Source organism: Xyrauchen texanus, chromosome 31 (genome assembly GCF_025860055.1).
Source record: "Xyrauchen texanus isolate HMW12.3.18 chromosome 31, RBS_HiC_50CHRs, whole genome shotgun sequence".
Classification (NCBI taxonomy): Eukaryota; Metazoa; Chordata; class Actinopteri; order Cypriniformes; family Catostomidae; genus Xyrauchen; species Xyrauchen texanus.
Window position 1 is genome coordinate 16,913,821 of NC_068306.1, and position 144,179 is coordinate 17,057,999.

The window sequence follows — 144,179 nt, forward strand, 5'->3', positions numbered from 1 at the left end:
TTGGTCATGTCACCTGTTCCCCCCTTAGGGGTGCTGGGAACCTAAGGTCTGTATATGACACCTTTTTATGGGGGCGTTGGGGAGGGTTACGTGCGGCCGATACAGTTGCTTCTAGCACGCAGCAGACTGCTTGCACCTGTGTCAGTAGTTCACGTAACATGGTCTAGAGCATGGCACTTTTAAATGGGACTCCTTGGGTCACTACATTCAACACAGTGTCAAGTAAGTAACAGAAGGGGAACATCATGGTTACTGTTGTAACCTCCGTTCCCTGATGGAGGGAACGAGACATTGTGTCCCCCTTGCCACGACACTAGACCTACCACTGAAAATGGCTATACCTTATTCTCGGCTCCTCAGTGCAAAAACCTGGCTGATAGATGCACGCCCGTTTCCCTTTATACCCGTATATCCGGGGGCGGGACATACTAATTCTGTCTGCCAATTTCTCATTGGCCTTTTCTCAAGTTCAGAGGTATGCAAGGTTCTCAAGAAAGACCCCTTGTGTCACTACATTCGCCCCAGGTCTCGTTCCCTCCATCAGGGAACGGAGGTTACAACAGTAACCATGACGTTTTCACACACAGTATTGAATGTTTGGTAACACTTATAAAATACTTTTATAAGTTTCCATTTGTTAACATTAGATAACAACATTAGTTAACATGAACAAACAATAACCAACACTTTTACAGCATTTATTAATCTTAATTAAGGTTAATTTCAACATTGTTCAAATAATGATTTATTTATTTATTAACAATTGTTAATGCACTATGAACTAACATGAACTAACAATGAACAATTGTGCTTTATTAACTAATATTAATAAAGATAAATAAATGCTTTAGAAAATATATTGATCAGTGTTAGTTCATGATTTCTAATGCTTTAACTAATGTTAACGAATGGAACCTTATTGTGAAGTATTACCGATTGTTTTTAGTTTAGAGGTGCTGTAAATCATTGTTATAATGGGTATTTTATCCATATGCTGTCTGTGTAATGATAATCCTAAATGCACTGTACTGTAAATTGAGTAAAAAGGAACACATTTCTGGTTTGGTGTCAATGAAGCCTTACCAATGGGGGCTGTGGGTGTACATAAGACCAAAAAAGGAAACACTGGTGTAGAAGAATATAAATTTAGCATTTATTAATTAAAAAAGTGAAGGTCCAGAATGTTGGCGCTTTAATCACGTGGCTCTCGTGTCTGGTTTTCCCTCCTTTCTACGCTGCCATTTATCACCTCTATGGCCCTCTCCTGAGACTTTCTGTGATGAACAGACAATATAACCTCACTCCTCAGAGTAACTCTTTGAAGAGAGTTGGCATTTCTGTAGATACAGAACAGAAAATCAATTCCCCATAGACCCCGGCCCTATTCCATGCTGCTCTGCTGAAACGTATGCTTTGGTCTGGCTGGACAGCTGTGCCAATTGTTTCATGATGAGGTCTGAGGCATTTACTTGGCCTCTCTACTGAAGTAAGAGATGAAGGCATTTCTGTTTTTGTTTTTCAATCAATTGCAGTCACACACACATGCACAACCATTTTACTGATTTTGTTTGCATTCCTTACAGTCCTGTTGCATCCTCTTGTGTAAAATTCAGTGTTGATTATCAGTCAATCATTCAATCAATCAACCTGTCTGTCTGTTACTACTGTATTGAAACTGCAAAGGCTAATTATAAAACAGAGTATTAGATACACAATAGAGTGTATTAGTATATTTCAAGCACCAAATTGATAAGCTCCCTATATATTTTACTGATTTATTTGCATTCCTTACAGTCCTGTTGCATCCTCCTCTTGTGTATTATTCAGTGTTGATTATCCATCTGTCCGTCCATCTGTCATTTGTTGCTACTGTATTCAAACTATACAAAGGCAAATCATAAATCAGAGTATAAGATACACAATACAGTGTATTAGTTTATTTCAAGCACCGAATTTGTACACAATTTGGCTGTGGGTGTGTTTAACTCCAAGCTAAACAGTACTTAACAGAGTTAGTGTTTCACACTGTTTTAACACATTCCATGATCTGTGCTCAGCCATTGTGAACATATAGACACCCACATGCACACATTAACGAAGGACTGAAAGAGAGAGTCCTGTAATTGTTTTGGCCACTGAGTCCCATAATTTATTTGCAGAATATGGGTGTTATCAGGCAAAACAGCTTGATCTTTGTAAGTTACATCACTTTAGATTTAATGTGCAACATGATGAGTCAAGCTGTGTCTCCGCACGAGGTAATCTGCGACCAGGAAAACCCGATAATTCACCATCTCTGCACATAATTAGATTGGCATATTTCACTAATGGCTTTTTCCACCATAATTACTGATTATAGTTTATTCAAATACCCTAAGTGACAAATCAAATGACCATACTGCAGCTGTTAAGGGGAGTGATGAGTTTTGGGCACATTATTCGTACTAGCAGACAAATGTATGTGACTATTTAAAATTCTAATGTTGTCATAATGCGTGACGGAATGAATGATTTGATGTCGCACCCACTCATTGCCGCTGAGCTACCGACATAAATTACTATCTAATTGTCTCTGCACTGTCAATGCCACAGGTACAAATTTAAACAGCTTTCAGTTATTTTCAAACTTCAACGGGGAGTTATTTGACAATTTATACTAATTTAAGATGTTTCAGTTTGTTTCCTTCCACACTTAAACAAAGATAAATCTTAACACTAGGAGACACCTTACCCCTAATTGACTTCAAACTTGCAACCCACCTAGCAAGTTGCAACCCACACCTGATATGATTTCATGATGCATAAATCTGAATAAAATATCAAGTTCTTACTCTAGCCCCACAAGTCTAAAGGCTGAAGTGAGTTACAATCACTTCTTTCCCATCACACGCCCTCTCCGTATAATTGCCCCAATATTTTTCTCTCTGTAATCGAATTCATCAGGCCTTCTTTGTGTGTGGCATGCTGCTTTGAGAGGCAGGGGTGTGAAGCTGCTTATTTATATTTATGAATTTGCACAGTTTGCCCTAGTGTGAAATAATGGGTCATTCCAACACAACATGGAGTGCGGAGGCTGAATTTCAAATGGATTTCAAGTTTCGCACCACTGAGCTCTATGAATGCTGAGCACATGGAGGAAAGAGAGGAGGAGGGAGGTCAGAGGAGAGATAGAGTGAGAGAGAATGAGAAAAGAGGAGATATATTGTATGGGCATGTGAGTTTAAAAGACTGAGTGGGAGACCACACACAACCGCCATTGTTCCGGTCACTGGCTTCATTATTAAGAGCTGTGGTACAAATGTAAAGCCCCTCTGTGGCATACACTCTATGAAGTGTAGAGCAGGATCAACGGTTATCATTTACATACCTCTATAGAGAATATTTGTGCTGCAAAGGTCAGATTAGACCAGCATCAACTTTCAGGCCAGTCTATGCTGAGCATTGATGGTTTGGTTCTGGTCTAGCTGGTGGAATAGCCATATTATTTATACATCCCTCTTTCAAAAACAACCCTACTGAAAAGACCACCTTAAACCAGCATAAAGTTCTATGCTGGTCCAGGCTGGTTTATACAGTGCATCCGGAAAGTATTCACAGCGCTTACATTTTTCCACATTTTGTTATGTTACAGCCTTATTCCAAAATGGATTATATTCATTATTTTCCTCAATTCTACAAACAATACCCCATAATGACAACATGAAAGAAGTTTGTTTGAAATCTTTGCAAATTTAATAAAAATAAAAACGGGAAAAAAAATCACATGTACATAAGTATTCACAGCCTTTGCTCAATACTTTGTTTGAAGCACCTTTGGCACCAATTACAGCCTCAAGTCTTTTTGTGTATGATGCTACAAGCTTGACAGGCCTATTTTTGGGCAGTTTCTCCCATTCTTCTTTGCAGGACTTCTCAAGCGCCATCAGGTTGGATGGGGAGCGTTGGTGCACAGCCATTTTCACATCTCTCCAGAGATGTTAAATCTGGTTCAAGTCTGGGCTCTGGCTGGGCACTCAAGGACATTCACAGAGTTGTCCCGTAGCCACTCCTTTGTTATCTTGGCTGTGTGCTTAGGGTCGTTGTCCGGTTGGAAGATGAACCTTCGCCCAGTCTGAAGTCCAGAGTGCTCTGGAGCAGGTTTTCATCAAGGATGTCTCTGTACATTGCTGAATTCATCTTTCCCTCGTTCCTGACTAGTCTCCCAGTTCCTGCCACTGAAAAACATCCCAACAGCATGCTTCACTGTATGGATGGTATTGGCCAGGTGATGAGCGGTGCCTTGTTTCCTCCAGACATAACGCTTGACATTCATCAGACCAGAGCATTTTGTTTCTCATGGTCTGAGAGTCCTTCAGGTGGCAAACTCCAGGAGGGCCGTCATGTGCCTTTTACTGAGGAGTGGCTTCCGTCTGGCCACTCTACCATACAGGCCTGATTGGTGGAGTGCTGCAGAGATGGTCATTCTTCTGGAAGGTTCTCCTCTCTCCACAGAGAAATGCTGGAGCTCTGACAGAGTGACCATCGGGTTCTTGGTCACCTCCCTTACTAAGGCCCTTCTCCCCCGGTTGCTCAGTTTGTCCGGGCGGCACGATCTTTAATGGAAAAGCTAGATGAACAAGGCAAGCTAGTTTAACAGCCTGGTGGGGACACCATCACACCAGAATCCAGTTTTTGGAACCAGCATTCAAAAAACAACATGTGCTGGTGACCAGCCATCTTCGTCTTATTCAACAAATAATTTTTGTGTCATTGCAGTACTGAAGGCATTCAGTCAAAAATACAATTTCATTCAAGACAGCAGCCACAGTTTATGCTAAAACTCAGAATATCCTGAATAACTCCAGCGTGTGACTGAAGTGGGCCAGTACATGTAAACTTTTAGTGAGAGTTGGAAAGTGTTCATATCCCAGCCTTTGGCAGTGATGCATGTATAGGATAGCACTTCTGTAGCATGCCTTACTGAGGTTCCTGTGGGCTGTGATAGACTGTGACAGTGGGTTTTCTCTGATTAAAAACACTGAAGCTTGAGCACACACAGCTGGGCTCTTCAGGCGGCACACCTGGGTACCCTGGATGCACATAAAAACAATGTGCCCAGAGAAAAATAAGCATCAAAGAGAAATATCAGTGAGATGTTTATTAGAGATTATTTCCCAAAGATGCTTATGTTGAGAGTGGATGGCAGTACAAATTGTAACTGTACATAGTTTTCTCTGCCAAAAAATAAAAGAATAAGCAACCACAAATACGCATGAAGGTAGACATTTACATTAATGCATTTGGCAGACACTTTTATCCAAAGCGACTTTCAGTGCACTTATTACAGGGACAATCCCCCCAGAGCAACCTGGAGTTAAGTGCCTTACTCAAGGGCCCAACAGTGGCATCTTGGTGGTGCTGGGGCTTGAACCCCCAACCTTCTGGTCAGTAACCCTGAGCCTCAACCACTGAGCCACCACTGCCCCAGTAGACTGATCCTAAACTGGTGTTCAGATAGTTTAGGTGGTTAACCAGCTGGCTTGCTGGTCTTTGCTGGTTTAAACTGGTATAACTGTTCTCTGAGCCTGGCCAAGCTGGTCTTCAGATAGTTTAGAGGGTCGATCAGCTGGTTTGCTGGTGTTTCTAGTTGAAGCTGGCCTAGCTGCTCTCCTATCTGCTTTAGGTCGTCAGCTGGTTTTTCTGGTGTAAGCTGGCTGCCCAAGCTGACCTTCAGCTGGTTTAGCTGGCCAGCTAGTCTACCAGCCTATCCAGCTAACAAGTGCCTAAAACCCCTCTTAAACCAGCAAACTAGACCATCCTGGCCAGCAGGGTTGTGAATGTATTTGAGGTACAAACACTCTTGAACATTGTACTAGATTTAAAAAGCTTACCTAAAATAGATTTCAGTCAGAGTAGATTGCAAATTAAATTTGACACTAATGAAAATTAGACGGCGTAAGATGAAAGTACAGTGCATTAAATATGTTTTAGTGTCTTAAGGTCATAATTCATGTCTAATTTTTACTCATGTTTTCTGAAGGCTTTAGTCTACTGGAAATGTGTCTTTTTCCAAGTTTTGTCAGCTGCAGACAAATCTACGCCCTAGTTGTCACACCCTCGGTCTCTGTTTTGTCATGCCATGCGCTCCTCTGACCCTGCCCGCTTGTTTCCCCTTGTCATGCCTCCTCATTTAGTCCTTGTCATGGTGATTGTCTGCACCTGTCCCTCGTGTGTCTCCCTCTATATATTGTGCCTTTCCACTTGTTTCTGTCGAGTCATTTTGTGAAATTGGTTTTTGTTTGTAAGGATTGTTAAGTCTGTCAGTTCCTGTTTATGTCCTGTTCCTGGTTTCAGTTGGTCCTTGTTGTTATAGTTTGTTCTTGTATACTTTAGTCTGTTTTCTCTCCCCATGAGAGTTTTATGATCATCTTGGTTTCCTTTGTTTTAATATAGTTTTTGTGTTTCACTGAAACGATTGGGTCCTCCTTCCTGCTTTACTCACTCATTTCATGACACTAGTACACCCCTGTACACAACAGGAACTGTCATTCTGTCCCGCATAGCCTCACATTGTAGTGCGTCTCTTCCCTGATTAAGGTCCATGCTGTTTTCATTGCAAAATAGATTTCTGTCTGGCCTGAAATTATAACAGGAACCATGTGTCAAGAAGACTTCTCTCTAAAATTTGTTTTCTGCTTAACTTTGTGATGTATAGCTCATTTTAACATGTTTCCATAATGGGTCATCTGTCTCTCTAACAAGCTGACAGATTCTGAAGTGTACACACAAATTATTTAATCCCATTTTCCTCTATATATGTCTCACTGGGGTCTGGAGCTGACTCAGTGATTCATTGAGCTGCAGCAACTCATGAAAACTGCATATAGTCAACGTATCAATTCTGAAGAGGGCCACAAGTCTCAGTTGCACAACTTACGACATGGCTGTGTGAACAGTTTTATTGCCTGCATCTGTCCACCAGCAGCACTCATTTTTCAAGAACTTTATTTTATATTATTTGCAGAGATTCATTGGGTTGACTCTCAGGAGAAATCCAACTATATCAATATCTTACGATATCTGAAACACATACAATGTCTTAAGAACTTAATCTTCTGTCTTGGGTGATCTGATCACAGATTGCTGTTTCACCTGATAGTAACATGTATTTCAAAAACATCTGAATTTATGACTAAATTTGTTCATGTTGAAAGGGCGGAAAAAATTGCTGCACCATTTCTTCCAAATATACTTTTATTTTTATCTCACTCCAAACTTTGCTTTGAGCAAACGTTTTGGTTATTTTTATTGAGTGCTTGTTTGAAATGACCTTCGGATGTGTGTGCTTCACATGATTTGTGTCATTGCATGTTGATATCATATTATACTGATTCTGAAGATTTTCTGTGAAATTTTGTTCATGACTATGCATGGGCTTTTCCACTTTCTTTTTATCAGATGGTTGCTTTCTTTTAAATGAATATACTGGGTCCAATACTCAATTGACAGCATTTGTGACAAGGTTTATTGACAAAACAAATTTCTATATTATTTGTACTCTTCCCTTCTTAAAAAAAGAAGCAGAAATTGAGGTTACAGTGAAGCACTTACAAGGGAAGTGAATAGAAACTTTTTTATAAAAGCATTTCATTAGTTCTTCTGTGAAACTGAAACGTGTATTATTTGACCTGTAATGTTGTTAATATTGTTGTGTCTTTGGTGGTTTTAGAGTTTACAGTGTCAATAAAGTCATCATGAAAGTACGTCAAAAATACGTCATCATGTCAATAAAGTTGTAAAATTGGATTTAACTTTACACAGAAAAGGTTAACAATTTTATCTCACTGAAATCATTTTAACATGCATAAGTCTTGAGGCAGTGCTTTTGATACTGAGCATTTTCACATAAATTAATTGGCCCCATTCCTTTCCATTGTAAGTGCTTTACTATAACCCCTTTACTATAAACCAGATTTTTGCTTTTTTCATATAAAGCAGGAACAAGTCAAAATAAATTAAGTTAACTGAGTTTACCTTGTATTGAACCTGGAATATTTCTATAAATCTGTATATGCAAAACTTCCTTATGCAAAATTTAAAGCTGAAATGTTAACTTTTTCCATGTTACAATACTTACTCAAATTCCAGCTTAATATGCAGAGACAACTATAGGTAAATAATGTGTTGGTTGATTTTCTCAAAAAATGTGTACACAATATATCTATGGTGCTATAAAATAGCTGTTGGTTTGAGCATCTCGTCCGCCCTACACAGCAATATTGAAACAACAGATGGCATGAGTTAGGGGCGGGACTATCTGTTTGTTTGATAAACAGAAGACAGAGGGAGTATTCAAGAAAACATTTAGAAAACAATGTATAATTTTGCAATTCTGTTTGGTGCTGCTAGTGGCGCAGAATTGACAGATTTCAGCTTTACAACCCCTAATTTAGCACAACGGGTGATTGATTGGAAAGTAGGCGTTCATTCGCTGTTGTCCGTGACGCATCGGGACTCAGCATTTACACTACAAATGTTATGTGGTTACATGCGTTCCTGACTAAAATATTTTTGACCCCGTTTTGGACCCGTATTTAGCACTGACCATTTATGAGCAAATCACTGAGACAAATGTTATGCAGGTGTTTAAGGGGTCTCTGTTTCTCCTATTATAACATGTTGCTTGTGTTGCACAGGGTACAAGATTCACGTCATTCTGTGAATCACTCCTTTTGTTATCATTCATATATCCCCAGTGATGTGCACATATTCCTTTACTGGAGTGGCTCTCCATGCTGTAATGCCCACTGTAATTGCACAAGGAGCCAGTGTGCACTGTGGCATGGTGAGCTCAGGTGTTGGTCTGGTGGATGCTCTGTTGCTCTACTATCATCTGCTGGTCCACTCCCTCTCACAGCTGTGACAGCATGGTGGAGGAGATTGGATAAGCTCCATACGAGGCCTTGGGGGGTACGAGTGAGCGAATGACTGCTTGACTGCTGAGAGCAACACAATGATAGTAAATATGGCAGACTTGCATGTGAAATGGCTGGAGATTAAAAAACAGCCTGCAAAGAGGTAATTTTCAGCAGTTAATTAGGTGTGGTGATTTGCTTGCAGAAGTGCTGCAGTGAAACAGGATTGGGGCACAGGTAATAGAGCCTCACTTCCCTGCTGGAAAATCATGTTTAAAGGGATAGTTCACCCCAAAATAAAAATAAAAATCTGTCAATCATTTGCTCATCCTGATGTTGCTCCATATCTGTAAAACTGACTTTCTTCCATTTGCTTTTGTATGGACCTACAGAGCTGAGATTTTCTTCAAAAAACCTTTGTTTGTGTTCAGCACACCTTGGATGTCATATTTTTGGGTAAACTAACCCAAAGGAATAGTTCATTCCAAAAAAAAATCTACTCTTCCCCATGTCGTTCCAAACCTCTTATTACTTTTTATGTTCTGCAAAACACAAAGGGCCCCATTTTATCAGGTCTATGCCTCTTAAGTGCAGCGCTAAGTCAAGTCATTTTTACTTTTAAAGCACACGTCGTTTCAAAGCAGCTTTACCGAATGTCATGCTTTAACATAAAATGAAGCTGTAAAATTTGTAATGTCTTAAGAGTCATCATTGTGCAGTTTGATAAAACTGTGAATGTAAACTGTGTCTTAAAATAAATAATTAAATAAAGTAAATAATAACTGTATTTAGAACCCCAGTGAACAAGCCTAAGGCAACTGTGGCAAGGAACACAAAACTCAATAAGATGTTGATTAATGGAGAAAAATAACCTTGGTTGAAACCAGGCTCACTGTGGGGGCCAGTTCCCCTCTGGGTAAACAGCATGAATATAATGCCAATATTAGTTCTCTTACGAGAGGTTCTCTCGTATTGCGTAAGCTAGCTTATGCTACGGGAAAGATTCATCTTTTCTGAGATATTGAAGCCAAAAAATTATCCTTAATTTTTGTATCCATTGTCAACGCAGTGCGGCAGCTGCAGACCTTGAGCGAGCTAGCTAGCGAGCTCATAGGTTGCTCTGCGGCAACTGCTGCAGCCTATAGACGAGCTTGGGCTAACTCGCATCCAATGAGAGGCGTCCGCGCTCACTGCATCAAAGCCCGCCAAAATGGGCGTGACTAGAGTGCATATAAGCGTAGTTCGTAGGCTGGAACCCTGGTTTTCATTGACTGAAGCTGAAAAGTCGCCGTGGCGCGAAGCACGGCCGGCTACGCAATACTCGTTCCCTCATCTAGAGAGAACCGAGGTTACGTTAGGTAACCGATACGTTCTCTTACGAGAGGTTCTCTCAGTATGCGTAAGCTAGCTTACGCCACGGGAACCCATTGTCAACGCCGTGCGCGCCAAGCATCCACTGTATGAGCCCCAGGGAATTAAGGGGGACCCGGGGAGCCCTTATGAGTGGGGAAATAATATTTGGCCGGCAAGAATGCGGGTCATTGATTGTGTAATACATAAGCACATAGTAGGACGGGAACGACAGAGCGGCGGTGCCGGTCTGTGTGGAATGTGTCCCATCAGTGCAGCTCACCAGGGGAGCTGTAGCGTATTAAACCGCTAGTAGTTTTGCCTGCAGAGCGGGCACTTCCATATTGTAAAATCTGACAAAGGTGGAGGGGGAAGTCCATCCCGCTGCCACACATATGTCGTGAATGGAAATTCCGCTGGACCATGCCCACGAGGATGCCATGCCTCTAGTGGAGTGAGCCCTAATGCCCAATGGCCCCCCTCCTGAGTGGCATTGTTGACCGCTTCTCAGAAGTCCAGAAAGCCACCCAAGCCATGAACCTCTTCCTGCCGCGTCGCGCTAGCTCCTCTGCAGGCCGCTCAAGTGATCAGCCTCCTGCACGAGCCTCTTCACAGCGCCCAGTTCAACAATCTCAGACTTCTCAGCGTCGACAGGGCGGCCGCCCTCGATCGCGCTCAGACAGCCGCCACAGACCGCCGCCCCCCCGCGGGCCTCGATCTAAGGTAACGCTGAAACCCGAGCAGCCGAAGTCTTCCTAACTGTGTTGAACAAACGACGGCTCAGTCCCGCCGCGGCCGGACCACTGTCAAAGCTTTACCCCTGTCAGTCCCCTTCTCTCAGGCTACTACAGTGGTGAATTTAGCAGCCAACAAGCCGGTGACACTGCCCGCTTGCTCAGCACTCAAACGCCGTTTTCACGGCGACCCAAATAAATCTTGTAAAGAGCAAACATGTCTTATGTGTAGAAAAAGTGCCCACAACCCAGTGTTCGCCCCTACACACAAGCATAACACATCCCGTGCCCCTATCAGAGCACGCTCTCATAAAGCGGTTACGAACCGCTCGAGCGTCAGAGTCAATGAAGGCGCCCACAAATGCGTGCGCGCGCCCATTCTCTGCCCGCTCTGTCACACGACCAGCCCTATGTGTAGAAAATGTGCCCACAATCCAGTGTTCACTTCTGCACACAAGCACTGCATGTCTCGTGTCCCCACCAGAGCACGCTCACATAAAGCGGTTACGAACCGCTCGAGCGCTAGAGTCAATGAATGCGCCCACAAATGCGTGCGCGCGCCCATTCTCTGCCCGCTCTGTTACACGGCCAGCAACCATTCCTCTGTGTGTAAGTCCCGTGCCCATGACTATGCTTGCGCATCACGTAACAGATGTGACTCTTTCCCCATTCATTCCAATCGGAAGTCACTCACAAAACAGCCTGTTCATGCTGTCTGCGAGCAATCATGCATGAACACACTAAACGCGCTCACACATTTTGTTCAGCGCTCTGTGTGCGGCAATCAGAGCGAATTGGCCATTCACCCTCTAGCGTTATGCTTCAAAGCGTGGGAAGCTATTCCAGGGATATCCAAGTGGGTGTTAAGCACAATACAACAGGGCTATTTGCTACAGTTCGATCGCCGCCCCTCGCTTCAGAGCGCGGCTCGAAACCACTGTGAACACGGAAGCAGCGTGCATGCTTCGTTCAGAAATAGCAAGCCTTCTGTGCAAAAGGGCCATAGAAAAGTGCCACCCTCTCTGAGCGAGTCGGGCTTTACAGCCGTTATTTTCTTGTTCCCAAGAAAGACGGCGGCCTCAGACCCATATTAGATCTCAGGGTTTTGAACAAGGTGCTTGCAAAAAGACCGTTCAAAATGCTTACAATCAGGAAACTCCTCGCGCATGATGCGCCAGGGGACTGGTTTATTTCTCTCGATCTGAAAGATGCATACTTTCAGATTCAGATAAATCCCCGTCACAGGCCATTCTTGAGATTCGCCGACGGCCAGGTTTATCAATACACCGTCCTTCCGCTCGGCCTGTCCTTAGCACCCGTACTTTCACGAAGTGCATGGATGCGGCGCCGCACTCCCTGCGGAGTCAGGGTTTGCGAATTCTGAACTATTTGGACGACTGGCTGATTATGGCTCAGTCACATATGGAGCTTCTGTCTCACAGAGCAGTTCTCCTCAGCCATCTGAACAGTTTGGGTCTTGCAGTCAATTGGACCAAGAGCTCACTACAGCCCAGTCAGACCATTTCCTTCCTGGGAATAGAACTAGACTCCGTGGCAATGACGGCTCGCTTATCTACACAGCGCAAGACGCCGTGTTCAGCTGACTAGCCGCATCTTTTCAGATGAACAGCCTCACGCCTCTGAAGAAATTCCAGAGAGTGCTAGGTTACATGGCCTCAGCCGCAGCAGTACTTCAGCTGGGTTTACTGCACATCGCTCGCTTCAGCATTGGCTAAACACCGCTGCCTCGCCGGGCTTGGGCCACAGGCCGCCAGCCCATCAAGGTGACTCAGACCTGCATATCAGCTCTGCAGCCCTGGACAGTGGCCGAATGGTATCAGCGGGAGTGACAATGGGAGCTGTATCTCGCCGAAAGTCATCTCGACAGACGCGCCCAACACGGGTTGGGGCGCGGTCTCGCGAGGGCTCTCCGGTTTTCGCCTATGGTCAGTTCAGGAAAAGCTCCTTCACATAAATTGTCTGGAAATGATAGCGGTCGAGCACGCCGCGGCGCTTTCTCCCGGTCATTCAGGGTCACCACGCCCTGGTCCGCTCGACAACAGATCTGTGGTATCCTACCTAAACCGCCAGGGCGGTGTCAGATCCAGGAACCTCTTCCATCTGACAAAACGCATACTGAGTTGGTCCCAGTGCCACCTGCGCCGCTGAGGGCGACGCGACGCGCCAGGCCACCTGAACGACGGCCCGACAGACTGTCCAGAGACAATATTCCCCAGGGAATGGTCCCTGCACGCCAAACAGTCCAGACGCTATGGCACCTATTCGGCAGAGCAGAGATAGACCTCTTTGCGTCCAAAGAGAACTCTCACTGCCCAATATTTTTCTCGAAGCGAGGACGCGCTGGCCCAGGACTGGCCCAGACGCCCGCTTACGCCTTCCCTCCCGCCTCGCTATTGCCACAGGTAATGCAGAGGATCAGGGAAACGGCCACCGGTGCTCCTCATAGCCCCGCGTTGGGAGAATCAGACATGGTTCCCGGAGCTTACGCAGCTGTCACTGACAGCGCGTGGCCCATCCCAGTGAGAGCAGATCTCCTCTCTCAAGCTCAGCGGCACAATCTGGCATCCCCACCCAGAGCGCTGGGCTGCATGCGTGAGTGATCAACGACTACCCGTCGCTCTGCCAGAAGGAGTAATAAACACCATCATACACGCTAGAGCCCCTTCCACGAGAAGACTCTATGCGTCAAAATGGTCTGTGTTCTCAAAATGGTGCACCGACAGAGACCTGGACCCACGGACATGTGGGGTGTCGCCGCTGCTCAGTATTTCTACAAGAGCTGCTGGATAAGGGCAGATCCCCATCCACGCTCAAAGTGTATGTGGCGGCCGCTGCGGCGCTCGCTGAACCCCTGCACGGCCAGTCATGGGGTAAAACGAGCTGGTCATCCGCTTCCTCAGGGAGCTAGAAGGATGAACCCCGCGCTCCCATCGAGTTCCTATCTGGGATCTTTCTATAGTTCTCGAAACTATGAAAGCCCCCTTTCGAACCACTTCAATCCGTGGATTTGAAATACCTTTCACTCAAAACCGCTTTTCTGACTGCCCTGTCATCAGTCAAACGTGTGGAGACCTTCACGCGCTGTCTGTCAGCGCCATGTGTCTTGAGTTTGGACCAAGTGACTCCAAGGTCATTTTAAAGCCTAGACACGGCTATGTTCCCAAGGTGATCGGTACTCCTTTCAGAGCACAGGTCATTTCCTATCGGCGCTGCCAGCACCGGATAGCGAACGCGACGCCAATCTCCTTTGCCCGGTCAGAGCACTGAGATTGTATACTGCGTGCTCGCTGCTTTCAGACGCCCGAGCAGCTTTCGCTTCGCTCAGAGGGCGCACCAAAGGTCTCGCCTCGAAACAGACACTATCTAGATGGATAGTGGACGCTATTGCTGCTGCATACGCCGTCAAAGACCTGCCATGCCCATTGGGCATTAGGGCTCACTCCACTAGAGGCATGGCATCCTCGCGGGCATGGTCCAGCGGAATTTCCATTCACGACATATGTGTGGCAGCGGATGGACTTCCCTCCACCTTTGTCAGATTTTACAATATGGAAGTGCCCGCTCTGCAGGCAAAACTACTAGCGGTTTATACGCTACAGCTCCCCTGGTGAGCTGCACTGATGGGACACATTCCACACAGACCGGCACCGCCGCTCTGTCGCTCCCGCCCTACTATGTGCTTATGTATTACACAATCAATGACCCGCATTCTTGCCGGCCAAATATTATTTCCCCACTCATAAGGGCTCCCCGGTCCCCCTTAATTCCCTGGGGCTCATACAGTGGATGCTTGAGCGCACGGCGCTGACAATGGGTTCCCGTGAGCAGTTAGCTTACGCATACAGAGAACCCTCGTAAGAGAACGATCGGTTACCTAACGTAACCTCGGTTCTCTCTAGATGAGGGAACGAGTATTGCGTAGCCGGCCGTGCTTCGCGCCACCGGCTTGACTTTTCGCTTCAGTCAATGAAAACCAGGGTTCCAGCCTACTGAACTACGCTTATATGCACTCTAGTCACGCCCATTTTGGCGGGCTTTGATGCAGTGAGCGCGGACGCCTCCTCATTGGATGCGAGTTCGCCCAAGCTCGTCTATAGGCTGCAGCAGTTGCCGCAGAGCAACCTATGAGCTCGCTAGCTAGCTCGCTCAAGGTCTGCAGCTGCCGCACTGCGTTGACAATGGATACAAAAATTAAGGATAATTTTTTGGCTTCAATATCTCAGAAAAGATGAATCTTTCCCGTAGCTTAAGCTAGCTTACGCAATACTCATTCCCTCATCTAGAGAGAACCGAGGTTACGTTAGGTAACCGATACGTTTTTTTATGTGTATCGCAAGTCATGGTTTAAAATGAGTAAACTAAGTATTAAGGGCCAGTGTTTAAATAAAAAAATGTGTTCGAACTGTAAGATTAATGACTTACGTCTTTAAAGTCCATTCTGTATTAACTGCAGAAGTTACATTGTCCTTTGTTAATTGGCTGATGAAGGCTTTTGTTGGCAATTCATATATAGTCTATTGTAAAGCAGTCAATGGAAAGGAGGAGGCGAGAACCGGCTTGACGATGTAAATAATATTTTAATGAAAAACTTAAACCAAAAGACAAACACACACATGACGGATATGTCCGTAAACTATCTCTCTCTCCCGCACAATCCTCTGCAGTCGGCCTTTATCCCTCTCGAAGGCTTCATTAGCCTGATAAGGGACCGGGTGTGTATGATCATGACCCGGCCCCGCCCTCCGCCCTGCCACATCATTAGACCAAGGTGATGAAGACATAGATCAGTGAGGTGTATCACAGTTCAACTGACAGGTCATTTCAGTGAGTTCCAACCTGAGTCCAAGGTTTAGGCAATGGCACATGAAGTATCCCATGTCTTACAGTTAGAGTTGGCATCAGTTCATCCTCTGTGAAGTCCATCGTAGAGGACTGAAGTGATGTCTGGCTGGCACTGGCTGCAGTTTGTTTTCATCACTTGGACATCAGGGCAGGACTGGAGCTGGATCTGGCAGACTCTTTTAACCTCTGGATTTGTATCCTGAGGTTGAGACAGGGAAACAAATAGAATAATATTAGCCTAGATGTAATTAAGCTTAAAATAGAGTTATAGAATTTGAGAAGTGTTTCCGGTTCCAAACTGCATACGCAGGAACTGAGTTTAGACTTTGCCCCAAAAAATATGTGCTTTTTCAGAAAAATTGCCCTTAATTTACATACAATACACCCACAGTTTGCGAACATGCGCCCACAGATTGAGCAAACACTCCCACTCATGACCACTTGCTCTTTGTGCTGGCATAAAAATTTCACTTTGAATTAGCTCTCTCATGAAAATTGGATAAGAAGTAGTGTATGGTCTTTGTGCATAGAGCTGCAACAAGTGTGGTCACCAGAGCCAAAAAGAAGAAACTTTGAAGAATGTAATGGTTGCTCTTTTTCATGCAATTACAGTGAATAGGGACAATGGAGTTTTCAAGCTTCAAAAGGGTGCAAAGGCACCATATAAGTGGTCCAAAAGACTTGTGTTCTATATTTCTACTGAATAAGTCTACTGAAGTCATATGGTTGCATTGGATTTTAAGTCTGGCAGATTTTTCATTTTTGGGTGAACTATTTATTTAAGGGGACCCAGCATGTTTATTGTATGATTTTTTATTAATACAAACAAAATAGCCATTTCAAATACCATTGTTCATCTGTCTAGAGTTCATAAATGATTTTTCTCTGATGCTTACTCTTTGACTACATTTCCAGTTAAACTCCTTTTGAAGTAGCTTCGCCCTTCATTGAGACCTCAAAAGTAAATATTTTGGTCCCCTATGTAAGTCACAGAAAAGGCCCTTGCCCCTGATTGTGAATGAAAAGCAGTTTTGTTCAAGCCCACTCACTTTCTCAATTTTCTTTTAATCATTTTGTATTCTAGCGATGTCTTGGCTCCTTTGACCAAGTATTGTTGAGTGTTTTCAGACACTAATTGAAAACCAAGATGTGACTTGTCAGGTTTTATAATTCCAAGCAATGCAATTTCCATTGTGCTGAAAAATAGGCACAGTGATAAATATCAGAAAATGGCCCAAAATTCTAAAAGCTCAATATTTTCTTGTTTCTAATGTGACGTTTTTTCCCTTTACAGTGGGTCGATGGTTTCACTAACGGAGAGAGGGAGTTCAACATTCGCCTATCGCAATGCCACTCAATCCCCACATTATTTTTTAGAGTATATTTTGTTTGCATGGGATCTGTTTGAGAGTCCCATTATATTGCACAAAAAGATGGAGCCATATTGCCTTAAGCCCAACCATTCAGTTTTAGTTTCAGGAACAATAGTGACAGCACCATTCACAGAGAAATTATGAGCACAATAGTTCAGATGACTAACCATTGTCATAATGCCTGTCATCCCTGCCGGTGTTGTAGTGGAAGGAAGATTGCACAGATTGTGGTGACTGTCACTGAGAATAAGTTGGAGCATTAACACACCAAATATAGAGTTCTCTAATCCATTTTATTCAGTCTTCCAATGTTAATAAACAAAAAACAATATACAATGCCCCAAAAAGTATTTCGACACTTAAGCCATAAAAATGTATGAATTGCCTTGCATTATAAAACAAAATGTCAAACCAATTCATAATATAGAAATTACACAAACACATATTTCGCAGAGGATTGTTGTGTTTCAAATTATAAAACAATAGTTCCCGTTCTGTCGCTTTCTCCACGTTGTGTCAGAGAAGCGACACTAGGGGTCTCTCTTGAGCGCCGATATTCACCTCTGGACTATGAAAAAAGGCCAATGAGAGTTGGCAACCAGTATTTGCATGTCCCGCCCCCGGACATACGGGTATTTAAGTGGCGCAAATACGGGAGTTCATTCAGAAAATTTCTTCGGAGCCGATGGTCATGTCTGCAACTGCTGTGTGTACACACCGAGTTCCTGCTATCCCTCTGCTGCATGCTGTTGGATTCTACGGCGCACAACAGCGGCTTTCTGCTGTTTGCACGGCTGTGAATTCCTGCCCCTGGGCGCATCGACAGTGCAGATTCAAAAACTCTCACGAGTTTTTTCCCTAAAAGAGTGATTTTATTTAAAAGAGTAATTTCCTCTAAAAGAGCAAAACACAGCGGCGTTGGACGTCCTTTTAAGGACGCATCTTTATAAAGATGCCCTTCCGCCCCTGTGTTGTTTCTGGATGGGGTAGAGTGCTCTCCGCTTCCGACGGCCACAGGCGCTGTCTCTTGTGTCTGGGTAGCGATCACACCGAGGCTGCGTTTGTAGATGGTTCATGTTCTCACTGCGAGAACATGACCATGACAACGTTGCGGTCGCGGCTTGCTTACAACCGTGAGCAAGCCACTCCAGCCGCCCCCCGTGTCGTTCCTTCTTCCCACGGGATTGAGGATGATGCGGCTGGCGATGGAGGCGATTTGGGGATGGCAGCGGGTGCAGCTCCGCCGGGTACGCCCCCTTGGACCACCCGCACCCGACACGCTCGTTGATTCCCGTCCGTGCTCGAGGCAGTGGTGACTCTCCTCACAGCCAGTCTGCCAACCCTCTTGCGATGGAAGCAGATGAGCTCGCCGCGGCATCGGAGGGCGTGTTATCTGATGCTGAGGACTCCCCTGGGCTGCCGCTTTCGGGCCTGCACGCCCAGGCTGAGGCTGACGCACAGATGACTGACATGCTATCCCGGGCAGCCAACAGCGTGGGCTTGGATTGGAACCCTCCATCCTCCCCACAACCATCACAGCTGGACGACTGGTTCCTGGGGTCTGGGCGCCGCTCACAGCCTCGCCCCCCCCGGTCCCGTTTTTCCCAGAAGTGCATGACGAGCTGACGTCTTCATGGAGAGCACCCCTCTCCACTCGTCACATCGCCACAGGCTCGTCCGCCCTCGCCACCCTCGACGGCGGAGCACACCATGGGTATGAGGCGATTCCCCAGGTGGATAGGGCGGTTGCGATCCATCTATTCCCCGGTACCCCTACCACCTGGTGAGGTCGCCCCGTACTCCCTTCCCGGACCTGTAGATCAACCTCCTCGCTGACAGCAAAGGCCTACAGCGCCACCGGACGCGCCGCTTCCGCCCTGCATGCCATGGCTCTCCTGCAGGTCCACCAAGCCAAGGCACTAGCAACATGCACGGGGGTGGCCCTGATCTCGACACGCTGCAGGAACTGCGCTCAGTGACCGACCTCGCCCTGAGAGCGACGAAGGTCACAGCGCAAGCACTCGGGCAGGCGATGGCCACGCTAGTGGTCCAGGAACGTCAACTGTGGCTGAACATGTTCGAGATGCGTGAAGCCGACAAGACTCGCTTCCTCAACGCCCCTGTCTCCCAGTTCGGCCTCTTCAGCGACACCGTCGAGGACTTTGCCCAGCAGTTCTCCACGGTGAAGAAGCAGACAGAGGCCATGTCTCATATCATGCCTCGCCGCAAGCCTGCCGCCACAGCCCATGCCCCGTCTGCTCGCCGAGGGCGTCCTCCCGCGGCCAGAAGGCAAGCCCCTGCTCCGCCTCAACCCGGGCCCAGCTCTCAGCCCCAGCGTCGAGCAAACCGCGGGAAGCGCACGCCCCCTGTCTCACGGACCCCTCGAGGACCCGGAAGGCTCCCAGGCTCCTGAGACAACGCACCCAGAGCCCAAGACGTTAGCTCCGGAGGTGGTAAGACCGCCTGCCCCCGGTGGAGGGCCGGAGGAGAATCCTTTGTTTTTTCATTTGCCGCACCCCCTAACACGGGCTGCGGTACCCAAATTCTCAATGAAAGAGCTATTTCCTTTGTCTCTGGGGCACATGGCCCGCAAATGCCGTTCTCACGGCACTCTGCTTTCAGGCCTCAACAGTCCCGGCTCCATGGACACGGTGTCCCCGCCTTCAGCGCCACGACTGTTCCCCGGCCGGCCGGTTCAGACGAGTCCAGAGGTATAAGACAATTCAGTTTGCCAGGTCTCCGCCCCCCTTCGTGGGCATACATTTTTCCGCAGTACACGGCCAACATGCCCACTCCCTGCGCGAAGAAATCGCCTCCCTTCTATTAAAGGACGCAATAGAGCCTGTCCCTCCAACCGAAATGAAGAAGGGTTTCTACAGCCCTTACTTCGTTGTACCCAAGAAAGGCGGCGTCTTACGACCGATCTTGGACCTGCGAGTTTTCAATCGGACCTTGTCCAAACTCCCGTTCAAAATGCTCACCAAGAAACAAATTCTATCTGGCGTCCAGCATCTAGATTGGTTCGCAGCGGTAGACCTGAAGGACGCGTACTTCCACGTCTCAATCCCCGCCACTCACATCCCCGACAACCTCAATGTGATAGCGGACGCGCTGTCAAGACAAAGCTTGCCTGGCGGAGAGTGGAGACTCCACCCCCAGTCGGTCCAGCTGATTTGGGACCGGTTCGGCAAGGCTCAGGTAGACCTGTTTGCCTCCCAAGAAACCTCCCACTGCCCGCTCTGGTATGCCCGGACAGAGGCTCCCCTCGGGGCAGATGTGTTGGCACACAGCTGGCCTGCGGGGCTGCGCAAGTACGCATTCCCCCAGTGAGCCTTCTTGCACAGGTGCTATGCAAGGTCAGGGAGGACGAGGAGCAAGTCATTCTGGTAGCCCCTTACTGGCCTACCAGGACTTGGTTTTCGGACCTCACGCTCCTCACGACAGCCCCTCCCTCGCGAATTCCCCTGAGGAAGGACCTTCTTTCTCAGGGACGGGGCACGCTCTGGCACCCGCACCCAGACCTCTGGAACCTCCACGTCTGGCCCTTGGACGGGATGCGGAAGATCTAGCCGGCCTACCACTGACCGTCATAGATACAATCAATCAAGCCAGAGACCCCTCTACCAGGCATCTCTACGCTCTAAAGTGGCGTCTGTTCACGGACTGGTGTTCTTCCAGAGTCGAAGACCCGCAGAAGTGCGCAGTTAGGTCAGTGCTCGTGTTTCTTCAGGAAAGGCTGGAGAGGAGGCTGTCCCCCTCCACCCTCAAGGTGTATGTCGCCGCTATCGCGGCCCACCATGACACGGTAGACGGCAAGTCTCTTGGTAAGCACGACTTAATCGTCAGGTTCCTAAAAGGTGCCCGGAGGATAACTCCCTCCCGCCTAACCTGTTCCCTCCTGGGATCTCTCGGTCGTCCTCACGGGACTCCAGAGACCCCCTTCGAGCCGCTTGACTCAGCTGGACTCAGGGCCCTCTCTCAAGACTGCCCTGCTGATCGGCTCGCTTCCATCAAGAGGGTCGGGACCTGCATGCGTTCTCTGTTAGCGACGCTTGCCTGGAGTTCGGTCCAGCAGATACTTTTGTGATCCTAAGACCGCTGACCGGGCTATGTGCCCAAGGTTCCTACCACGCCCTTCAGGGATCAGGTGGTGAACCTGCAAGCGCTGCCCCGGGAGGAGGCAGACCCAGCCCTTTCACTGCTGTGTCCAGTACGTGCTTTACGTATTTATCTGGACCGCACACAGAGCACCAGACGCTCTGAGCAGCTCTTCGTCTGCTTTGGGGGACAGCAGAAAGGGAACGCTGTCTCCGAGCAGAGACTCGCCCACTGGGTTGTCGACGGCATTTCCCTGGCTTATCACACCCAGGCCGTGCACCCCCCCTTGCGGGTCCGAGCTCACTCCACCAGGAGTGTTGCGTCCTCATGGGCACTGGCTAGGGGCACTGCCCTAGCAGACATTTGTAGAGCAGCGGGCTGGGCAACACCTAACACTTTTGCGAGATTCTACAATCTCCGAGTTGAGTCAGTATCGTCCCATGTTTTCTCAGGTACCGAGCCCGTGAGAACTCGGTGGCACGCCCACGATCTGACCGGGTGAATCGCTTGCACCTAGCTCTTCCCCTAACCAGGGGAAACAGTCGCCTTCATTCCCAGGAGATCTCAGGTTTGGGACACTGGTCGATTCCTCCCTAGCCCTCGTGGGTCGCAGTTCAGCGGAGGAACTCGCTGACCCAAGCCACTGCGGGTACCGCAAGCTACCCTGTACTGGTATAGGTGCTCCACAGGTAAGGCCTCCTTCGGAATGCACCTGTGTGTAACACCACGGTTCTGTCCCCTCTGGCGAGCTGAATCCCGCGTTTCCCTTAGGCAGTCATGGCTGCCTCGGCTGCCGTGCTGTATGTTCCCCCCTCTATGAGGCTGGATCCACCACCGCACTGACATTTCCACATAGGCCCTAAGCAGGCCTCTGATGGTTTTGCCACTTAAACTTGCCTCCCCTCTCGGGTAGGCGTGGCCTCCGCAGGGTCTTCTCCGCCCTGAATAAGGGCTAAGACCCCTTCCCTCAACGCGTGTAAGGGCCCCGGCCTTAGTTGCTCTATGCAGAAACATAGAGAGAAAGAGGCCCGGCCAGGCTTGGCCCGCTCCCAGGTTGGTGGCCAGCACCTTGTTCCCTCCAGGGTAACGATAAGGAATCCTGATGGCTTAAATGGGGCATTGGGGAAGGGTATGTGCAGCCTGATACAGTTGGTCGTCCCGCAGGACCTGCTCGCTCCTGTATCAGCAGTTCACGCATCACGGCTCAGCGCATGGCACTTTTATAAGTGGACCCCTAGTGTCGCTTCTCTGACACAACGTGGAGAGAGCGACAGAAGGGGAACGTCTAGGTTACGTATGTAACCTCCGTTCCCTGATGGAGGGAACAAGACGTTGTGTCTCCCCTGCCACGTCGCTGAGCCGAGCCATTGTTGTGGCCGGACCATTTCCGGCTCCTCAGAAAAATCCTGAATGAACTCCCGTATTTGCACCGCTTAAATACCCGTATGTCCGGGGGCGGGACATGCAAATACTGGTTGCCAACTCTCATTGGCCTTTTTTCATAGTCCAGAGGTGAATATCGGCGCTCAAGAGAGACCCCTAGTGTCGCTTCTCTGACACAACGTCTCGTTCCCTCCATCAGGGAACGGAGGTTACATACGTAACCTAGACGATATACTGTTAAAGACAATGCATGATTCTTTAGACACAATATTGACCAGGCTCAGCCTTTTTATAAATATTTTATTTGTATTACATTCATAACTCAATGTAATGACAATGAAAACTAAGACAATAAGTGAAGTTGAGCTTTTAGCAGACACACATTGGCCCCAAAATAACCACAATATTCATAAAAACATCTCCTTTAGTGTTCTGCATAAGGTAGTCATACAGGTTTAATATGACATGAGGGTAGGAAGTAAATAATGAAAAAATTCACATTTTTAGGTGAACATTTTTGCTTTCAGCAACACCCATCAAGTTGCAGCTGCAAAAAAATTATGCCAGACCTGTTCTCGGAACTAACTTCACTTTCTTAATAGCCATTATAAGTGGACGTACAGTACATTGCTACAAAATGTGGAATAGTATGTCACATTTATGGGTGTAAATACGCATCATCTGCAAGCACATGCATCATTCAGAGTTTTCTGCACGTTTGAGTTGCTGGGTGGTGGTGGTGGTGGTGTGTCTTATACCATCATGGCGCCTGTTACTTATGTCAGTCAACCTTGACCACCCATGAGTGATCTGTTTTTTGGTCTTTTTATTGATGAGGGCTGTCTCAGGTGACTCGCTCCTCTACATTCTCCTCTATGTTTCTCCCAACCCTCCTCTTCTCCTCTCTCCTCAACTTTGGCTGCCTGTCAGAGCATTCTTCCATGTATATGTGAGTGCCCATGTGCAGCAGGATGTGAGTTCATGTGAAATTTCATACGCACATCTGGTCTTCTCTAGTCTCTCTTTTCTAAACCTCATTATTTAGGTCTAAAATGCATTTATACAGCAAAATCTCCCATAATAATGCCAGCTCTCTTGGCCTCTAGTAGATTTAAAGCATATGTTTGGTCAGGATATGTAGTTTTGAAAGAACATTTGTGATGAGAAGGTTTGAAAATCTACATCCAACAAAACAATTACCCAAATACAGAATGGACATTGTCATAAATAAGTACATATAGGCTGGGACTGAGTTCCCAAACTTTCATAGTATGTACTGAATTTGATAAAGAACCTACTTTATGATCATAGATAAAGTGCACGCTGCAGGTACTGTATGTTAAATCTGAAGAGTGGAATGTCGTTGACTAGTGTAACAATTAAGCATTGTTTTCCCAATCACTTTCGCAAAATGTAGCTCACGCTTAAATAGAGTATTGTTTTGAGAGCAAAAGTAGGATTGCCATCTGTCCTGTATTATCTGGGAAGACCGTATTTTGGCAGAAATTTTGTCCCGTATCCCGTATGGGATGCCAACTGTCCTGTATTTAAAGGAATATTCCAGGTTCAATACAAGTTAAGCTCCATCAACAGCTCCATCGACAGCATTAGTGGCATAATGTCGATTACCACAAAAATGTATTTCAACTCGTCTGTCCTTTTCTTTAAGAAAAGCAAAACTTGAGGTTACTGTGAGGCACTTACAATGGAAGTGAATGGGGCCAATTTTGGGAGGGTTTAAAAGCAGAAATATGATGCTAATAATTTTATAAAAGCACTTACATTAATTCTTCTGTCAAAACGTATGCATTATTTGAAATGTTTGCTGTCCTTTTAGGGTTTGTTGACACCACATCGTCATGCCAACACAGTTGTCTTATCGTTCTATGTCGGTCTTGTGTTTTGTTGTCTGTGTTTATGTGAACGCATGGCTTCGGTTGTGATTTCCCTGCCGTGCACTCCTCGGTTGGTCTCATGTTTCATGTTCGGATCATGATGTCTGTATCCTGACTTCTCTGTCTGGTTCAGTTTTGGTTGGTGTCAGGATCCGGACAAACATGCTCCATATTCTGTCTGTTTTAGTGCATTGCACTTATCTCATCTTGGTGGCATGCACTCACGTCAATCATTTATGTCTGTCTCTCACGAGCTGCCTTAACGTTGTGCTGAGGTTCGGTCACTTCGGTCTGAGGTGTCAGATTTGTGTGTGGCCAACTCTCGCACAGGTGTCCTGTCTCATTTTGTCGCCTGTTGCGTGCATCATGTGGTGTTTGCCTCGCAATGTACAATCAGGCTTTGTCTATTGTGAGAATGCATGGCATTGCTTTGTTAGCGTTGCTGAGCATTCTCTCTTTTTACCTGTCTGTTGGCATGAGTGCATATTGCCTTTTTGTCTTTGTGATGCATACTCGTGCCATTCTAGTGTTTGTGTCTTGTGAGAGCACATGGATTTGTTTCTGTTCTGCCAAGTGTCTCTCAGTCTTGTGTCATATCCCACCTCCTTGTTTGCTTATTATTAGTTCATTAGTTACACCTGCCCTGTCTGTTAACCTGTTTGATTGCTCTCCCTATTTTAGTCTCTTCGTGTTTGCTGTCCAATGCCATTTGGTCTTGTTTCATGTTAATTTCTGTCTCGTCTCTGGTTCCCATCCCTAGTTCGTCCGGTCACTCCTGCTTCCCGTACGTCTGCCCCAGTCCATCTTCAGTCGGCTTTCAGTGCTGAACTTTATGTTTGTCCTCTATGGGGTAGTTTATGTTGTTTTTTACTTATTTCTATTAATAAATCCTTTTGGTTTTTTACTCTGTGCTTGGGTCCTGCATCTGCTTCAACCTGTGACATAAGTTGTATTGGACCCTGAATATTCCGTTAATCATCAAAACATGGAAAGTTAACAACCGTACACCACAGAGCCACAGTATTTACTCTTTTCAGGGAAATCAGCCTATTGTTTCATGGTTTCCTCACGGCTCCTGTGAGCTTATTGGATGGCAATGTGTTCACTGGATCTCAGCAGATGCAGTATGTCATTGTATATTGTTTACCTACTGTTTCATGAATACAAAGTATGCAGACATCCTACTCTTTCGACACACTGTACGGCATTTGCATATTTTCTAGCTGGGAAGCGTGCATATTTGGAAATGTAACTGTAAGGAAATACAGTTATACCCATTAGAGAGACCAATATGAACAATGATGACCAGGAGTCAGAGTTAAAGTTTCAATCAATAGAGAGAGAGTTTTCTGAAGACAAAGTTCTTCACATTTCCAAAGGAAAAAGACCTAAAGTAGAGTTGAGTTGAGGATCTATGGTGCAGCCATATCACCCTGTTGCCCAAGCCCACTGAAGCTAAGCAGGGTTGCGCCTGGCCAGTACCTGGATGGGAGAGCCCCTGGGGAAACTAAGGTTGCTGCTGGAAGAGGTATTAGGGAGTTCAGCAGGGGGTGCTCACCCTGCAGTCTGTGTGGGTCCGAATGCCCCAGTATAGTGATGGGGACAATATACTGTATTGAGATGAGATGTTAAACCTAGGTCCTGATTCTCTGTGGTCATTACAAATCCCAGGGTGCTTCTTGTAAAGAGTAGGGGTGTAACTCTGGTGTCCTGGCCAAATTCCCCCCATTGGCCCTTCTCAATCTTAGCCTCCTAATAATCCCCATCCATTAATTGGCTCAATAACCCTACTCTCTCCACCAATAGCTGGTGAGTGTACTGGTGCACTATGGCTGCCATTGCATCATCCAGGTGGATACTACACACTGGTTGTGGTTGAGGAAAGTCCCCTGTTCACTGTGTAAAGCACTTTGACTATAGTGTCAGAGAAAATGCTATATATATGTAACATTCATTCATCTAACCTTGAACTACCTTTGATTACAGAAACAACAGTAATTATAGGCATATGCAAATTAATTGACATCATCTCTAATGAGTACAGAGATCTGATAGGCAGGGGTGTAAAGTGACGAATTACAAATACTCACATTACTGTAATTAACTACCTTTTACCAAGAATTGTACCTTTTTAAGTAGTTTAAAAATGGTATATTTTACATTTGCTTGAGTACATTTTAAGTGCTGTACCTGTACTTTTAATGTGCTAGTTTCCCACCAGCTGTGTTCGCTACTTCCCTGACCTGATTTAATTTTGATCTATAAACATGATTGGCTAGGGAGAATCTTGTGACTCCTGTCAAATCAAATCACATGTAAAAAACTTGAAGTGCAGCTGCAGATCTGGCTCCAACTGTGGAGAATGCCTCAAGCACAGTTTACTGCTGAACATAACTGGTCGCACCTTAAAGGGCTTTTCGTGTGAAAAAGGGCCAATTGCTTGATCGTGTCATGCGAGTTTAACTTGCTCAAGCCATATATCAGCATTAATCCTACTTCTAATTTGAAGAAACATATCGAGGTAAATTTTATATTTCGGCTTACTAGATTCTGTGTGTCTATAACAAAGCCTGTTTTAACTATCTATCACTGAGATTATTGGGCTGCTGTGAGAGATTAATGCAATGTTATCAATATGGCTGGGCAATAAAATTATCTAGATGTTTATCAGAAAAAGAGAGATGTCCTTGATCAAACTTTTGAGTAGTTTTTTATATTTAGCAGCTGCCGGCTAATGTTTGAGAGCTAATGTGGGTTTGCATCTAAATAATCAAATACATTATAATTCCGCCAATGCCCATCTTGGTGAGGATTTAATTTAAACACAGTTGTTTATGTCTTAAGCGTATTTGCATCCACATGTTGGACTTTTATTGTACATGTAACCAAATTGAGCACTGTCTAGTAGGCTATGTCATATAAAGACTATTAATCAAACAACAATAACAAGGAAACGAGAAAGCCACTCACAACCTTTGGCTGAATAACTTGAGTAGCTTTAGAAGTATTAATGTAATAGAATAAAACAGTGACATTTTTTATAATAATATTGTTTTAAATATTTTTTTTATTTTTTATTATACTGACCCCTGATGCAGAGAGAGAGAGATTTGTATACTAAATTACCAGGAAAGTAGAGATGATAAAATAATTTATAATTATGCTTAGCCTTTATAAAGATAGAAAAGTATCTCAAAATGAGGAAAATGTGCCCCCATGTGCTACTTAAAGAAATAATTCACACAAAAATGAAAATTCTCTTATCATTTACTCACCCTCATGCCATCTGTCCATGACTTTCTTTCTTCAGAACACAAATTAAGATTTTTAGAAGCGTATTTCTGCTCTGTAGGTCCATTCAATGTAAGTGAAGGGGTGCCAAAATGTTCACTCTCCAAAACTTACATAAAAGCAGCATAAAAGTAATACATCTCCAGTGGTTTAATCCATGACTTCATAATTGATATGTCAGGTGTGGGCGAGAAACAGATCAATATTTAAATCAATTTTTGCTAGAAATTATTTTCTCTGCCCTGTAGGTGGTGATATGCATGAAGAATGTGAATCACCAAAAACACAAGAAGAAAGTGAAAGTTAAAGTGGAGATTGACTGAGCAGGGAGGATAATTAATAGTAAAAAAGGAATTAAATATTGATCTGTTTCTCACCATATCTATCATATTGCTTGTGAAGACATGGATTAAACCACAGAGGCACATGGATTAGACTACTTTTATGCTGATTTATGTGATTAGTGGAGCTTCAATATTTTAGCATTGATTCACGAAAGTGAATCCATTGTATGGACCAAAAGAGCTGACATATTATTCTAAAAATCTTAATTTATGTTCTGCAAAAGAAAGTCATACACATCCAGGATGGCATGAGGGTGAGTAAATGATGAGAGAAATGTCATTTTTGGGTGAATTATTCCTTTATAAGCGTGATGTAGCCCCTGTACCAAACAACTTTCCCCATGCCTGCTCTACCTCTAATGTGCAGGACATGACGTGCCAATGATCCTGCTTATTTTTTGCATTTCTTGCCTTGTTTGAACATGTTTAATGCACAACAATAATGCTCTGTCGTCATTAAGGGTAATTTAGACCCTACACATAAACTGATTCATACATTATGATTTAAAATGGTGATCAGTGTATTGAAAATAACGTTTTAATCTTAATTTCTGTTATCATGTCTCCCTTTTATTTATTTGGTGTTTATCATAGATAAGTGATGTATTTTAAAAGTTGGCATACATCCTTCATTATAATGCGGCATAGGCTTTTCAACTCAGTACTCAATACTCACTACTCATGAGAACTTTTAAATGAGCTACCCTTTTACTCTTACTTGAGTAGTTTTTAGGACAGCTACTTTTACTCTACATATACTAAATGTTTTGGGAAGTAACAGTACTTCTACTTGAGTATGATTTTTCAGTACTCTTCCACCACTGCTGATAGGTGAACAGTACAGACAATTCTAGAAATCTTACAAACATGATGTTCTGTTTAACTGTTTGAATGCATTCATTCAAAAGATTAAATTTTTAAAACACTAAGTCAAGTTGGTAGGCAGAAATGGGTCAGAGGTGAGTCTTCTCTTTAGATAAACTGGCGTCCAGTTCATTTGACTTATGGCACTTTTCCACTGCAAGTTACGGTTCGACTTGACTCGCTTGACTTTTCTGAGCTTTTCCACTGCAGTTTAGTGTCACCTCAACGTGGGTGGGATTATAGGCTGATCGTCATATTTGTGTCGCCTCTACTACTGTGACATCATCTTAAACGCGACAAACATTACTGACCACAAACAATAACTGCTAGTTAGCTGTTAGCTATTAGCTACATTAAGTGCTGCATTAAGCAGTTGTTGCATGGTGATTTTACAAAAGTGTAACAGTTAACTTGGCCTGGTTGTTTTAGAAGCAAGCTTTCCAGTAGCTGGTCAAATAAATAAAGTGAAGCTTTCAAGCAGAGTATAGAGTTAATCTAACAAAATGTACCATCTTCCATCGTGGATTCCAACAACGTTGTGGCTGAGTCCAGGGCACTCTCCCTCCCATTGCTCGCCGGTCTATTGCCATAGATGGCGTCCATTTGGTCGAACCACTTACACTTTCTTCTGTTTGAACCACTCCAGCTATTATGGTACTCGATGGTTCTGTAGTCACTTTTAATTAATTTATTTTTTTACTTTTCCCTACACTGTTGATAGGTCTGGTGGTAGCTGTGTGAGGCCAACAGATGAGACACTTCCTGAAAGATATTTTCGTTTTGAGTTGTTTCGTTCATTGCTAACGAGAGGAACGTCTGCAACTCTTTTATTGACCACGACGTGCTGGTTTTGCGCACAACCATTTCTTTTTAAAATTCTAAAGTCACGTGAACAAATGATACTGCTATCGGTGTTGCTAACCTGCTAGCCGGTTGATGTCCTGTGTTGCAAATCCAGTGATGTTGGTAGTGACAATTCTCTCTGACCAATCAGTGCTCTGCAGGGTTTTGATGTCTCATTTAGTATCGGCTTGGAATCTCGACCGAGGTGGTACCAGGTACCATCCACAGTGGAAAACCCCAAAAAGCGAGCAGAGTTGAGTACTGTGCAGTGGAAAAGCCCCATAAGTCACATGATTCTCAAAACTATAAACAATCCCTCCAATGACATCATTAGACAGAACACAACATAGGCTATCTTTTCTCTCAAGTGTGAGACACATTCACTGGGACTCAGGCCTTGTCCTGATGTATATTTGTTCTCCGGGAGCCAGGCTAAATGAGAAAGCACCGTTGAATGTGTTCCTGACATGGGTCAGACACTCAGTCACACCTCAGAGGTCAAATACACAAATGACCTGTAACATTCAGAATTTAAACATAACCGGAATAAATGCACTTAACTAAAAATGCTTTGATTACCTCTTGATTATAACAATTGCTAGTAAATGTATTCAACTCATCAATAGGCTAAGAGACAGGGGTGAATCAACCCGTTCATAACAAAACCAAACATTACAGGATATAAATGATATACCGCAACCATCTGCCACACATATGTGGCCTCTATTAAACAACTTTGAGGATATTGCACAGGACGATGCAAAACATCATTTATTATTTACAGATGTGTTAATGTTGCAATGAATCTACAAGCTATACAGTACATACAAGGGCATTGTTTTGTAGCTTCTTTTACTCGCAGTTGAAAATCTGAAGCCCAGGGTTCAAAATCTTTGAATGCAAGTGTAGAGCGGAGGAGGGCGGGGCCGGGCTGGAACAATGCACGCCCGGTCCCCAATCAGCCTGATGGGGGAGCGCGAGGGTATAGGCGGCCTGTGACGACAGTTCGAGAGAGAGAATGACAGGCAGCTGTTCTGTGTGTTTATGTTTGTGTGTTTTTCGTTTATTACTTCATTTAACCATTATTTATATTGTCAAGTCGGCTCTCGCCTCCTCCTTTCCCTTAACCCGCTTTACACTGGTGCCAAAACCAGGGAGAGGCGAGAACTGGCTTAACATTATAAATATTAGTTTAATGAAGAAATAAACGAAAAGCACACAAACATAAACACACAGAGCAGCTGCCTGTCATTCTCTCTCTCTCTCGAACTGTCGTCACCTGCATATTTTATCCCTCGCGCTCCCCCATCAGGCTGATTGGGGACCGGGCGTGCATGGTTCCAGCCCAGCCCTGCCGTCCTAAGCTCTACAGCAAGTTACTTTGTGGGTATTTTATGTACACTAAATTAGTGATGTTCAGCCCAGACTGGATCAAATGTATATGGGTATTTATTTATTTTTAATTGTATACCAGAGCTCCACATACATATCCGCAATAATCTTAACTAATGTGAATTCATGCCTTACGCATGTTCCCACTGTAAGTTGTAAGTTCTCACACAGATGGCTAAATATCACCTCCTCCACACCTCATTCCTATGAAATAGCTTACGTTTAAATACGGTGCCCAAGGACTTGCAATAGTTACAGTACATCTTAATATCGCTAAATTGCAAATAATATCCTGCCATTGAATATTTTGCTCTGTGCCTAGAAAGATTTGGTAATATTGAGAGGACATCCCATTTTGTAAATGATGCTAAAGCATACAGAAATCTATTACATGTACTCAAGTGGACAGGCAATTGAAACAGGCTGTTCAGAGCTGCCAGCTTTCTATTTCGTGTCATTTTGAAATGTTGTAAGTAAGCCAAAACATTGTCTTTTCTCTGAAGGCTGCACATTTACTCACTCCTGATTTGCTGACCAGATTTTCCTGGCAGAGCAGATAGCATCAACCTTAGACTTCCATTTAAAGTATTTACCTTATGAAACAGTCAAAGGTTGTTAGAGGTCTATGAAATGGAGAATAAAAGTTGGTACTGCACCTCAGTTTGTGTGATTTATATGGTACGAGGGGCTTAGTGAATAAATATTAAAACATCAGTGTGGCATTAGCTGCCAGTAAAAACAGCCTGCCTGGTTTCCTGTGCTGTGTTTGATTGTCTCCTGCTCATAGTGATTAAGAGTGCAGAGCGAGACAGAGAGATAGAAAAATAGAGATGAGACAAAGCAAAAAGAATAAGAGAGAGAGAGAAACAGAGAGAGAGAGGGCAAAAATGGAGAAACGTATGTGAGAATAGGAAGCCAACCAAACCCTGTCATTACGTTCACCTTAAACCATATGTTCTAAATATGAAGCATGCCTTGTTTCAAAAACAATCTCCTCCAAACCAGAGCCAGTATGAGCTCCTCATTCTGGTGCATCATTATAGCCTAATATTAATCATTTAGATACAATATTATTATAAAATTAGCCCCAAAGGAATAGTGAAAAGAAAAATGAAAATTCTGTCATTATTTTGGCTGCTCACCCTCTTGTTGTTCCAAAAAGCTGTTATTTTTCCGCGGAACCAAAAATACAGCTGTTGTCGTACAACAACAGTTACCACATTTGTTAAAAATCCACAATGGACAAAAAAGCATTATGAAATTGTCATAAAAGTTGTTCATTTGAGTAGTCCAGAGCCACATTATTGCTTTCTGTGATGTACAGACAGACATTTAAGTTGTTACTTGTTGGAGAGCTGTGTAACTATTCTAAAAAATGTGTTCCAAGGAAAAATAACAGCATACAGTTTGGAGGAAATGGACCCTTTACACATTTCTAGGTTTGGAGCGTGGATGTTAACAACAACAGAATAAACTTAGAGGAGAATGGCAGACCACAGCAAATATTATTTATGCATTCCCATTTTCTCCAACAGAAAAAGATCCACAATTACATTTCCACAACTTTCCAAAGGAGGAAAAAAAAATTAAAGAGATGGATTAAGGCAGTAAGAAGAGAGAAAGTTGCCAAATTTACTCCTGCTGTATCTGTTTTTTAAACCTCGTCACTGCTACTTACTGAGGCTAATGTGACACAAAGAATAATGTTATGAATTTACACAAAAAAGTACAAAAGTTTTCAAAATTTACCCTGTTAAGGGGTATTTACACTTGGTCACTTAATGCTTTTTTTAGTGATAGGATTGCTATATGATTGAGTATGCACGTTCCATTTCCACTATCCGGTGCTATAAGCATATAAACAGAGTTAACTTCAGTTATTATACTAATACCGGGCAGTGATTTAAAAGATGTTAATCATTATTTGATTCCAAGTGACTTTGCCCAGTGCATGTTTGTATTTATGTGTTTGCGTGCTGTGATTTTTTCCACTCAGTATTTGGCGTTTCAAGGTCCATGCATGTCAGCTGAGCTTATTTCCAGAGTTTAGATTCAGTTTTGTCTGCAATCTGCATATAGTACATGAAGAAAAAGGTTCTGTGTCTCCAACACCGTGCATCCGTTTCTTAATCTTTTCATCTTTATTGTGCGACGCGAGCCCTATGCTAATACTCGGTAGCAGTTGTTATGTTTCGCATTTTCCCTATGCTGACGTAGCACAGTTTGGGCAAAGTAAAGTTTACATTTAACAGCCACGTGCATTTAAACTTGATTGAGTTTCATCTGGAAAGCATCTCAAACCACCTGAGGAGGTAATCGGATTAATATCTGTCTAAAAATAGTCTTGGAGGGCAGTTATACTTGGTCTTTTCTTTTTGTGGTGGGCCTCCAAATAAGATTTCATTTAGGGACCCATATGCTCAGAAATGGCCCTGCTGGTCAGTTAAAAACATATGAAGTGACAAAGTGTAAATATCCCTGTGACATGAGGGGGCGTGGTCATGTGTCTGTTTGTGGGAGAGGGAAAGTGGTAAGGCTCATCACCTGGGCTGTAATTACTCTAACACCTATCTCTCATTATAGGGATGAGGGAGGGAGACTTGATAAGGCTCGCTAGAGTGGCCGAAGGGAGAGAGAGAGAGTGGCCCAGAGCAATACGGACTGTCTGAGATGGCGAGAAAGCTACTTTGAGTCGGCCACCAAGAGCCGTTTTTGCTTTGTGTGTGTGAAGCTGCAGTGTGCAAATAAAACATTCAACTGTTCGCTGTCTCCTGACTCCATTGCCCACAAACTGATCATATCACAACCCCTAAATTAAGGCAGAAATGCATCATCGCAGAAAAGGGACAATAAGACATGACATCAATTTGTATGTGTTCCCTTTTTTATTATGGGTTTTTACTATGGAGTTTTTCAATTTATAAGTAAAATATGGTCTGTGGAAAATAATACTTGAAGATACTTTTTGTTTTACCACACACAGTCCCTGCTGCTCTCCAGTACACAGCCAGAACAGCACACATCACTCTGTCCACGATCCTCCAACAATGACAGACGAGGTAGAGGCGAACTCTCATTCATTAGAAATGAGGTAAACACATTAACAAGCCCGTGCACCGGCGAAGATGGGGTCATCGGAATTTATAATGATCATTTGGTGATGAGGCATCTGTATATTTCTTTTCTGTAATTGAATCACATATGCAGCAAGTGAGGTCCTGGTTTTATTATTTGCTTGATGTGTTCTGTGGTTTGCCTGTTAATGTGAGGTCACAAACAGAGAAACACACATGTACGCTTGGTTGAGAGGGTGTTTTCGCTGTTATGGCTCATATTCATTAACTAAGTGACACTGAGGTAGTGCGTGTGCTGGCGTGTGTGATAGATACAGATGGCAGGTGCTCTATCATTTGTCGTGGGTGCAGGCGCCATGACCGCATCAGTCCTGACACTGTGCAAATGGGACACATTCATTCCCTGTTAGTGTTTCAAATGAGAGTAAACACTCAACGTGAGGACTCTTCATCATCCAGCACCTGAGATGGAGGGAGAGATGCAGGGAGTGGAGGTATAATCTGTCACACAGCACTGAAATTCCATTGAAACACCCCTAAAATCTACTACAATTTATTCAATTGTTCTCTACGAGTGGTTCACAACTGGTTTTGCCTTAAGACACAGATTTAGCCTTGGACAACAAGTAGCTACACAGTACCATATTTCTTCAAATCCTTCACTGAAATGTATATATTACCATGAACTAAAAAAAACTGTCTAAACTGGTTTGCTGATCTCAGCAGGTCTCTCAGACTGGTCTGTTTGCTGATTCAGATGGAGTTTTGGGCACTTTGCTGCTCACAACTCACATGCTATACAGGAAATGTGCTATTCCATATACGTTTTCAAAGACTAGAAAATGGCCTCATGTTTGCAATTCTCATTCAGCATTGCAGAAAAAAATGCCCTTAGTGATCACGCTGCTTACAAATGTATCTCCCTATTGAGCATCTGACACTGACATTTGCTATGCCCAGTCAGCATTTGAGATACTCAAGAAAGAGCAAAGGACTCCACCAGAGCTATCCAGAAGTGATTTGCTGGTACTTCCGATTACAGCATTGGGTAGCAGTTTCAGTCAGCTTCTCCGGGTATCATCATCCCTTTGAATTGATTATGGTGGAATTTCCTTTTATCAAACCCAGCATTACACAGCCTGATTATGTGAATGTTCCCAAAGCCATGACTTGAGCCTGGGATAAGAATTAGGGAACCATGTGAAGGTGGACATTGCTGATACGCATTACTACATAGAGCAGTGCCTGAACTATTAAGAACAACTCAAAAGAGGAGCACAAGGAGGAAAAAAATGACTCCCCTCAGACTCTTGGCCGCCAAGGCCACTGGGAGATGTTTGGATTAGGCCGGGGGTGATAGAGAAAGAGCAGAGTGAAAAGTGAGGGATGAAGGGGAGGACTTAAGTGTTTGGAAGCTCTGCTGAAGTCTTGCTTTAGTAGAAAAAATGACAGGCTGCTGCGATTTTATGCTGAATCTATTCGTAGTTAATGTGCTGGGTGCATTAGGGAAAAGCCCCAGTGAAGGCTTTCTCTTTTGTTTTTACATTTATCCTGTTTCCTCCCTTTGGGTAGAGTGCACCCATTTCCACAGCAGTTAGGAGTGTCTTTGGCATGTCTTTGGCATATATATATATCCATTTCTTCTCTTTATTAATAGACCTGCACTATCTGGAGTTGCACCCTATCCAAAATTTTAAAAGATAGTTCACCCCAAAATGAATTGACTCACACTTATGATGTTTCAAACCTGTATGACTTTCTTTTCCCCTTGGAACATAAAAGGGGATATTTTGCAGAATGTTTAAGCTGCTCTGTCCCTGGTCAGCATTCAAATTTATAGTCATTCTAGTCTATGTCAAATTAAGGTGAATGGTGACCAGATATTAAGCAGCTTGGGCATATTTCAGGATCACTCTTTTGCACCACAGCTCTATTCCTGTGTAAATTCAGTGTCAGTGTACTCACCAACTGTTCCAATGTGCTCTTTTATCATGCTGTTGCACACTGAGGCTTGGCAGACCTTAGTGGGCTGCTGTAAATTCAATGGAGCCAAGGCCTGTTTAAATAAAAGCTTGGGCAGGTTTCAGAGGCTCTGACTTATCCTTTGATCCACTGCTGGTGATCTTTAATGGTAAGCTCTCCTTTAAAGGCTGACCGAATATTTCTTTTTTTTTTTTTATGATACCACTTCACTGAGGATCAGTTTGTTCAGCTGCATCTTTCGGGTGCTTTTGCAGCATTGATAATTGTGAATGTTTACGAGGAGCTTAAAAGTGGTGGTATGGGTTGTGCTTTTTTGTTATAAGCAGGCCCACACAGAATCTGTGCATGCAGAACTGTGCCAAAAACATGAGATTTTGACAAAATTGGATTGACGGCCATTCATGTAATTCACCACATTTGATGCTCCATGTGGTCGGTTAGGAGCCCCTTCTCCCCTCAAGGTCAGCGGCCGTTCCTCCGCTTCCAGGCGGACGCGCTCCTCCGTCCCCGGCAGACGGCCGCGGCTGCTCCGTTTAGGTGGATGGTTGTGGCGAGAACTCTACTACGGCTCTTCCTTCTTCCCGTGTCTTCTGCACCAGTGTAAAGTGGTTTAGACGGGCAAGGTGGAGGCCAGAACCGGCTTGACAATATAAATAATAGTTTAAGCATGCACGCACGCACGACAGTCAACAGACCATAAACGATCTCTCTCGTCGCACCACCTTCCGCAGACGGCCTTTATCCCTCTTGGAGGCTTAATTATCCTGATAAGTAAACATTTAAGGAAGAAATGTTTGGAAATAAGAAAAGCTTCATTAAATCATTGGAGTCATTCGTTTGCGGTAGCACTGTATGTTTGACTCTGCTGATTCAATGGTGGTGTTGCAGTGCTGGTGAATGGTGGCACTGTCTTACTATATCAGCATGGGGTCCCGTCTGCATTATGGAAGAATGCACATTCTAGAACCGTTAATGGAACAGAAAGTCATGAATATCAATCAGTTTCTGTATTTTTGGGTTCTCAGTTCACAACCCTAGACTGTTAAAACTAACAGTTATCTAAAAGTTGACTCAACTTAAGTTTAGTTTTTTTAAGCTACTGTTACTCTCTAAACACTCAAGCTAGCATTAATAAAAACAATTAAGTGGTAGTAATTAAACAGCACTTGAAATGTCACCCTTTGAAATCATAACTAAAATATAAAAGTTCATTAAACTTTGGCTTTAAGTACAACTAACTCAAAACTATCAAGAACAAAATTGTGCTGTGTGGAATATTCAACAAGCCCTTGTGTTTGAACAAATTATGTATGTTTGGTCAAGACAAGGTAAGTTATGGAGAAGTTCAATAATTGTTATAAAAACAATTATGTAGTTTTAATTCTTATGGCTACTGTTGTTGTTTTGTTGTGGCTGGTTGATTTGTGTGAAGTCATCATTAGGGTGATTATTGTTACCTCTGGTGAACTTGGAGCCTGTTAAATTCAAGTCATTCTTCTCTAATCAATTGTACTTTACAAAAGTGCAAATTTATGTGCACTATGAAGTACTGAGGAGAATCCAGTTTGCCATATGGCTAACCTGGAGTCCAGTCATAATTTTTCTTATATCGTATAAGACATGCTATAAACCAATATATATAATTTAATACATTAATGATACTTTAATCACAGATGAGTTAAGTTTACTTGTAACTAGTTAACTGTACTTAAATAATTAAGTTAACTTTACTTGAGCCAAATAAGTCCAATTAGAAAAAGCATGCAAACTAATTGCCTTAAAAAACTGAAGGTCAACTTATTAGGTTTTAAAGTGTTCTTAACGTGAGTCTTTATTAAAAATATTTTGCCAAATTTGATTATGCTTTCAGACTTTTAGACTTTATGACATACAGATTGTGACTCAACTTCAGATTCTACATCTGAGCCTGGGTGTAAGTTATTCTTGGGAAATTGTGATGCAAATCAAAATTTAGAAAATAGAAGCATCTTTGGTAAGGACAATTTTTATAATGTGATAATATAATTAAATACAAATAATTTTGTCTTTAAACTGCTTGTGTTCGATTTACACCAACAATTCTAATTGCATTTGCATTGCTGAGTGAACATAAGCATTTGGTATTTGCCCATGCTAAGTAACACTGCCACTCCACATTTTCAAACAGCATTAGTGCATTGCTCAAGCTGGAAACAAAATGCTCATGGAATATTGACACCAATTACACAAAAGCATGTTCTTCTCTAAATAGTCTCACTCTCTCTTTCCTTCACTACCCCTCTATATTTTTCTAACACCAGGGAAATTGTAATATATGTATGTGGGTTGAACATGACTAATACCTCTGTAATGGTCATCATTTAAGCTTATGCTTACACATGTTTTTTGGCTTTTCTTTTTGGCATCTCCCTTCCCCGTCTTCCATCTCATAATACAAAGTCCTCCTGTGCTTAGCTCCACCTGCACGTCTGCTGTCTACTCCGAAATGAGTTTAATGGTGATCACTCAAGCCGAAACGGCGAGTGGTGGTCTCAACCCTGGACGCAGACAGCAGCGTCATTCCCTGTCAGGGTGAGAGGAGAGGGGTGTCAGGGTTGGATAAACTGAACTAGTGCAGAGGATTAAAATAAGTCTTTTGAGGGAGGAAAAGCTTTGGCTGGGGCTAAATCACTAGGAGCTCATAAGGAGACAGTGTCTCTACTCATTGCTTAAGAAATGGAGGTCCAGACCATTGGCCTTGTGATTCAAGGGGGCGTCCTGTCTCTTTGAGTATTAAGGGCTGTTAGTGAGAGGTTTGCTGATAATAAGACCCCCATTTGGTTTCACCATAGGGCTCCAACAAAGTGGAATGTGCATATTTATTGTCGCTTTGTTCAGAGAAAAATATGAATGCCTTTTCACTTCGTTGCACACAAGCTTTGCAAATTTAGAAACCTGCTCATGATTTACATGAAAAGAGTCTTTTTTGACTCCACTGAGCCACTGGAGGCACCAAATGAAATGGTAAAAAATGTTTACAGTTTTGAAACCGGTTTCCCTTACACTCCCCTGTCTTCCATTGGTCGTCAAACCCTAAACTCATGCCATCGGTTGAGGGGATGTTGCTGTGTGAGGCTGGTTGGGATGCTCAAACAAATGAAGGAATATTCTATGTCTCCACAGTTTTTACTCTTTTTGGGGATGTTAACCTACAAGCTGTTGTCGCTACACATTAAAAGAATAGTTGACCCAGAAATTAAAATTCTGTCATCATTTACTCAATCAAATACTCATGTTGTTTGAAACCTGTATTACTTTTCCATTACAAACCATTTTCCGTAGAACACAAAAGGAGATGTTAAGCAGAATTATTAGATGCCTCAGTCACCATTCACTTTCATTGAAAGGAGACAGGATGCAATGAAAATGAATAGTGACTGAGACAAACAATCTGCCAAACATCTCCTTTTGTGTATATTTTGGAAGAAAAAAGTCATACATGTTTGGAACCACAGTAGGATTAGCGAATGATAACAGAATTTTCATTTTTGTGTGAACTATCCCTTTATCTGGAAAAAGATAAATATTTAAAAATAGAAAATTGTATTATTAAATATAATAGTCTCATTGTTTGTGGTTACAGCCCTGGGTCTAACATTCCTGTTCACAAATAGACAGAACTCCCATGAAATCCAGTTGAAGGCTTGACCTGCACAGTAAACATTTTCCACAAGGGGATGCTCTGCATTAATTCCTGTCAAAACTGGTACGTATGATGTCATGATGTCATGTGTCTAGGGTTCGTAACCTTTCCCCAGGAATTACAGGCACATTAGCACTAACTCAGGACACAGGGACGCAGGACATCCTGGATAGAGCTGTTTACAAACAGGATGGGCTGAAGTGAAGCAGGATTCTTTCACAATCCCTGGATCCTGTCTTTCCTTCCCTGCCCCACCTTTAACTTTCCCACACCAGGCCCACACGGAATCTGTCTCTGTAGAACTTAGCAGATTTTGTGCATCCATCATTCACAAAGTTGAACAAATCCCCCTCCACCTTGCATATTTGTATCATATATTAGGCTATGCACCACAGAATTACAATTCTTTCATTACTTATTCACCCTTCCGCATGACTCTCTTTCTTCTGTGGAACACAAAGAAGTTTTGACACATTTTTAGATGCTCTCTTCCAAACAGTGAACGTGGATGGGAACCTGGAAATACCAAGCTCCAAAAAGGACTAAAAAAGAACTAGTGATGCACCGATATAAAAACATTTTTGGCAGATACTGATTAACAAAAAACTATAGACAGATAACGATATTTTGCCACTAACCTTATTTTGTCATCAAGTCACTGTTATTTAAGAATTATGCTTTAAAAATGTACAAAGAGACACAAAAGCTTTTTTTTTACTGTTCTATCAGTAAATAATTTCCATTGAACATGGATTGGACCTGATGAAGCACATGACAGGCCAAAATTTTAAAGAAAGCCACAATACATAGAAGATAAACAGATGACATTTTTTTTTGATATACAAAAAACAACATGATGATTGATAAGAAAATAAATACAGTATTTATTATTTTGTACTAAAATAGTTTTGAAGTTCAAACATTTAAATGTATGTACTGTATATAATAGAACATTACAAATTCATACTATGCACATGTTGGGCAATTCTATGCAAATATCAGTCACATTATGGAAAAATAAAAAGTTTTAACCAAATAAATGCTGTCCAGACTGTGCTGACTGAAGCACTGAATGCAGACACTCGTTTGGAAGATGCGGCCTTCGGAGGTCGCTTTTGTCGGCGCTGTCTCGTTTCAGAAAAGCGAGAAGGACACTTCGAATGCAACCTTCTTTCATGGGAATTCAGAGGATGCATGAGGTGTATCCTTCGTGGGCACTCACAACCCACAATTCTTTGCTTCAACGGAAATGTCTAAAAAAAATGCCTGTAAATATGATGTTCAAATGCAAGGAATGTTAATTCCCAAGTTGAAGTAACTCAGTAGATGGGTGCAGAGTATATATGTGTTGTTATATTAATATGTAATTAAAATAAAGTATTAGACTAAAAGTACACCTGTAAAATCTACTTTCTTTTCCCTTTACATCATTATAACTCTCCTAAAATGTACCTCAAACATTCCCTTCTAAATGGACTTTGTTCCCTTCTCACTCAAAGTGCTCCTGCTTGTTAAAGAGTGGCGTGCTGTCATAGCAACCGTGTTATGTTCCGTTTGTCCTTCGAAGGCCATTTTGTTTAAATTAGACTTGTTTAAAGGAGGACACTCGGTATACTGAAGCCTTAAAAGGATGTGTCCTACCTAGCATGCAGCCTTCCAAACGAGACACAGCCCATGTTTTAAAACTTGGGCTGAGTCCGGATTTGCATACTATAATATTACTCTTACTATTTATGCCATAGACACATATGGCAGAAGTAGTAGGAGTAGTATGGGTACTATGCCATGCCAAACTCAGCCAAAGCCTTTTAAGGTTTAATAATCGCACAAGACCATGTTGCGATTTCAATCTTAATTCAGTCAATCATGCAGCATTAATGGATATCATACAGATGTCTCAGAAGTCAAAGTCTGCTGGTTTCAAGTGTTTTGGAGTTTCCCTCATCATGTAGCCTATAGGTAAGTGCCACTTTCATAACTGTGTTGTCTGTAATACTAGTTTGTCCTTATTTATGTGAAAACAATCAAGAATAAAAATGAAAAATTAAATGTTCTTAGGAGTGCTAACCCCTTTACACATTGTGGCTAATATTAAATCTGGATTTTTGTAGTTTTTGTAGTTTTCACAAAGTGTGTTACTGTTTAATTTTAAATAAACCAACGTTTTTTTTATATCAGGGTTTTCATACTTATAACCAATATGCCAATGGTTTTAATTTGGTCAATAACTGTCCAATAATTACAGACAGCCGATAATGTCACGGATCCACCTGACCTTCCAGCCACAAACACTCAAACTTCCCGCTCCCCCAATACTAATCACATCACCTTCCTCCAATCACTGTGTCAATCAGCTCCTCTATATAACTTTCCACTGTCCCTTTATTCTTCATCTGATATTATTTGCAGTATGCAGACCCAATTACCTTCTACTTACTTGACTCGTCAGATGCCATTCCAGCATGCTCCCTCGACGATTCGTCTCCAGAGTTATTCCGAAGTTTATTCCAAGCTTCCTCTCCTGCGTCTCCTTCCCTTAGTGTGACTCTCCAGTCCAAGTAATACTTCAACCTGCAAATACAATACCCACCATCAAGTACTGTTGTCTGTTCCTGAATCGATCTGCTCATTCTTCACTCACCTGCTTATTGCTGTCTGTGTTTGTGTTTGTTCCAATAAATACCTGCATTTGGGTTCACCATCTTCAAGTCTGGGTTACTGTCACAGATACATTGGTGCATCTTTAAAAAACACCGTAAAAGCATCATAAAAGTGGTCCTAATAATTCATGCACTGCTTGTAGCCAAGTGTGAGGAAAATGAAAAGTCATTATTCCCTCAATATAGTCTCTTGAAAATCTTGCTTGACAACTGTAATCACCATTCACTTTGTTTATAAGGAAAAGAGCAGCAAAACATAGACAGAAGACAGAAAATCATAGTCATGAGGGTGAGTAAATGATGACAGATTTTCATGTTTGGGTGAGCAAACATTTTGGCTTTTTTGTTAATGCATTCATTAAAAAAATTTATCAATAAATGTCTAGTACTCTTAGTCCCATTTAATGCTTTACCATGTTTAAAGTAATGGTTCGCCCGAAAATGAAAATGTTCTCATCATTTACTCCATCAAAGATGTGTATGAATTTCTTTCTTCTGCAGAACAGAGATGAAGATTTTTCGAATAATTTCTCAGCACCGAAGGTCCATATAATACAAGTGATCATAAGGCACCATAATAGTAATCCATATGACTCCAGTGGTTAAATCCATATCTTCAAAAGTGAGATGACAGGTGTGAGTAAGAAACAGATCAATATTTAAGTACATTTTGATAGAAATTCTTCCTCCTGCCTACTAGGGGGTGATCTGTTTCTCACCCACTCCTATCTAATCACTTCTGGAGATATTGATTTAACCACTGGAGTAATTTGGATCTATTTTATGCTGACTTGTGTGATTTTTGGAGCTTCAAAAATGTGTCACCCTTTCACTTGCATTGTATGGACCAAAAGAGCTGATAAATTCTTCTAAAAATCGTCATTTGTGTTCTGCTGAAGAAAGAAAGTCAAACACATCTGGGATAGGTGAGCAAATGATGAGAGAATTTTCATTTTCGGGTGAACTATTCCTTTAAGTCCATTCCATAAATTCCCCCCACCCCCGGACCTGGCTGTCAGCCACTTAACTTCTTACCATATACAAAGTTAAATTCTTGCAAGACCAGACTAACTGTCTTGTAAACACACACATATACACAGCAGTCCATAAACATAAATTACCATGAGGATGACAAAGCGAAGAGGAACTGGCCCCTTTCCCTCCAGCACTGTCATTTTCTTTCCCTCATCTCCTCCTCTTTGTAGTTATCCTCATTTTTCCCCTCCTACACTACAGGAAGCTGTTTGTCATTGAGAAGCAGACTAATGAAAAGAGATCATGGATGGCAACTCGGCTCTCTGTAAGGCTTTCTGTTGGCGGTATTGATAGGCCAATTAAACTGACCATTAAACGCTTAGCATGAGCAGAGCGTCTCCTCCTGCTCAGAGTAGGCCTGTCTCCTCTTTAAACAGGTTCCTCAGTACAAGTTCATTGTTTACATTCTTCCTCTCTCTGAGGCAGTAAAGCACAATTGCCTTGAGTATGTTAGCTTAACTTATCTAAATTACCACACTGTGGAGAAATCCACAGTGACCACTCGCCTGTTTTGCTCAGGCGGTGGGGGAAGGGGGACATTCTTACCCATTTATAGCCCCCCATTTATGGATCTCTTCCTTTTTGTCCCAGCAATTTGCTGTGCAATAATTGCTTTACTGCACTGAAACACTCCCTTCCCAGCGTGCTGCCTTGAATTTGCCCCCCAGGAGCATTACAGATTGTTTAAGGAGTAAGATAAACAGGTTCGAGGACCTGAGGTTGTGCAATGTGTTCAATGTGTCAGCTTGTGTGATTTAAAGGCACCTATGATAAATTACCTTCCATTTTCAAGGGGGTGGAATGATCAGATTTCCCTAACTGAGAGCATTGAACTAATCTGTGGATTCAGCTGTGACCCCTGTACACACCTTTAGCTGGTGAGCAAATGAGGTGGGATTGTTTAATCCTGTGAATGTTATCAGTTAGGGCATCAACACAGGGCAAAGCGCATGCGGCTCGGACAAGTGTACTCGGCCAGACCGTTCACAGATTAGGGAGAGAGGGCTGTATGTTTTATTACCGAGCTCACTTCTCTCCAACATGACAATTTTATTTATATCAGTGCTTCTGTGCTGCAAGATGAACTGTCACATTGCTGTGTCGGTGATGAGTTGCATTCGAATGAACAGAGTGACCGGGGCAGATGTAGTCATAGACTGGCATACCTCAATTCTAAATGATGTTCTGTAATAGCAATGCAGGTCATCAGACCTTATCATTAAATTAAAGATCATGCAAATCTAATTAGCATGCTATTTGTACAGTCTGGATGTTCCAGAGGCATATGACAGGAGGACATTTTAGGATAAGAAGACTTTTTTTTTTAGATATCTGTAATTTACTGTGGATCAGTGATGGTATCAGGTGGTAATACCATGCTACTTTGATATATGCCATGGTAATAAAATCCCACACCATGGTATTTACTTGTTACTCCAAGGCACTTCCAAGAATACCATTGTACTACCAATGGTACATGTCCACAATTTTTTGATGTCTGCAATGTTGCTTACAAAAGCTGCTCTAACTACTACACAAATAGTGAAATTTTCCTAACGAAAATAATTAACTAAGCTCGAAACTGGTTTTGCAAAAACAAAAAAACAAAACATAAATAGGCTAAATATCTCTGTCACAGTTATTCACCGTTCTGTTCCATGGACTCTCCAGCTACATTTCCCATAATGCACTGCCCTCATCTGTTTACAATTCTCCTCACCTGTCCTTCATTCCCTCATTAGCAGCTGTGTATAAATACCCTCTAGTTTTGTCCATTCCTTTGTCAGTTCTTAAAGTGCTATTTAGTTAGTTTTGTATTGTTATGTTGTGACGGTTAGCATTATATTTTGTTCCACTCCAGCATGTTTCCTTGATTATTCCCTGTATTTGTTCCACTCCAGCGACTACTATTAAAAGATTGAAAAGTTACTCCTGCGTCTATTTTCTTCCACTCCTTGAACTAATGTTACTATCCCATTTTGAAAGCAGAAATAAATGTATTACGTCAGATTGCAAATTACTCTGTGTGTCTATCGGAGCCAACAAAAACTTTGTGAAATGCATAATCGTTTCAGTTATTTGTATGTTTGTAGCAACGTCCTGCTCATTTGAAAGCTTGACCAATCATCACATAGAGAGCCCAGGCCTCCTGGCAGAACACAAACATTTTTTTATTGAAAGCCCAAAATCCAATAGGTAATCAGATGCAGATCCAATGCATATTGCAATCATAAAGCTGCTATAGACTCCCAGAGAAAGACTCAAAATGATGTGTTTAGAGCCTCTAATCCAATTAATGTAGATCTTTTCTCCCCTAAATTCTAATGGGACAAAATGTTCTCATCATTTACTCACCCTCATGTCATCCCAGATGTGTATGACTTTTTTCTTCTGCAGAACGCAAACGAAGATTTTTAGAAGAATATTTCATCTCTGAAGGTCCATACAATGCAAATGAATGAAGACCAAAACTTTGAGCCCCAAAAAACACATAAAGGCAGCATAAAAGTAAACCATAAGATTCCAGTGGTTTAATCCATGTCTTCTGAAGCGATGCAGTTAGTATTGGGTGAGAACAGACAAAAATTCAACTCTTTTATTTTGCCATTGTAGTCTCTTGGCAGGTTCATGATTTCAAATTTGATTACACTTCCTAGAGCTTGACACATTCACAGAGCACTGTATGGCGCTTGAATTTGTAATCAAGCTTGAAAGCATGATGCCAAGAGATTTATAGTGAAAAGGAGTTAAATTTTGGTCACCCAAAAACTATTGTATCTCTTCAGAAGACATGGATGAAACCACTGGAGTCATATGGATTACTTTTATGCTGACTTTATATGCTTTTTGGAGCTTTACAATTTTGATCACCATTCACTTGCATTGCATGGACCTACAGTACTAAGACATTCTTCTAAAAATTGACATTTGTGTTCTGCAGAAGGAACATATACACATTTGGGTTGTCATGAGGGTCTGTAAATGATGAGAGAATTTTTTGGGTGAACTTTTCCTTTAAAGCAATCGCCACTGCTCTGCATAATAAACTAGGATAAGTAAAAGCATTTTAACTTTGCTATTGTATTTTCAATCAAAAGGTCTTTGACATTTGTTTTTACATAGAGGCAAACCAAGAAGCAACAAGTGTCTTATCACTGTCATGTCATGTTTTACATTTCTGAACTTTTCTGAGTTGATCAGGTCACTGTGTGCAAGAAACTGTAACAGTAACAAATAAAAAAGTAACAGCAGATGTGATTAAAGGGATTATCAAACTCTGGAGAGTATCAGACAGAATGTTTAATTGCCTTGTGCTGAGCACTGGCTGGAATGCTACGATGGCCTGTTAATTAGAGGACAGCCTGCTAAATGAAGCATACCTTTGACATGTTGTTTCTGCTCACTGCTCACTCTCACAGTCTAATTATGGGAGAAAGAGAGTCGGCTTTTTGTTTTGCACCTTGTTTCATGTGTCAGTTTGGAGAACGGAAACTCTTCGCTGGCTGTCACAGCTCAAAGACTTAAACACACACACACATAGTGGCTCTGTGACTAGAACATCCTAAAATGTGTTGAAGCCCCCCTTAATGTCCAATTAACCAAATTAACTTATACATCTTTAGCTTGTTAAATGCATTCTGTCTCCTTAAAGGTGTAGCGTTTCTCCGAAGTGTTAACACTGTGGCTCTGTGGCACTATCACAACATTGCTGTGTTTGTTTGAGCACCCCAATCAGCCAAACATATCAACATTGGCTCAATCATTGGAGTAGGTTTTGGACTGGACTATCTTTTTGGTCGACCAATGGCATAAGGGGGGAGTGTTTGGGAAAACAGTTTGAAAAAGGCATTATTTTTGCAATTCTGTTTGGTCATGCTAGTGGCTCAGAAATTGCCCATTTAGTATGATGGATGTTTAACAAGCATGTCACTCAATGGATAGCTTTCTTTTTACAGCCCTATGTCTGCTTGTGATATATCCATCAACTTGTCTCATTCAAATAAATGTCAATTAATATATTTTGTTATTCACAGAGGTGGAAAACCAACAGGAGCCTCCTTTTGAGTGCTATATGTTTTCAAAAAGTTTTCAATATTCAGGCTGGGCCTTCAAAACTCATAACTTGGAGATTTGTTCAGGCTCAATCTGTAAAACAGCTTGAGGTAGCAGGGATCAATACATTTCATTTTTAACAGAGGGGTGATATTGATCTCCGAGAGTGTCTTTACTCAAGGACCAATCTCATTGTTGCAGACTAAGACGCGTATTATTGTAATCATTGAGATGTTTCATTTGCCAATCTGGTGATGTGATGGCAGAAATACTTCAGAAGAGCAGGTAAACACAGTGAATGGAGAGCCGTCCTGATACTGAAGCTCAAAGGGCTGATGAGAAAATTCTATGAACTTAAATGTATTTTTCATGCAATTTGGTACGGAGTTCTCTCCTTTTTCCACTCTCCCTGTTTTACTCCCTCTCTCATGCCACTTCTCTTTACGCACATGCATATGCACAAAGGTATGCTATGGATTGTGTCAAATGAATCAGTGACAGCGCTGGATATGTTAATAAAATATGTGTCCTCGACTCGCTTTCGTCTGTAAAGACTCATTAAACCAATTCACATCCATCAGAGACCTCCAGGGAGGCAGTGGAAACTGTCCATCACTCAAAAGCCTGGGTGCTTGGGAGCGATTTTTACCCTGACACACTGAACTTGACGCCAACGTCCCTTTAACAAATGATTGTCTCTTCTCTCAGGGGAGGTGATGACATCACAACAGGGCTGCAGCCCAGGGGCATAAATTCAAAACAAGAAAGAACACCCCCCTATATCCGTCTTGCCCAATAAACAGCTTGCAGCCCTTATAAAACCTGCAATCCTGGGTAAATACCACAGTCATTATGGTGGTGCTAAATGGCAGACTCTGGTCTCAGTGGGATGGGAGTAAATGCCACCGGGGTCATTGGTGTGCCAACCGGGCAAACAATACTGGGTCATTTTTTAATGATCATCCACATGGTAAAGGGCAAGGACCTCCCTTTTATGCTGACTGGCTGACTGACACCTGAACTGTGGTATTGCTTCATAAGGTGTCTTAGTCTATATGCACCACAGAAATACAAGTAGCTTTTAGTTATCTGGCTGGTTGCTTGTCTATTATGATCAATTATCAAGGGGCTTCGGGGAATGTTCCCTTCTTTGTAAGGTCCTCAACTCTGTGTTGCTATTCATTGTTATTCAGAATGATAGATATTTGTCTTTGCATGTTTGATGTCTGCCCTCTTTGCACCGCTTGTCATTGGAGCTATTAACACAATGAGATTGTAGAGAAGAGAACGCCTTCCCTGTTAATAATAACTGTGACACAACAAATCTATAATTGACTTCATCATGAACTCTTGTCACCCTTTCCTGGCATTTTGTAGCAACAGAGAACCATTCAATACACATTTGTAATTGCATTAATGTTTGATAAATTATTATAATTTTGTATTTTTATGGAAGGGGATTGAATTGGAATTGTAAAAGTTGTGTCAGCTTGTTGGGCCAAACAATCTACATAATTTGTTATAATTGTATTCATTTGACCACATTTGCAATGGAAAAGAATGACATATTCACAGAGAGCAAATGGGGCATATTGAGTGCAATGATATACTGTGTTCTGTTCATACAGTGATTCATAGGCAAGGCTGCTAACAGGGTCTACTGCCATTAGAAGGAAATTCTTGTCCAAGGACAAACACACTATGCAAATATTTCCAGCGGTTTTCCCCTTTTATTAATGGTTCTTCAAAGGTTTTGACCCCCACCTATGTGTGTCTTTATCCTGTTCACTCTAAATGTCCTTCCTTTGTACAAGACTATTCAAAAAAGTAAACAGAAGCACTTTGTGTTCTGTTTAATTAGATGTGATCCATTCTAGATTACCTTCTCGCTCACACTTTAAGGCTACAATTGGAGTCAAATGTTCTTTATGGCTCAGAAACACTTCAAAGACCAGCTCCTGCATACCAGATAACATATGTCTGTTTAATGTGCTTAATCACTTCTGCTTTCCTTAGATTTCTTTGAATTTGTGATTCCGAGAGTTCCATAATCGTTTTTTTCTGCGATTCAATTTAGAATTCATACTAATCCACTCCTGTTTGTGCGTACCCAGTACAATGTGTTGTCTTCTCTTCTGGGCTGTTATTGGATTTGTGAACGATGGTGGCCCATGACCAGGCTGGTTGTGTGTAGCATTGTAATGAGGCATTCTTCCTCTCACATATCATTACTGACAGTTCTCTGGAGACCATAAATCTCATCTCCCACACTAATCACGGTAACCCCTTCCCTTCCTCTACCTTTCAGCCACCACATTCAACATGCCTTCCTTCCATCCCTGAATAGCCATGCTGGTTATTGCAGGTCTGTAGCTGTTGGAGCTGGTGGACCAGCATGATCTTTCTGGTGAAGATGGTTGACCAAGATAGTCTAAAGTCACCCCATTACATCCCAGTGGAGATCACCATTCATTTTCATTGCATCTATTTTCCATACAATGAAAGTGAATGGTGACTGAGGCTAACATTCTGCTTAACATCTCCTTTTGAGTTTCACAGATGATTGTCAAACAGATTTGGAACAACATGAGGGTGAGTAAACAATCAGACTTTTCATTTATGAAACACAACAGCATTCAGTGCTGGTGATTTGCAATGTTAGCCTTTTCAACAGGAAAATCAGAGCCATTTTCCTGACCACGGTTGTTCCCACAGAAGTATAGAATTGTGAAGTGACAGGGACCCTTGATGTGATCCAGTGTCAACCCCATGGTCTCATTAGAATGTCTTTGTAATCCCACCGAGCACATTTCTGCAGTAACAGCTTAAAAAAACATCTTCTCTCCAGCTCTATGTGGAGGTCTCGTGGGAGCACAGATGGAGACTAACCATTTCACCACTACTAAAACTCCTCTGCTGCAAGGCCAATGCTCATAAACTGGTCTACAGTTTAAAAGAGAGCTCAAAGTGTGTTTATAGAGGTGTGTGCATGCATGTGAGTGTTTTTTTTAATACACGTTATGTAAAGCTCAGAGTTGAGAGTGAATTCTGAAATATGCCTGTACTAACACTATAGCTCCAAGATGTGCACCGTACTGTAAAGTTCTTATAAAATACTTTTAGTGATTATGAATTACCAAGACTGATTAAATAAACTCAGAATTGTTACACCAGATGCTCAAGTGGTTATCTTGAATAAGTATGCATCACGGAATGCATACTAAAAATATATCTTGTTATATTTAAGCTATTTGCATATAGTGACAGATTTTGCCATATTATATATCTTAACCATATTTTTGTATTACCAGAAGTTTCTTTTGATTGAAAGCTCTAGTGATTATGTCACAAATTGTTTACCTATCAATAATTCATAAAAATACATGTTATTTTGCCACTGTCAAATATAGACCAGAAAAAAATCACACTTACCTTAAAGGGTTAGTTCACCTAAAAATAAACATTCAGTTGTCATTTACTCACCCTTATGTTGTTCCAAACAATGGCTTTCATTCTTAAGAGGAACACAAGAAGATACATTTTGAAGAATGTTGCCAATAAGGTGGCCAGTCCCTAAACATTCCACCTAGAACATTCCCTTTGGAGTTCCACGGAAGAAAGACGAACTGGGTTGAAACAATATAGGGTGAGTTAATGATGACAGCATTTTATTTTGGGTGAATTTATGTTTTAAGAGGGCTTTTAACCTCATTGTACCCTATATTTGGTGTACACATGTGTGATGGTGGGGAGGCTTTGTTTGGTTTGGGAAACTTAAACTGTCACCAGTGCAATCTTGGGTGATTTCTCTACCCGCTGAATTAAGCATGTTTGAAGCATTAAGCCAGCGTTCACTTACCACATCTGTCCATCGCTTTCCCGCCAGTAGTATCATGATTTTTTTCCTTTGAATAATGGGCTGCATTTAAAAGTAACCTGCTCTGTACTGATCGTGAGAGAGTGAAATTCCTCAAAACAAGCCATGCACGGAATGGTAGAAACCTGACAATGTCCAGGCTCCCAGGCCACCCTCAAACACAGGCCTGGACGATTACTCCACCGACCCATGTTTACCACAGTGTGGATTACTGGTACATTTCTGGGATTATGGGCAAATGGCTCATAGATCATATACCAGAGATAAGTCATGATTCACTGATTTAACAGCCAATTAAACTTTGATACATAGAAATATGGAACCGGGTCAGCTAACTTGTTTTGGCTGGGTAAAATGGGAGCCTAAATAGTATTTCTGGATATTAAATGCATGTTAATACCAGGTGTAAATATGTCTTACGTGCAAGGAGGTAACCAAACAGAGGAAGCACTGCAAAATCATTTTCTTATCTAGTATTTTGTCTTGTTTTTTTTTTATGTAACATATCTAAACATCTTCAAATCTAGAAAGATTTACCTGAAAAAAAAAAGAAGATATTGAGACTTGTGTTCAAAATATATATTCAACTAAATTGTTAATTAAATAATTATTTAGATATACTATTTTAATAAAATAAGAATACAATTTTTTATTTGATTAGTTCATTTTTATTTCTTATTTTAATCATCTCCAAATGGAATTGAATAAATAATCACAGTTTTCAAACATTTTCCAGAACCCCCATACTACCCCACGCTTTTTATTGGTTGGATAAACCGATAGTTCCGCCCCAAATTCACACCATTGGTTGAGACATTGACTACGTTTACATGCACACCACAAATCGTCTTATTGCGAGAAAGTGGGTTATTGTTAGAAAACAGTTTTTTGGTTTGCATATACTGTGTAAGCGTCATATTCTTTACTCCCGTATACGTGCAGCTTCGCAAGTAATCAGCTTTCTCCACAGCAACCTCTTTTCTCCGCAACGCTTGTGTAAATAGCAAACATGGGATCCAAGTAATATTTTGCCATTTTATTCTCCATTGCTTCACTTTATTACCAGACATTCAGAGTTGTTGCTGTGTTTGATTCCTTAACTTTCTGTCACAACATGCAGCTGAATTGAGATGCAATATTGGTGTTTCCTCATACATAAATCTCCACGATTTCCCCAATGTACAGGTGCATATACGCAAAAGTGAAGGACAGTCAATATATTTACATACTTCTGTATAAATAATTTTAGTGTATGTGATTTTCCCTCTGTACTCCCATAAATGTTGAATTCTTTCCACTGTGTTGACTTCTTGTTTGGCTCCATCCTATGATGTTTGTTATCCCAGTCTGTTCCACACACGCACACTCTTCAAACACCCATCAGAAAGCCGCTTATGTGTTTACACATTAAGCTGCATTCTCTGGGAGAAACCCAGGTGTGTTAAACTGCTTTCTCTTAATCCCTTAAACGGTGTAAGTATATCAGCATTCTTGTTTACATGATGTTTCAGAATGCTGCTTTCTGCAAAACTCCTGGAATAAACAGTTTTCTTAAGTGCATGTAAATGTGGTCAGTGTTGCTGTTGCTGGATTGGCTGCTGAAACAAACATATCAATGATAGCATAACAGTGTTACCTTTTTTTGGTGAAATCAACTTCAAATGGTGTACTTATAGTTTGCTCTACAATTGCAATTGAAAGATATTCTGAAAACAAGTCTTATCATACACTATGTTGCTTCTCAAGTAAATACATTTTGTTTTAAGGATGTTTAGTTATCTTTAATGGAAGACAAGACCAAATTACTGATTATATATACAAATATATATATATATATATATATATATATATATATATATATATATATATATATATATATATATATATATATATTTTTTTACAGTGTAAGAGACCGAGTGAGACAGAGAAAGCAGTAAAGAGTGTGAGGCATTCCAGTACTAATGCATCCTGACAGGGTGAGTGAAGAGGCAGCTCATTATTATGCCACACATCAAGAGTCTGGCACTGACCCCTGACTCTATAAAGACCCTTTGGAACATGAGCTTCACCATTCATTCACTCGAGCTCACTTTCTTCCAGCAATATGGCCAAAAACTGCTCTGGAACAAAGAGAGGGAACTGCACCCTATGATATCAGACCTTGTAGCATACCTTTTTAATACCTCAAGTACCAACTCAAAGGCTCCATAGACATTCCCAACTCAGAGATCTGTAAGTTAGTCCAAGTTGTGCTTAGAAGATCAGTTTAAACTAATGAATCATAGGCCTGAAAGATGTTGTAAATCTTAATAAGGAAGCTATTAAATGCATCAAGCAACCAATAAATCATTTCTCTGTGTCAGCAATGTTTAGCTCGTAGATTTGTAATGAGATGAGAGAAGTCTGAAAGAAATGACAGCAGCTTTCATGGCGTGACAGGGGCTGGTTTTGTGCCACTGGTAATTTGCGGCTCTGTCGTGTTCGATGCGAGCTGGACGAGCCGTGGTCACCTTGTGGTTCTTTTCTACCGAAGTAGAGAAAAAGGTCACAGCCACTCACCCATGACATGACTACACAGAGACACCAGCTGCTAACTGTTCTGCATGCGGTAATAGCTTTGCTCAAATGTTATGGGGCACAGTGGTGCAGAGTACTGATAGGAATGCTGAATTATTTTAATAGGAAGGAGAGACCGGAAAGGCAGAATTCGATACTGAGGTGTGTCAGGAAAGAGAGAGGGAGAGAGTTTTTTATTTTTTTGTAATACAGTGGCCGACAAAAGCATTTGGACACTTTATCCACACTTAAAATTATGAATATCAAACAATGTATCAATCCAAATCACATCTATTTTATGGGAAGATAGCACTTCAACAAAGCATTAAAAAAAAAAGACATTTGCCATGTTTTAAATGATAAATAGACACACTGTTCAAAATGAAGACAACAATTTTGGACACTTTCTAATGTGACAAATTTTAGTTAATTTCTACATAAATTTTTGCATTTAGCTGACACTTTAATCCAAAGATATTTACAATGCTTTCAAGCCATCAGTGTTCCAGAAGCTTCTTTGAATCTGTATGAAACTCACAACTTAAAGAAATACAGTCTCTTTTAAAAGTTAAAAGTCTGTTTTAAGTTATTCTTTTAAAAATGTATTCAGCTATACAACAAGCTAGCAAAAAGTACCAAAATACATTGAAGATATTAAAGAAAATATTTGTATGTATTTTTTATAATAATAAGTAATCAGATTGTATTTAACACCATCAGAACTAAAATAATCTGGCACAAAAACAATGAAGATCTCAAAGGGGGTGGCAATGTTAAATTGAACAAACTCTACATAACTTTATACTAAATTAAAATGCATAAAATATTTTATAAATTGTTCGCATTGACTGCGCAGGGGATCAGGTGAATCTGTGAATCGTTTATGTGAACTGGTTCATTCACATGAACTGTCCTAAAGAATGGATTCAGAATAATGATTTGGATTTCCACCACTTCTTATAAGTGAATCTGTGAATTGTATACTGTATTTTTACCATTTTATTTACATGAACCATCCGAGAGAAACAATTCACTTATATTTTGGGCTGTTTACTGTGCTGACAAAATTTACCGTTTTGTCGGGTCACACAGCTACTTGTTGGAAAAAGAAGCTTGTGACTGGAAGAGCTACACTGTTGTGAAAATACCTGACAACTGTCATGCTTCTGAAATTTCTTTTAACTGCCCAACACTACAAGATGCAGTATATTTTACCAATATGTGCATTCAAAGCCATTGGTGAACATTGCTAGCATCATTCTTTACTAGTTAAGCTATTGTTGAGTTCCACTAACATAGAGATTTTCTGTAGCTCCACTGGTTAATATGAAAATAACAGGTAATGTGTTGAACTTGTGGTTTGTCTTCTTGGACACCTGTGTGAACTTGAGGCAAACTGACTTGATAATGTCTCAGAAAAGTTCTGAAGAAGTTCTAGCATCATATGCGGATGCACATGGTTATGATCATTTGTTATACATTGTACTGACAATCAGATATTTATTTAATGCAACTTAAGTGTGCTTACTTTTGGGGCCATTATATATGAAGCCTAATACATTATCCTCATTCAGGAGCTGGGTTAATATCTCCCTGAAAGCAAACGGTGAAAAGGCCAAATTGTTTTATCATTTGAGCGATGTCTTCTCATAGTTTAGCTATCTAGATCTTCTATTCACGAAACAATGCAACCAGGACTCCAGGACTTCAAAATCCTTTTCAGAAGTGATCTTTCTCTATCGATGTGTCAGTCATCATCAGCGAAACATGCAAAGAATGACTTGAACTGACAGTGTCTTTTCAGTCTTAGTAAAAGGCCACCTCTGGCTCTGACTTTATTGAAATACATCTGACTATTTCATTCACGCTCTGCGGATCCCACCGGAGGGTCAGGTATCTGTCGGAAATGAAGCCAGACATTCCTTTTTTTTCCCGGTGTATTCCCACTTCTACCACAACAGACACTGTTATGTGCGGATCTCTGCCTGAATGAGGGAAATCCCAACTGGTTTGATGTGATAAGGAGCATGTTGTCTCTCCCACACGTAAAATCAGCATTGCATCTGCTAATGGTTCCACATCTCCTTAGATTGGACTTCCTCTCTCCCTGAAGACTTGTCTTCAACAAGTGCCTTTTTCAGGAGAAACACTTTCCCATCATAGAGCGCTGAGTGAGTGTGTCAAGTGCTTTTTCAACATTCGTACAAAGCGGTGTTGAGATAAAAAGGAATCCTAGACCATTAATTTATCAACATATACATCTCAGAGGACTGAAGACTAGACATATACAGTATTTTTAAATGATTGTGAAAATGCTAATATTTAGCATTTTTCTAATTTTATAGGTTTTTAAACCATTATAAACTGTTATCAACATAGCAATTTGAGTGACAAGTAAAATTGAAAAATAACATGAATTTCTTAGTATTATTTGTTAGTAATGATACGTCACGCTTTTGCTTTATTGACAGCATGCACTCGAGCTGACATGAGCTCCACAAGTTTCTACAAATCCTGATGATCCATATTATCCCAGCAGGATTTGAGAATGTTTTCAAGACCATCTTGTAAGCTTGCATGCACAGAGGCAAGAAAAAAATGACCTTTTGCAAAAAGGAACTGTACAGAATCATAATTATATCTCATTTATTTTATGTCATTCATTTTTCTAAATTCTAAAAATTTCAAAGTTTAAATTAGGTTATGAATCCCAGATTTTCAATGTGTACTCAGGCCTTTGATCCTCATATTTTTTATAGATGAGTTGCCATGCTTTTACATTTCTCATTGGTTTTTCAATAGAGTTTGTTTGTGGCATCTCTTTTACACACTTTACTGGCTTTAAAGTGTTGCCTAGTCTTACACAAGTTTTCTTTTCTTTTCGCTGCCAAGTCCAGTCTACTCTACATCAGAAAATCCCCGAGGATGTAGTGTTTGCTGAAAGAAATGCCTATAATAACTCCTGATGTTCACTTCTTTATCTGCTAACTGTCATGTAAATTTGTTCAGTGAAGGACATTACACGAATGAAGTCAGCTGAAACTGATAAGTGAGCTGATTGTTACTGAGTGAATGAATCCGGGTCTTGTTCTGATCAGGCTCTATCCGGTGAGCGGCCCGCAGCAGCAAGAGCTTCCTCTTCTTTTTCTATACCGTCACACTTATGATCAGAGACATACAGTCAGTCTCCACAGTAATGTAAATCTACGGTGAGAACTTCCCATTTTGGAATAGTTGGCATTCCAATGTCAGCAGCGCTCGTTTCATACAATGAGCTTGAACAGGGAAGGTTCTATGGGTCAGGGGGATTTGGTACCCTGCTGTAGGGATATGCCTGTCTGTGAAAAACACGTGTTTAGCTCCATCCATCCTGCTGGAGAGTATTAGAAGCATGATGTGTGTGAACTACAGGTCATCTAGAGATAAGAGAGGTCAGGTGGTGTACCACATTTACACGCTACTCAAATAAATCATGTGTTTAAACAAGCACAGACATCCTCTGCCAGAGACTTGGTCACATTATAGACAGGGTGGAATTATCTCCATGAATCTGAAAATAACCTCTCATATTAGATCTTTATCATCTAATTATGCTGGCTGTGTGGATAAAATCAAAGTTTTTTTCTCTCTCATTTTGAAATAATTGGATGATTGGTTCATGTTTTATTTTAAGCAACCATTTGCAAGATGCCACACCAGTGGTGATAAACTACTAATGCATAATCTATTAAACATTTATCATGGTTAATTAAATGAATGTTTGCACTTTCACACTTCATCACAACTATGGCCATATTAAAGAGGCCATAGTTGATGTATATATATCTATAACAAATCAGTAATTAAATCTTTGGTCCAATAAATTGGTGAGAACTTCTTTCTTACTTTCCATATGAATATCTATGTTTTCTTGATAATTTCTCTCTTTGTTTATGACAAGCTCTTCACTGCTTTCTCTGATGGAATGCACATGCACATTTGACTGTGTGAGACTGTGTGAGATCATGACAACATCTATTATTGTACTGCATGTTGATGCCCTCTGACCCTAATTTAAAAAGGCTCCTTAGTCTAAGATGAGGCCTTTAACAGTAGCGTATTAGTCCGCTTGGATTAATGGATCTGACCTGTTGGTGTGACATATTAAACAGCACATTCTCAAAGCCTGAGACAGTGCAAGTCTAAAAACAACCTGCATTAGATATCTAACATTACATGTGAAATCCCTTACAAATCAACTTATTCTTTGCTTTATTGCATTGTATTCTAGGTTACTTCATACATGCAAGGGAACAAGAAAGCTATGGGTTAAAGTGAATCAACGCAATAAAACATCCTCCAGCCTTGACATACTGAACATCTGTGCCCACGTGTTCTCTCGGGCGGTTTTCTGTCGCTCCACTACGGGGCGTATTAGGGCTGTAAGGTCTGCAAATGGAGCAATGTCAACTGCTCAGCTAAACCCTGTATTTTGTTTAAAACGAGAATGAGTGGGAACAGTCGTAATTTTGAGGACATGAGCATCCAGCCTATATCACAAAAAAGCAAAACAGTCAAACCACCCACATAAATTAGGCCTATATATATATATATATATATATATATATATATATATATATATATATATATATATATATAACATAACATATTACACATTTTATTTACAGAAGAGTTTTATACATAAAATATATATATTTTTTACATATTAAAAATGTAATGCACATTATTAGGGGCCGTTCACACCTGGGTTTGTCCACGCTGTTTTCAGTTGTGTCATGTTGTGTCTAGCTTTTTAGCGCAAATACGCGTACGGTGTGAACGGCCCCTCAGAACTCAAACGCTATTGATACTCACTTGGTGCACTATCAATTGGCTCGCAATATTTGTAGAAATGTTATAAATACTCGCACATATTTTTAGGACACAGAAAGCGTTTAAGTGACATTAGCCCTGGGAATGTATTTATTCTGTTTTGAGAATTACTCCGCCGTGAAAAAGCTGATCGACCACCTTTGGAGGCGACGTTGTAGTTTTTGTAACCGAGACGCCCATCATTCAAAATGCAAACCAATGAGAGAGAGAGAGCGAGAGCGAGCGAGCATGGCTCATGCACCCTAACCAGCTCAGCTGCCTGGAACGTTACTGTTGTGGACTATCTCACCATTTCATCTTGAATACGACAGGACACACACATTCAGTCTTCAGGCGCTTGCTAGTATGTAGCCTAGTTATCGCATTTCGTTTCCTAAGGTAGTTTTGGTTTGCCAACCTTCAGTTTTGCTCAACCCGGACAGTTTGAAGACAGCGCTCCAGGACATTGTCTACATAAATTCTGTTCATAAACGTCAAAGTCTGACTATACAAACAGAGCACAGGTCTTCATTCACATGTTGGAGAATGAGGTGTTTTCATTGTCTCAAACTAACTCCGGTTACCGGCTCTTAGCCCGTGCTGTTCCGCGCTGAGACTCTGTCGGGTTGTGGCATGGGAAGTGAAAAACATTCAAGGATCTGAAATTTGTCAACATTAATTTTCTTTTCATTTTATTATTTCATTATATTTTTCTCGTTGAAAATAACTCTTCTGGCAGTAGCCTACGATATATCGCTTGGGATAAATGCAATATCGGACTGGACTATTGACAGACAGCGAACCTATTAACCTGCCTCAGTCTTTCACAGCTTTTTATCTTAGTCTGTTTATTTTCATAATTTACATGCAAATGTGACGCTTTGAAGGACTTCATCAGACCTTGCTTTGCGCTTGAATTGACATACAGTCGTCACAGTTTGTAGAGAAAAAGAAGCTAAAATAAGGGCATTTGAACTCGCTATTTAAAGAGAATACATTTCACACGTGGGGATATTTAATTAAAACTGACGTGAAGAACATTTCGGCCTGATCGGTCGTAGTTCTCAATCACTCAAAACACTGCATTGAACAGGACTGCGACTGAAACTTTCAGAAATGCCGCAGGTGGAAATGTTTTATTTGGTGTTTATCAGCCTGTGGATGTCTGTGTTGGGCCTGGATCCGGCATCTAAGGTTGTGGCGGATCGCTATGCAGTCTACTGGAACCGAACAAACCCAAGGTGAGTTCATCAATTCTTTCACTTGTCATAAAGCCGAGTGTCATAAAGCAGTTATAATTTTTTACTTACAAAATCACAATATGCAAAGCGCAGTTTTGTGCAGAATAGCTACAGTGCGAACTGCGGTTCTGACGGTTCCGAAACTTCTAATAAATGCACGCCGCGCACATCTCGGGTGCGATTGACGCACTTGACAGCGTTATTTCACAGTGAATTCGCAACACGAAATGTTTGGTTAAAGCAATGACTAGCGTGGCAAGAAATAGCGCTCGGAACTGTAAATGAAATAAATTAATGAGGCACAAATAGTTTAATATATATATATATATACCTATATATCTTTGCGTTGGCACAAAGCTTGCACAGCTCATGTTTTAGCTTAGTGGTTATCAAAAAGTGCTTTCTGGTGTATCTGTTAGCTAAATCGTGCTTTATATTATAGCATTAGCCTGTTTATTTTGTTTTGTTTGTATGTAGATACAAGATTAATTTAGGTTTGATTTTAAAAGATTGATTTAGGCATGATTTAGCTTAGAGGGGGTTCTTTTGTGGGGTTAGGCAAGCTCTTAAATGTAAAGAGTAATCTGCAATTCAGACCCCTTATCAGCTAGTCCAAAACATTGCCCTTCAGAGACAACAGTAGAAATACAGGCAAAATCATCTAGCTCTGAGACATTTTATAAAGCCACACATTTTATAAATTGCCTGTCTCAGAAGGAATATGGAATAAACCTAGAATGGTGGTCCTTTACAATTTTAGTTACTAAAATCACATTCAAAGGGTTTGATTAGATTTGAAAGAACTTTGCGCTTATTTTTCTGAATAAGCGTATATAAAATTGTGATGCTGAAAATTTGTCCGAGCTAGAACGTTTTTTTTTTTTTTTAAATGAACATTTTCTACTAGGGTAATATAGCCTTAATGAGCAATGAGAGGTGGTAATCGAAAATAGTACAAGGAGTAAGAATAAAATACTATTCTGGCTGAATTTGAGCTAAATAATGTGTTGGGTTGATGACTGTAAGTAGTTAGGGTGTGTTGTAGCCTGTGTCAACCAGAGTATTTCAGATAAACCAGTATTCATATTTTTTTTTAATTCATATATATATATATATATATATTTCATACCAGCTTCATAACAGTTCACCCATTTACAGTATAAGATACACATCATCATATGTAGACTGATGACTAGTATCCTAATATCAGGCACCCTTATACAACTCTGGAGTTGCCTGAAAGCTCATCCCCATTCTCAGTTGTCCCTCTTCAGTTGCCATGGGGCTTTCTCTCTGCCCTGCACCCCAGTCCCATGATGGGTTTACACAATGGGTCAAACCCAGAGAAGCATTTCTGGAGTGGCTGATGCTCAGCTGGGTGCATGCTTATGAGAGACAAACGAATGGAGGGGTCACACATTCAGTGATAACAGCACAAGGCTGTGGTTAACCATCATTGGACATTATTGAGCCCTGGTTAGGGTGAATCTGAGGGCGACCTCTGTATCTATGGCTTGACAGAGAGCATGTGTTTGTGCATCATGAATATGTGTATGTGTGTGTTGGAGGCTCCCTGCCTAGGTTTTGTCTGGGCAAAATGAGGCCCCTCTAGCAAATAAATGAGTTTGTCCAAATGAGTATCTCTCATTCACATTCATGCTCTCACCCAGTGGCCTAATTCAAATTAGGCTGTGCTGTATAATGTAGCAGCACTTTTATCAGGACCTTGGGGCCTTGAATCTGGTGTTGTGTCATTCGTAAATCCTGTAGATCAACTGTCAGAGCATGGTGTTAGCAATGGCTAAATCATAAGTTAGAATCCCAGGAACACAAAAACTTGAGAAAAAAAATAAAAATGACTTAGTCACTTTGGATAAAAGCATCTGCCAATTGTATATGTAAAACAACTTTCCTCTTTGGCAGCTTTTATTACTACAGATCTGAATATTTTTGCACATCGATCTGTTGAATTTGTACGAGGGTGTTCACTCAGTTGAAGCCTCAATTTAGAGCTGTGTGTTTCTTAAGCACTAGAAAAATCAATTATTTCATGGTTTAGCAACATATGCGGACCTAAGATCCTCGATTGGTTCATTCTGTTGTTTAAAATAGCTGCATCTTCCTCTCTGAATATTGCTCATTAACATGCCTAAATTACAAACATTAGAGCCAGCTGTGCAAAAGTTCAACTTCAAGATATATATATAGGCATGCCATGAAATATTAATAACTCATAGGCAGAAAGATTGCCTACATTAGAGCTTTAATTGAAGATCTAAATAGCTTAATGGGATTTAGTGACAAATACCTTTCCATAATAACAAGAAACAATTGTTTATTCATATTTTTCTCTCATTGTGCAGCAGAATTATCTATTAATCCTTTTTTGCAAGCATAGGATTTGCACTTTAGAGTGGTGATGAACATTTTGAGGGACTGAGAGTATTTTCACATGAGCGAGTACAGCGGAGTCTATAGAAATTCTTTAGAGGATTTAAGGGGGAATGGCTCCTTTAGTTTTGGCCTGAGATTTGCAGTGCATCCATTCAAATGTAAGGTCTTACAAGCTTCACTGGCTTTTGGTCTTTTTTTTTTCTTTGAATGTGGTCCACGCCGCTTGCAATTACAAATTCAATTCAAGTTGGCAGATTTCCTCTGAAGTTTCCTAGCTCGTTCTCAGATTAGTCAATTCTTGGTTTGAGATGTGTTCTTTCTAAGGAATTATACTGGATTGGCTAGATAGACAGGGAGATTATTGTTTCCTTCACTGTTTGTGCTTCTGTGTTTTCTTTGAGAGTAAATGTAATCCAAATATGCCATGTACTGTACATAAATTACAAATGTACTTATTTGCCATTCATTATTTGATTAGTTACTGGATTTAAAAAGAAACAAAAATAGTCTTTAAAATCAAACCAGTTTATTTGTTGTTGATGGGTAGGATCAGCCAGGAATCAGTATTGAATTCCTCCCATAATCTTCTGGGTGTTTGTGTATGTGGTGCCATGGAAGCTGATACTGCTGTCCATCAAAGAGGTCTGTCGAATAGACCTAACAGCTGGGGAGAGGGATTTCAGCATTCTGACTAAGTCATTTCAGAGTCCTGTTTAATCACTGATAATGCCTCTCAAATCTCACAATAACAGATGTGGCACTTTTTCCTACAGTTTTTGAAGCTTTCTCAGTCAGGTAACCATGGACTCTTTAGATTTGAAATTTTGTTTCTTTAACAATTTTTAAACATTTTGCAGTTAAATGATCATCTCTACCCTACAGAAATGGGAAATGTCATGGATTCTATGTAAACCCTTCTCTTTTTCACCTCCAGCTTGGGAGCGCTGGGCAATATGACCTCAAATGGTTTCCTTTTTGTGGCAGCTCAATTTTAATCCCCACTTTAAAAACAAAGCCCATGGTTTGAGGTTTGTGGCCAGTTGATATTGTGATAGATGTTCAGTGATATTGTGTGGGGATCAGTTTGTATTGTTCTGAGTGTTTACCCTCCTTTTCCCTCACTGGCACTCCTGGCCTCCTTCTGTTCAGTTATACTTGGATTTTAAATGTCTGAAAGAAAGAATTATGTCCAAATATTGACTGGTCTGAGGACCTCGGTCTTCTCCCAGCCAGTACTCAGCCCAAGTGAAAGGGTGCCATTGTTCCTGTCTTAGTGGACCCTTGTCAGTGTTTAAAATATTTAGGCTCTTACACACAGGAAGAGCATACAGCAGGGCTTGTATAAGGAAAATATGGACAGGCGCAAAATAGAGGCAATATGCGTGGTTGGATGTGGGAGTCTCTTGACTGAAGAATGGAAAGAATTACAAATGGGAACCACAGGCCTCTCAGTCTGACCCCCAAGATTCTCTATATACTCCATCCTGATTAACCCACCAGGGCTGTGTGCAGTCTGCTGGCACTCTCAAAAGACTTGGGGTATCAGAAGAATTATTCCAGCTGAGAGAAATTTCTCATGCAGGATAACTAGAAGATCCTACTGTGTGATGACCACTAGCACAAAGAGTGGTGTCTGGCCATGTCCCTCTACCCTGTTCAGCGTAGCCTACTGATACTACACTGTAAAAAGTGTGCTGTAATTTTTACAGTAACTTACTGGCAGCTATTTTCATTTATAATTAATTGAATTTAAATGTTATTTAGTTAAGATTTCATTTGTAATTTTTTTTTTATTAATATTTTCCACCTGTAGGAAAATATAATTTTAGCAACCTGAATACCTACAGGTAAAGTGCATAATTAGTTGATGATCCATGACATTCAAATCACTGAATCATTCAAATCACCATTACAACAAAATATATATACTTATGCTGCAACCCTCATTTGGAAAAAAAAAATCTATTTAAAAAAATATATAAAAAGATTTATATACTCACTAATTAACCTAACATACATGTGGGAAAAGTACAGCAATGGGAGGAAACTCAAAAAAAGGCCCTAGATGGCCAGCACCCAGGATGTTCTTACTTCAAGGCAAAAATTCTTACCACTGAGCTGCCCTTTTTCAGCCTAGACAGGTTGGCATTACAACAAAATCACTGTCCATTTTCCCACCAATACACTTCACATCCCTCATCTACATTGACCGTTAATATCAAAATGAGAATCAGAATCAACTTTAATGGCCAAGTATTTGTACACATTCAAGGAATTTGACCACAGTTTTTCATTGCTCTCAATGTGCTTACACAGGATTTATATTATATTTGATCAATAAAATATATATCAAAGTGGATTGACCCTAACCCAAATTAGGAATTTAAATTCTGCACAATTTGTTGTCACATAACAATTGGCGTTATGCTGCTTTAGATTTATTTAATGATTTACGAACCTCTGAATAAACTCCAGTGTACTGGCCGCCTCTTCCTGGTACTGCACATTGAATACATAGTAGCAGCCAAACAGGACAGCTAATGCTGATGAACAATCTGTTTGCTCCTGCGACTGGATGCTGACTCTGCCCTCCATAGTTAGCATCCATGTTTTTGCTTGGAGAACAGAATCTCCTGTAACAAACACCATCACAGCAGCTTTTTAGTATTGTCACCAGCCTATGCGTAAGATCTTAAAGCTGGTGTTGTACAGACCCAGCATCTGATCATAATCTCAGCCATAGTATCAATTAATAAAATTATTTTCATAGCCTTACCAAGTGCAATCACCTTGGGATGCTGTGATCAGTGAAGCTTCTCTCTACATCTGCTGGAGTTGCAGTGACCTAAGTGCAGCGATTAACAAAAAGTAGGAAGAAATTCATTAAATATATATAGAGCATACTTGTGTCTTTCTTTACAATACTTTCTATTAGGCTCCTCTATAGAGATTATGTTTATATGTCACTATGTGTTATATCTTGTGATACATCCCCTTGACCAGCTCAAGTATGTCTGCCTGTCTTGCAATTCACAGTTAAATTCTATAACAGGCTTATTACCTGTAAAGTTTGATTTTTAAATGATGCAAATAAAATGGACCCTCAAATGCATGACACATGTATACAAAACAGGAATAGTCTTTGAAATGTCAAACTATGATTCTAATTACAATCAATATTCTCTAGAAACAGCTGTTCAAATTAGCAGTAATACTTACATCAGCCAAAAGAAAGAGTGAATCCTCTCTCTCTCTCTCTCTCTCTCTCTCTCTCTCTCTCTCTCTCTCTCTCTCTCTCTCTCTCGAAGTACATCATTGTGGTAATCATAGATGAAAACTGTAAAAGGTTGACAAATCTAGAATTAGTCAGGTTCATATTTTGATATGGTGGTAAAACCAGGAAAGTGTTCACACAGATAAATTATCACAAGTTGATAATATCACCGTTATGATGGCAATCACAGACAACTCCTAGCCAACAGCCAAAAAAAAAATGCGTGGCAAAAGACAAAATGTTACTGTTAATAAAACGTTCTTTAATCAGGTGACGCACGTTAGTATGCTGTTAACATTTCAAATCAATACATTTGAAAATGTCTCTGTTTTATATAATTAAATATAATAATACAAACAATATACTAACCTTTTCGATGAATCACCGTTGTAAATTTTCATTCCCAGTTGTCCTTTATCTCACTTTCACCAAACAGAATGGAAAAAAATATTTGAAAAGAAATCTCTCTTGCCATTGGTCAGTTTTTTGTGGGCAGGTTCACTACTGTATTACGATTATTTGCTAATTTTCTCAGCAGCACTGAGGCAAAAAATGCATATCATATCACAATTAAACGTGTTAGTGGACATATTTCTGAGGGATATATGGATGCTAAGGACAGCCCTCCAAAAGAAAAGATGATAAATACACAAAAAGTAAGTAGGTGGTTTATAGAGAAGCTCCAATCTAGGGCACAACGCTGCTAATGTGCATCCTGAGCTCAGTGATGGGCTTCGATGTAACCAGAATGCTTCAAAAGTGTGTATATGTAAGATTATTGTGGGTGTGCAACATAGTTCACGGCATCCAATATTTTTTTTTATTCTGTTTACTATCAGTTTACTTAAGCAATCAATTGCCCGTCAGACACCCCAACATAAAGAATCAGAACAGACTTCATATAAATACTGTCCACAACATCTCACAAATAAACCTTTAGACTATGCATAATAACGATTTGCTTACAGCAGTCGATTTACATTTCTAGAATGAATAAAATTGACATTTATTTTTAAATGCTGCGAATTTGTATACAAGCAATGCTTAAAATAAGGTCAATTTTTCAAAGTTTACTCACTGATACTAACTGCGTGCAAATGCACTACGTGCTGCTAACACAAATTAACATTTAAAAAGTTGCATGTTTTAATTCATCACTTTAAAATCACCACAGCTAAAATATAAAACTAGTGGAGATCATGTACCATTTGTAGGATGTGTATCTTTCTATGACATCTCTCTGCATGTTTCACATCCATTATCTTCAGTCAGTCATTTAAATGCTCCCAAACAGCCGATTTAAGTCGCTTTTTTGGTAGAAATGAGTCTGGATCGAATTCCTCTGTTATTTTTTGGAGTTTGTAGGATCCCCAGTTTCACGTAAATTGAAAGTTCACGTTCAGTCCGCGACACCAGGCCAAGCACCAAGCGGACACCGTCCATAACCATTGTAACAGATTCGGTACCCACACATGCACAATCTTTTTCACATTTAGTCTTACAAAATCATAAGAGATACTCTTTTATATTATTTATACATTATATAATATTTTGGCACTTGTAAATAAAGCATTTTATGGTTTTAACTGTGGATTCTAAATTCTTACGGTAAAATTAACCATGACATTTTTATTTGTGGTAAATAGTAAAACTGTATAATCACAGCATCCCTACCTTCATGACACATTCTTGACTGATATGCTAATTAATTGTCACGATTTTGTCCCACGGCACAGACAGAATTCTAGATGTGACTTTTTATTATTAAAGTTTACCCATCCTTTTAACATTTAACGAATTTACACTTGAGTCATCACAGTGATATCTCATCCTCTTTGAGCCTTTAACTGATAACTGATGCATTTCAGGTCTCTATGTTTGCTTGAGGTAAGCTGCTCATACTTTGTGTGCTTTTAAACTGTGAGTGGTGAAATGTCTTGGCTGGGGTCTTTGAAGACCCGGCTGAAGGTATTAACAGAGAGAGGCACTAAAGGGCTTAGGGGGTCATCGGCCCATTGTGTAGAGATACAAAACACTTCCTCTGAACCCCTTCACCCCTCTGTGTCTCCCTCCGAGAGCCACGACCTCAACAACCATTCATATTAATCAGGTTCAGACCTTAATGACCTGATAAAGCTTCTGAAAGGACCCTAAAGTTTACTAAGCCCCCTTGACAAGAATTGTAGGAAAATGTAGCATGCGGTAATGACTGCTTTACGCATTCTTTTGCCGAGAAAGCTCAAAGTAGTTTGCTCTTTGTGCCCTTCATTACGGCGCATTTAAATCGCAATGAGAAATATTGTAGGAAGCATTTGGTCAACAGGCTAAGCTAATAAAATGGACTGACTTCGCAAGAGTTAGAATAAAATGAAAAAAGAAAAACAAGAAATGGGGAGAACGGGATTGGAGTCTGGCCAACAAACCTTCAAATGCAATGTGGAGAAAATGAGACCAGGATGACCAATGTTGGAATCCTGAATAAAACAGTGTGCTATATCACAGTATCATGTTTGTCTTTATCTATGAGGTAGTTGCTCTTGCTTCCTTGTCTAGAGATGTATAAGTAGTCTACTAGTATTTTTCTCGAAGACAGTAGGAGTGTACATGCGGCCATTTTCAAACCTCCTTCCATTTTGTGTTTTGAACACAACAGCTGCGGATTTGGGAGTAGGTTACACATAGTATATTTTTTCAGCACATCAAGGGGTTGCAACTGCTTTCCTCTTAGACTGTGTTAAATTTAAAATGACAAATCTTGCAGGCAATCAATGCAAAATAACTATTAATTAAATTCCACCTAGAATGAACATCAAGTGAGTTTAAAATGATCGATTTCTAGCAGTTTCACTCTGGTGTCACGATCCATCTAACTCCAACTCCAACTAATCATAAAACCTTTCAAATTACATGACACCAAAGGATTTTACTGATTAGATATACACCAAGAAGAGACATCATAAACCCTACTTGAGCTGTGGCAGTACTACCATGCCAATCCTCTGTGCACTGGTGCATTGGCACTAGTATCACTGGTGGGGGGAACATGCTAACAGACGGTAGAATCATGGAAGCTTCCACTCTTCTTTTATGTATCTGCTGCGGCTAGGCCTCAGTTATTCTTGTGCATAATTGATGGAAAAGTTAGAATAGCAGAAGTAATGCGATGAGAGGGTGCAGTGAAGTGGCAAGGCAGACAAGCACAGTGCTGGCAGCCAGGAGTGGGATCGCGTGCGTGGGGCAGCAAACATTGCAGGGGATGGGATGAAAGGGCATCTGGAGTAACAGGTCATCATATAGAAGCAGGATAAAGTGTCAGCCCCTAGTCAATCAAGTACTTCCTATTTCGAGAATGACCTTCTGGTTAGCAAAAGCACAAAAAAATACACGCTGGTCAAACTGAGAGCTGCTTGCCAAAGAACAGTTTCTGCAAACAAAACCATGATTTTATTTTTGTTGAATAGTGAGATACAATCTGGCCAAAAGTCTGAGGCTACTTTGAAAATCAGGGGTTCAAAATATAATTTGAACCTGGAAATAAACAGAAAGATGGTGAAATTTAGAAACCAAAGAAACATTTTGAAAGCAAAGAAGAAAATCTTTGAGATTTTACACTTTTTTAAGCAATTTGTGAGGTTGAACATGTTCCGGGTTCCTTGATTACATTGAAGCAAATAGATGCTCTTTTGAACATTCTCAAATCATGTTAAATAACATTTCTATCAGGAAGACTTGTGGAATTGAGTGAGATATAAGATGACATTTATTTGATGAATATAAAACAGAAAAGTAATGTCTCTCGTTGGTGTAGGCCCCGTCTGAAGAATTTGTACACGGAACCGTCATATCCTGCCGGAGATAGGGAGGCAGGGACGATGAGCCTACCCCCGTGCAGGACGGGACTCAACCTGTGATGATGGGGTGGTGGAGGTTGCCGTGTTAGCACACTGAAACAGCAATGTGATAGATTGTGAGCAGACTTATAAAGCAACAGCTTACATGTGATTTGCTGGGAATTACCCAGCTAATGGTGCGATGATGTACAGCTGCTAGTCTTCCCGCTAGAACTATGCTGCGCTTACATGGATTTTCAGGTTATGCCCCAAACTTGTACAATCCATGCTAATTTGAGTCCATGTTGTCATTAAAGCAAAAGGGGGCATTCGAAATATCAAAAACGTTTGAAATTCATGTTAGCCTTTCATTTGAAAATTTAATTAGGAAATAAATAAATTAGGAATAAAATAAAATAGAAGGAAAGTGGTCTTTCAGTGCTTTACTGTTATTAGTGCTCTACTTGGTGTTCTGACTTGTAATGCAATTAAAATATCAAATTGAAAATGCACATGGGTGTGTTTAATTGTCAGGAATCCTTTGAACTGTCGTGTGTTTCAGTGAAACTGCAGGCAGGGCAGCAGCCCCAGTGACAAGTTGTGTGTCACACCTTGAGCAGTCACTACAAAGAGGTGCTAATGGTCGAACAGCCCTACTTTTTATAATAGACAATGAGCTGCTAACCAGTGTCATCCTGTTTCAAAGAAGCCGGTGACCATTCACGCAGGCTACGGTAAATGAAGGGAAGGTATCTTTCCCTCAGGCTCTCTCTGAATCATTAGAGCACTAGTTAACTGAAACTAATCATCATTGGTCCTCCCAGTTTGATGACTCTTACCATAAGAAATGATGTAAAGTGAAACATTGTGACAGGAGGAAACTGGAAGTTCATGAATTTTCACATTTAATGAAGCCTGAATCACTGCATTCCTGGTGTGCACTTCCGGCTTGTGTATATTGCAATAAATCTAAGGAATAAGGATATGGTCAGCAATCATGAAAAAGGTGAATTTGTTGTCAGCTGCTCTATTTGGGTTGCCATCATTTTGAAGCATGAAGCAAGGCAAATCACCTCAGAAGCGATTAAACATGAGTAAATCGAATCTAAATCTTCTCGTTTAGGATTAGTGTGGGGGATTTTGTTAGGTTTAATGCTACTGTGCTGCTGTTTATTTATTACAGAATTTCTGTAGCTGTTGTTACGCTCCTTCAGAAATAAAAATGTTGGCATTTTATTATATGATTGACTTTCAAAAATTAACTGTAATTTTACACGATACATTATTTACATTATTATGTATTAATACACATCATTAGTATAATAATATTACATTGCAAATTTATTTCTGTTATATTAGAAATTATCTTACTTTTGGTTTGTGTTTGCTTATGGTTGTGAGTAGTTGACAAAATACTTTTGGAAATGTTGACATGTCTATATTCCACCTTAAACCACTTTTACACATTTAGCTATTTTAGTTTATTTATAATATAAATGCATGTAGGCTCCATTTCAAAGCAAATCCAAAAACGATAAATTTTTTAGGGAGAATTTTGTGCAACCAGAGGACATGAACAGAAATATGATCCCATTGTAACTCAAAAAAAACCATCTGTCTTGGACATAAATATTATTGCGATGCCATAAAGGCTTCCGATGGAAACATAAGCACTGAATGTGCTCAGGAAACAAATAAACCATTTTTATGGTTGTACCTACAGCCCTCTGGGCATTTCCGCTCCCCTGAAAAGACACAAAGAAAATCCTACAAATCATCACCTTCTAATGTTCTCAAAACAGCACTCTGTCATTTGCAGCAATATAGGTTTAATAATTACTGGATAATGTAATTACTCATAACAAACGTGATAAGATCAATAGTAAATATTATTAGAATTTGTATAATTATATTGTAGATTTGCTGTAGATTTCATAACATACATCATTTGTGTCTGGTATTTTTTATAGCTTTACTAATTTTATGAATCAGTAATCAAATGTAAGATATACCTTAAATCCAATCTCTTGGGAATGGATACAAATTTAAGTTTAAAAGTGCTTAAGGTGATTTAGGAGAAAAAGACCTTAACTTTCTACTCCATGTTCTATGTAATTTCCTTTTCTTTTTCTTCATTGTTTTATCTTTGGGAATGAGCTGAAATTTGTTTATTTCGTCAAAATGTCCAATTTAATGTCAGATAGTTGTGGAAATAGTTTTTGTTGAAATTATACTCATTTGCATTTTTTTACATTAATAATTAGATCAGTAACTTAGTTGTAGATGTGTGTTATATCAGACAGTGTGAATGATTGCAGTGTGTGAATTTGGAGTTTTGCTTTGCATTATCAGGGGTATTCTTTAACATGCCGTGTACATGACCAGAGGAGAATTTGATGTGGGGAAAAAGTCTCAGTACACTGTGACTATCTCTGTGGATATGATGTGGATGGATGTGTGGGTTTAGTTGGCCAGGGTTAGGTAAGGGTTTTAAATAACTTGGATTATAGTCATCATTATTTTCTTTTTTAATGATTTTTTTTTTTACCCGCATAAATACATAAATCAATGCATTTACACATTTGGTTCCATTTTGCATTCTTTCCCATCATAAAATACAAAGTGTTTTGTCTTTGATATTGTATTTTTGGTTCAAAATGTAGAGGTCTGTGTTTAAAAATTATTTTGCTTTATTTTGTTATTCTGACCCAGAATGATTTGAACTGTGCATTACAGGTTTGTTACTATGTTATAGTGCATCTTTATATACTATGGAAAACTGGGGCACGGGACAAAGCAATCGGGGGGAGTGGTTACCAGAACCCACCAATTGAAACATCAGCGAGGGGCTCTGCAGATCTGGGGAAACCAATATCATTTTGATGGTTTGAAAATCTTGAGGAAGATTGCTACAGTATAGTAACATCGGGGTGATGGGAGTGCATTTGGAGCATGTTCAGTCTTATAAGTGTCAATAACACTTCAGTTGATTTGCATGGTGATTTATTTTATGTTTACATAAAGACTGATCAATCCAGGCTAGAAAGCATACCTCTGTATTTCATAAGTGAGGAAACCGGCCGCTACCGTTAAAATTTACAGCATTTAATTGTTGGTCTGGTGCAAGTCCCTGTCAGTGTTGAGTGATTCAAAAGTTATGTTCTCATATTTGCATTCATATAATTCATAAGCGCTTAGTGACACACACACACACACACACACACACACACGCACGGGTCTCCTTTAGCTACCCCCCCGGATCTTTCTCTTTCTGTCTCCGTCGCCAGTTGTCTGCCACGTCCGCTGACTCTGTCTTAAGGACTGATATCAGATATGGTGTGGAAGAAACGGCTTACACTGGGCTGTAGCCCAGGCTCAACCAAGTTCTCACCCCTTTTTTACTGTCCGCCTTAACTCTGATGTAATTTCCATCCCCTCTGGTGACCCTGTCGAACAGATAATGTCTTTTGTCGGCAAGTCCCTTGTAGGAATAACTCCCATATGCATACCAGGCATACTGTAGCTCTTTTATAGCAAGGGATATGTGTTATATGGGTGCAATAATTCAAGCACATTGCCACCACTCTCGATTTGTCTACCCATGGGGGGACCGAATCCCTGTCTGCCTCTGTCTCATCTCTTATTTCTCATAATGACTTTGTGTTTTCTCTGTTGTGTTTGATTATTTTGCCTATCTCTCCACTCCCTGCCTGGGTGTGATATCATGTTGTGGCCATTGAATTCACCATATGGAGCCGGTGCGGTGGAGCCTATTGAACAAATCAGTAGTCCAGATGCTCTTCAGATGATTGTAGCATCGTGTGATTTTAATGTGAATCCCTACTCTCACCCAGACAGACACACTAATTTAATTTAGTGCAAAAGCAGGATGAAGACGTGCTGTTGTGGCAAACCAGACCTTTTTGTAGCCGTGCTTATCTGGACTTTTACATCCTGCTATTTGCACCCTTTTAATGTGCTTTCATTTTGCGAACACTTCCTGGACGCAACCTTTTTTGCTTGTGGTGTGAATGTTATTTAATGCTGCTGAAATGTGATAATGTGAACAAAATGGTAGTTTATAATGTTATCGCATTGCATTGAAAGGCAAAATGTGAGTATTACGTCCGTTGGCTCAATATTCACAGCTCTTTTGTTGTGTTTCTAAATTAGGTCTGAATTAAAGCCAGTGTAGGAGTATATTTGTTCATTATTTCTGTCTTTTTTCTCCAAGACAATGAAAATGATCATTGTGAGGCAAAAGATAAAGGTTTAAACTGACCTCATGGCATGTTGTGTGATTTCGGAGCATTAGGTTTATGGAGAAAGGTCACAACCACTCCTTACTTCAGTCCATTAACACCCACAGCCAGTAGGGTTCCAGGCCAAGCTAATCACTATCCTGCACTGCGAGGTGTTTATGAATCATTTAGAATGTTTTATCTGTAGGAGGAAGTGTTTGAATAGACAGTCAAGGGTAATCACTCAGGCTATTCAACAGACCTGCACGCTTAAAAAGTAAGTCCTGCTGTAAAGATCAAAGTCACCAAAAACGTTTGTTCTCTGTTCTCATACATCTGCAAATTTATGATTCACGAAATTTGGATTTGGTCCCCTATTCTGTATATCCACCTCAAATTTGACAATTGCAGATTCGGTCAGAGTGTAAATGAGTATTCGTTTTACGAGTGTGTATCTGTGTTGTTTGTGTTCTGCAATTCAGGTCATTATTCTGCTCTGTTGGTTTGGGGCTACACTCATATAACCCTTGATGGCACAGCTATTTGCTGTGTCAAGGATAAATAAGTTTAGTGTTTAGGACTCAATAAGGGCAAAACAAAAGAAGCCTATATACTACTCATGGCAATCAAATCTTTTACCAAAATACCAGTTACAGTTATTGATACAACTGTAAAATCATGATACTGTATATCAATATGGAATCTCCTAATACAGCTAATATACAATATTGTTGGCCAAATCTTTAATTTGGTTTATGGTATATTTTATTTTGTAAGGGCAAACAAATATGAATACAATCTAAATTAAAGATTCAAATAAAATGTAATAAAATGACTTAATCATATGTGAATGTCTTAGCATTATATAACATAATATCGAAACACGTGGCAAGTGGCCAAACACTTCACAAAAAGAAATGTGTTCGGTTTCAAATGATAAAACAATAGATACCTGTATATTGTTTAAAGGAATATTCCGGGTTCAATACAAGTTAATCACAATCAACATAATTTGTGGCATAATACTGATTACTCTTTAAAAAAAAATAAAAATAAAAAAAAAAAATCTGGCAAATTTTTGATAGTTAAAATACTCACATTTTCAAAAATACAGCCACAAGAGATAAACAATGTGCATGTAAACATGATTTTAGTGTGATGTCAATGTAGTCAACAAACCCTTAAACCCAAAATCAACTGTAAAAATAACATTTTAAAAAACTTTACAGCTCAAATAATGAGTTTTAGCGGAACAATTATGTGCTTTAATAAAATTATAAGCTACACATTCTGCCTTTAAACCCTTCAAAAATTGGCCACATTCACTTTCATTGAAAGTGCCTTACTGTAATCTCTATATTTGCTTTTTATAAAGAAAAGTAGGGATGAGACGAAATAATTTTTTGTGGTAATCAACATTATGCCACAAATGCTGTCGATTGAGCTTAACCAATACTGAACCTGGAATGTTCCTTTAAAATTAAGTTGAAAGAATTTAGTCATGCGATGAACTACACCTGTGGTTACTCAGCTATGGCACCTGTGTGAAGTTGAGGTGGACTGTCTTCATGCTATACATCCACCAAAAATTACGTTGGAACACATTGGCTTAAATATTTGCAAAAATTGATAAGAAAAGTCAAGTTCCAAAGTTAGTCGAGCAATATTTGTTTTAAAGGGGTCATGACATGGGTTTTTTTATTGTATTATTATGTTCCCTTAGGTGCAATTATAGTATTAATATATTTTTTTTTAAGAAAAACTTTTAAAATCTAGTGATTTATGACCTTTTCCCACCCTGTTTCTCATCCTCTGATTCAAACAGTCTGTTTTGGGGGCGTTTTCCATTTAAGACTTCAGTGTTAACGCCCACTGTTATGATTGGCTAACGTCAGTGCCTATGTATCAGTTATTGACGCTCCCAGCCAGAACAATATGCAAGTAAACTAAGTAAAAACACTGTGATTATTCATAATGAATGAAATTGCGCTTTAAAAAGTAGTTTAAAGTTTAAAATAGATTACTTACAGTTTGCGTCGTCGTTGTTCCCAGAATAGTCGGCACGGACTTATCTTTGAGCAACAGTTTTCTGGCAAAGCCAGCATCATATTGAGATTTGTTCTCAAAACAGTCATCCTTAAAATGTACAGAACAAACGCTTAAGTTAACACTGCCGTGACTGGGACGTCCGCAAAAAATAAACTGCATCCATTTTTCCCTGACGTCTGGATCTTTCGGCAGCTTATTCAGAGGTTTTGTTTGACCACAGCCAGGAACAGCACATCTGTGTGGCATCGTAATTTTCCTGTGCACAAGTAGTCTCTGTCAGAGCTCGCTGTCCATCGACTGAACACTTGTGAGGCGACGGCGATACTGAAATGAGCGTAGTTGTCTTGCGCTTAAAGCGTAGTTATCTTGTGCTGGAGGCGGTCATATGCAAACGCTGTTACGTCACTTCTAACCGTCACGTCACTTCTAACCATGAATCCAGAACGAGCTGTATTTTGAGCTTGATTAAATAAATGATTCGTTTAGAATGGGGAGGACGTCTTAAAATATTAAACTTGCAGGACGTTTTAATGATACAAAGACCTCTTATATACCAAAAGATCAAGGCAAATTTGGTTTCTCATGTCATGACCCCTTTAACAATATGTATAGCAAATATAAATGGAATCTATCGAGATCAAGGTTGCCTTGTACTGGTAATGAAAAGCGTACATGCCGGGGTGTGGAAAGCCAACTGGATAATACCTGTGAATGTTCTCCACACCAAGATTAATGGGCTTGAGGTACATCAAGTTAAACCAACACCATTAGTCATATTTAATTCCAAGTTAAATATGTAATCATAGCAAAAACCACCTAGTCTTTGCTCGAAAACAAACGAGTGGAAATGGAATACAGCTCAGAGAACAAGCCGGAGCCGAAGAAATCTGCATTCAACAGAAGGCTTCCCAGAATTCTCCAATTAAAGTGCACAGAAACAGATGATATAATTACACTAAGGGCCCACTTTCTTTCAGGTGCTAATTGAATTGGTGTGTTTGCCAAAAAAGACTCCCATTCTAGCGGTGAGAGAGAGAAACTGCTCGGGCGCATTCCTACGTTAAGCCCAGGGGCGTTTTTACTGGGCGTGAGGATAGTGTTTGTAGAGAAAATATGTGAAAGCTCTGGTATCTGTGCTGGTATGTGAATCATATGTTGTGTTCTCCCAGGGCTCGTCAGATGTGCAACCTGTGACCTGCCACAAACATTCCCTATAAATAGCACTTAAGAAAACGGGATTTGATTAAAGAGAGTGCAGCGTTGCGCTATTGATTTCCATTGATAACTGCACTTACACGAGAAAAGATACTGCATCAGTAAATTCAAGTGAACATTTAAACCTGGACATGTTTTGGTATAGTGTACAGTTTATCTGTGGATCAGATTAGATAGCTTCATACAGTTTTAACTGAACATAACAAAAATTATATTTTTGAATGAGAACGCTGGTTCACCCACATAGTTAATACCAGTTACTGGTTACATTTCGGCTAAATGTAATAGAAATTTGTAACTACCACAAATGCAATCTCTCAAGTGATTGCATTTAAATCAGGCCTCAGCAAAGATATTGCTGGGGGTACAACATTTATAAATATCTGAATGAACATAAACTAAATATCTGTTATGCAAACACTGAAAAATAATAATCCAGTTGTATTATTGGTAATAAACTATCTGCTATGGTTGCCGGAAATTTACCATTAAATTATTTTTATAATCACATATTTCTGGCATTACGTGATGTCATTTTGGTGCCTGTATATATTTTACCAGAGGCAAACTGGCCAATGGGGCCGCGATATGCCAAAGTGGGATGCAATATGCAGAAGGGGGCCACGATAAGCTGAATGCGGCTGTGAAACGGTGCCGCCATATGGCAAAGGAGACTGCAATATTCTGCAGACAGCGACATACATTGCCAAAACCGTTGTTACCCAATTAACTTTTATTTTCTGTAGCATTTATGCATTCTTTTTCTTTTAATGTTACACATTTTTTACAGTGAATGGACCCTGTTTACTTCATGCATTTTCATGGCATTATTGGGACAATTCATCGGTGAACATCGTTGAATATGTTCTCTTCCTCTGAAATTACTTTCCTTTATCGCTGATGTGACTTAGGCCACACAAGCTGTTGGATAATGTTAACCAATTTGCATTCAGGTCAGGTGAACAGGATTTCATGTTGACTTAAATGTTATTAATCAAATTTATTCTAAAGTGTTACCAAAAAAATCTTGCTTTTTTATTTTTAGGTTAGCTGAGAGTCTGGGAGGAATGTCCCTGGGCTTGTAAGGCTTGAATACCTCTACTCTAGAGAGATTTGCTGCATTAATTGTGCCTGCCTTGTTTAGCTCTTAACCAAGGACTATTTCTTGCTAAATTGGTTATGTTTGAGTGCATTCTTTTCCAATTGAAATAGATGGTGTGTGGAAACAGATGAAAAACATTAAACACAATCTTCATAAACGAGACGAGACAAGTAGCACGTTGGTCCACGCAGTGTGCAGATCAAAGTGTCTAACTGGGCCTGACTCTCATTGGCCCAAGTAGGAGGTTTCAACACCTCAGCAGGAACTAAGTGGGAGCAGAGCTTTCACATGACTCACAGAAGTCTATTGTTTGTTTTATATTCTCTATGATGTCATAAGATACAAATTGGAATTTTGATTGATGTCAGCACCTGAGTAGGCTGGGTAATTTAGGACTTTCATTCCATTAGTTGCGTTAATAACTTTCGCAGCACAGCGTTTGCATTGTCTGATGGGGATAAATAAACTTGAATGTGAGTTAGAGTGATTGGAATCTCAGGCTAGAACGGCGGCTCCGCCCTTGTGTGTGTTTGTGTGTGTGACTCTCCCCGCTGAGCAAGCAGCACAGGCTGCTTCTCACAGATGGAGGAAAGTGCACAGCAGGAGTGTGACTATCAGCACCATCACAGGGACTTTTCCTTTCTTCCCGGTGTGCTCCTTCTCACCTGAGCCGCTAAGGGGGCCACCGTGAATCAAACGCCCTGTGAAAGCTGAGTCGGAGGTTATCTGGTGGTGTAGACACATGATAGTTTGCAGCCTCTCTTTTAAAGCTGTCTCTCTGATTTTAACCTCAGCACCCTTAACAATTCTGTCCTACCTATTTGTACAGATCTTCTGCTAATCCATAGTTTGACCAAAACAGCTGAGATTTTCACACTCACACTCGGTTAAGGATCTGAATCTGTGGACCACACCGTGTTGGGGTGTAACTCACTGAAAATAGCAACACTAAATTAACTACCTGCACATTTTTAGTAGCCTTACAACTGTTGTTGTCAAAATGTTGTATCTTTTCTTGTAACATGCTACTTTTACGAATAGCGGTGTGGTGCATCAAAACGCTAAACATGCAGCTTTATAGCAGGCGTACTGTCTGAAAAGTTCCTCTCTCGCTTGTGGGTAGCGTTGGGAAATCCAATTTATTTTAGTGAATCAGAACTTTCCATGGTTCATATAAATGAACTGGTTCAAACAAAAGATTCACCCATTCACTTAAGTCCTTGCATGGCATTTTCCGTCTTCTGATTTGTAGCAATATATTGTTACATTTTTTTATTATTGTTAGAAAATATCGTTACTTGTTTTATTAGTTGTGTTTTGTGTATTTAAGGTATATCTGTTCAAGTTTAATGACAGCATTGTTTTGTGCCGGGTAGTCTAAATAATGGTCTGATTGCAAGAATAAATGGTATCATCTGATAGTTATAGATATATATTTTCTCCTTAAGTAGTTTCAATGTAGTTAACACATTTTTATTAGTAGCTACTTTAAATTATGAGTGGGCTAGCTTGTAGCATTGCAAACTACTGTTTAAAATTAGCTTTCCCAACACTGGCACAATGAGGATGTTGGGTTTGGGAGGTTTACGAGGACATTTTATTAGGTTACAAACTGGTAATTACAAGGGTATTTTGCTATAAATGTGTTTTGAGGACATTTCTAGCATCCCCATAATTCAAATGACTTAAAAAAAATATTCTAAACTATGTTTATTTGAAAATGTAAAAATATCTATGGAGAGTCCTCATAAGGATAGCCTCACCAACGTGTGTGTGTGTGTGTGTGTGTGTGTGTGTGTGTCGTCCGATATGCCAGACCAATTGTTTGTGCCTAGAAAGACTATTGTTGGTGACTTCCTGTACATAAAATTAGTGGGCAGAATGGGAGTGCCCCAAGTTCACCCAGTGTGACTTCTACATTTGGCACTGTAATTTACTCACTTCAGGCCTTTATCAACAAAATGATCAAAACTGACCCCATGCAATCCCTAAAATAACAAAGAGCTAGAGCAGCAGAGTCCACTCACCAAGACATTTCTCTCTGATCAGAACCAGACCTAGACCAATGCAGCAATGAGGAGAGAAGATGTTAACTCCTTCCCTCAGCAGCATTTTTCTGGGAATAAGAGCGGTTAACAGGCTCTGGTCTGCTGGCTTCAGCCTGATTAAGCTATGCAGTTTCAGTCCTAGGCTTTTCAGGGCTGCCTTAAGTTGTGGCTGCAGCCATGTCTGCTGGATGTGCATGTAACGGTGGTGATTAACACAGTATGTCATGGTGCAATGACGTTGCATGGACAGATAGACTCTTTTATGAAGCTGGTTATAAAACTGTCTCTGCTAAAGGGCCCTGCTCTCAGATCTGTTTACACACTTACTTTTTATGTTGGCCTCTTGGCTGCAGATGTTTAGCCTGTTGTGCCACTTGAGGTCAGATGTTTTTTTGGTTTAAAAACCTCTGCTACTGAAACAAACATGTTTGAGGGACATATAGAGATCAGAAGGTAGAATTGATTGCTGTCTAATAAAAGTTTAATCAACACAGATTGTCAGCAGCCAATCAAATGCCATTCTCTAGGCCTTAAAGGGATAGTTCACTCAAAAATGAAAATTCTGTCATCATCATGTTGATTCATGTTGTGTATGACTTTCATTCTTCTGCAGAACGCAAAGGACATTTTTTAGAAAATATTTCAGCTCTGTAGGTCAATACAATCCAAGTCTCAGGGTCCAAAATGCACACAAAGTAATCCATTCGACCCGAGTGGTTTAATTAATGAGAGGGCATGAGTTCACACAGCTTCTAGCATTAAGGTCACTCGAGAACTAATGCACCCGCAAAAAAGTATAAAGGGCCAGTGTTGTTTACAAAAGAGAAACGCTTTACAGAAGCTTCATTGGTTGTGCTTATGCATATGTCACTTCTCCTGTGAAAATGCCAATGCATGTGACTCGAGAGGCCGTGTGAACTTGACCGTCTTGTGGACAAGCATTGGAGATCTGGCCGGAAGTGGGAATAGTCTGTTTGAGACATTAATTAAATAAATCGGGTCATATTGAATACTTTTATGATGCATTTATTTTAAAATTTTAGGGACCCTGATGACTTTGAATTGAATTGCATTGAATTGACATACAGAGCTGAGATATTCCTCTAAAAATCTTTGTTTGTGTTCTGCAGAAGAACTAAAGTCATACAAATCTGGAAAAGCAAATGATGAGAGAATTTTCATTTTTGGCTTAACTATACCTTTAAATGAACTGCTGGTTTCAAAACAGACAGGGAATATACTTTGATGTATAGTGGAAAAAAGGACTACTGGGTGAACAAGAATCACTGTATAAGTATGATCACCAAACGCATGGCTATTCGCAGAGCTGTTGTCATGGTCACAGTAAACATGGTAACATATTTGTTGAACTGTGGTGAGGCACTGTTGGGACAGGCTTTTTGCATAATGCCGTTCCAATCGTTTTACTGATTCTGGCTGCCTACTTTAACCTTTTAAAGTTTCCCTTAAACATAACTCACCCAAATAAGCTTTACCACAAGCTGAGTGATATGCTTAATGGATGTCTCAGTGTTCATTGTGCTCAAGTATTCGATCCCAGATTTCCTGTGAGAATTACACAAATATTCTACTACAAAAAGGATAGTATTCCTACCACTCAAAAAAAGAAAATGGGGGGATGCAATTGTGGTTTCAGTGAGAATTGTTAGCTGTCCGGCTTCTGTCATTACATTTCATGCTGAACGTTGTGAATCGCCTATTAAACCTTGAAGTGCCCACAACATGAAAGGCCTCATTGTGACACCAAAGAAATCCTTGTGACACCTAATCACAAAATAAAGAAAAGGGAAACAAATCCTGGCATCTCACAGTAATCTCCCTGGGTTATCGTGAGTGAGCGTGACCTTTGTGACATTGATAGGATTTCACACACAAATATAAACGCACCAGTACTGACCTACACACACACTCAAATACTCACATCCACACAGATGCCTTTCATATGTCTGCGAGGGACTGTGGTTTGTATGTGTGGGACTGAGCTCTTTGAAGCGGTGGGGATCATCAGGGCAGACGTCTCCGTGGTGATGTGCTCTCCTGGCTGTTTCTGAAGAAAAAAAGCACTAAACTGACCTCAGAATTGCAGCTGCACCAGAGAAAATAGATTTTAAAACATTTTAAGCTTTCACAATATTTTCTACAATATGTAACTCACTAAAAAGCATCTATTTTGCGTTTGATGGCTACCGTGCTTAATCAAATTTGATGGGGCATTAAAAGGATTGCAGTCCCTGTTATTAATCTCTTGCTGTGCTGCCATTGGCTGGATGGCGCTGGAATCAGTCTGGACTTTTCCCAGTCCTTCAATCCATCTGACATTAGCCTCTAAAGTGAGGCCAAACATGTGCTTTCTCTTAACGCTGGCCTGAAGATAACCTCCTGTGTCGCGCGCTCATACAGACCTATTTTTCCACAAGCAGTAAATAAAATAAGCATTTCATCTTTTATATGTATAGATTTGGTGTGTCTGTGTTTGTGTATAGTCAGATAAATGAGGTGTGTCAGTCCTCTGCTTTATAATCTTTCAGAATCAAAAGCGTTTAGAAGAAAGTTGGCATGAGCTGATCGCGGTAACTCTACCTGCACCTCATCATCGGCACAGGTGGATTGCAAGCCTATCAGACCCCCATCTCACTCCCACACAGAAATAAGGGCCATCTATTTCGTCTTGAGTGCTGAGCCCTCTCAGAGCCAATGAAATGTGGCGGGGACTGTGGCTTGCTGAGTGATGTTGTGGTAATGTGGTAATGTGTTTGCTGCAGTGTGTGACGAAATAAATGGAAATAGCTTCTGAATTAGGGATTTGCAAAATTACATACCTTACAATTTCACTGGCTAGTCAACTAATCAGTCTTAAAAGGATAGTTAACCTGAAAAAAGAAAGTTCTGTCATCATTTACTCACATTTGTGTTGTTACAAACCTATATGACTTCCATGGAACTCAAAAGGAGTTATCAAACAGAATGTTCCTTGCAATTAAGTAAATGGTGACTGAGGCTGCTTTTGTGTTCCATGAAAGAGAGTCCGGAACAGTAAGTTATGACAGAATTTTCAGTTTGGATGAATCCAAAAAACCAGGATGGATTTTTGTTGAAATAGTGTGGGTTATCAGAATCATCTGCGCACTGCTTGCAGAGGGAACCCATATGGTTTACTAATTTAGTGGTTTAAAATCCATCTTGATTCAGTATCACAATGTTTCCCAACCATTTTGTCCTATTTACCCTTACATCCCCACCATCACCAAACCAGAAATTTATTTTAACTCATATTGAATATCATTTAGCATTATTATTAAAGGGATAGTTCACCCAAAAATGAAAATTCTCATCATTTACTCACCCTCATGCCACCCCAGATGTGAATGACTTTCTTAGGAAGAAAGACTATTTAGAAGAATATTTCAGCTTTGTTGGTCCATACAATGCAAGTTATAGGTGACCTGAAATATGAAGTTCCAAAAAGCATATAAAGGCAGCATAAAAGTGATCCATACAACTCCAGTGGTTAAATCCATGTCTTCAGAAGTGATATGATAGTTGTGGTTATAAACAGATCGATATTTAATTCCTTTTAGAAATCTCCACTTTGACTTCCACATTACACATTCTTAATTTTTGGGCGAACTATCCCTTTAATGTTATTAAAATGTCCATTATTACAATGATTCACATTTAAACTAGAAAGTAAGAATGATATTGTAGGTAAAAACCTACTTACCAAGTAGCTTTATCAGATGCTTTAAATATAGAATCTGTCATTTTAAAACTGCATTTTGTTTGATATTGTTAGGATTGTCTGATACACTTAATGGGATCAAAATAGGAAAGAGTGTTGTATTGTGATTGTCATTGAGAAGTGTGATACAATAAAGAGAACTTTTGCATAAATGTACTTCTATCTGTAGTCTTTATACATTCAGTATGCACATAATGTTCCAATACGTGCCATTAGCAAAAATTGACAACTTGCACACATTGTTTTCTCAAAAAGTAAATACTATCACTTAAAAAGGCATAGTTAACCCAAAAAGACAAGTTCTGTCCACATTTCCTCACGTGCAAACCTGTAAGACTTTCTTTCATCCTGGAACACAAAAGGAGAAATTTTGGAGAATGTTGATGATGCTCTTTTTTACATATATATAATCTTTGACAGCCTTACTATTTTTATTTCAAAGTCATACATTCAGTTCTGTAGCTTTAACAAAGCAATGTACTTTTAACAAGTACTGTGCTACCCTGTGCTATGTGTACCGAATCACTGCAGTACCATACTGCAGAAGAGTGTGTAAATGAGCAGCCCAGCTCTCATTATCATTGGTGAGAAGTGATGTCACGAGAAACCATGATGTCTAACACTTTGACCTTTCCTCCATTTAAATCTACCAGGTCTCAAATGTCACTCATCATAACATGACAATTGAGAGCACTGTCTTCCTTGCCTCACGGTGTGAATGTCATACAAACCCAATCACTCTCAGTCTTTCCTCTTGCACTTCTGTCAAGGTAAGAAAGACAGAGCAGCCTTTGCTGTCAATGAAAAGAGAAAAAAACAGATCAGGTACATGGATGTGGTTCTGACCGATTCTTCTCCCGATCCCTTTGAAAAACAGTTGTTCTCATGCCAGCCATGTAAGGAGATAATTAGTATGTACAGTGCATTGCCAGGTCCTTTAAGAAATTCCTGCTTTTTCTTTTCTTTTTTAATAAATGTTGTACCCAGTTGTTTTTGATCCCTATTGTTGTCAGTGTGAGAACTCAAGCGGGCAAGCGGTGATATCAGAGGCATTATCAGCATTCCTGTCCGTTTATGTATCCTGATCTTGTTTACATGCTGTATCAGCTTGTGAAAGCCATGAGAGTTCTAATTTACAGCTTGATGGCATTGGGATCAGATGGCCGAGGCCTTTGCCAGCATTGCCTTAGGTGAGGGGCGGAGCTTGGCTGTGTTTACACAACCCTCTTCAGCCTGTTGGATGCACAGAAACTGGATGAACCAGGATGCACTCTCTCTGAGAGTAATGTGGTGTCAATTAAGTTTCAGCGAAGGCCTGCAGGAGCCGTGCCACAAAAGGATCAGTACTGTAGATGTTTTTTGTTTGTACTGGAGTGTGTGTCTTTGTGCTATGCGTTGAGTACTTACGCACTCATTTTGCAACTCAGACCATAATAATCCCATTAAGATGATTTAAATGCTTTGTGCAGCTTAGCTATTGTTGTCTGGAGGAAAAAAGAGCTGAAGAAAGGCCCATATCTTCTACGATGCCCCATGTGCTTTTGATGAAAGTGGTGTGTGTTGTTATCTGCTGATAAAGGCAGTGAACATGACCCCTTTCTGATGCTCTGCTCTGCTTTCCCCCCCATTCCCACCTCAATGGATCACATTCCTTGTTATCTTATATCTGTGGAATACTCAAAAATAAATCTATATATCACAGAGATCTGCTTTTTAAACTGAATAACATGCACTACAAAATCTGTTTGTTGTTGTTTTGTTTTTTTTTTGTCTTGGTTTCCAGTAAAACTATCTATACATCTTTAAGACAAGATCGATTTACCTGAGAAGATAAATTAAGACTTGTTTAAATAGAATATATTTCTAGAATACTGTATATCTCTAATTAAGTTTATTACTCTTACTCTGTTGGCAATTAGTTTTTCTTGTTTTAAGCAAATATCTAATAACATTTAGTGAGGTTTATTCTTTAAAAAAATACAATAAATGCCAATTGGTAAGAAAAATAAATGTTTCCAATTTATTTTCAGAAACAATGCCTATTATTTGACACAATTAAGAAGTACATTTAGCCATTTTTAAAGGGGTAGTTCAAACAAAAATGAAAATTCTCTCATCGTTTACTCACTATCATGCCATTCCAGATGTGAATGACGTTCTGTAGTGCAATGCAAATGGTGATCAGACCTTTGTAGCTCCAAAAATCACATAAAAGACTCCAGGGATTACTTCAGAAGTGACATGTGGTATGGATTTAAACACTGGATTACTTTTATGTTTCCTTTAGGGTTGGGCGATGTCCCCTAAATTGGCAGTTGACGATGTTGACAGTAAAACATCGCGATGGATGATGATATCGTCGGTGGGGTGGGGTGGGGGGGGGGGTTATATAATTTCATATAATTTTCAAAAATTATATGACAAATTATTATTTCGTTATTTTACTAACCCAACTAATGACTCGTCGGCGCTTTATCAGTAGGTTGCCACGACACGTGAAGCATTTTTTTTTAGCTTTCACTTAAGAAGAGTTGTGCACTTTTTATTTTAATATATCTCTTTACATAAATACTATTTTCCACTTAAAAACTATAATTTTGTTATTTTACTATCCCAACTGACTCATCCAGCTTTCCAATAGGTTGCACGTAAGGGGAAAAATATTTCTTCCACTTAAGAAGAGTTGTGCACTTTTAAGCACTTTTTATTTTAATATATCTCTTTACATAGATATTTTTTTTCTACTGAAAAACTATAATTTCGTTATTTAACTAGCCCAACTAATTAGTAGCCTACTCATCCGGGCTTTTTAATATATTGCGCCTAAGAAAAAAAAGTCGTCTTTGGGCAGCCTTCTTGTGAAGAGAGCAGCCACAGCCACGCTCACTGATGAGCAAAAGGTCGAGGCAGAAATGACCATGTACCTGCAGGAAATGGCCAATGATGGGGAAGAGGACCCGCTGACTTGGTGTAAACGAACGACAAAAGATTTTCATGGCAAGATTTGCACGGAAATATCTGTGCATATGTGCTACCAGTACTCCATCAGAGCGGGTCTTCAGCACAGCGGGTAGTGTAGTTACTCCAATCCACAGCTTATTAAAACCAGATAAAGTGAATATGTTGGTATTTCTGGCCAGAAACATCGAAATTTAAACATGGTCTGTGGTGAAAGATATTAGACTTCTTTACGCATTTTTCGCCATCCGTTGCGGAACTATTCGATTTGGCATATTATTTTTTAAACGTTCATTTGTGTAGTTCATATGACCACTTTACAATATTTCAATAACATAATTTATTTTGTAGCCTGTGCTGAAGTTAATTGTGCTGCTAATTATAAGTGAAATGTTAATGCCGAGTTTCGGTCTGAGTGTTGTTCCCATTTTCTTGTTCTTTATTTGTTGTTCTTCTATGTTTTAATAAATGTGTGTTATTCATATTCACCTTGTTTCTTTCATTTGATTTGACATTATGGATTTATGGTCAAGGAAATTTTTCTTTAAAAGTATTAACCAGACAAAAGTTATTTGACGTTCGCTGGTCTGGGTTTATCTTAAACTGCCGCTTCAGTGTATAAAAGAGCTATGTGACAAGAGCAAGATTTTCTGAGACACTACAACTACTAATAATTAATTAATAAAGGCTATTTTCTTGTAGCCTACAACATAAAATATTTTAATCTAAATGTACAGTGTAAGACATGTAAAAAAAAGACAAGAAGCTAACAATCAATATTTGTGTAGCCTGCCTGACACGGTATTTTCACAGACTAACACGTCACGTCTATTTTTAAACAGTATTTAAAATAGCATATATGCATTAGTTATATTCTCAATTTAATTTACAGAGCAATCCCTGCAAAGTTTTTAGGTTAACTATAGAAGAGACTAGGATTAGTGAGTCACACTAGCAAGACTCGCAAAAGGGGGCGTGGCATCACGATGGTGGCTCTACATTGTGATGTTGGTCAGCCATCACGATGGACGATGATATCGTCCATCGGCACAACCCTAGTTTCCTTTATGTGATTTTTGGAGCTACAAGGTCTGATCACCATTCACTTGCAATGTATGGACCAGCAGAGCTGAGATATTCTTCTTAAAATCTTCGTTTGTGTTCTGCAGAAGAAAGAAAGTCATACACATCTGGGATGGCCTGAGGGTTTTCAGGTGAGCTATCCTTTTAAGGCTATTTGGCTATTTGTACTGGAAAACAAGACAACATGATTTTGCTGAATGTTGCCAGCAAATCCTGCACTTTAGCCAGCATCTATTCATTTAGAAATCTGAGCAGAATGAGGGCAAATAAGTATAAAAGATGTTCTACATAGTAAGGAGTTGGCAGTACTACATCTTAGAGAAAGATCAAGAGTGCGTTGTTCTCCATTGAGATGGCTGGGGTTTACGAACATTTTGATTTGAGCACTTATTCACCTCCTTGTGGGTGCAGATTCTGCAGTGTGAGATTTATTATTGCTGTAGATATCGCTCTTGCAATAGAAATTTGCATTAGAGCTACATGTTTAATAGCACTGTAACTTGTAAAACTTCCACATCATTGATGCATGAGCATGTTCTTCTTTACATTTATGAATTCAACTGATGCTTTATCTCAGTTGAAATCTGGTTTCATAGTTGCTATACCTAAATATTAGCTAAATAATTTTTATGTGGCTCATTGGATGTACTGCAGCAGGTTCCTGGTGAAATGAACACTAGAGGTTTTATGCCCTCTTACACAACTCACTAGTAAAATGGCAGATTATCAGTACATAAACCCTTACTTTTCACCCTGTTTCTAACACAATAGTATTTTATGACATCAAAACTCTTTTTCCATTGTGAACATTTTAATACATTTGATTGCATAATCAACTACATTTACTAGCCCGTTTGAGTGTGATCAAATTATGCAGTAGATCAACCAATAGAGTGTTGCACTTGTGATGCAAGGACAAGGGTTTGAGTCCTGAAGAGCACGTCAACATGTGAGTTTAACGTGTCATAGAAGCAACATTAAATTACGTGGTTGCTTCAACCATTGCATTTTTCTTGTCAAATTTGATTTAAATGACACAATAAGTTTGGTTTAGGTTTAGGGTAGGGAGATGATTTACAATTCAATAGAGCATTAACCTCTAAATAAACTCACAAATTTGGAAAAAAGTTTCACTCACTTTTAGTGCCACACAGTGGACATTGCACCTCAGAACTGCCATGCAAGGAATCACGTTATATAATTTAGCAAAAATGTCACCACAGTCATTTTCATGAGATCAGGCTGTCAAAGAGACTTAATTCAGGTTATACATTTTATCAGCTTTTATATTCCCAGGGAATGTAACCCATTATCTTGTCGTTGTTATTTCCATACTTTACCCATTTACTGGTAATCAGAAGGTTGTAGGTTCAAACCCCACAGCCACCACCATTGTGTCCTTGAGCAAGGCACTTAACTCCAGGTTGCTCTGGGGGGATTGTCCCTGTAATAAGTGCACTGTAAGTCGCTTTGGATAAAAGCGTCTGCCAAATGCATAAATGTAAATGTAAATGTATTTAGCTACAGGAATTCTTCTTTCTGCCACCACCTCAATCTACATATTTAATGGGCTCATCATCAAAAACTGCACTTGGTGGGACTGTGTAAATCATTGACCACTCTCAAAACATCATGTTTGGTCATCAAAAGCTAGTGGAAGTCCTCAATTATGACATCATAGTAGATAAACACATTTAATTGTCAAGTATGCTAGGAATAATAAGGAGAGGTGCTAAAAGTCCATCATCCATTGTCAGAGGACTCGCTTGTTATCCCTGGCACAGACAGAACATATATGATGCAAATTTATAAACCTTTGACCTGGCAGGTTATTGCATTGAACTGTGCAATGTCAGGATGCTGTGATGAGTACAGGGGCCCTGATCAATACGACTGAAGTGCTCTCCATTTAGATAATGGACACAGAGTTGTAACTGTCCACTCTGGATGAAGTGCCATAGGGTCACAAGCTGATCCTTTGTCTTAACACAGGAAAGGGATATTCAGCCACGCATCAAGGTAGCGCGAAAAGTCAGTTCCTGCTTGAATTAGCTGCTCCATACATTTTAACGCCATTCTCAATGGTGCAACTGTAATGGACCATTGAAGCAATTTCAAGCAAACACAGTAGTGTCATTAATTTGCTGGTCTGTGTTTTATTAGTAATTTTGAGAAAGGCTTTTTTAAAGCAAATGATTGACCTTCAAATGCCCAAGTTTTTAAATCAATAGAAATCAGATGTGAGCTGTGAGCTCACTGTATTAATTTGGTGAAGTAAATAACAGAGCTATTTAGCAGCTGTTGCCTTTCCCCATACTAGACGTTAGAATGGAAATACAATGGAAAACAATAACCAGATAAACTAACTATTTTCCTTTCTTTTTCTCTGTGTCTGTCTCTCTTTGTTTCCTGGCTTTGGATGGCATGTGGAAATTCCTCCTGCACAGGTAAGAGAATGCACATTCTTTCAAGCCTAATTTATTCCATTTTATAATTGCTTGAGAATATACTCACCTATTATATGTTCAGGCAGAAGCAAATGTAACTAATATTTAGTCTTTTAAGTATATACTGCATTTGTTTATATATATATATATATATACTGCCATTCAAAAGTTTGTGGTCACTTGACTGAAATGTTTCTCATAATCTTAAAAACTTTTTTATTTGAAGGTGTATTCTTAAATGTTTAAAATTAGTTTTGTAGACAAAAATATATTTGTGCAAATTGTACAAAACTAAACAAAATTGTTTTTTTTTTTTTTAAATGGATGACTTGGACCAAATAATAAAGGAAAGAAGCCAATAAGTGCCCAACATAGATGGAAATTCCTTCAATACTGTTTCAAAAGCATCCCAGGGTGATACCTCAAGAAGTTGGTTGAGAAAATGTCAAGAGTACATTTCTACAAATTCTAGACAAAGGATGGCTACCTTGAAGATGCTAAAATATAACATAATTGTTTTAGACACAACACAATTCCTAAAATTCCATTTCTGTTCTAATAATAATTAAGAATGAGTAAGTGACCCTAAACTTTTGAATGGTTGTGTGTATATATATATATATATATATATATATATATATATATATATATATATATATATATATATATAAAATATTATTATTAATACTTTTGGTTATGTTGTATGTAGACTACGGTAAAAGAAGAAATAACGTTTTTAGCTATCTGGGGCGCACAGCAGCAATAATCGGTGCAGAAAATAGACGTATGTATTTGATGATTTTCTGATTATTTTAAAAATATTTCAAACTTTGCTATTAGAGCAACAAAATATACTGTACAGTCACATTACTGAGAATGAGAGGTTTCATTTCATATACGTAACTTGTCCATTTAAGTGCCATGTGAAAGACTTTTATATTCAAATTAATATTTCTACCCTACCCTACCTCAAGGGGGCGCAAATTTGTGATGCAAATGTTTTCAGACCTTATTTTGTTATTTGTGTAACATAAATCCAAAAGTGATGGTATTCTCTGAAAAGTTCCGATTCTAAGCTTTCAAACGATATCTCATATGCCTGACCTATGTATATACATCGACTCCCTTTTTAAGTGAAAAAATTAAACATAAAGCGATATAGCGAGTTTAAGGGTTTAAAGGGACATTTCACCCAAAAATGAACATTCTGTAATTTTTATTACAATAAAACAATCATGTTGTTTCAAACCAATCCATCGAAAACAAAAGGCAGAATGTTAGGGACTGAGAGTCACTTTTGTTTGCATCTTTTATTCCATGCAATGAAAGTAATTTGTGACTGAGGCAAACATTTCTGTCTAACGTCTCCTTTTGCATTCCACGGAGGAAAGAAAGTCATACTGGTTTTGAACAAAAAATGAGGGTGAAGAAAATGTGAAAGAATTGTCATTTTTGGGTGAACTATCCTTTTAAGCTCTGTCACTCATAATGGATTAGTTAATCTTGTCTGTGCCCCTCACAGGTTGAAGTTTCCCTGATTTAGGAAAGCAGCACTAAATCATGTTTGCCGCTAGACAACATCTGCACCATGTTAGCTCCATTCAGTAAAAACATGTGGAAGCCCTGTAATAAATAAGCAGCCCATTGCCGCACGCTAACAAGCCCAAGCCCAACAACATGCATTAGCAATGCCACGCTCACTCTAAAAGAATGCCGCGTGTTGGGAACACCGAGCAACCACAGAGATGTGGAAAGCAGATGTGTTTCTGCAGAGGCTCATCTGGCTCCTCTCTCTGAACCTGCGTGATGTGGGAGTTATTGATGGGTAGCCACCGTGTGCCGGCAAGCGGCACGGTCATTAGCAAGATACTGGTGAGTGAGGAAGAGAGACAGAGAGAGCGAGAAACAGTAGGAGGGTAAACGTGGGTGTGTGTGTGTGTGGGAGAAAAAAGTATTTCAGGACTCATTCATCAAATATGTCCACTGAATTACCCTCTGGACATGATTTTTGGGCAGAACAAGTGTGAATACGAATCATGGGTAAAGAGGCATTGCATAACACAGTGGTTGTCAACTGGTGGTTTTATTTCAGGGGCCAGATTTGACTTTATATATAAAGTGGCGACCTAAAACTATACATACATACATATATATATATATATATATATATATATATATATATATATATATACAAAAAACAATTCTTAAATTTAAACTCGAAATGCATTAATGCTTCAACAAAAAGCAAAGGGCCAACAATTTGCAAAATTAGTAACCAAATAAAACTTGACTTGACTTTTGAGTTTTGCGTAGACAACAGCAGAATTGTAATTTACCAGCCTAACACATGGAACAAACACTAATAATTAATACTGAAATACTGAATTATTATTAGCCATATTACAAAATGTGACAGATATTGACAACAATTTGACATCAAAAACAAAAGATATGTTGTGGCAGGGCGGAGGGCGGGGCCGGGTTGTGATTATACACACCTTATCAGGCTAATTAAGCCTCCGAGAGGGATAAAGGAGGAGGCGAGAACTTGCTTGACGACATAAATAATATTTTAATGGTTAACTTAAACAAAAGACAACAACACAAACATGACGGACATGTCCGTAAACGATTTCTCTCTCGTCGCACCACCGTCTGCCATCGGCCTTTATCCCTCTCTGAGGCTTAATTAGCCTGATAAAGGACTGGGTGTGTATAATCACAACCCGGCCCCGCCCTCCATCCTGCCACATATGTAAAGCGTTTTTTTTTCTCTTCCTTTTAAAAGTAGATTTTGTTTTGCTGTGCTAATAAAGCCTTATTTTGCTATCCTAAGGGGCTGTTCACATCAAACATGTTTTTGCACCCATCCAGTTAGTAGTTGCTTTCTATCTAAATATGCACAAGACTTTGACGATTATGCAGCTTCTGTTTTTTATTTTCTCGTGCAGTAACATAATGTTTTTAGATGCTGTGAAATGAATTTGAAAAACATGCTTCGAGACACCTACGTTCATCTAGCCTTCTAAGTGCAAGGACATATTTGGTCTGGATGGCCCCTAAAGGTTTGTTGCATTTTATTATTTGCACTTAGCATAGAATTTCCCTGCTTTCCACAACACAGCCCATGTTTATCATGTACAGTGTGCAAACTGTCTGTCAGTCCTTCCTCTCCTCTGGCCTCTGGACATTTCTTTCAGCAGATAAATCCAAAACAGAAATCCATGAAAGAGGGTGTGTGGCCTTGTGTCAGTAGTCAATGAACAGTGTTTTGTTCTGGGTTTATAGAGGTTTAACAAAGAAGCCCCTGCATATGTTGACGTTAAAGTCAGTCCCGTCATTCAATATTGACGCTCCATCTGTCAGAAACCAAAGGTCTGGCTTGTCCTTTTGAAAGCCACTCATTTTAATGGTACCCTTTAAAAGATGTTTGTGCTTGTTTGTTTCGTGTATGTGGAATGATTTATTCAATATATTTTTATAGCTTAGCAGAGTTCCTAATGAGAATGTAGTCCTCTCCATTTGAAAACACATCATTGATTTATTTGGGATTGTGTCTTGTAGAAATTGGACCCTTTTTTTATATAGCGGCTTTTGAATTTTTACCTTCTACTGTTTGCTCTGCTGTCTTAGGCCTGTTTCACACTGTATGGGTAAATAGTGCGTATTTATTTCTGTGCCCATATTAATAGGTTTTCGCATTCACACTGCCCACAGAAGCAGAAGCACATCTGCAAGCTCAGCTTAGCAGAAAATATGGTATAATGCATTTTAAACCTATTTATTAACACAATCTTTTGCATTATAATCTTTTAAGCAGCAATATAAAATAACAGAGCAAAAGACTCAACCATGGTTTGAAAAAATCGATCTTTCGGACATACAGATGCACAAATAGTGATTATTTTATTAAGTCTAACTAAATCCAGACGATTTAAGCAGTTTATAGCCTACAGTTTGTGGTTTGGATTCCATTCTGTGTAGATTAATTGCCATTTCAATGTAAATGTAAACACCCTCCAAATGTTCACTATTCTCAGTTGTTCACTCCCAGTTTTATATACGGCCATTATCAAAGAAAATACTCAATTTGGTAACCCAGAAATTGCTGCAGTGCTTAGAAGTAATGTTCTTCCCTTTCTCCACTTGCAGCATGAAACAGGCCTTACTCTCATAGTATGTCTTTTTACTCACTCCGTACAGGTCTATTTTTTTTTCTTCCAGATTTCTATGTATTTATTAACTTTTAAAAGTAATATTTTATGTAGTTTGAACTAAGAGCCAGGGTTATGGCAGCATTAGAACAACTGTTGAGGCAGCTGCCCTCCCTCAGGCCAGTGGGGAGGCAGAAAGAGTTCTTCGCTTAAGTCAGGATTGGAGGTGTAGAGAGACGAGACTCTGAGCCAAGCCTTAATCAAGGCTCATCGGTGCCTCCTGCATTCCCACCAGCCCAAGGTGTCCGTCTGAAGAGACTAACTGTCAACGCAGAGGGTCCTCTCCTAGGCCCGGAGTGTTCCACAGATTAAATTCCCACATTCCAAAGATAAACGGGGGGTCAAACGTTGTGGAGGCTGCGGCACATTTACAGGTCTACTAACAAGGATGTGCTAGCTGAAGCCTAGCTAAAGCTCAGATAAGGATATCTCTTCTTCATGTGTCATGGACAGTATCTGTTTGTATCCACCTGGACAACCTGAAGTCTTCTGAAGTAGGAGTGGGTGTTTGAACCGCATTAGGTCCCACAGAGTTTAAAGGTGAAGTGTGTAATTACACACTTCAACTTTAAAGGAATAGTTCACAAATAGTCCACAAATACAAATCATGTCATCAATTACTCACACTCATGTTGTTCCAAACCTGTTCTTCCGTGTCCATAGAATACACATGAAGGGGCCGTTGAGCTCCAAATATGACCAAAAAACCCATAAAAGTAGTCCTAATCACTTATGCGCTATTTCCCAAGTCTTCTGAAGTCATACGGTAGTTTTGGAAGAAGCTAAACTATTTTTCTCCTATACAAACTGAAGCCCCCTAGGCGAACAAAGCCGGCGTTTATACTGTGCGTGACTTTGTTTTAAAATGAATTAGTAAATAGAGTGATATCACAATGTTTAATGTACTGTTCCATCCACAAGTAAAGCCAATAATGCAAGGTTTTCTCTCCGTGGACCGCCACTTTTAGCGCTGTGTTGCTTCTTTGCTTTATAAACTTGTCACAGCCCCTTCCACTTTAAAAACTCCAGTCTCTTTCTACCCATTTGTCATGGCCACGATGTTTTTGTAGCGTTTGTGTTGCAAACCATATAAAAAAGTATATTTCTGCACAATCTCTGAGAGACAGGCTTCAGAGTTATTCATTTTAATGACAGTAACCTAGGTAACAACTGCCCAGCTGCCATGCACGATTGAAAATAATAATTGGCACATACAAACCACACCTATGATTAATTAGTCTTACATAATTAGCAATGCTTTTTGACCAGCCGAGTTCTCCTAGGTCAATAATTTCAGAGATGTGCGCGAACTGGAGAAATATCACCAAACGAACACATTGGCAGAACATAAACGTCACTGCATTTCGTCATCATTTGTAGGCGACTTAGCGAAGCCTGTTTGCCCAGTAAGTATAAATTAGCTTTTAGACGGAAAATCTTTTACTCCGCCTTAGCTCTCCAATCTCATTTGTGCTTGCGCTCATTTCAAAACATTCGAATGAGTCTATCAAGACATGAACCCAAACTTTATACAACAGCATCATCGGCACAGTTATCTTCCCCGCTGTCGTTTTGCCTGCAGCAGTGTGGCATCAGATCAGTTGGTTTAGGAAATATTCACTCCTGGTACAGTACTCCATTGTTCTGCCACGCCCGCAAGCAAAAGAGGCTTCCTCTACTCTGTCTAGTGTATGCGGTCTCATGAGACCACAGCGGAGGCCAATGATAAAATGCCATGCCTCATCTCTTTCCTCCTCTCTAATATTTATAAACTTTAATCTCACACTAGTGGAGCTCATCCCTCGTGCCTGGTCTGACACTCAACCTGGTTAAGGCCTTTTCATGCCAATGTCAGATTGATTCCTGTTAACTCATTGGTGTATGTGTGTGCGTGGTAAACCGCTTATTAGGCATGAATGGAGGCAGAGTCGGGCTGGGAAATGTGTTTGTGTTTGGAAATCTGCCTGACACTCATTTGTAAGGCAGTGAAAAACATTGGCAGCCTAGAGGTGCTTGAGCTCACTTCCTGGTCTCATATTTCAAATCCTCTTAGATGAGGAGGATGATAGTGCTGTGAAATGGAGAAGATTGTGTTTACTATAAACTATGTCTAATAACAGCCTGATGCATTGGGGAATTCCTTTAATAACATGGAATTGAGCTTAAGGGTCAATGAATGCTCTCCTATTTTAATGGGGTTTGGGCCGAAATTACTATTTTGTGATTATGATTTTTCAGCCTTATGTTGTTCCAAACCATTATGAATTTCTGGAACACAGAAGGAGATAGTAGGCAAAAGTTTAGTCTCAGTAACCATTCACTTCAAATGCATGTTTTTGCCATACAGTAAAAGTGAATGGTGACTGAAACTAACATTCTGCCTAATATCTCTGTTGTAGTAATTAGTGTAACATGAGGCTGAGTAAATGATGATGATTTGGGTGAACAAATATAAAGTGTAACAAATAATGATTGGCATCTCTTGAACATTTACGCTCAATTTACAGCATAAACAATCCTTCAGCCATTAGCCCTTAAAAGAAAATAAGCTATTAAGCACTACCTGTTGAGTGACATGTATAGATTCAGCAAAAAAAAGCAGAGAATGCATTCAATGGTATACTGGAAAAGAACACTGTCAATGTGTACTATAGTTTTTTTCTTTCAGACTGCTGTCACTTAGACTTTTGAAAGCATGTTGGCATTTTCAAGCCCTTTACAGGACTTCCATTGCCTCTGGAATTCACGAAATCTCTTTTCATTCCGTCTCTGTTTACGTTCATATTTGCTGAGAAAATAACTAACCATAGAGTATTTGTTCTCAGTAAGAGGTGTGTTTGTCTGCCAATTGACATGCTTGGTTGAAGTGGTGTTAAATCAGTCAGCAGAAGGTACTGACAAAAGAAGGACCTGGCAACCCAGAGAAACCACAGATATAAGATTTGTTAAGAACTAACTACATGTACAGCGTTTGTCCTCAGTAAGGGGTGTGTTTGTCACCCAGTTTAAAGGGTGTTATATCCATCAGTAGGAGGGACTGATAAAAGAAGGACCTGGCAACCCACAGATATGCTACCTCGGAGCACAACAAAGCTCATTGGGGACTGCAGCCTCCTCCTAAGTGACAGTATCTTCAGAGAAACATGAATAGAATGTGAAAGGATAGAGGGAGTTTCAGAGAAAAGAATCCAGAAACGGACTTGGAATTAAACCAGAAAGACTCTGTATAAGATTGGTCACTGGCACAAAAGGGCCCTAAAATGTTTTTGGACACTTAAAGGGATAGTTCCCCCATAAATGACAATTCTGTCATCATTTACTCACCCTCATGTTGTTCCAAACCCATTTGAATTTCCATGGTATACAAAAAGAGATGTGAGGCAGAATGACAGCTTCCACTTGTAATGTGTGGGAAAAAGATGCCATGAATGTGAATGGTGACTCAGAAAGTCATGCATCATTAATTTGCAGATGCCATTTTGTTGGATATTGTGTCTAATGCAATGGAATTCAGACCTTTTTAAGGATGTCTTAAAGTAAAAAAAATACTTTTTGAGGCCACTGTATGTAATATGATCTCATTATGGGAATTTACTGTACCATGAAAGGAATTTTTTTTTAAATAAAATAAGAGTAAAATTTTAAAAGAACCCCTTCTTTTGGTGCCCCTTACTGGAAACGTGCCTCACATCTGTTTGGCATTTAAAACTTTATATTTAAGGCTGTTACTTTTCTCCAAATACACCTCAAGAACAAAATAAAACATTCAGGTTTTACAGCTGACCGTTGTCTTCATCTTGTTGCCAAGCCCCATTTTGAAGCAAGGCCTGAAAGTCCAGGAAGTCTTGAAAACAGGGATGCAGAGGAGGAGGAGAAGGTTAGTGCAGCCAGATGGTGCTAAATACTGATTAAACCCTGGATCTTCGAACCCCATAGATCTCTCCAATTAGCCATTGTGTGGAGGACAGAATGAAGTGGAGAGGGCCAGGGGGCCTCCTGTGAGTCCTTAAGCCCAGCTTTGTCACCCGACACTTCCCCCATGCTAACAGGCCCTGCAAGAGTCTCTTCAGAAACCTCTAAAACATTCGAGTGGCTGAATTTCAGTGTGACAAGTGTAGAGGGACAAGAGCCAGCAGGCGCAGTGGAATGCTGGGACTTTGTGTTTGATGCAAGAGAAACCGTGCGAGTGTGTGAATTTGTGTGTCTTTGTGCGCTCTCTACTGAGCCCATGTGTGGCCGTAAAAGCTCAATGAATATTCACATATTGTTCTTTATTTTCTAAAGCTCATGTTCTTCCTACAGACTTTTGGATGTTTTCCATAGCCATTATTGTATTGTCTAAGGCAGTGGTTCTCATTTACTGGGTCGCAATTTTTAAAGGTTAAAAATTGCCACTGTGTTAAACGCAAATAGTAAATGCAACTAATCACATAATCAAGCATAATATAACAAAATAAGCAGGATTATCAACTTTTAAAAGGGAGGAGAAAATGCTTCCAATATTTACATTTATGCAGACGCTTTTATACAAAGCGACTTACAGTGCCCTTATTACAGGGACATTCCCCTCAGAGCAACCTGGAGTTAAGTGCCTTGCTCAAGGACACAATGGTGGTGGCTGTGGGGATCGAACCAACAACCTTCTGATTACCAGTTCAGTTGAGTTTGGTTGAGTCGAAGATGTTGTATCCGGTTGGAAGGGTTGCTCAAACAAACAGACCAATTTTTAGCACCAAAGAGACGTGGTGCTTACAGTTTGCTGTTTTCTCCGCATATTAAGCAGGGATGGGAGTAAGTATTTGAACATTGAAAAAGACACATTTCAGCTTTAATATGTGCTGTGAAAATATAGTTTATTGTGAGATCATGTAAATTAACATAGTTAACAAATGTTAACAAATAAAACCATATTGTAAAGTGTTACAAATAATACATTTCGAGGACATTTTTGTTTACTTTTGTATGATAAAAAATGTTGGTTCTGTGTTCGTCTCACAACATGGTGTCCAATGTAAAATTGTGGGTCCTGAAGCAAAACTAGTTGAGAACCACAGATCTATGGATTTATTTTCCCATGCTTCATTTCCCTCTGTGACCTTTCCTGCCGTTCTCTTTTTATATATATAAATCCAGCCAAAGGTGTGGTAGTGTAAAATTTCTTGTTTATGCTGACCTGCTTTCGATTAGTTTGGAAAGAAAATAGGATTAGCTCTGTTTTACCTGCTGCAGGAAAAAGCAATCAGTGGCCTGCCTGTGACAGCACTGTTTAAGATCTTTCACTAAGTCCATCAATACTGCACAAGGCGGCTTGCCAAGACTTGTTTCTCAAATAATATCCGGTGCCCATTCGCACTCACTCAGAATGCAACCCATACCTGCCTTTGTGCCTACCATGTTCCAAGTCAAACACACACACATACACAGGTAATCCCATTTACCACCCATCTGTAAACTTCACCCTCCCTTCAATGAGTTGACTATGAGTGATCGTTTCTGCTTGTGGGGCTGAAAGTAATTCCTCTAAAGGATAAATAAACTGGGAGAGCCTTTGTCTAGTTAACTCAGAGTCTCCAGCAAACACTGAAATTGCCCACCACGCTGTTCTCTATACCTGCTGAAAGAAAAAGTCACCCTTGATTTAGCAGAAACCTAAAGCCTGCAGAACAAATAAGGATGTTTCCATCTCAGATCCTTGAGGACGATGGCATATTCATCAAATATTTCTCAATAGGCCTTAGCACACAAGCTTAAATCTAACTGTGTAATCTCTATGCCTCAAACAACACCAAATATAATTGGTAAAAAAATTACTGTTTTCAAACAGGTTCACCCAGTGCCTTTAGTCACTGTTTCAAGCCGAGGGTCACTGTTCTTCTTGGCTTCTCTCACCTTCAGTGAGAGCCTGGTGCTCAAATGCTTCTGACTTGCACTTTCACCCCCTGTTTAACTGTCATTCAAGCCGTGGAGCCTCACTCTCCCCGGCCTCGATCAATGCCAGTGAGAGGCTGGTGCTCACCTGCTCCCAATGTATCACTACCCCTGTCTGCAATTGAACGGCGAAACAGATTAAAGAATTCAAGCCACTGGTCGAGCAAATGTTGCTTTCTCTGAAAATCATAAAATCAATGTATGATCATGCCAACAAATGATTCTTGAGTCTTTCTGCAAATAAACAAGGATCTGTGTGTTAAGTAACTGTGTTGATAGAAGCTCTCTGAGCAATGGGTTTAGAACCGCTGTATGTGTTTTAAGTGCGCACAAAAACACTCTGTAATGGTTGTTGACTGATGCCTGTTCACACCGTTTTCATGCTTCCTTTGGCCCTCTGGTTGCTGTGGTTTCTTCGTACACCTCTAAATGGCTTGTGTTGACATTAAACAAAACACAAAACTGATGCCCTAACTTCGCTAAATGTTTTAAAAAAGACTCGCCTACCACATGTTATCATGCAAGCTAAAAATCATCCAAGTTTAGATACTTTATTCAAGTATGCTAAGACATGAATTATTGGTCCTATTGTATGTATTTAACATGCATCTTACGTTAGTGTTGCATTAACAAACCTCAGTTCTCAAGGGGGGAGATAGTGTTACCTTCAGATGTCTGTACCATTAAACAGGATGTGTTATTATGCAGGTAGCTAACTATAAACATGTTTATAAGATCAAACTTGCTCAGCAAGATTCTCTTCAAACAGTTGCTCTATCTAGTTGACCTGAAAGAGAAAATTGGCCATGGCAGCAGTTTACATTAATGGCCACATGGCATATTGAGACTGCATTATGAACTGTGCTCTCACACGTTTTGGAATTCAACAAAGCTAGTAGCATCTGCGTTCATGTACAGTCCTTGCATTGAGTATATGTCTGGTAGTATTCATTGTGGCAGAAGATCTCTTTTAAGTGGGCAAAAGGTGGACTAGCTAACAGGAATGAGACGTAATACACTCACCTCTCCATTTCCATGTTGTAGAATAGGGGATGAACATACCTGTCATTCACAGAGGTTGTGTATTAATACACCACACTGACTGTTAGCCTTGCCACCTCCCTTCCCAGTTCTCATATGTGTTCCCCATATGCTGTCTCGGGGGCAAGGCCACTCTATCAATCTGCTAAAGTGACAACAGTGGAGGCCTTAGCAGTCTAACAATAGATAGGTAATTATCACATACCGTTGATACGTACATGAGGCTATGGATTAAATCTGGTGGTAGTGCAATTCTGAGTGCGGTGCTAATCACTTTTCATGTCCAAACAGGCCACTGAAAACACAAATATTTTATAGAGCATATTGACAAAGGTCAAGGTAAACTGCATATTTAGTTGGACGAGAATGAAAATGAGGCTGTGCAGTATAATTTTACAGTCCATTTTATAGGTTATAATCTTAGTCCGAGTCCACACCAGTAGGTTTTTTTTGTCGAAAAAGCATTAATTTCGATATGTTTAAGCTTCTTATCCATACTCAAGCAACATTTTCTTCCACCGTTTTGAATATTCAGCACATTTTACAGCATAGTTTGGTAAACAATGACGTTAGGTAAATAAAAATGGAGTTTTCAAACAAAAACAGATTACTGTAGATGTGGCCTTAATTCTTGTACAATTTATACAGCTTATCGATGGACAATTAAATTTGCCAATCATCCACACTGACTAAAATACAATTTTACATTTAGAAGGCCAATCAAACTCTGCAGATGAATGTACAAAAAAAAAACAACATGACAATATCACCTTTGCCAAATAGTCCTTGTCTTTTTTCAACAAAAATATCTTCCATTACCGATCCATTACCTTCACGTGGCAGCCTTTAATTCATAACTTCAAAGAATACCGCAGCGTTCCATATTCCATCATATTCCACTTCATATTCCAGGATGTTATGCTATGATGTCAATTACACAACCACAGCCCATAATAAATATTTTTCTCACAAGAGCTTGTTGAACTTGGAGCCTTCGGTTCTTGAATGTAGATAGCAGAGGAAGGCTCCAGAATAAGAGGAAAAACACAAGTTCAGTTAGACATGGAATGTCCTGCATTATTTACCATACTCAACTCACTGTTTATTAGCCTGATCAGAGATAAGGTACATCTGTAACAATGTTCCAGCCCTTCCTTTCCTGTATTGACACTGCACTGTTTGGCTTACTGTGTTACAAGCATCTGGAACGGAGGCCGGAATACTGGGATCTGATTTATGGGAAGGTGTTCTTTACTACTTTAATCACCTGTCATCAGATGGAGATTTTAAATCCTGATGATTATATGGCTAGGGGCTGGCCATGCCCAGACTTAAACTGCCTCAGTGGAGAGAAAATTAGCTTTCCAGACAGGCTTGGAACTCTGTCTTTTTTCCAGAATGCTATTTGGCTATGCTGTCCATAAAGCGCAATATGTGGTGCATCAGTGAGCTAATCCATCCAAGCCAGTGTAAGGCAAATTCAGATGAAGTCTGGAGGTGTTGCTCCTCCAAAGCCACGAGAATATATCAGGTCAACACCATGAAGGATTTGTCTAGTGCAAGATATTGAACATGCATGCAGTTCAGGTATGCTCATCAATAAAATATATATTTGGCAATTGTCATGAAACAGAATTGGTAAGTCATGTCCTGATATGTTTTATGCTCTGTAAAAAAAATACAAATAATTTTAAACACCATTTTGCGATGTTTGCAAAAATGTATAATTATTATGCATGCAGCTTATATGACATCATATTAATTCAGAAACTACACATAATATTTTTACGTTTAAATATTTATTGGTCAAACTGCAATAGATACCTCCATTTCATATGTTTACATTACCCCAAATTTACTTTCTCTTGACGTCAAATGCAAGAATTTTAAAACATTCTCTTAAATTATGACCACTTGATTTCTAGCTATACTCAACAGAGTTTTCAGTATGTGTGTGTGTGTGGCTGTGTGCTGGCTCTCGGCCCTGCATGGTGTGTTGGCTGGCTGGCTGATGGAGGAGACTCTGATAGGACTGCTGGGGGTCTTGATGAACTGGGCTGGATGGGGTAGATTGAGAGCACCAGGTGTGGGTAGACTAAGCATGGAATGCTTGGCATTCTGAGGGGGCTCTATGTTTAGATGTTACATTACATTACTTATGCTGTTTTTTTTGGAGCTGCTGCGTTTGTTGAAGGTAAAAACATGCTGCCATGCCAGCCTCTGGACCACCCTCTCTCTTTTTCAGCACTCCTCCAAGCCAGACAGCCAGCATGCCTTCTTAGGGACAAGTTGCGATGGTCTTCTTGTTGACTGGTCTTCCAAAAACAACTTGTTGATTTCAGATGTATTAATTTATTGTGTAATTTTGAAATAAGATGCATGATAAAACCTTCTCTGAGAAGTTGTGTCTTTCATATTCATCCCCTATAAACCACCGCCACTTTAGCCAAAAAATTCAGACAGCTGTCTTCAGCCATTGCGGCTCGACTTGTGCTGTTTTGTTAAGCGTCTCAGCCATGAGTGTTGGGTTTTTGAGATAGCATGTTCCTTTACAAATAATTCTTGTAACTCCTGCATTCTGTTCCTTTCTGTTGCACACTGTCAAGCTGGTTTTTAATGCAAGAATGCATTAAATATATGTGCTCCATAAAAACGTGCCTAATTAAGGTTTGGTGAACCCAAAACCATTATACAGGGCTTCTTTAAGACTTGTCAATTTAAAAAAATCCCTAATGCCTTCTTCCCCCATTCTTTACTCTCATCTGATATTGTCACACAGTGCTATGCCACCCAGATGATAATGTAAAGTGTTACTTTTCGAAAACACTATGGTAATATTCCCACACAGCACTTTAATAGGTCATAAACAAAACTTGTTGTGCTCTAGACTATTTTAAGTCACCTGTAAATCAGCGGGTGAGCATTGCGGACAATTAGCATGGGTTGTTGATTGAAGCCAGATTTTGTGGCTTGCTAACTGTCGATCTTCTGCTTTAATTGATTCAACATTGTCTTGATTGAGTGCAGAGCGGCTTTGCCCAAGGCTCTGTAAACCTACACGGGCTGACCGAGCTGCGGAATGGCCCCTCTGGGAGAGGTCAGCTCTCTAGCCTGCTGTGAGAGGCAGGTTCATGTTTGCTTAGATGTTGGTAGACACCGACTCTTACCCTGCTCATTCCCGATTGTGCTGTTGAGCTGTTGCTTGTTTGTTTTGCTCAACAAATAATTTGTTCTTCTTCGCTGAGCTGGTAGATTTATCTGATGGTTGTGTTTAATACACTTCCACTCCCCCATAAGATGGACAACCTTGGGGTCAACGCTGTCATTATATTCAGTCTCTTCTGAATATCGAGGCCTTCATTATGGGCAATCCTTGAACTCTGACCTTCAGTTCTGACCTCTAGTGGTTGCATCAGGGCCACTAGAGTGTATTTGGTGCTAAGTGCTCTTGTCAATCCAGTTATTTGAGATAGCATCTACTCAACAATATTCAGTTGCCTCAATAATCCACTCAATGTAATGAGTTTTTCAATCTAAAGAAGCGTGTTATTATAAAAGCAGGCAAGCAGAGAGGAAAATATATGGAGTGTGAATGAATGTATGTTTTCCAAAAAAAAGAACACACAGGGCAGCACAGTGGAAGCACATACAAAGGTCAGCTGTCTGATCAGCCTGTGTGTGTGTGTGTGTGTGTGTGTGTGTGTGTGTGTGTGTGTGTGTGTGTGTGTGTGTGTGTGAGCATGTATTTATCACTTTGTGGGGACCAAAAGTCCCCATAAGGATAGTAAAATCCTACATTTTTGACGTTGTGGGGACATTTTGTTGGTCCCCATGAGGAAAACAGCTTATAAATCATACTGAATTATGTTAATTCAAAAAATGCAGAACGTTTTCTGTGAGGGTTAGATTTAGGGGTAGGGTTAGGGTTAGGGGATAGAATATATATTTTGTACAGTATAAGAACCATTATGTCTATTGAAAGTCCCCATAAAACATGGAAACCCAACATGTGTGTGTGCGTGCGTGTGTGTGTCAGCCCATGGGGTTTAACCATAGGATAGCCCTGTTGTTTGATGAGTGACATATACCACACTGCACTCCACTAATCACAGCGACACGAAAGCAGGAAGATTAACCTGTGGCACTGTGAATACCTTCCACATATCATACATGTTAGACAAGCAGAAATCTCACCCAGACTGATAGACCCGTTCTCACTCACTCATGTTCCCTCTCTCTCTCTCTCTCTCTCTCTCTCTCTCTCTCTCTCTCTCTCTTTCTCTCTCTTTATGCCTTTTGGCCCCTAAAAGTAGTTGTACACTATTTGACACTTAAGTCTCACTTGTACAATCTATAGATTTTATGGCATTAGATAAAATCCAAAACAATGTGACATCTGCAAATAAAGCCATGCTAGAGGTTTTCTCAGATCTTTTTCAACTAATTTCAACCAACTGGTCTGAAGGTAATTTTTTTGTAGGTCAGTTCCTGTCAGGTTCACACAGGTGTCCTAGCAGAGTAACCACAGCTGTAGTTAATTAAATTAACTATACTGTTGTGAAACGTGAAAAGTGCTATATTTCTTTTAAAAGAAATGCCTATTTGTTCGATATTTTGTTAGATAATGCAGAAACATTCAGACGTTTTTAAGTATGGATAAAGTGTCAAAATACTTCTTGGGGCCAATGTATCTTCCTAAACCGAAGAAGTCTTTCTTCTTTAATTCAATGTTGAAAGTGCTTTGCCAATGTTTCTGAAAAATAGACATGCCTCCCACAAATACCAATATGTTTTTAATGTTAGAAGCAATATATCTTGTCTCTTCTAGAAAATCTCACATGGAGAATTTTCCATGGGAAACTCACAAAGAGAGGCGGCACTTATATGCTTTTTTTCCCCCTTCTTCACCTTCATCTGTCTTTTGAGGCATTTGCCAAGCCAGCACAGCTTGAAGTCCTGGCAGGCCATTGTTTGTGTGTGATGTTAATGCTTCTGGGCAGACATTCTTTTGGAAGGGGTGAATGAGTGATATCTGAGGCGCTGGGTGATGTACCGTTGCCTCCACACTGAATGATGGGACAACTGTGTAAGGGCTGCTCCGCTGCTGCCCTGAGAGTTGTAACTTGAGGAGGAGATTCTCCATCTGTGCCACTGAAAGGCCTGGAGGGCTTGAGGCTTAGCTGACCTACACCCTTGGGAGCCATGTCAGTCATTGCCTCAAGAGCACCCCCTACAGGATGTTGTAAGCAGGTGTGCTGATGATTTCGCTCAGAGTGGCCACATCAACCTAAGGATACAAAGGACCATGCTCTTGGGTTTTGAATGCAACTTCCAGAAAAAAAATATATTCATGATTTTTGTATTGTATGTCTAAATTTAGTCTGTCAAATCGAGTTGCACCTTTCACAGATCACTACGTTTCAGGGATAGTTCACCTAAAAATAAAAAGTCTAGCATCATTTACTCACTGTCATGTTTTCCTAAACTTGTATGAATTTCTTTTTCTGTGGAATAGAAAAAGAGATGCTAGGCAGACAGTGGTCTCAGCCACCATTTACTTTCAAGGCATCTTTTTCCATACAATGAAAGTGTATGTGACTGACGCTAGCATACAAGTAATGCAGTCTTAGAACAACACAAGGGTCAGTAAATGTTGACAATTTTAATTTTGGGGTGAACTATCCCATTAAAATAAAAATTCTATCATCATCATGTCACTCAAACCTGACATGATTTTTAAAAATAAATGTGGAACACATCAGGAGTTGCATCAAAATGCAAAGAGCAAAAATATATATGTACTGTATGTTTGGTTGGGATTTGAACCCAGGTCCTATTGCACACTTAAAGCATTACCAATATACTGTCACTTTTCACTCATATTTAGGGAACTTTAATGTTTTAAAACTAAGCTGAGGGCACCAAGTGACCCAGTACTTCCACTGGTGCCTCCTTAAAAAAAAATTATAAATAAACTAAATAGGTGCCTGATGCCCCTGATAATAATGCTCCTTTGTCCTGAAGCCTGTATACTTGGTTTAACATTTTTGCCCATTTTCTTCCCTTCATTTGAAAATCAATGCCAACTTCAGAGAGTTATTTTGATTTATTTGGCTTCCTCTGGAAATTCTTAAGTGAAGAGCCTCCTTCATTTTTCATTCCATTGTTGAGTCTGAGGAATCTGACCTTGGGATGAACCAACTTTAATCATGAACTCCTGGAGACTATTGCCTCCCAGTGCCCTGCCTTTCTTTAGACTCAGGTCTGCCCCGGTCATCACCTATCACCCTCTGTTTGCACATACAGAGAAAAAACATAGAAAAGGGAGAGAAAGAATAGACTGAATAGAAGGATTATCGTTATGGACGTTTTTTGTTGTGGGACTTGTGCCATGTTTGTGTAAGTAGCCCTGATAGATACTGCTAATGGGCTTCTTTTTTAATCCTAATGATGAATTGGCACCGCATTGTGTGGATTATTGACCAGCTGGCCCATCGCTCTTCAGTCTCATGAAAGTACGAGTGAATGAACACCAACACTGATGAGTTGTTTGGCTGTCAGATCTCTTTATAACTCACTGGAGATCATCTGATAGACATTGGTAATGAATGGCTGAGGTGACATTTGATTTTTGAGGCAGAGTAAGAATATTATAATGTAACACAATGCTGCTCTGTGACTCAATCCTCACAGTCATTGATTTTTTTCTGATGCACACATAGAGAAGCATTTTATTTGCCTAAGGTGTTGTTGTCCATATAGTAGCGGGCTGGATAAATGATTGTTATTTGGTCCTAAAACTTTTGACATAAATCTTTTTGTTTGTGATCCAGGAAAAATAGCCATTTAATAGAGGATACTAGAGTTATTTACCATGATGGACAGGTGAAAGGTGATTTGCTTTGACTAGGACCAACTATGGAGCTAATTTAGAGCTTAGTTTAAGACATTGAATGATAAAAACAATTTTCCCATGATCCTACGTTCTGTACACCATCTGGAAAAATTTAAGTGAACTCAAAATCACATAGATTTTTGTCAACACTAGACTAAATCATTCCATTTGAGATGTCATGGAACATTCTTACATCCCAGATTAATATACAGAGATAAATATAAGGAAGCCATTCTTAGGTTGATTCACTTGAAAAGTGAAAACACTGTGGCTCTGTAGCACTTTATAAACATTGCTCATTTTGTTCGAGCACACCTACAAGCCTTACATTGCAACAATGACTCAACCAGTGGTGTGAGTTTGGGGCGGGGCTATCTGTTTGTCTAACCAATGGAAGATTCTGGAAACCTGTTTGAAAACTGTCATTATCATTTGTGGCGCTAGGGGTGCAGAACTGACACACCTCACTTTTTAGAAGACATATTTGCATGTTACACAAACAACTCTCAAATGGAAAATTTTGAGATGGAAACTTTGGACTGTGTGATCATTCAGGAAGTACATTGTAAAATTCCAAAATAGCACCAAAGTGCGTGCAGACATTGAGCAGCATAGATACACATCCACACACACAAACACTCTTACATACACACCACCAAACCACCGCCAGGCCTTCCAAACCTACAGGGATTCTCAGTATTCCAGCAGTGCATTTGAAATCCCCATAATGATAATCTGATAGGTCTTAAACTCGATCTGCTCTCAATAGTCTTTTATTGTCCATAATGAGTGGAAATCTTTGTGTCAGCATACCCAGCTGTGCTTCTGTCCACAGCAGGATCGCAATGCTAACCTCATATTAGCCCTGGAAGCTCATCTGGCTCTCCCCAGGGTTACTGCTGGGTGTCCGCTGGCTCCAGCTCCTCTCCATCTCTTACTGATCACTCTACACCCCACAAATTCCCTCTGAATACTTAACGTTTACAAGTCGAGTCATTAGACCACAGTCTTGTTTACTTACGTCAACGTACTCAATCTTGTGGAGTGACATCAGGGCATTCTTTGCTGAATTTATTTTAGTGGTGACTCTGCTTCTAAAAAGACAAGCTTAAACCAGCATGAATTTTCATGGTAGTCCAAGCTGGTTTACTGTATGTGTTTATGGGTTTGGTGCTGGTCTAGCTGGTGGACCATTATGATCTTTCTGACGAAGCTGGTTGACCAAGAAAATCTTGCTGGTTCAGATAGTTTAGAAGCCTGGATGGGACACCAACTATGCTGGTCTTTTCAGCAGCCAGGGAGAGTGTGCGTGTTAGTGTAGTGTACACCTGAGTGTATCCACCTCCGCTAAACTCAGAAATCCAACCTTACTGTATATGGAGCCTAGGGGAGTATATGTTTTTAAATTGCTTCCTTGTCAAAATGAATTTGTGCACATTCCATTGACATTTATGTTTGGTTAGATCCTCTTTAGGTCCTCTCAATTTACAATAAACAAGATGTAAGTCTGGAATAGTTGGCTGTTTGGCACAAGAGATGCACATTTGTTTCCTCCAAAACATTCCTTGGTGTGCCATAATTCAAGCTGTCATATCTCACCCATGGAAAACTCATTCTTTCAGGTGCATTTAAAGTATCGATGTCAACGACAAGTTTATGAATTTCCTCCATGATCTTTAGTGAGCTGAGATTGGATGATTTAAGTTATTTCACATTTGTGGTAATTGCCCTTAAATAAGTGGCTTCCTCCAGAAGTGGCTTGACTGTGAAGTAGGGGCTTCGACGGCTCGTAAAACGTGAGAATGAGAATAACGGCATTGCTAATATTTCATATCGTATATATTCTCATTCCTCCAGTGGTTTGTGGTGGTGAACTCACTATAGGCTCTTTCTTTCTCTCTCTTTTTCCATCTCATCGTAGGTTCTACCGAGGAGACTACCACATTGACGTATGCATTAATGATTATTTGGACGTATACTGTCCCCACTACATTGAAACAGTCCCTGAGGAGAGGACAGAGCACTACGTCCTCTACATGGTCAACTATGATGGCTACAGCTCGTGCGACCACACGGCCAAGGGTTTCAAACGCTGGGAGTGCAACCGGCCCAACTCGCCCAACGGACCCCTGAAGTTCTCAGAGAAGTTTCAGCTCTTCACGCCATTCTCATTGGGTTTTGAATTTAGGCCAGGCAGAGAATACTACTATATCTGTGAGTATGATGTTAATTATTTGTGCTTGAGATCAACAAAATTGTTGTTTATAACTTATATGTATTATTTTTTTTTTATGTTTAAAGGGGTCGTTCACCCAAAAATGAAACTTTTCTCATCAGTTACTCACCTTCATGACATTCTTCCCTTCTTGGAACACAAATGGAGATGTCAGGCAGAATGTTGGACTCTGTCACTATTCACTTTTATTGTTTGTTTTTGTAATACAATGAAAGTGAATGGTGACTGAGGCTGTAGATCTGCTTAACATCGTCTTTTGTGTTATGTAAAAGAAAGAATGAGTAAGTGATGATAGTATTTTCATCTTTGGGAGAACTATCCCTCTAAGGATCGTTAACCAAAAAGCGTTTTGCAACAACAACTGAATAATCATTATACTACAACAATAAAAACTACATTATAATATGCATTATGATTTTTTAAATACTCCTCCTCCTCCTACTACTACTACTACTAATAATCATTATTATTATTATAAGATATTGCAATATATCTATGCAAAGTTTAGAGATTTAAATGAACCTTATTTTCATTTTTTATTTTCATTCTATGTTTGAGCTATATCTAACTGTTAACTAATTTTTGGATGCTTTTCTTTAGAGACTCACAAAATTATTCCTTAGAGACCAACCAAAAAAACAATAACTGAAGTTATCTCTAATCATCTTTAATTTGTCCAGAATTTATTTGTTTAGCATTTGAACAGTAGTGATGTTTTGCGTTTTTGTATCCAAAACACAATACTTTGCATGTTAAATAGATTTGTACATTTGGTTTTTAGTTTAAATGTGGAAAAAGTTACATTACCTTGAAAAGGATGTTGTATTAGCATCCTCGCGGAGGATAATGCAACCCGAGCACTAAATCTACCGGTATACTTTAAGGACACGGATCTGATTACGAGCATAAAGGAAAGGAAGTCATTGCCAAGTATCACTTTGTTTTTCAGGAGTCTTGGCAAACAGGGTACAAGGAAAACATGAACCTCAGGGAAAAACATCTTGACTCTCGTGGTCTTCCTCTAAAGAGTCTTTGTTACAAACTCCTAGTCTCAGCTTTCGTTTGCTCATGAGAGGGCTCTTAAAAACAAGCATCTAAACCTGTGTTTTTACAACTGGAGTCAGATCCCTACTGGGCGGGAGTGGAAAGACAAAATAAGGCACAGGAGTGGTCCAACTGCTCGGACTGCTCAGGGCCGAGATGGGTTCATTTATGCAGACGCACGCAGGAGATGTGTAGCGTTTGATTTAGTGGAATCCGACCTGATGATCTGACAGATCTCATGGGCGCATAAAACATGGACATGTTTTTATGGGATGTGAAATGTGGGATGGGGAGAGTGAGGAGGGGGGAATTGGTAAAGTGAAGTAAATAGAGAGAATGAAAAAGAGATAGGAATGCATGGTAAATAGCATTTAGGGGTTAGATCTCAGCAGTGATAAGAATGTTTTGCATGATGTGGGTGTCTATCAGAGAGACATTGCAACATAGTAAAATTGACTTTTTTCCCCAAAGGCCTGTGAGTAAAAATAATAGGATGGGAAACATCTCTATTTAAATGATAGTACTGTCAGGTACTATGAGAGTTATACAGTTAATGCGAGTCGGAAAACAAGGATTCATAGCACACATGTCTCATTCCTGTGTGACTCAGTTTAATGATTCAACTGTTATGGGCTCTCTCTCAAGCGAAGAGGAAGTTTCTCCATTTGTGTGGGATTACAAGTAAAGGGAACATGAAACAATCAGTCTTTTCTGCTCAAACTGAATTGTGGGGTGTTAGATTGATTGCACAATGTAAACTCAAGTTGACCGTGGCTTTCAGTAAGCATGATCATATCAGAAAGGATTTAATTTATTGCTAAAGCTATTTGTAAGGATTGTAGAAAATGACTAAGACAACATTTGTAATAAAGAAATACAATAATATAATTTAATAATACAATGTTTATTGTAGTACCATTGTACAGTATATTATATTTGTATTATAGTATATTTAAATTTTATTGTATCAACCAGAAGTAAGCTGTTTACTATTTATTATTTTTATATATACACTGGTGGCCAAAAGTTTGGAAAAATGTACAGATTTTGCCATTTCGTAAGGAAATTGGTACTTTAATTCCCCAAAGTGGCATTCAACTGATCACAAAGTATAGTCAGGACATTATGATGTAAAAACATTTTTGACACAAAAAACTTTTTGATTTTATTTATTTATTTTTTTAAATCAAGCTATGCTAAATAAATCACCTCATGAGTTAGATGGCGTGCTGTCAGGATGTGGAAGACAGAAAGTCTTTGTTAGCTGGTGTGGTGGCTAATCATTCTGAGTGAGGGGTTGCACCGAGAGAGCAGAGGGGTGACACCCATGGTCTCTGTGCTGTCAGTCAGCGATGCCGACCCGCTCAGGAAGTGATCAGGGGGGATCAGAGGGCCCGGCCTTCCAGGTCAAATGTGAACATGCTCTGATGACTGTAGTTGAACTCAGAATCCTGAATGGCTTAAGGTAGCATGTTTTTCCAATATGGTCAATGTGGAAGTCTGATCTTAATCTCAGAGGATAGAAATCCAATTTCAAGGGATGGTTTTTAGTCCGCTCCTCCCTCCTGTGTGAAGCAGGGCTAATGGCAGAGCAGACTGTCTGATATAAGCCTGCTTTGAAAGACCAGGACTGCTATTTGTAGTCGAGTCCCTCCATCTTTATAATATTGTAAGATAAACCAAAAACATTCCCTCTGTATGCATAAAGCACAGATCTGATTTGTTACTTTGACAAGAATCCCATACTTTGTGGTTTTCTACATACGTAAGCCAAAATGATTCGCTGCATTACATAGCGCTCTCAAAGCACTTAAGAATGTGCGAGAAAAGAGATATGTGTGAGTCTTATCTCAAAGAGGTAGCATCAATCCATCTTTCCCTCATTTATCAGACTTCTCAGTTACAACACATCTGATCTCTTAACCCATAGCTGGAATAGTGGTGTCTGGGAGCTTTATTGCTCCTGGCTGTCTGCAGCTCGGATGTATGACTACACAGGGATTCGGCTGTGTGGGAAAGGAGACATTGATGAGCAGCCCGGGCCATGACAGTGTAGAGTGTCTTTGAATAAGCAGAGTTGGTGTAGTAGTCTAGTCTTAATGTCTTCCAATGAGAGGTAAGTTACACTGCATGCTGACAGCAATGGGATTCTGATGACCGACAGAACGAGAGTTGTCCTTTAAGTCACCAATAAAATCACTGTAATACGATTGAGACTGTTACTTGTTGTCACATTTTACTCTGAAAATCATTTTCTTAATCAGTGTTTTCCAGTTAAAACTTCGAAACGTCCTTCAAACAAGTCAAATTTCAGAAGCAAAACTGTAATGAGATAAAACGAAGTTTTTTAGTTTTTGTTTTTTTTGCTTAAAACAATATATATGTTAATTATATCAAATATGTATTATACTGTAGATATATAGAACATTCAAATAAACATTTGGTAAGAGATTTGAAATCATTTTCCTTGTTGGAAACTAAGATTTCATGTCATTATACACAGCACGCACTTTGGCTGAGCCTTTATATATTGTAGTTTTCGACTCAGAGTGCCAGGTTGTGATGTGCGACGTATTTCTGAAGTGATGTTTCCAATCAACACTGGGATTCTGCTCCAAACTAGACCAGACTTGAGGAATGAGACCAAAGCAGTTTCCCCCAAATCAAAGTAAATATGCTTGCGGGGACATGATTAAAATTTCACAAACCCCCAGTATGTCAGTGTAGACAGGGTATAAACTCATTGATTTAACCCAACCTCTCCCTGAAGTCATGAGGGTGTGCGGATGAGAGGGGAGATGGTAGGCAGATTAATTGCAGCTGGAGACCTCACACAGCAGGGAATCATGGGGGTCAAGGCTAGAAGGGCCACGGTGCATTATGGGGAAGTCGGGAGGATCAAGGATGAGAATTGCCAGTTAATTAGGAAAAGAGTTATAATTCCTTCCTTCCTACATATCTCCTTATGTCTATTTGTTTTTCTCTCTGGCAACAGATAAAATCATGTTATGTCTTCGTCTTGACACTTGTATGTCAATTTAAAGTGTCAAACAGATATATATTCCTTCAAGCCAGCATATATAGAGTGGCTATAAAAGTTATTTGGACACTTTTGCACACTTAATGCAAGTCAAAAAAATGTCTACATTTTATTGCACTAGATAGAGAATGTCGTCCCAAGTGTCATCTGCAAACAGCTTTTCTACTACAGCTTTCCTCAGAACTATTTTGTTATATAATGCAAATGCATTCATACATTTTTAAATGTACTTAAATGTGGCTGAAGTGTCCAAATACTTTTTGGGACCACTGTATCTTCCTTCAGCAAGCCAATACCACAGATTTGTGAGGAATGAGTGGAGACCATGTAAAGTTCAGTAGTTCAGAGTCAGTGGTGATATGGCCGATATGCTGAACAGAAGTCATTTGTATCATCGCAGCTGATTACAGAGCTTTAAGTGGCAGGTGTGCCTTTCGGCCTGTTATCTGTCATTTGCAGCTGTTGATGTTACTGGCTGCCAATGCAGCTTTAAGTAGCAGGTGTAGATGTATGAAGTGACCAATCAACATCTAAGAGGCTTGTGGAAAGGTCACGACCAGTAGACTTAGGAAAGCCAGGAAGATTTAGTACAAATTTGCAGTCCAGAATTTGTTTTTTTAAACCTGCTGTTAATGGTGTCTGTGCCCAAAACAGGGAGTTCAATTAGCTGCCAGTAAACAAATGTAAAGGCAAAGGCCAATTCATCAACCTACTACTAATGGCTAAAGACACAAGCGTACTTGATGTAAACATTTGTACCTTTTCCCAGCCCATTCGTTTTTTCTTTTGTTTTTTTGTCCTCTTGGGAAAAATTCAAATCACTGTGGAATACATGTGCACATCAATCAAAGCAGTGCCTCACCACCAATTGAAATATCAAGAACTTATTTTATTGACTATACGGAAATTGCATTTTGTGCAAGCCATGCTCATTACATCCAGGCTTTTGAAGGGGATTTATTGAAGTGTATTGCATTGCTCATTACTTAGTCACCTTTACATCCAGAGTGATCTGTGAGAAAATGCCAAGCATTTTCCTCCCCCACACCCCTCGGTCCTCATTTGCATCGGCTCCTGACAGCGGCATATTACATTACATTCTGCACAAAGATGGGACAGTGGAGAGAGAGGCCTTCAGCCTGTTCTTCTTAAAGCGCAAATAAGCTTTTCTTTATGGAGAGGGCAAATTGAGAAACATGGCTCATGATGACAGGGGAAACAGTATGTCCAATGTAGTGCCGCCCGCATCTATCAGTAAGATAGATGAATGATGAATTGTGCAACCTGCAGAGGTTTGTGTGCCATTGGAAGGCAATTAAATTAGGCTTTTTGTATGTAGACAGCCACAAATTGCTAAAGCAGGTAATATCTGAGGATATATTGAAACTGAATTTTTCCACAACAACTGATTCAGATTAGAGATTGGCCAATAATCAGCTTGACTGATTTTCTTTTTTCTTTTACTAATTTAAAAGAAAATAGGTTATTGGTTCTTTTAATATCAGGTCTACCGACAAATTCTAAAGAAAAGCACCTAACTGATTCATTACATCACTGTGTATTTAAAAGGAAACAATGGCGTTTAGAATATAGAATAATCATTTAGAATGACTTTTTACATCATTTTAATTTATTGTTTGTATAAATGACTTACCTAACTTCAGACATAACAGACATGCATTCTCAAGTGAGAAATGTGTAGATTTAAGGCATAACAGATAGAGAGCACTAAATAAAGTTTAAAATAATATATATAATATAAAATAATATAGTATAACATACTGTAAAATAATATAATTAATAATAATAACAACAGCTATTATTATTTTTATTGTTAGAATTATTAAAATAATTTGATTATATTAGAAGCAATAATTATTATTTATAATATAGTATAATTATATAATAATATTTTAGTAAATATCAATAAATAACAAATCAATAATGATAATAATTATTCTTATTAAAATAATAATATAATTATTTTATAATTAATTATTGGTATTTTGAAGAAAAATTGAGTATCAACAACAATATACTGAATATAAAAATATAAAAAAATATTCTTTGTTGTTGTAGTATAATGATTGTTATTGTATCAAAAAGCAGAAATAAAACAATAATTATAAATCAGGTCTGTATATCGGTCAAAAATTAAACTGTACTGTTCATAAAAACTATATCGACAATCTCTAATTCTGATGTTCTTGGGCCTCATTTTCGTCATATTGTTTTTCACCTTAAAGCTACAGTATACATTGTCATTTTCAGCATTAGAGTGTCCTGCTCTTTCTTTAAAACAGTTGCACAAATGTATTATTTTCCTGTATTATGTGGGTGTGTTGAACCATCTGGTTCCTTATAAATCTAAGGCTAAAAGATTACTCTGATTTATTTAACAATGGATAGCACAGATCAATATACCCCACTATTGACCATCTAAAATGTTTCCACAGCATCAACAGTCAGTGAAAATGGAAGACGGAGCTGCCTGCGGCTGAAAGTTTTCGTCAGACCTTCTAGTGAGTTTTACAAGCCCCTCAGGAGTTCTCTCTGCTTTTGACAAAACATGGGCTGCATTTGAATCGTTCATCACTGCTGCAAAAGTGCAATGAGTTAAAGATGATGTCTCAACCCTCACCCTGACAACACCCTGTTTTATGTTTCTCCTACAGACAACTGCGAGAAAAGTCAAGACCGTGTCATCAAGATCAGTGATGGAGATGTTAACTCGATAGAAAATAATAATGGTTCGTATGTCTAAGGCTTGTCCCTATTCAAAAAACTAACAGTAATGTCTAAATGTTTCATGAGATTCCTTCACACACCTCCATAATCCCTCACTAATCCCTCTTTTCCTCCTCCATTTAGATGGAACGAGCCATGAATCTGCTGAGCCATCCCGAGGTGATGTCAACTCAGTTGGGCGCATTGAGACTGTAGGGCCCTTCTTGGCTACAGTGCTGGTTCTCTTGGCTACTCACTCATCTTTATAGCATCCTCTATGTGTACAGTGACACATATGAAGCATGACAGAGGACTCGTAATTGAGCACTTTTAACAAACATATGAAATTCTCTCTGGACTGGAAAGTAGTTTCTCATGCGAGAAGATGCTACAAGTCTTTATAAACGTTTATCATCCCACAGCGATATGACTGGATGGATTTCAATGAAAACTTTGAGGCCCCGCCCCACTCCACCAAAACCCTCTCTTGTACACACACACACAAAATAACACACATGCACACTAAAATAGGTTTGTGTCCTCTGAATGCCCCTATGTAATGCCAGAGAGGGCCTTGAGATGGGGCAGAGAAAGAAATATGACTTTTCACAAAGACAGCTTTTAGTGTTACCATACAGAAAAGAGAAGTCTTATAACAGAGCAACTGAGGAATCTCATCTATAAAAGGACTCATTTATCTGAGGGATGCAGCATTTCATCACTATGGACTCAACTCTTGACTCTTCTATATATCAAGGAACACTATAATTGTTGCCCAATAGCATCCCTACTAAAAATTGGATAGCAGGGATCTTTTTAATATCTAAACCAGAGGAGTCCGAAGGGACTCTTGCTCAGGTGACCGGAAACAATTTTTGAAGAGTTTTCGTAGATAAAAAGAAAAAGATAAGCACTCGTTTTGTACATTGTGTACAGGTATGGGACTGAAAGGCGGATGTTGTGTTCTTGAAGTAAACTGCTCAATTTAAGTGGAGCTGCCAAAATGGATGTTTTACTGATCAATTGTTTGAATGAATATACTAATTTGTTTGGTAACTCATCTTTTTCTTATTTATTGCTCAGTCTTTGTGCTCTTGACACTTTGTTGTGCTACATCGGCCAGGATTCTGGATGAAAGGATCACAAACTGCCTACCTGCAGCAGACCTTCAGTTAACTTAACTCTTTGTTTAGATGAATAATAACAATATTGCAGAATAACTTCTTATTATGGCTAAGTCAATCCTTGATCTGACATCAGGGAAAAACAACCTTAGACCGTTACCATTTGCCATCCATATCATGAACGTCAGGGGTCAAGTCACACTTCACAGTCATGGTAGTGCCCCCCTTAAGGGGTCCACTGTCATGGGGGTGAGGGGGGAAGCAGGGGAAAGGTTTTGCATTCAAACTTTGTAAATGCTTCCTGTCTTTGTACCCTAGAGTAATCAAAATAATTAATATTTTAATTTGGTCTACACTGATGCAGCTGAATTGTTAATTTACACATTATGTATCAAAAACAGTTTCCATTTTGTAAGCATGAAGTGAAGGTAATTAAATGATTTTTCTCATATCCTGAAAACGCAATTCTTACTTAGATTTTCTTTTCACAAAATGCATTTCAACCATGTGATTTTTGTTTATTTATTTTTTTAATCCAGAATTGTGCGAGCTAAAAGCTCATCTGGGAATGACTAAAACAGTAGCAGAACGCTGACAGAACGTTGCTTCCACTCTGGTGGCAGCTGACACCCTGACGTGATTTAATAGGCTCTTTCATGTTGTCCAAAGCGCCTGGCACGCAGACCACATACTGCGAAGCCTCATGTGGGTTATTTCTGGAATTAAAAAATCGACTGCAGCACAGGAGAATCTTGGTGTCCAGTTCAGCCGTGGGCTAGCGTTACTCTCATGAACTTGGCCTGAGATGGAGAAATATGAGATCTCCTGCTGGGATCAAAAGTAATGGGTTTTACAGACACAAAAACAGGGTAAATATTTGCCCCAGTCCCTGTACTGTTTGTTTGAATGGTTTTCATGCACTGCAAGGGTCATTGGTTATGTTTTCCACTCACATCTATATATTGATGGCAATTGTGTCCACTGGAAAAGTCATAAATCACACAACGATAGCATTTGTTACAATATGTTTCTGTGTTTAAGCAGGGTTCTATGATGGATCATTTTGCTCACACAGACTAGCTATTATTGTTCTTTTTAAACTGGTGACACAGGAGCACAGGGGTCTTATGGGTGCTATGTATCCGTAAGTTGTCTAGCAAACTATGTGTAGAGATTAAGAGAATTAAGACATAAGTGAGACATTAAGAATAATCTCGTCAAAGACCATGATATCAAATACACTTTTTTTATGAACTACTAATTTTCTCTCTATATACTTTGCAAGCAGATTACTTAAGTGTTTTTACTTTAATTCTGAGTAATAGTCAAAAGTTTGAATGTTTGTTAGAACAACTAGGGGTGTGTGCTTGTACATCCTGAGAAGCACCACTGTACTATCATTACTTAATCACAATTGGAAATCCTCAATTTCTGTGTTTTTACCTCCTACGGAACATTTTAAAGCCCCAAATGCATTGTTGCAACCAGAAGAACTGTTGATGTCCGTTTATTGTCACAGGAACAAACCTAGGAGGACATTTTTGTAGAATGAATTCAGGAAAAAGTATTTTTGTAAAATGACTGCCATGTATTTTCTTGTCCATGTACTGTTTGTTTCAATGTGGTACCACAATTTCCATTGGTGACTATGAAATTGCTACATTTTCCATTCAGCTCTTGTCTTACTGGTTTTTTCGTCACAAGGCATTTGTGTTCCTATATTCTCTCATTTAGGAACATCTCTATTTTTACTTGGTCTCAGAATACTTCCTCAGTGTTAATTTCCTAATTCATATCACACCTGATGTGTCATACAGCTATGACATCTAAACCACCAATTCCTTTAATTCATTTGCTGTGTTGCCTGAATATTAGACATTTGCTGTGACGTCTCTGATGGTACAGTGCTGACTTACATTATGATGTGACATGTTTTTATATCTTCAAATGCCATTTGTAAATACACTTGCTGGAGCAGCTTGAATAAATTACAAAATGATTAAATAAATGTGTCATTGTTGTAAGCATAATCTTCCTTTCTCTTTTTTCTAACCTATATTCCTAAACCTTTATGATAAAAATGATTATCTAAAGGCCATACATACAGTGGGGACAAGAAGATTTAGCCCACAAATGAATGTATTTTCCAATTCAAAACAGTGTTTTGCTTTTACATGAAAATGACTATAACAGTTTTAATGAAAAGTTCTAATTAATTAATTAAAGGTGTAGAAAAACGTTCACATTGAGTTGTTTTTTTTAAATCATTTTTATAATTAAATATATGATACAGGGTTTTTACGTGTGTACATTCCAAAGTAAAATTAATCAATATGATTTATTTCCTCAGATATGTTTTGTTTTTGCGTATATGAATGTATGTCATGAAGAGACATCAAAATAAAGAGAAAGATAGCTGATCAATATAGAATTCTTTTTCAGTAAGAGTAGGGAGAAGACTATGGGCACAAGAGAATGACAGGCTGGGTGATCTAGAGAAGGTAAACAACCTGTCACACAACTTAATTATACTTCTCTGTAAGTGTACTAGTTTTGCCCACACTGATGAAGTGAAAATGATTACATACAGCTTTTTGTGGCCCGTTCTGCATAACATGGCGGATTATTTCAGCTTATCGCTGCCCACCGGCCTGCTCGGTTCTCCCAATGGCCAGTCTGCCCCTGATCGGCCCCAAAGTGAGTCGACCCACCGGGATAATGCCAGATTACCATTCCAGTCCTGGTTGTGGGCACTTAAAATAACCCAGTATCTTTTGTTTGTACCACCCCAGAGTGATAGCTGGCCCCTGCCCTGCCACCCCTTCATAAAATTCCTGGTTCTGCCACTGCACTGCACTAGTCATGTGGTATCTGTTTTGTTTCTCAGCCCAGGTTAGGATTGAACAATCATAATTTCAAAATCATCATCCAGTAATCTCAAAAGACTGTGATTCTTCCTTCCTAACCTGGGCTGAGAAACGTAACAGATACCACATAACCAGGTCGTCAGTGCAGCGGCGACCTGGTCATATATATATATATTGTATATTTAAAAATAATAATAGCGATTGCTGGGATGGATTTCAATCCTCAGGTAAGAATGCTTGGAAATATCATATTTTTAATATTACATTCTGGGGCACAAATTTCTCAAACAAAACACCAAAAACGATTTGAAGACAGCTCAATTGGAGATTTGGCCTTCTGAGCCATCAAGCGCCACCTTGAGGATGAAAACTTAATGTCTTCTTTGAAACACTTCTTGGCTGCCAACATTTGCCACTTAAAAAAATAAGTTTTCAATCAACTTGGAATATAGCGTATGAGTCAGGGGGACTACTTGTAGGTACTTGAAGCTTTTCTGTTCTACGGAAGACAAAATTATAGAGTTTTTAATTACATGAGCATGAGTGAATAATAGTTTTGTGTGAGACATCCTTCTTCATATTGTTTGTGCATTTAGTTTATTCCTCATCCTGGCATGGATGGTATACTGTTTTATCTGTAACGGGTGGGTTCAGCTAGTTCTAAATTTTATCAAAGCTGGCTGTTGAGTGATGCCATTCTCAGACTAAATTTATTTTCCAATGAGGTCTCTTGTAAAATATTACGTTCAGGTTTTGTACTGCATTACTATTGTGCCTTGGATTGTTGAGCATTATTTAATTACAAACATTAATGGGGAATCTATCAAAGGTGAATCTATCTCTTTACTTCCAAAACACGTGGAAGACTTTTCAGTTGTGCGCACCAATTAAACATGCATTTTGTATATTGTGTGTATGCTCTGACCGTGATTATGTCAGAGCATGCAAGCTTATGTTAACTGATTGTTCTGTAAGTGACAAACATGATTGATGAACTCTCTGCCTCTTAATATCTCTCACATTTTTTATTCCTTTCCCTTGACTTTAGAGACAAGAATGGCAGAATGTGGTAAAAATAAATAACTAAAACTGACATTGTCACATGATACATCTTAACAGCTATATCCAGCTTTTCAATCCAAGTGGCCTAACAAGACTGATTAAATGATTATTATGTGTGATTAATGTATGTTATTATAAGTTTTTTGTATAAACACTTTTTATTTTGGAAGTGTAGTTATTGTGAGTGACAAAAATCAAAGCATGCAAGAAAACTAATGCTTGCTGGCACTGTATTGACCTTCAAGGCATATGTGCCCACTTATTAGCCATTATGTGAGTAATTGCTGTAAAAAAAAAAAAAAATTGTATTCATCCTTTTACAATTGTATGCTAATAGGCTATTTATCTGGTTGCCAAGGAAACTGTGAAGAAAAAAGGTTTACCTCTGAACTCTGCTTCGTTCAACTAACTGAAATTCTGGAATGAGGAATGAGGCTAGTTAATGTATTAAAGATATATGTATTTTCAGACTGTGGTAACATATCCTGTGGTAACATATCATACATGTGAAAATATGTAACTTTAGTGGCCAAATTGTAGTACTACTAAATTTTGAAATGAAACAGCATTCAGCTTTATATGGTCTATTTGCAGCTCTATTAAACAGTCTAAAAATAACCACACACTACAGCTGAGAGGATTCGTTTCTCTTGTGATACATTGAAAACCTGGGGCAGTGTGACATAACCAAGACAGAAAATAAGGCCTATAGTGTACTAATGTGAAATCTGACCTTCTTGACCAGCAGATATTAGAAAACAGTTTGATTTTATTTAGACAACCTGTAGAGCGGAGGGGGGCGGAGCCGGGCTGGAGTGACGTAAGCACGGTCACCAATCAGCTTGATGGGGCGCGCGAGGGATAATGGCGGCCGGTGACGACCATTTGAGAGAGAGTATTACAGGCAGCTGCCCTGTATGTGTTTGTGTGTCTTTTTATTTAATTGAATATTATTTACAAACAATCTAATTCAATTGCATGGCAAAATATTTCGATATATGCAAATATGTGTTAGATAAGTTGAGTCAGACTGATCTCACAGTCGGTTGGCTTTTCTTTAGCTAAAATTGGTCCATGCTTCCCGAAAATGTGAAGCACTGCTCCCAGTGGCCAAAGCAGTAAGTGTTGTTGGGTGTACTTGCATGCTTGAGTTCGGTTTTGGGGATTTGTCCATAAAGAGGCACCAAAAGCTAATTGTGAAGCAAGTGAAGGCTGCAAGGAGGACTGCATATTTTATTAACTGTACCCACCAACCCAAACCAAAACATAACTATCGGTGGAGTAAAATGACATTTTAGAGGGGAAAATGCAACCTCTGAATCATGCTCATCATTGATTATGCGGACAGGTTTACTTCCTGTTTACTTCCTGATCCCAATGGGGTCTCCCATGCTGTTGAAGCAACACACTACATGCCACAAGGGAAGGTCAACATAGTGGAGCTGATGCAAACATCTCTGATAGGAGAAGGCGCTTGTCTGTGAGTTGGCATAATATGGCCAATCGTACTGTACCAGAACTAAACAACATGCCGACTTCATGTGTGATCATGTTGGTTGAGTGTAAGGTGACCAACTCGATAGCCTCATTCACTGTTCATCGTGGAAGTGGTCACTGCTGGCTTGTTTGGCCACGATTCTCTGATTTGAATCGTGGCCAGATGAAAGTTTATCTTCAGGATTCATTGGCAATGTAGTTCTCCACCAGGAATTCCACTTTTAAACGTTTTCTTTTTAAATTAAGTTGAAATAATGCAATCAGAATGATTTACCATTGATCAGAAGCATACCAATGATTAACAAGCTCAGAGCTCCCTGTAAAGCTGTCTTTATAGGCTTATAAGTAATCCTAGCAAAGTAGGAAATCAAGATTTGTGGTTATTTGTTGTCTTAAAATATGTTTTTTAAGTCACAATAAACAACTAAAAGTCCTAGTTAACTATTAATACAAACAGTTTGTTAACTGCAAAGCATGAATGCTTTAGATATGGGGCACAATGCGCCACGTGGAACAGGTGAACAAGAGAGTGCCGCAGGCATCTTTAACAGTTGTTACAGACAGAGAGCAGCCCGTGGGAGCACCTGGCTGATTACATTCAGGTCCCACTGGGCAGGTTCACAGACAGGACAGCTCAATTACAGTGGTAAGCAGAGACAACAGAGTGAAATTAAAGCTGATAAACAGGACAGTGTCATATGCGGGACAGGGAGGAGAGAGTCTGTATGTGTGTGTGTGTGTGTGTGTGTGTGTGTGTGTTGTGGGGTGAGGAAGATGTCAACTCTCATTTTGTTGCTGCTCTCAGGAGAGAGCTGCCATGGGAGGTCCTGTGAGCAGATGCATGTGCTGGTATGTTAGTTTGAAACTGAATATTATGTCTTTAGACCAGACCTCTTCAAACACTATGGGCAGTTTAATCACTTTAATTGCTGAAAGAGCCTTAGAGGAAAATTATCTTAAATTGTCTGGTCCAAACACGTATAGGTCTATAGTCAGCTAAAGTTCTGCTTACTGTCTCCATTATTAAGGTTTTGCATGGGTTAGGATTGCAGGTGTGCCATTTCTTTGCAGTACATATGATGGAATCAAGTTATTTTAGTTTTCAACAGCCAATAGCTTGCAACAGTTGGGTTCTGAAAGTAAAAATCCCATTCTTTTTTTTTCTTTTTTCATAGGGAAATTTATTTTTAACTTAGAAACCTTTAAAGCAGGGGTCGGCAACCTTTTTGACATGGAGTGGCATTTTGTATTTTCCTGTTCAATGGCTGTGTGTGTGTGCATGTGTGTGATTTTCTGAAGTTTGAGTCCACTTGTGAAAATCTTTCTATTTTGCATTTTTCTATTTTAATCGTTTATTTTTCATTACAAATTGTATTATCAGCATAACAGTTTGAGTGAGAAATCTGTGCAAAACCTGCATGTGAAAAAAGTTTCACAGAGCATCTTGTGAAAGTGCTTTAATGAAAGAAAAAAAGTCCTTTTGTTCAAAATGAGTTAACATATTTAATGTTACAAATTTTCTTGTTTGATTACTGATCACGAAATTGTGTGGAATCTTAAATATTTCTTATACAATGTCATACATTTTTCAAAATCACACAGAGGGGTAATCTGAATTATTTCCAGGTTTAATTTATATTTTGAATAGACTCTTAGACTTTTAGAATAGACTTTTTAAACACCACGATGTGGGTTTAGGATTTCTCTTTTAATCGTTTGAAGAGCACCTATTATGCCCCTTTTCACAAGATGTAATTTAAATCTTTGGTGTCCTAAGAATGTGTCTGTGAAGTTTCAGCTCAAAATACCTTACAGGTCATTTATTATACCATGTTGAAAATGCCAATTTTTGGGGTGGGAATAAAAATGTGTATGTGTGTGTGTGTGTGTGTGTGTGTGTGTGTGTGTGTGTGTGTGTGTGTGTGTGTGTGTGTGTGTGTCTTTAAATGCAAATGAGCTGATGCTCCCCACCCTGTATCCAGAATAGGGCGGAGTTTTGACATCTCCACTTTAGATAACTAGACATCATAAGCAATATGACTGACAGCTAAAATAGTGGTGTTCAGCCCTATATGTTTGAACTGGAGTCAGACAGTGATGAGGGAGAGACTCTGTCAGAAGTAACAACTTTGAGAATGAACCAGGAATTTTCCGAAAGGTTATTTGATAAATGTATTTATTTGTTGTAGAGTTTTTTCAGCAGTTTTGCAACGCTGGATGAGCAACACACACACACAAATACTGTTACAACATTTGTTATGCGCTATACCGAAACAACACACACAAACAAACATGTTGCACATGTCACTTATTAATTGGTGTACAGGTGCAGCAGTGTCCGTCAACAGTCATTGGCAGGGCCTGTACAAAGTGATGTCATTTTGTACAGAATCTTTGACAGCTTGTTCTGAGACTGTGCTTATGATTAATGAGGATAAAAATAAAAAAAAAGGTGAACCATGAACCATGAAAAAGGGAATTTTGCATAATAGTTTCCCTTTAATGTTATTTTGAGTGTGACCATGGTTTAAGGAGGGTGTACCTGTATGTTTGTTTGGAAATCTCATGGATTAATAGTGGTGTTTTTCTTATTACATGACGTGTTGTTCTGAAAGCAAAAAGAAACAAATGAATGAGTGTAGGCTGTCATTCGCGCAGCCTGACCAAAGCAAAGCAGGCCTTTTACTCGCACAATTAGCCGAAAGTGAAGCGCTGCCGACTCATGACGCACAAATGGTTTAAACACGCTGCACGAGTCTGTTGGGTATACTGCAGTCTCAACACATTTTAACTTTTTGTTTAGCCTCCCATTCAGCTCATGAAAAAACGCTGCGCGATAATGCGGAAGGATTACATAATTAAATCATATTTATATTAGCTGAATTAATGCTGAAGAACTACACTACCCATTATCCTGAAGAGAAAAAGCCACCAATCAGAGAATCGTGGCCAACAAACTGGAACAAATAAGCTACCGCCCACTCCCAAAACACACTGTGAATGGCGCAATGAAGTCGGTGTCCCTACACGCTCAAACTACTTATATTTTTGTAAATATCTGAATATATAGCAAGACAATTTTAAATATATTGTTTCTATACTTAGAATTAAGATTTTACTCAATTCAGTTGGGCTTCACAGATCCTCAGAGAATTAAATTTGAAATCCCAGATTTTCAATGTGTTGTCAGACTTTTATACTCAATAGTATTATACCCCTGTGATATTTTGTTAAAGTTTCTTAAGAGCTGCTTTAATGTAGCATCATTAAGCTGGTGTATATAGCTTCCAATTAACCATAGGTAATGTGTTTGTAACAAAAATACCAAAACTACTCGTGCCCAGCATTAGAAACATAACATATGGACTAAAGCTTCTCTTTTAAACAGGCCAGGGACTAATTACTTTAGGCTAAATTGCCATTTCGAAGAGTAAAAACACATTTAGTTTTGTTCCTTTGAACCCACATTGCCTGTACAAGTACCTGATTAATGAATGTTCTAAATCTTTATTATGGTTACCATGGTAATCATACTGGCAGTCTGGCACAAAAGACAGTAAAAAAATAAAAAATAACAACATAAGAGCTCTGGATATTGTATTTTCTCTGCCAAATAGAAAGACATGATGACAGAAAGGAATTTGATCATGTATTTTGAGCTTGACATATAATGACCTGACCATGCATCTACACAAGACCAACGCTTGTAACTGTTGCCAATTCATGATGGTTTAAAATAGTTAGCAAGTTTATTCTGCCAAACTGTATGCATGTGTAATTCTATGCAGATGTGTAGACTGATGAGTGCTGAGTCGCTGTATTCTTTATGGTTTTACGTTGACCAAGCAGCCAGATGCAATGTGAAGGATGTGGTTTTCGGACATGAACTTCATATCATTATGGGAAAGAGCATAATGTTTTCTCTTTTTGTACCCTGATTTACAGCAATCAGAATTTTCCTCCTTACAGATGCAGCGAGACCAATTAGGTCTCATAGGAATATGTTTGGTAAGTACTGCCTCTTAGATATACTGAAAAATACAAAACTTAAATGACCTCTCTTCTTCCACTTTGTACAAACTTGTTAAAAGATCTATGCATCTTTGCATGGGGAGCTATTGGTTTGCCTAAAAATACAAAGTGGTCGGTGCTTTTCAAACAAATAGTTTTAAAACCATGTCATTTTATATAAATCTTATAACCACTTTGAGATGTGAACCTCTGAAAAGCAGACATAGCTACAGTGTAAAGAAATACTGTGAATGTAAACATTTCACTTGAGATATTTTATCCCCTCCTCAGAGGTCTTGATTTAAACACACTGGTCACATAGTTCCTCAACTTCAGTTTTTCCATATGCCGTATCAGAGTGCCAGATTATCTAAACTCCTGGAGACGCCTAAAATGAATATTTCTCTTGGCTCCAGACTTGTCAGCATGAAATTAGGCATTTGCTAAAATAACCGCTGGTGTCAAAGTTGTACATTGTCTCAGGAATTTTCCATCTGCCAAGAGGAGAGAGGTGTGAGAAGAGGGAGTCACTCTGCATCTTTCTTTTAGAAGCTCCAACCGCAGAAATTAGATCAGTAACCCTCTTGATGAAACATTGGATACATCCACAAGAAAGATACCAAAACTCTTATAAAGTCCTGTCCAAGACTATATGATACTATTCGGTAAGCCTTTGGCACTTTCTCACTAGAGCCTTTGCTGTGGACGTCAGAGTTTAGTTCATTTGTTCGGCGTGAAGCACACAATGCTGCTTGAAAAGCTGGTCTGGGTACAGTTTACGTGTTATTGCAATTATTATGAGAGCAATCAAACCTAACTTGTGGATGTGGACCGCTATGGATGATGCATTATTTTCATCTTTGCATGCTTGCGGTCACTATTTTTATAGTATAATGGATTTCTCAGAATAAATTCTTCGGAAAACAGCCCGTATCCTTTGTATCTCTTGCAATGAATCCATGACACAGAAATAATAAAGAGAAATGTCAAGTTTTGGTGATAAATACAAGGGTATAAATTTAATATCATTAAACACTTTAAACTCATAAACTAGCTACAGTGGTAAACGGCTGTTACTGTCACTAGTACTCATGTTGATGACACAAAGACACCATAGTTTAGATTAAATTAGTGCAATGTTAAAAGAGATTTGGAAGATATGCAAACCTCATACATTGTCAGAAAAAATTGGCAAAAACTTTACCTTTAGGGGTACAACAGCTTGACACTGGGGCAGTGCCCTCAAAGGTACACATACTGTACCCATATACATACAGTCCATTAATAAATTATTCAGACCCTTTAATTTTTTCTTTCACATTTTATGTTGCAGCCTCATCCTAAAATGCTTAAAATATTTTTTATAAAAAATATATATACTTTTGATAACTTGCAAATTTATTAAAAAGAAAAAACTGAAATATCACATTGACAAGTATTCAGACTCTTAAATCAGTACTTAGCTGAAGCACCTTTGGCAGCAATTACAGCCTCAAGACTTTTTGGCTATGATACAACAAGCTTTGCACACCTGGATTTGGGGATTTTCTGCCATTCTTTTCTAAAGCTCATGTTGGATGGTCATGTTGGATGGTCACCGTCGATTGACAGCCATTTTCAGGTCTCTCAAGAGATGTTCGATTGTGTTCAAGTTCAGGCTACTCAAGAACATTCACAGAGTTGTTCCTAAGCAACTCTTGCATTGTCTTGGCTGTGTGCTTAGAGTCATTGTCCTTTCAGAAGATGAACCTTTGTCCCAGTCTTAGATTCCGTGCGCTCTGGACCAGGTTTTCATTAAGGATATCTCTGTATTATGCTGCGTTCAGCTTTCCTCCAACCCTGACCAGTCCCCCAGTCCCTGCTGTTGAAAAATGCCCCCACAGCATGATGCTACCACCACCATGCTTCACCGTTGGGATGGAATTGTGCAGGTGATGAGCAGTGCCTGGTTTCCTCCAGACATGACACTTGGAATTGAGGCCAAACAGTTCAATCTGCGTCTCATCAGAGAACAGTCTGAGAGTCCTTTAGGTGCTTTTTTCAAATTCCAAGCAGACTTTCATGTGTCTTGCACTGAGGAGAGGCTTCCGTCTGGCCACTCTGCCATAAAGCCCAGATCGGTGGAGTGTTGCAGTGATGGTTGTAAATGAATGAATGAATAAATTAACTAATGCATTTATAAAGCACTTTCTGATACTGACACTCAACGCGCTTTACACAGTGAACAGGGGACTCATCCACCACCAGTGTGCAGCATCCACCTGGATGATGCGAAGGCAGCCAGAGTGCGCCCGTATGCTCACCACACACCAGCTGTTGGTGGAGAGGAGAGAGTAGAGTTATGTTAATGGATGGGGATAATTAATTGGGTTCTTCTGCAAGTTTCTCTCATCTCCACAAATTTTCTCTGGAGCTCAACCAGAGTGACCATCGATTTCTTGGCCACCCCTCTTACCAAGGCCCGTCTCCCCGATTGCCCAGTTTGGCCGGGCAGCCAGCTCTAGGAAGAGTCCTGGTTGTTTCAAACTTCTTCCATTTAAGAATTATGGACTCTTGGGAACCTTCAATGCAGCCAAAAAGTTTTTGTAGCCTTCCCCAGATCTGTGCCTTGACACAATCCTGTCTCTGAGCTCTGCAGGCAGTTCCTTTGACCTCATGGCTTGGTTTTTGCTCTGATATGCATTAGACAGGTCTGTGCTTTTCCAAATCATGTCCAATCAATAGAATTTTCCATAGGTGGATTTCGATCAAAATGTAGAAACATCGCAAAGGTGATCCATAGAAATGGGATGCACCTGAGCTAAATTTCTAGTGTCACAGCAAAGGGAATGTCAATGTGATATTAAATGTTTTTCTTTTTAATACATTTGCAAAGTTATAAAAAATCTGGTTTTTGCTTTGTCATTATGGGGTATGGAATGTAGATTGATGTGATTTTATTTTTCAAGGCTGCAACATAACAAAATGTGCAAAAACGAAGGGCTCTGTATACTTTATGAATGCACTGTATATGTAACAGACTGATCTATGTGTTAATTTGGCAAAAGTAAGTTCTTGATCTAAACTCGTCTGTGAAGTGTTGTTGAACGTATGGACATATGGGAGCTCCAGTTTCCAGGTGAAATGTCCACAGAATGGTGTCAAAGTGAGTTGTAAAATGAGTTGTAAATTATGTAAAACAGTCAACAGGAATGGTTATTTTACTAACCATACACCCTAACACAAACCCCTATCCCAAACCTAACCATCAATCAAGGAAAAATGTAATCTTAGAGGAAAAATGCAGCCTCCGAATCATGCTCATCATTGAATATGTGAAGACGATTACTTCCTGGTTTCCATGAAACAAGAACCTGTGTCTATGAGGCTGCTCGTGCGACATGCTATCAGAAGCGGCACAAGAAAGGTAAACATATTGGAACTGATGCAAATATTGCTGATGGGAAATGGTGCTTGTCAGTAATTTGGCAGAATTGGGTCGATGTTAGGGTACCGGAACATTTGGTATCTACTTGTCAAGTTCCTATGTGATTATGTTGCGGAGGAGGGAGATAGAATCGAACTCTGGTTCGAACCAACCAATCGAACAAAGTGTGAAAACAGTCAATACGCTGAGCTCATATGTACATCATAACACTGAAGAAACTAGTTGGATTGTCCTTTACACAAGAAACACTGTCAATCACAGTTTGATTGTTGACATCTGGTACAAGCGTGAGCTTTTCATCACAGTGATATTTAACGATTAGTCAATAATAAAACACAGCAATGAGAGACGACATATCCGTTTACATGTGGCTAGGGAAAGCGAACGAGTTATTAATCACATCGCAGATTCGGCAAGGCATGCTCAAATTGTGTTGCATGTCCACATTTGGCTTCCCCCATCCAAAACATGTGCTCCAAATGAGGCTTTTAATGTCTTTCCCTGCTATTCCAAGAGAGCAGCAGGCTCTGATGGAGTACAGCTTTCAGATTGGCAATGGGTCATGAACAAGAGTCAGAGGAGGGCAAATTAAATCAATGTTTCATATCTAGCAATGTGCTTCATTCATCATTGCTAACCTTTATTTACGTTGTTGGATGTCTACAACATGTCAGGACTCGGAACCAGATATTAGATCGAACCCATCAATATTTATAATTTGTTTAAGGTACAAAATACAGTGTTATGTCAAAATCATTACTCGTTCAGTTAAATTTACGATAGATTCTGAGCCAGGTTGTGTGAAGAATTACAGCTCATAGTCTAGAATGTATTACTGCTGTGTTCCGTTCTCGGGTTTACCAACAAGGCTGAAAAACTCAACTCCAACACATAGAATGATTCTAATTTCATGCTCAGATTTGCAACATTATGTCATAATCTTGCTGTGCTTCCCTCCAAGCCCACAGAACCCAGCTGTGTTTAACTCCAGGCTTTGAACAGAATCAGAGATGTTGGAACTTTGTCAAGAAAGAGATGTAATGAGATCTAAGGCACTGAACAAATGTCCCTGAGAGATTTACTCCAGTCAAATGGCTCAGGCTGACCATAGTTCAAACCTTCAGTCTGATTTATGTGCTACTTTATCTGATTTAATGAGCATTTCTACAATTAGCTCAGGCAGTATGAGAGTGCTCGGTGTGCACGGAGTGCTCTATCAGTCATGACCTGCAAAAATTTTGTTTTTTTAACGATGGCAAACATGGGGTTTCTTTTTAATGGGCGGATCTCACAGCTCAGTCACAGGAAAGGCTCATTATGCCATCTTGTTAAAGAGCCGTCATTTCCCAATATTTTTTTTTTTCTGCCATCTCAGCCACTGACTTTTAGGGGAATAATACATAATCTTTTAAAATAGCCTGTTCCACGCTTCAGGTAGGAGAGCGTTCTTCATAGGAAGTTCGGAAGATCAATTAGAGACACGAGGCAGCTTGTTGTCACTGACGCATAATTTACAGTTTAATCAAGAATAGTTTGATGCTTCTTCAACCAAAAATTTATTCAAAGTGCATCCCCTAGTGCAGCAAATGAGGCATTGGGAAGACACATGGCCTCCGTTATTGTGTTAATATGTGAACAGATCGGAGAAAGATTTCAGCACCCCCACTGTATGTTGTGATATGTAATGCTTTATTTGGCCCCACCTCTATACAGACACATACACACACACACACACACATACAAAGACAAAGACAAAGATCCCCCATTTAGCCTTAACAGACTGTAGGGACAAGTGCTGTTAGCGAGCACCTATGACATACATACAAACACACACACACACACACACACACACACACACACACACACACACACACAGCCAAGTGCACACATAGACAATACAGGGGGTTTGAGCACCTGCCCTTTTTCTTCCTCAAGAGAAAAAGCCCTTTTTTCTGGGGTGCTTTAATTTTTTTTCTTCTAAAAATCTAAATATCAGGTCGGGAGATAAGACTTTGTCGAGTTCTGATGCCCTCCCTCCCTACCTCCCTCTCTTCACGTTTCCGCGCAGCAGTGCAGCACACATTGGCACATCAGACACGCAGACAGGCAGGCAGCAGCCCCTCCCAGCTCCTATACCATTTATGTTTTGATGTTATGTTTATGCTATGAATGTTTTTTTTTGGCTTGTGTGGAGGTGAGTTGTGACAAAAGACTAAGCTACCAGTGCCTCGACTTTACAGCTAATTAGCCAAAAGCCAAATACAGTTAACTTGTGTCTTGCTAACATGCATGAATCATGAGCTACTAGCTAATGTAATAAGTTAGCTAAAGTTTAGTTAAGGTAATATATCATGGCCATACAGGCTAATGTACTGTACTTAATGGAGACACTATCAGGTGAATACAGTAACATTTTTGTCTAATAACGTCATCACAATCGCCATATTGATATGCAAATTAGGCATTAACTAATTAAAATGCACTAATTTTCATACATTTGACAAGGCACTGCAGGTGAATAGGATAAACAAAATAACTAAAGCACATCATCCATAAAGCATATGGTGTATTCCAATAACACAAAAATAATTTAAATGATTTATTGCCTTGTGCAAAATAAACAAATTATTAGTGAAACTATGTCTCTCTCCTTGGTGCAGTCATTTATTCTAAATATATACTTGAAACTAGTAGAATAGAAAACATGCACATTGTGGCAGTTTCCTTTACTGCTGCCTGCTCTTGTGATAAACCTAGTGAATATTAAAGAAGACCATGATCTTTGTGTGAACTGATTATTTTGTAGAAATATAATAATATATAATAAAAATTGTGCTGCTGTGATTTACTGTGCTGAGTAACGTAATTTTTCCCAACCTGTCCGATATGAAAATCAGCGCGACACACTTTGCAAAAGGCGTGGACATTGTCGATATGGCTAACAACAGCTGTTGTTAAATGTACATTATATTTAGTTTTTTTTTCACCGGATCACCACCTGAGTATTCTCCTCCCATCTACCAGTGATGCTTGATTCAACTTCCCGCGTCTACCTGCGCAGATATCAACAGCGCAACTGGGTTGTAGGTTGCCAAGTTGAGGTCACAAATGGGTTGAAATTTGTATGATATGTCGACTGTGTGAGCAGGATGCGTTTCATACAAGATCTGGCAACTGGAAAGCCTTGGAATAATATATTGATGTGATTATTAATATAACGAGGTTTGGTTCATACAAATTACCGGAATTTCCCAGGAGAAATAAAAAACGGGAGGGGGCGGGAGATCGGTGTGAAATACGGGAGACTCCTGGGAAAAACAGCGGAGTTGGCAGGTATGGTGATTTCTTCCTGGTTTCCAAGGAACCTGAACCCATGACTGGAAGGATGCGTTGAAATGAAATGTGTTCATGCTTGAATTAATGCAAAAGAAATTGTAGGGTATGGCACTTGTCAGTAATGGGGTTGATTTCAGGGGGATCAACTTTTGGAAGCAACATGTCGATTTTCAGTGTGTTCATTTTGAAATAACGACATGCTTTATAGAAATATATAAATATAGAATTTATATATAGAATGTATATTCTTTATAGAATATACATTTATCTTTCTTACCCCATTGGCAGTGTTTTTTAAAGCATAAATCTAACAAAATGTAAAAGTTATTTCTCTGAAATGATAATGTATCTTGTTTTAAGTCTTTTTTTTTTTTTTTTTTTAAATATATATATATATAAATTTATAAAATAAATATTGTGTATCCCCTTACCATCCCATTTAAAGTATTAGAAAGCTGTTCCTTATGGGGATCGTAGGCTGGTTCCTGCAGGTTATTTAAGGTTTTACTATTGTTGAGAGGACATGTAGGCAAAACCTGACCAGCACACAGTACCAGAAAGGTTGTAGTATAGAAGTCCTGCTGGATCAAAGATTTTGTTTGCGATTATCCTTAAGAAGCATGAGACAGCATACTGTCATGATGACATGTTTGCTAAGCCACAAATAACAGTTATAAATCTATCTTGAACAAGATATTTCTTGTAAGGGAGGATGAGCAGCTTTGCAAACTGTAAATCTTTGCTATAAAATTGATTCACCTGCATCATGTGTTCACTACCTTGCGTTATATATTTCCTCCATCTCAATATATCTGCCCATATCAAGTGAAATTAAATGTTTACATGGTAATACAAACAAAATAACGTAAAAGAGCAAATCCAACATTATAAAACTATGATTAAGAAAGGAAATTAATATACATTTTACCCCATCTAGACTAATAAAAAGACTGTTTTACAAAAGATTCATCAGTTGTGTATCAGGCTTCTCACTCCAACTGGATGTGAGTTATCGGTCTGATCCTAGAAGCCTGTGTATATCTGGAGTTTCTTTCAAAGGCCTGAACCTGAACTCCTTAAACTGAGGCCAGCTCTCAAAGCAGTCATTCTACATTAACTCTGTAAATGGTGATATACTGTACCTCCATACATATTCATCTGCCAGTGATATAACCTCTGATAACACTTGACTAACCCCTGCCTAAAAACATTAACAGTAGACTATATATAATTTGCTTTCATTCGTGTATCACATCAGCACAGGTTGTAAAGCCAGAACAAATAAAACACAATCCAAGTCCATATTGAACAACCCATGAATTGGAACATGCTTTATAAAAAGAACACACTAGTTAAACCATAGTTCCAAAAAAGAATGGACCAGCATATTAAACAGCAGGAAGGAGAAACAATGTATCCATGTCGGTCACAGAGGGTGAACTTTCTGCTGGATAAAATTGTATTGGTACCATTTTCTTCTTCCCTAGTAAACACAATGAAACCCGTAGTAAAACTGTTTGACACAGTTAAATTAATCACATCTCCATGCCTCAGGCTCTCCATGTGAATCCCTGCATGGTGCCAGCAAAGACAGGATATTGGCACCCGCTGAAAGATTAGCAGATAGAAAAGGACAATCTGTGTCAATGCAGCTTTTTATATGTTTTTCTTTTTTAGAAAAACCTGGAGGAACCTCATGTGCTGGTATAGTTTAAGGAACATAAAAAAATCAGTTTTTCTTAAAGATAAATGGTTTTGACCTTTAGATAAACAGAGCTGTTGATGTTTGTTTGATTAAAAACACAGGCATGAAAGTCTGACCGAGGAGAGTCAAGGTTTATGAGAGGGCTGCATACAGTCATGATTGCTGAAGAAAACTCAAGGCTGATGGAGACATAATAGGCCAGTTCTGCTTCTCATGTGGTCCTATCTGAGGGACTCATACGCTTTTTAATCCTAATGATTCAGCTGAGGGAAGCCCGACATTTCATGTAAAGCAAAAGCTATGAATTATAGGATTCATTCCAGTACTGGCAGTATTTATTTGATCTTTACGCAGTCACGTCCTGGTCTGCTAATGAACTGGGTTGCAATTTGTCAGTGAGGAGCGATGTAATCTCCTGTTCTTAGCTGATCTGAAATGAGAAGTATTCTCAAAGGACAGCTGTAAAACAACACATTATGTTAGTGATTAGCCAAATCCATTATGCTCTAATTAAATCACTAGATATTACACAATACTGCTCTGTAAGTGCTGCTGTGGCCTTTATTATTAAAACCCTGAGACATTAATTAGATTTATTTGATTAGGTTGTTTTTCTTTTCCCGAGAAAGTCCTGGAAACATCCAGTTTTCGATGTTACTTTTTTATAGATTTTTTGTTCCCAATTTTGATTTTAATATTTTTCCCATTTTCGCTTAATGAATCCATTTCAAAGACTTTACAGTTTGGCCTCATTTATTAAACATCATATAGCAGATCCATCCTGCATCCCACCATGCATGAAGTGCTTTTAGTGTCAAACACTGAAAGAAGACAATATTTATATCAAAAGGAAAGTTTGGCAAGCTAAGGCATTCCTCATGTCATTGTCCTTCCTTCCTCCTTTTACCCTTTAACCTGATGTTAGACTAGTTCTTGTCCTGAGCTAACCCACCTGGGGAGAGGGCAACAAAGTTAATTGTAAGATCACTGTGACCCCTGAGGCTTCGGTGCCTTTACTGATGAATTGTCCCATATTATAGTGTCTCTCATGCTCTCTCTTTACTCTCACCAGAATCTAAGAGGCAAACTGCCTTTCAATCTAGACATTTAAATGGGCTAGTTCACCCCAAAATGAAAATTCTGTCAACATTTACCCACCTTCAGTGATGTTGTTCCAAACCCGTATTACTTCATTTTTAATCTGTGGAAAACACAAGGAGGTATTTGAGAATACAGAATGTTAATATTGGTCACCATTAGAGATGGGAGTCATGAGGAATTAATGATTCATATTCCTCTTAAAGATTCAGGTTCCTTACAGGTTCCAATATTAATTATTTTAGTACTTTTGAGGAAGAACTGTTTGGAAGTAAGAAATGCAATTCTTATTGGATTTACTGCCCTTAGAAGCCTGTTAATAAATGATGAGTTCATTTCATATTTTAACAGAACAGATAATATTGGGTAATATTGGGTTTACAGAGACTTTTTACTTTCATTCATTAATTCCTTTATTTGTATAAAATACCACTGATTAAAATAAAATTAATAATCATATCAAATTAACTGTCATATCAACAACCATACAGTAATGAATATGAATTGTCGGTACATTTCAAACAAATTCAAATGAACTGACTCATAAGAGTCATAAATTCATGAATTGGACCGGAACTGGTGATGCTGTGTGTTTTGTGCTACAGAATTAAAAGAACCAGCTCATTCATTCAGGAATTGGGCTACATTGGTCATGCTGTAGATTTAAAAGAGCCGACTCAAAAGGGTAATTCGTTTGGGAATCAGACTACACTGATTGTTGTGCTTTAAGTTTTGCACTGTAGATACAAAAGAGCCGACATATAAGAGTCATTCATTCAGAAACGGTGGTCGTTCTGTGTGGTTAACGCTGTAGATTAAAATGAACTGATTCATAAAAGTCCTATATTGGGTATTGGACCACACTGGCTGCACAGTGTGTTTCTTGCTATAGAATTAAAAGAACCAACTCATAAGAGTCATTCATTAATTGACTCTTATGTATGTTTCGTGCTGTAGATTAAAAAGAACCGGCTCAAAAAGGTAATTCATTAGGGAATCGAACTACACTGGTTGTACTGTATGTTTAGCGCTGTAGATCAAAAGAGCCGACTCATAAAATCATAACCATTAACAGAACCGATAGTTATGAAAATCATACGGTTCCTGTATTCTTTAAAAAAACTGAACCAGTTCTGAAAAATAAAAAGTTATACAACAACTTGAATTGTGGGAAAATGAAAGAATTTTTTTTTTTTTTTAGGTAAAATGTTCCTTTAACTCTGATGTTAATTTCAATTTGTCTGTATATGTAATGAGCATACACTGTGGAAGCATCAGTAGACACATTATGGCACATTTGTCATCTCTCTGTATCCAATCTCCAACCAGGTGGCTTAAATATCCTGACATGCATCCGCTATACCATAATATACTGTTTATTCTGAACAACGTGTGCTGGGGGGTATATAAATTGAGACAGATTACATTAATGGCTATTTTACAGAAGACAAAATAATGAAAACAAATGTAAATGGTACAATTATTCATGTGGACACTTGCGGCATTCCTAACCAAGTGTGTCATGCAGTTGTATCTGTCCGGCTAATAAATTTACCCCAATCAGCAAGACACTGATGGCAGGTTTCCCCTGCAAAGCTCTTACCGCACATAAACTTATAAGCACACGACACGTGGAAATTGGCTTTCACATTTTCTGCCCCTCTGCTCCTTTGGAACTTATCCCAGACAGATGTGTCTTTTTGAAAGATTACATTGAACTCCAACCAAAAAAAATAAAAGAAAGCAGTTCCATTAGAGTCAGTTGAGATGTTAGAGAGAAATGAACAGGTTAGAGGTCAGAGAGAGACTTCTAGATCATTCCAGATATTTTAAGACCACTCTGTCAACTGCAAGTGTTATTTTCAATGTACAAATTTATTTTGGGATGTGAGGTGCCAAAACATCACAGGTGCTGTTGTGAAAATACCATCTGGTTCATTAATTTAAAGTATTCCAGAAAATTGCGGACCCCCCTTAGGAATGATGCATGAGGTAAATGTGTTCCTCAAGCAGACTGAGCATTTTAAATACCACTCTGCAAAGAAAGGAAACTTTATATAGCTTAAGTGTTCACAGCATGTGTAAATTGATTAGAGAGGAAAGTGTAAAAAGGATTTGCTGAGGAATTCTTGTAGCTTATGATGATTAAATACGCTGACAGAATTGTGCATAGTGGTTGGAGCGTAACTGGTTTTTGAATACCGATACCTGGAAGTGACCTGTGGGGCACGGGGGCAGACCTGTCTTGGCACTGTTTGACATATTCGCCCTGAGGGGGCATGGAGGCAACAGTCTCCCACACTCTCTGGTTAACCTCCTGTCACTATGGGGCAGCGAGCAAGACCCATTTGAACCCCAATAAATGAGGCAATCACTCACATATGCTTGATTTAGGACCATTTGAGAAGAAATAGGTCCACCATATTACCAGTGAAATCTTCAAGAGTTCTTGACTAACTATTGTTTATCCTGACCTTATATGACTTACTGTTGTGGCTCAACTAAAACCATATGCGCCTTAGTGTTTACCAATAATGACATTGCCCATGCGACTGGTCACATCTCATTATGAAAATGTATGTTAACGTTTTGGTAAAATTAAGGCAACGCAGAGGCTCAGGAGACTTATTGTTTTTCTTAAAGGGTAACTAAACCCTAAACCAACTTTTTGTAGTTAATGATCTGTAAGCATGGGGCTTTATTAGTATTGGTCATTGATTCAAGTAATTTTTTTGACATTTGTGTATAAAGTGTTTTAATTCTACAATATATGGTGTAAAAACGTCTGAGTGCTGCCCTCTTCAGGTTGAACGGTGGCTACTGCAGTTGAATTTTCTTATTGGCTGTTGCGGTACTTCGTGATGTAAGCGGTGACAGCTGACGTAAGCAGGTTCCAGCTCACCACACCAGATTCATGTACATGTCGTCTTGCGACCGTGTGAGGAATAATAATAACATAGAGTCTGACAGCAGCTGTCAATTAATCCGTCACTACGAGTCTCAGGTCCCCCCCCCCCGCACTCGGTTCGTTCCCTCTATCCCCGCCGGGGTCTGCCCACTTTTCCTGCATTTTCAAATATTTCTAGTGGGTGGAGTCAGACTCTGAGCAGGTGTTTAGTTACCCTTTAAACAACATACATTTTTTATGAAAGATACCAATGTTCAATCAGCACCTAAATGGTTAACAAATCATTTTAGGAATAAACAACTCTAAATAATATAATTAATTATCCAAACTGTAGGCTGTTTCTGGTTGCCAAGCGCATTAATATAAAATGCACGGTCACATGCGTAGTCATTTTGCAATGCTTCAAGGCACATTCAATCAGAATTTGGTAAGAAACCACTCAGAATTTGTAATTATAAAGGAATCAATACAATAAAAACACAATTTTGAACAGTTTGAACAAAATTATACAAAAAAAATTAAAAGGAAAGAAACAAACTTAATCACAAATTGATGCAATAATTATCTGACCATTTATAATAAATGCTACATGCAATGAATAACTATGTTCACCTGCTGTGAGTAAAATTCTGAATCATTATGCCTTGATTTGGCAAGGCAAAAAAGAGGGAATAAATACATTTGCAGTGTTTTTAAAGTCAACAAATTACTAATTTGTGCAAATTCAGTCCTTTATTCTGCCAGTTTGCAATCAGACAATTAAACAAACTTTAGTACATTTTTATGAGGTCAAAGCCACAAAACAACTTGGTAAGCGGCAGACTAACATGTGTTTCCTCAAGACATCTGTGTGCATCTTTCAGGGATTTCTTACAGACCTCACTAATGAAACCTAATGAGTGTTGAGACCCACTGTTCAGATTCCTTCTCAACGATTGTACAGGTGTTGGCACACATGGGCAATAATGCTTCTTACAGGTGCGTGTAAATTAAAAACTAAGTCTTCCATCTGCATAATGCATGTTTATGTGGGTAAATGCAATTGAAGAAACTGTTTACCAATGTGTCAGCCAAGTAGATGACCTGTGAGGTTGCTGGCTGAGGTCATCAGATACATTTTAAACAAGGCCACAAAGGTATACGAGTTTACAAAACTTTTTTTAATTTTTATTTTATTTTTACTTGGCATTGTTGTCGTGTTTTCCAGTAAGCATACCTAAGCATACCTAAGCATATTTATAGCAAGATGCATTTACTTGCCAAGTGAAAAAGGAAAATGGCATAAGATACTGTATCAAGTCTTGTTTTAATAGAAACATAACATTTTGTGAGAAAAAGGCTATTTGCCAATAGTTTAAGAAAAATAAACTTAATTCAAAGGGAAAACTTTTTTGTTAATCCCTTGGCAAATGTTAGATGATTTACCAGAAAACAAGACAATAATACTGATTAACAAAATAATTTTTGCTGTGCAAGTATGTCAAGCATAGAGAAAAATTGCATGCTGCGCACAGTATACTGCAGAAATAGTATGAGAGGTATGGTAGTATGCTGTTCCAAATGCAGCCAGCATGTTGGCCACTAATATTAAAATGCATTAATCATTTTAAATCAAAGTCAATGTTGATTACCATTTAGGCCACCAATTAATTTATCAATGCATCACTGTTAACATGGCTGAGATCATGGCAAAATCTGGTGAGTTGTCAGTGCTCTTGTTCATTTGACAGTGAGAAGTCAAGATTTATCTAAAGGAAACTCCTCTTTTTTCATTCTGTGATGATTAATTTCATGGAGATCACAGCTAAAATCAACAATGAACTTGTCCGAGAGTTCACAGATGAGGCCGTAGGTCTGTGAATGCTCATCATTCATCCTCTGTCATAATGCAGAATCAATGCATGCACACACATCAAAAACAAAGCATCAGTGGTTGCAATTCTACATCATTTTTCAAGGCAGGGTGAGGCCAAGCGATGAATCATTCCAGCCAAATAAATGCAGATGCCTGTGAAACAAAATTAGGGATATTTTTGTCACTTGACAATGTCAATAAACAATGAAGACATTGTAATGAGCTACATGAAAAACATCTATCAGCACAGATAGCAGCAAGCAAGAGAGGGACGGTTATTAAATGTTCATGGGTGCAGCTCACCCTCAAAGTGATGGATTTTGCGCCGGTGCTCCAGGGCTCACGTGACCCCAATGCCAGATTAAATCTGACACTCATGACCGCAACTGTCAGGGCCACAAAACGAACAGAAAACCAAGAGCGACAGACTAATTGGGTCTTTCCTGGGAGGTGGTTTATTTTCATATTTACAACGAAACGGCAAAGGCCAAATCCTGGCTCACCCCCAGAACTACCGTTCCACACAAACAGATCATAATTACAATGAAAATAGCTCTGATTGCTTTTTGATTGGTTTAATAAGCATATTGAAACATACTTCATCTACCTGCACATGCAGGACACGTCAGGGGGGAGAAAAAGCATTGGTTATTGGCCTCTATTAGTACCGAAGACACATTAATGGCTTTTAATGAATATTGTTTGTATTCATCTTGTCTGTTTGGAAACAGAGTGAAAGCATAAGGCCAGGATTCCAATATTAGTCAAAATCGCACATAAACAGAGATTTAATCATGGGTCAAGAGAACTGTGAAGAATGCTGTAGATTACAAGCCATATTATGGGCAGGTGATGGTTCTAGCTTACTTTGTACCCTAGGCGAGATCCGACGTGGCGTCCTCCACTTCTTATGGATTACTTTTATGATGCCATTATGTCCTTTTTGGAGCGTCAAGCTTTTGGCCAACATTCATTTGCATTGTATGTATGTATGTATATGTATGTGTATATATATGGAAAATTATATTAACATGTACATTATATAGTATACAGAACTTAAATGAAATTATAGTCAATAAATAAAGAGAATGGCGGAATACTTGGAGATTGATGTTTTAATTGCTGTCATGTAATCTAATTTCTCATTTCAAATTTCTCAATCAAGGATTTTTTCAAATTGGCCCAGCAATCACATGGTTGATACTTATTTTCTCAGGACCTCTGAGTCGATCCTGTGTCACGGTGTACCTATAATGTTGATTATGGTTATCCTATGTTTGTTCAGAATGTTCCTGTCAGGAACAACTCTCCCATCGCAATCTTGCGAACTCGGGGCGGGGTGGCACGATTTGGGGCACCTTTCACCCATTGCGAGCCAGGGGCAGGATAGCACACTTTGGGGCGATCAATCAGGTACCCAGTCATGC

At 39.6% G+C, this 144,179-nt stretch overlaps 1 protein-coding gene across 1 annotated transcript; it reads left to right on the plus strand.

Annotated features, from left to right (window-relative positions):
• Positions 1-59,338: 59,338 nt before the first annotated feature.
• On the plus strand, positions 59,339-120,959 carry LOC127625191 (ephrin-A5b-like). The gene is made up of 5 exons (XM_052100310.1): positions 59,339-60,336; positions 110,737-111,029; positions 117,592-117,657; positions 117,811-117,885; positions 118,007-120,959. The coding sequence occupies exons 1-5, from the start codon at positions 60,212-60,214 to the stop codon at positions 118,129-118,131; spliced, it is 684 nt and encodes a 227-aa protein (XP_051956270.1). The 5' UTR covers positions 59,339-60,211; the 3' UTR covers positions 118,132-120,959.
• The last annotated feature ends 23,220 nt before the right edge of the window (positions 120,960-144,179 follow it).

What these genes read in the sequence shown, in the direction of transcription:
- LOC127625191 (XM_052100310.1), top strand. Translation starts at nt 60,212, where the DNA reads ATGCCGCAGGTGGAAATGTTTTATTTGGTGTTTATCAGCCTGTGGATG. An exon ending in CAGAGAATACTACTATATCT is followed by an intron (nt 111,030 to 117,591) that starts GTGAGTATGATG and finishes ATGTTTCCACAG; the next exon opens with CATCAACAGTCAGTGAAAAT. An exon ending in AGTTTTCGTCAGACCTTCTA is followed by an intron (nt 117,658 to 117,810) that starts GTGAGTTTTACA and finishes TTTCTCCTACAG; the next exon opens with ACAACTGCGAGAAAAGTCAA.